At 40.4% G+C, this 144,179-nt stretch overlaps 1 protein-coding gene across 2 annotated transcripts; it reads left to right on the top strand.

Moving 5' to 3' along the window:
* The first annotated feature begins 30,104 nt into the window (after positions 1–30,104).
* SP3 (Sp3 transcription factor) lies at positions 30,105–88,404 on the top strand. 2 transcript variants are annotated; one of them, XM_070803198.1, is made up of 7 exons: positions 30,157–30,809; positions 31,446–31,588; positions 32,085–32,213; positions 39,769–41,128; positions 78,672–78,864; positions 84,105–84,301; positions 86,656–88,404. In XM_070803198.1, exons 1-7 carry the CDS (start codon positions 30,803–30,805, stop codon positions 86,970–86,972), a joined length of 2,346 nt encoding a protein of 781 aa, XP_070659299.1. In that variant the 5' UTR covers positions 30,157–30,802; the 3' UTR covers positions 86,973–88,404. The 2 variants fall into 2 exon arrangements, with proteins under 2 accessions (XP_070659300.1, XP_070659299.1); XM_070803199.1 differs by lacking the exons at positions 39,769–41,128; positions 84,105–84,301; positions 86,656–88,404 and having other exon boundaries at positions 30,105–30,809; positions 78,672–78,761.
* Positions 88,405–144,179: the final 55,775 nt, after the last annotated feature.

Genomic DNA, 144,179 nt, shown 5'->3' on the forward strand with positions numbered 1-144,179 from the left:
ACATATGTTTACTAATATCATGCTGAAACTCTAAGAAGGGACCATCCCGAAGCCCCAGAGGAGTCAGGCTACATGGTATGACTCTGGAAGGAGCGATGGTGACCAGCATGGGCTGACACATGCTGGTTTGGTGGGACACTGCTCAGTCTGGTCTCTGGAGGGTCATTATCTTAAAGAGAGATCTTTCATTCTCATTTGGTCATTGCTTGAATTTCTTTTGGGGAAAAAAAAAAAAAAAAACATCTCCCCACATTCAAAGTAATGAAACTTAAGTTGGAAGCACCAAGGTTGTGTGAATGGGGAGGGTTTTAACTGAACAAGAAAACTTACACCCCTGCTCCTCCCTCGCTCACTCAGGTTGTACATCTGCATCGACCCAACTGCTCGTGCTTTGCACAATTGTCTCTGAGGACCAGGAGTTCAGTTTTGGATGCTCACTAATCAGACCCATGCCAGGGGAAACCCAGAAACTCTACCCAGAGAATTTAGCAACTCTACCCAGAGAATGCAAATAGTCGTTGCAAATACTCCTTCACACACCACCTAGACACCGTGGACTCCGGAGGCTGCAGGGCAAGCATGACTCTGAAACTCTCTCTTGTAAGCTGTAAGAACATGCTTTCCCACATGGCTCCTGATCTATCTGAGGAGAGAGAGAGAGAGACTGGAAGAAAGAGGGTGGAGGCAGGGAGACCTTCTCTGTGTAGAAGAAGCCAAGAGTGCAGCAGCAGCATAAACGTGCCAGAGGGAGGCAGGCAGGGAGCCAAGAGTCTGTGAGTGAGAGCTGAGCAGCGGGACAGGCTCCTCTCCCAGCACCAGCAGGCCTAGAAGAATTGGATGGTACCCTCCAGTTGCCTCAGCAACCAGGGGGTGTTGGAACTCCCAGGGGTTTGTTAGAACTCTGGGCTCCAAGGCGGGGCCTCCTGGTTCTTTTCAAACTGCATGGTGAGCAGCAGGAGGGTCTGAGTGGCCTCCTTGGTGTTTGGGGGCTTCTAGAGCTGCCTCCCCGGGCCAGCTGAGTCCCGTGATCAGAGTGGGCTGAGTCATGGCAGCAGCTGTGTGTCTCTCCAGCTACAATCTGCATGTGAAATCATACTTGTTATTGTATCCTAACCTTTTCAGCATAGATGTGACTTTATTTTCAAATCGTCCTTTTGCTGCCTGGGGGTTGTAATCTTTTCCCAAGTCTCAGCATTACAGTTCCCGAGTCTCCAGCATCCCCCACAACTTAGTTCTCCCCACTCCTACACAGGCAAGAAAGAAACTGAGCGTTGTGATGCCTGAAACATCTCGTCCTCTGAGTCTTAAGAGGACCAGGCCCTGGGGAGAGGACCCAGCTGTGTGCCGTCACATGCAGGGAGACCGGGAGGACCACCAAGACCAGCCTTCTCCACGCCTTGGCACCACCACCTCTCTTTTCAACTTCTTTCCCTTCGAAAACTAAACGGCATTCTCTAGGCTGTGGGACTCCATTTCCTGGCTCCCAGAAATCCTTGGTGTGAGAACAGGCAGAGGAATCTCCTGGGGTATAGTTGGAAGGAAGGGAGTAAGCTCAGGGTTGGATAACTTCCACGAGCAGAATCTTAACCCTGCTGCACAATGGAATTATCTGGGAGCTGTTAAAAAAACTGAGACCCTCAGGTCCAGGTCCAGATTCAGTGCATCAGACTTGCACAGAATTTCCTTTGTTTGTTTTTTGGTTTGTTTTTCTGTTTTGTATGACAAAGGTACTTTTGGTCACCATTCCTGGGTGATTCAGAGATGCAACCAGGGCTGAGAACCACTGATGGAAAAGCTGGGTGGCCTAGACACGAACACAGTCAAGGTCCCTGTGTGCTGCGTAACGGGCCCAAACCTGCTTCATCTGCCGGAGGCCCTCAGTTTGGCCAGTCAGGAAGCTCTACTTGGTGGTGAAGACCTCTTTCTTTCTCTACATCTACAGGATGCCTCTTCTAACTTGTTCCAAGCTTGAGGGAGGTGGTTCTGGCTACAAAGAACCCAGTTCTGTGGCACCATTATAGTAAGAGAGCTTTTGGAAAGTCGGCAGAGCACTGGAAGGAGAGGGAGTGGTTGGTTGGTTTTTTCTTGACATTTAAAATAAAACCCAGAGGAGGGATAGGGCAAAGACAACGAGGGAAGAAGCAGAACTGAAACAACAGATAGTCATGAACGAAAATGAAAGAATCCAGGAGATTCTTTCATTACCACCCCCACCCTTCACACCCACCACCCCTCACACCTGTTCTTTGAGACTCTGAGAGGGTGGGGCTTTTGACTCTAACAATTAAAATTGCAAGTGGCCTTCCTTGGAAATCAGTCCTAAAATTCTGAATAGCTATAGCTCTGGCAGCTGCTTTGGGACAGTTATTTCAGTGTCCCAGAGGGAAGATATTTTGGGGTTTAGTCCTTGCCAGAAATAAGAAGCTAAGGGAAAAGGAGAAACATTACAGAATTTCCAAAAATATTTTGATAGCAATGCAAAACTTTGTAGGAGGCTTAAAGAAAAGTTAGAGTACACTCTTATTTCAAGAACGCCTACTGGCTTTGCATGTTGGTTAGTAGATTAATTAGGTTACCCTGTGTTATTGTCTGTAGAAGGACAAGTTCACAGATACACATGTGGGAGTGCATATGTATACGTGTGTGTGCATATGCCTGTGTACACTTATTTATACATTTTTACTCTTATGATTTGTGTATATGAAATAGAAAAGTTCTGTTTTAAAATAATATAGAGCTTCTCCTATTTGAAAAAATAAAAGAGACGATATCAGGGTCTGAGTCTGGCAGTGAAACAGGGAAGTCTTCAGTCAGTGATGTCAACTTGGACTACACATCTCAAGATACGGAACATGATCCTACCCACCTGTGGTTGCCAGGGCAGTACTGGCCCTCTGCCGCACACAGGGACCTCTGGTGGGCCTGCTGAGAAGTCGTGTGCTCCAGATAGAGCTTGTTGTCTTCTTCCTCCAACCCTCTTCCCTTGACCACCTCTGGCTTCTCCTGCACTGCTTAAGCAAAGTCTCTTCTTTCTAGTGCACCCCAGTCTCAGTGGTTAAGGGACTCTGCTCCTCCCAGTGGCCCAGGAATACGGCTATTTTGTGGGTTCTTATTTTTAGTGAGTTTAAGCTATTAGTTGTTGTTTTGTAATATTTTGTTATAATGTGCTCATTTTCTCTACAAGTACCCAAGGGCTGTGTTGCATAGGGTGCAATTTTAAAAATAAAATAATGCTAATTATGCCCTGGAGGTCAGCAGATGCAGGCTTAAGAATTACTGCATTGTAAGGGCATCCCTCAATTACGTGCATACTCATAAGTACCTGCGCAGCAGTCGGCTTGTCTGGGCGGAGCTGTAGAATCAGTCTGGGATCGGAAGTACTCAAATGGCAAAGCTTTGCTTATCTCAGCAAAGTTTGCTGAGATCATGCAGTTTGGGACTAAGTCACAAAAGTTTCTATGATGTAAAATGAAAGTAGAGGATGTGACAACACAAGATTTTCCCAGCAGTCAAAAGTGTGAGCCCTTTTGAAGGCTAGGCAGCTACAGCAATTGAGTAAATATTATCTTATCTGCTCCATAAAGTGTATATTAAAAAAAAATTCACCCCAGTGGCTCTTTTGAAAAAAACGTATTTCTAAAATTATTTATTTCCGGCTGTGCTGGGTCTTCGTTGCTGCTAGGGTTTTTCTCTAGTTGTGGTGAGCAGGGGCTGCTCTCTAGCTGCAGTGTGCTGGCTTCTTGTTGCATGGCTTCTCTTGTCTCGGAGCGTGGCCTCTGGCATGCACGAGCTTCAGTAGTTGTGGCATATGGGCTCAGTGGTTGCGAATCCCAGGCTCTAGAGCACAGGCTCGGCAGTTGTGGCACACGGGCTTAGTTGCCCTGCGGCATGTGGGATCTTTCCGGACCAGGGATGGAAGCTGTGTTTCCTGCAGCGGCGGGAGGATTCTTTACCACTGAGCCACCAGGGAAGCCTCTAGTGGCTCTTTTTTTTAAAAGAAAAAAAAAAAAAACTTTTCCTTGACAGGGGAAAGATATTGTATTTTTTATTTAAAAAAGAAAGAAAATTTATTTTCATTTATGTGATTATACTTGTAGGAATTTTTTTTTGTTTCTTTGAATTTTAAAATATTAATGTTGGTAATATGCAACCATCGCCTCCCCCAAGCAGTTTTAAGTTCATATTGTTGCTAAAGTTAAGATTGAGTTTAATTAGGAAAGTTTTTAAGTTGAATGTTCATCGATAATAAAATCTTATAGTTCTTTACAGTTTATAAAGCATATTCACATGCTTGCTTATTTAATTTTCACAACGTAGAGAGGAAGGAAGATGTTGTTTTCTGTTGTTGTTTAGTCACTAAACTGTGTCCCACTCTTTGCGACCCCTGGACTATAACCCACCAGGCTCCTCTGTCCATGGGATTTTCCAGGCAAGCATCCTGGAGTGGGTTGCCATTTCCTTCTCCAGGGGATCTTCCCCACACCAGGATTGAACCCTGTCTCCCGCACTGGCAAGTGGATTCTTTACCACTGAGCCACCAGGTAGGTTTTACTGTCTCTAGTTTATGAGCAGAGAGGCCAAGGCTTAGGAAAGTTAAGGATTTTTGTCCCAGCTCATAAAACTGGCACATGAAGAATGTAAGACTTCTTATCCCAACCCCTTGTTCTTCCTTAACCCCTAACTGATGAGTTCGGTAGTGATTGCCAAAAGCTAATGAATTATGTATATGTGTCTTGCATCATACGGTTTCTTATTAAAGTTTTAAATTTTGTGAGAGTTCTTTAAAAGAAAATCTCGGTGTGTTAGGAAGCTCAAGCTTCCTATGGCTTCAGCTCCCTCTCTCCCATATTTGTCAGGTTTGCTGGCTCAAGCAACTGTGTTTCCTTATCCTAATATTGAATGAGATCTAGAAAAATTCTCTTTCCTCTTAGCGGAGTCCAGCCCAGCTGTGACAACATTGGACCCTTTCAAAATTGGCTCATCCTAGCAAACTGAGAACGCAGTTGTGAAAACACATACATGGATTAGTTTACACAACACAGATTTTAAAATTCTAACTTAACAATAGCCTGGCTGATAGATTTCAGGACAGACACCCAGCTCCAGTTCCTAGGCCTTGTTTTCATCCTGTTTGGGGTGATGTTTGATTCCAAGGATTGTGTTATTTATCATATGATAGAAAAGCACTAGGCAGGGAGGAAGGAGCCAGGAGGTAAGACCAGGTCCCATGGGTGATGCTGGCAAGTCACTTTGCCTTCCTCTGTCTCAGCTTCCTCATCTGAGAAGTACATGGGCTCAAATACCCATATCTGCCATATTTTCCTCAGCCTTTGTCCTGGAAGTCTCTCTCAGTAGTCACAGATTTCCAATGGCCAGGCTGAGGTGGTGAGGAAAATGTCATATTTAAATATGCATACAAGAGAGGGTTGACTTGTACCTGGGACCCAGAACTGTTGAGACCCTGCCTTTCTAAAGACTTAGGGAGCTGAATACAAACTCATTTGGGGCCTAGAGATGCAAATAATGGAGACAAGCAAGGTGAGGACCCCTGAGAGTTCAGACCTAGAGGATGCAAACTGAGCGCAAGGATTGACAGGTGACGCCCGGATGGCACTCTTTGCTGCTGGAACATGAACTTCACCAGGGCAGCAGGGACTTTTGTTCTGCTTAGTGATGAATCTCACACCTAGGCACTCAATACATGCTGTTGAATGACGAGTGGATACTTCAAACTTGTGAGAAGTTAAATAAACAATGTGAGAAGATCTAACTGACCTAACTGCATTCACCCCCAAAATGCCCCCTGTGCCCTAAGGCTGGTCTCTGGATAATTATGACTCACTAGCTAAGCTACTGTCCACAGAGACACTAAGTGGCTTGGCCTTTTCTCCTTCCACTCTCACTTTCTTTGGTGTGACCCTTGTCTGTACAATGGTTGGTCTCATTTTTGGCTCTGCCCATCATCAATTAATAAACTTCCCCAGAGTAATCATACTGTACAATTCAGTCATTAAACTGATATGGTCAACAAGACTACACAACCCTCCGGACTTGACTGAGGAGAACTAAGGGTGTGGTAACATGTGGGTGGATATGTTTGTAAGTAAATATTAAACTGAGTTCGAAGAGGAGAAAAAGAGGAGAGAGCTCCTTTGTCTCTGCATGTGCCTCGCGCTGATAATCGGGGATGGGCTCAGAGAAGTTGAGAAATTCTCTGCTTGGCTTGTGTTCCACTCTGCAAACAGTCTTAACTTTGTAAAACAATTTCATTAACATCATTGCACATATAATAAGATATTAAAAAGTCAGGATTTTTTGAACACAAGAAAAGCCTGACACGAATAGGGAATAATCCAAACAGGGTAACAGTGCTCGGAAAAACCTGGCAGCTCTTGAAAAACCTGCCTGGAGCCAGGGCCAAAGGCTGAGCTGCGCTCCAGCCACGCCTCCGTGGAGGCAGGGCTGTTTCTGGTTCACACTCCGCTTCCTTATGCAGGTTCCGGCTGTTCTCTTTGGTTTATCTCCTCTTTAGGATTTGGCTCCACAACTTGATGATTTTGCTCTTCTTCTTCGTTTCTGTTAATAGTTGCTTTTTTTCTTTTCTATCAACCTCTGTTCCCTCTGAGTGTATGTCTTCTGATGAAAGATTTCCTCTTGGGTGTGCTGGCCAGGGCACTGAACTCATTCATTAGCCCCATGCATTCTTCCTAAGAGGCATGTGGGTTTGCCTAGTTTGAGTTACACATGATCCTTACCCTTTAAGTGATTTACTACCAAGTAAACAGATAAAGCAGGTAAATATTGGATAAGGTGTAAAAAAGCAAATCAATTAACTATGACAATACATGGAATGCTTGAATACATTCAAAATGCATAATTTATAAGAAAATAGGGTTTGTTGCTTTTAGTAGAGAGAGGAAAAAAGTCTGGCATATAGGACAGACTTGTGATCTGTTCATTCTGTCCTCCAGTAATAACTAAGTAAATATGCTACGTTGGACACAGTAACAGAAAGAAGATGGGTATGACACGATTCATACTCTCAAAGCTTGTAGCTTGTAGAGGAGACATGATGTGTACACATGCCTATCTAAAATACAAGGGGGAAAGCGTTCAGTGTTTGGAGAGGTACACTAACAAGGCTTAGGCAAGGAAGCAATCTGGTACTGCTGCTAAGTCGCTTCAGTCGTGTCCGACTCTGTGCGACCCCAGAGATGGCAGCCCACCAGGCTCCCCCGTCCCTGGGATTCTCCAGGCAAAAACACTGGAGTGGGTTGCCATTTCCTTCTCCAGTGCATGAAAGTGAAAAGTGAAAAGTGAAAGTGAAGTTGCTCAGTCGTGTCTGACTCTTAGTGACCCCATGGACTGCAGCCTACCAGGCTCCTCCATCCATGGGATTTTCCAGGCAAGAGTACTGGAGTGGGGTGCCATTGCCTTCTCCAAGGAAGCAATACTTTTTGGCTAAAGAGGAGGTGGAGACATTTGAGGCAGGCTGGAAGCACAGGTGGGATTTCATGTTTTCAAGGTTTCACCAGGTCACTGATGCCTCAAGGTGAAAATAAGTCATCGCAACTGGCAACTGAAAAAACAGTATTTTTCTGGCTTTAGTCCACATCTATGATAGTGGGTTTCTAAACCTTACCCAGTCTTCTTGCCCCGATATTTTTTTTGGGCCTTGCCAGTTCTGAACTATTTGAGAATCATATCCTCTTTTCAGCATCTGAGAAAGTTATGGAACCTATTTCCAGAGAAATAAACGTATATACCCAGATAGTTGCACACAGTTTTCAAGAGTTCGGGGACCCTTGCAGCCTTCTTGGACTCCCAGGAATCCATGGTCTCCAGTTTAAGGATTCCTGATGTAGAGAGTCCCTGAAGTGTGGAAGCCATCAGAGTTCAGAGCTACAGAGCAGGGTCTGACTGTTAGCACGCTGGGAGCAGCTCTCACGTACAAAAGCCACAGTGTGTTCTCTGGAGTCCTCCAGAGAACCAATCTTGGGGGCCAATCTTGACACCAAAGCAGTGCTCCTTGCTAATGTACACCTATATGTCTACACACACATGTGTGCACACACACAATCAGAATGGGGAATGCATTTGTGCAGGGTGCACATATGTTTTTTTAACATTTCTCTGGTGACTCTGATACCCCTGATGTGTCCCTCCACACCCACTGCCTTAGGATGTTATTATGTATGAGCCTCCTGCGTCCCTGGTGCTGAGAGACTCCTGCCTGGCAAACCCATCTGACATGCCCAGACGAATCTGAGCCCTGGCTGTGAGCCCAGCTTAGGCTCGAGCTGGGACATCCCTCCACTCACCTTGCATGCTGAGTTAATATTGAAGCCAGATGGCAAAGTAAGGTCACCAACAAGGAAACTCTAGAAAGCAGGCAGTTTGCAAGTGTTAAAATAATTCTCTATCACAACTTCCTTGAGCAGGAGCTGGGCTGGAGCCTTTTAGAATCAGGGATGTGACCTAGGATGTTGAGTTGTTCTGATCTGCAGCTCTGGAATTAGACTGTGCTTCTGGGAGTCATGAGTAGGTTGGGGTGAAAACCGCCTCCCTTTTCCTATTTTGAAGGCCATTGAACGTCAGTGTGGTATCTCCCTCAGGACCAAGTGTAGATTCCGGATGTGCAGAGTAAGCATGTGTTTCTTACTCTGGGAGAAGGCGATCCCCTCTCCTAGTTGCTGTCGCTTCAGTCGTGTCCGACTCTGTGCAACCCCAGAGACGGCAGCCCACCAGGCTCCCCCGTCCCTGGAATTCTCCAGGCAAGAACATTGGAGTGGGTTGCCATTTCCTTCTCCAATGCATGAAAGTGAAAAGTGAAAGTGAAAAGTGAAAGTGAAGTTGCTCAGTCGTGTCCGACTCTTAGCGACCCCATGGACTGCAGCCTACCAGGCTCCTCTGTCCATGGGATTCTCCAGGCAAGAGTACTGGAGTGGGTTGCCATTGCCTTCTCTGCTCCCAGTTGCTACTCCCACATTAATCAAAGCTGTATGGGCTCTCACCCCATCAGATCCCCTTCTCAACTGGAAATGGCAAATCAGGGAGAACTGTGTCCTGGGGGTATAGTGGTACTCTTTTATATTCGGAAGGGCAATCTGTATTTCTGAATATAAACACCTAGTTTATATACTCCAGTGCTGCTGGTGCCAAGTTGTGTCCAACTCTTTGTGACCCCATGGACTGCAGCCCACCAGGTTCCTCAGTCCATGTGATTCTCCCAGCAAGAATACTGGAGTGGGTTGCCATTTCCTTCTCCGTCATATACTCCAGTACTTCCCAAGAATTTCTAACAGTTACTCATAAACACCCACTGTATCTGGGTATCAGGTCAGGCACTTCAGAAAGGAACCGTTTATAGTGAGTTTTTGGTAGGGAGATGTTCTGAGAAACGTGTGAGGAGGAGGCCTTGACCAGGTTCCTTGATTCACAACACAAAAGCGACAACGTCTACTGTCTGTGAACCAAGGATTCTTCTTGCCTTGTGTTTTTCTTTTCTTTAAAAAATTTATTTATTTTAATTGGAGGATAGTTACTTAACAACATTGTGATGGTTTTTGCCGTACATCAATACGAATTGGCCATAGGTATACATGTGTCCCCTCCCTCCTGTACCCCACACCCACCTTCCTCCCCTGTTATTCTTTCCTATTATTTTTTCTTAGCTTAAATTTATGTAAAATTTTGCTGTGTTAAATGTTTACATTTTTCTAAAAAAGGGAGGGGGAGAAGAAGTCTTTTGAATCTTTCTGGTTCTTTCTAATAACTTTCAGTCCTGACATCTGCCTTGAAATTGTCATGACTTTGGCAAGCAGAAGGGGAAACAGGAAGAGAACTCCTGGCCTCCCTGAACCTGACTTCAGAGCCCAAGCTCTCCTCTCTCTGTAGGAGCCAGGAGCCCCAGGGAAGGGCTTGAAGGCAGGGGTGCTCACAAACAGTGGGCTGGGAAGCCCTACTCCGCACAGCACGAAAGCTACTGAAACAGATAAATTTGAGGCTTGGGAGCTGAATTGTCTTAAGAGCTAGTCTTTTTTTTTTTTTTTCCTTTTTTTCTGAGAGTTATTACTATCCTTGGAATTTATTTCCTTGGAGGTTGGTGGCAGCCTGAATTTGGCAGTTTTCAGGGCAGTGTGCTTTTGAATTTGCTTCCATTTCTTTCTTTCTTTTTTCTCTCCTAAAACTTGGGGTTCTGAGGACTCAGGGCATTGCCTTATTAGGAAGGAGAACGTGTCAACCTATGCTGAAATTGCTACACGACAGGATGCCTAGACTCACCTGGGGTGCCCTGAGCAGGGACAAGCAGGATTTAGGACTGAGCTCAATATAAAAACAAACCAAAACCAAACCAACCAAAACCATCTATCAAAGGCAGACAAATGAGAACATTTCACACCTCTGAATATCAAAATTAAAAGACAAATTAAAAACGGGGAAAAGTATGTTTGAAACATATATAAGAGAAATTTAAGGTCATTTGAAAGTGCCCCTTCAGGAATTCCCTGGTGGTCCAGTGGTTAGGACTCCCTGCTTTCACTGCAAGGAGCACAGGTTCTGTTCCTGGTCAGGGAACCAAGATTCTGCAAGCTGTGCATCAAGGTGTTTCTCCCTCCTCTGAAAAATGCACTTTCAAATCAAGAAGAAAACGGTGAATATCTTGATCAAAGGTATAATAGCATAATAATGCACAGAATAAGAAATACAAATGATACTAACTATATAAAAATGCTCACCCTGCCTAGTAGTCAAAGAAATGCAACTTAAACGAAAAGGCCATATTTTTGATTATCAGATTGGCAAGGATTAAAAATAAAAACTGGGTTGGTTGAGTATGTGGATAAATGGGTACTTTTATGAGTAGCAATGGCAACCCAGTCCAGTACTCTTGCCTGGAAAATCCCATGGATGGAGGAGCCTGGTGGGCTGCAGTCCATGGGGTCGCTAAGAGTCGGACATGACTGGGCGACTTCACTTTCACTTTTCACTTTCATGCATTGGAGGAGGAAATGGCAACCCACTCCAGTGTTCTTGCCTGGAGAATCCCAGGGACGGTGGGGCCTGGTGGGCTGCTGTCTATGGGGTCGCACAGGGTCGGACACGACTGAATCGACTTAGCAGCAGCAGCAGCAGTGAGCATATAAATTGGAGGACAATGTGACAGTGTATATCAGAAAACTTAAAATTGTGTATACCCTTTAGTACAGTAGATCCACTTAAAGGCATTTAACTTTAGGGAATTCCCTGATAGTCCTGTGATTAGGATTCTGCACTTCCAAGGACGTGAATTCTATCCCAGGTCACCGAACTAAAATTCCACAGGCCACACGGTACAGCCAAAAATGAAAAAGGAATTAATCTTTAGGAAATTATCAGAGATCTGTGGAACTAGTTAGCTACAAGGATGTTAAATAATATACCCATACTATGAAATATGCATGTATTAAAAATGATGTCATAGGTATTTAATTGTATAAAAGGATATTCATAATATATCAAATTTTAAGTTAACTAAAATTAGCATATAACTGTAATCCAGTTTTACAAAAGAAAATCTGATCAATAGAAAGAAAGACTTCAGTTCAGTTCAATCACTCAGTCGTGTCTGACTCTTGTGACCCCATGAATAGCAGCACGCCAGGCCTCCCTGTCTATCACCAACTTCCGGAGTTCACCCAAACTCATGTCCATCGAGTCGGTGATGCCATCCAGCCATCTCATCCTCTGTCGTCCCCTTCTCCTCCTGCCCTCAATCTTTCCCAGCATCAGGGTCTTTTCAAATGAGTCAGCTCTTCACATCAGGTGGCCAGAGTATTGGAGTTTCAGCTTCAACATCAGTCCTTCCAATGAACATCCAGGACTGATCTCCTTTAGGATGGACTGGTTGGATCTCCTTGCAGTCCAAGGGACTCTCAAGAGTCTTCTCCAACACCACAGTTCAAAAGCATCAATTCTTCGGCACTCAGCTTTCTTCACAGACCAACTCTCACATCCATACATGACCACAGGAAAAACCGTAGCCTTGACTAGACAAACCTTTGTTGGCAAAGTAATGTCTCTGCTTTTCAATATGCTATCTAGGTTGGTCATAACTTTCCTTCCAAGGAGTAAGCGTCTTTTAATTTCATGGCTGCAGTCACCATCTGCAGTGATTTTGGAGCTCCCCAAAAATAGTCAGCCACTGTTTCTACTGTTTCCCCATCTATTTCCCATGAAGTGATGGGACCAGATGCCATGATCTTCGTTTTCTGAATGTTGAGCTTTAAGCCAACTTTTTCACTCTCCACTTTCACTTTCATCATGAGGCTCTTCAGTTCTTTTTCACTTTCTGCCATAAGGGTGGTGTCATCTGCATATCTGAGGTTATTGATGTTTCTCCCGGCAATCTTGATTCCAGCTTGTGCTTCCTCCAGCCCAGTGTTTCTCATGGTGTACTCTGCATGTAAGTTAAATAAGCAGGATGACAATATACAGCCTTGATGTACTCCTTTTCCTATTTGGAACCAGTCTGTTGTTCCATGTCCAGTTCTAACTGTTGCTTCCTGACCTGCATACAGGTTTCTCAAGAGGCAGATCAAGTGGTCTGGTAGTCCCATCTCTTTCAGAATTTTCCACCGTTTATTGTGATCCATACAGTCAAAGGCTTTGGCAGAGTCAATAAAGCAGCAATAGATGTTTTTCTGGAACTCTCTTGCTTTTTCCATGATCCAGTGGATGTTGGCAATTTGATCTCTGGTTCCTCTGCCTTTTCTAAAACCAGCTTGAACATCTGGAAATTCATGGTTCATGTATTTTTGAAGCTTGACTTGCAGAATTTTGAGCATTACTTTGCTAGCATGTGAAATGAGTGCAATTGTGCAGTAGTTTGAGCACTCTTTGGCATTGCCTTTCTTTGGGATTGGAATGAAAACTGACCTTTTCCAGTCCTGTGGCCACTGCTGAGTTTTCCAAATTTGCTGGCATATTGAGTTCAGCACTTTCACAGTATCATGTTTTAGGATTTGAAATAGCTCAACTGGAATTCTATCACCTCCACTAGCTTTGTTCGTAGTGATGCTTTCTAAGGGCCACTTGACTTCACATTCCAGGATGTCTGGCTCTAGGTCAGTGATCACACCATCATGATCATCTGGGTCGTGAAGATCTTTTTTGTACAGTTCTTCTGTGTATTCTTGCCACCTCTTCTTAATATCTTCTGCTTCTGTTAGGTCCATACCATTTCTGTCCTTTATTGAGCCCATCTTTGCATGAAATGTTCCCTTGGTATCTCTAATTTTCTTGAAGAGATCTCTAGTCTTTCCCATTCTATTGTTTTCCTCTATTTCTTTGCATTGATCGCTGAGGAAGGCTTTCTTATCTCTTCTTGCTATTCTTTGGAACTCTGCATTCACATGGGTATATCCTTCCTTTTCTCCTTTGCTTTTCACTTCTCTTCTTTTCACAGCTATTTGTAAGGCCTCCTCAGACAGCCATTTTGCTGTTTTGGATTTCTTTTTCTTGGAGATGGTCTTGATTCCTGTCTCCTGTATAATGTCATGAACCTCCATCCATAGTTCATCAGGCACTCTGTCTATCAGATCTATTCCCACTAAAAGAATATAAAAGAAGGTTAACAGTTACAGCCAGTTGTTTTTCTAAGATAGTAGAATTGTAATTAATTTTTCTTTCTTGTCATCATTTCTGTTTTACAAGTTTTCTACAGAGAATATATTTTCTTTCCACAAATAGAAAAATAAACCTTCATGGCATTATTTATTTAGTCAAATGTTGATATATTTTTACCCCCTGAGTATGGTGCCAGTGGAAGAAGTCTTATGGCTTCAAAGGTAACTTGAGCAATGAGCTCTGTCATTTTCAAATTTTAAATAAGAATTTTTTGAATTTGAAGCAATTTGATTTTTCTCTTTGTGAAATTGTAATGTGAGAACTCTCTCTAGAACTAAAACAAGTGATTTAATCCCTTTTTAAAAATTAAAATGATGTTCTGAGGAAATTAAAGTCCACAATGACTAATGCAACCATGAAAATGAGCACTGACATTTGCAGAGTTTAAAAATAAAGTAGGGCCCCAAAGCCCATTATACCAGCCTACACATGAGAGAAACATCAGACAAACCCAAATTGAGGGCAACCTTCTATGGAATACAATTACTCCTCAAGAGAGTCAAGGTTGTGAGAAGCAAGGGAAGCCTGAAAAACCATCATGGGCCAGAGGACATGAAGACAGGACAGAAACACTGTGTGGTATCTTGAGCTATATCCTGGAACAGAAGAACGTTAGTGGACATACAGGTGGAATCCAAGTAAAGTCTGGAGTTTAGTTGGAAATAACTCACCAATGTTGGTTTCCTAGTTTTGACAGATATACCATGGTCATATAAGATGTTAACATTGTAGGGTGACAAACCACCCTGGTTTGTCTTGGAGAGGGACTTTTCATATATGAGATATACACTGCTTGTCTTTTTATTATCTTGCTGTTTATGTTTTCAGAGATATTTGTTTGTAGGGTATTCTGTGTGGTTATTTATTTGGCCTTTTTGTGCATTCACTTTTAGCATGCATTAAATAAGCTTTAAAAAGTTTGTACTTCTTTCCATTTCATTGCTTTATCCCTGGATTTTACGTACTTTCAAAATATTCATTTGTAAGCCTTTGTTCACATGCTCTCATCTCCTGCTCAAAAAAAGTTTCCAAGATTGCTTAAACCCCTCTATGCATGGGTCCCTATGCTATTCTTATAGAATCTTCCACTCTCAATATTCTACTAGATTTTTTTTTTCTACTAGATTTTTTAAAGTGAAGATTCTTACTTTTTTCCCTCTCATTTAAGAATCAAGGTAGGGACTTCCCTGGTGGTTCAGTGATTAAAGACTCTGCTCCCAGTGCAGGGGCCTGGGTTCCATCCCTGGTCAGGGAATTTGGTCCTGCCCTTGGCAATGAAGATCCATGTGCCACAAGTAAGACCCAGTGCAGCAAAACACACACACACACGCACACAATCAGCTTTTATTTTTTATTTTTTTGAAGTCCATTTTTTAATATTTTTATGACAAGAAATTCCAATAATTCAGAATCAGCATTTTTTTTTTTTAATCAAAGTATAACTGGCTTGGTGGTAAAAAGAATCCACCTGCCAATGTGGGAGACCTGGGTTCAGTCTCTGAGTCAGGAAGATCCCCTGGAGAAGGAAATGGCAGCCCACTCCAGTATACTTGCCTGGAAAATTCCGTGAACTGAGAACCCTTCAAAGGCTGAAGTTCATGGGGCTGCAAAGAGTCGGACACAACTGAGTGACTGAGCGCATAGGGAGACATCCTTCTAAAGCACAAGTCTATGAATTTTTGACTACTAGATTTTTTTAAACTTGTAATCAGATATTATCTTCTTAATTCTTCACAGATGTTTGAATTCATCAATAAAGATAAAGGTGACTTGAAATACTGATAGACTATGTCTATACCAGTTATAATAAATAAAATCTTCATTAAAGTTTTGTTCATTTCTTAAATACCCCTTTTCTCTTGAGTACAAGGTTTAGAATTATTAAGTTTAAATTTCATGGAGGACAAGACATAAGTAAATTCTGTAGGAAAAATGATTGCAAGTATCAGAAAGTTATGATTTAATTAAAAAAGTCAGCATGAATTCACATCTTATCTGCCACAGTTATGTGAAATAATCTCTGGGTCTGACGACAAATATCAGCTCAGGGAAGCCATGAACCGATTATTTGGGATCGTGCAAAGAATGCTATACAAACAACTAATCTAGAAGTTAAAGTATGGTATGGGGATGAACTACTTAAGTAGATTACACATTGACTTTGATATCAAAGTGTGGAATAGTTTGGGATGGATGGATTACAAAGCTCTAGGGATCAATATTAAGACCAATTTTATTCATTTTATTTGTCAGTTACTTAGAAGGAACATGCAGTAAGCTTGTTATACAAAACCAGAGGGAGGGACAGTCCATACAAAACAGGAATGAAATGACTTGAGTAGCCTAGGAACATAAGCAGATAAGTGGCTTATTCAGTTCAGGGTGGAGGAAATATGAAGTAGAAAGATTATCTCACAGTAATATGAAATCACAATGTTCAAGTAGAGCAAAAGAGTGAAAACTCATTAGGTGAGTAAATAAACATGCTATAAATAAAGTAATTCAAATGCTATGAGTAAGAAAGGAATATTGACTATTGAATTTAAATATTAATATTTTAAGTAAAAACACTTTCTTTAGTGTAGCAGACTAAGAAAATAACTCACGGAAATAGGTATAATTAGAGGAAAAATAATGATGCTTTGGGAATTCCCTGGCAGTCCAGTGGTTAGGACTCTGAGCTCTCACTTCCAAGGGCCTGGGTTCAATCCCTGGCCCAGGAACTAAGGTGCCACAAGATGTGAGGTGGGGCCAAAAAAAAATAATAATAATGACACTTGCTGTCAAGGATGATAGATCACTTGCATTCTGGGTAGTGCATCAGTACCAGAGATATATTAAATTAGGTTGTAGAGCCACTTAATTTACTTACTATGCTTTATAACTTACATATACATTGCACACATTTTATATATATCAAGTGGTATATAATAAAAATATTTAAAGATTTCCTTACACATTTTTGGTGATTTATTCAGCTGATCAATACTAGTTTTGTGACCTCTTTACAATCAGCAGGTCATATTATTAGCAGTTCCTCCATCAAAATAAGATGTCTGAAACTTTCACCTTAACAGAATCCAAATTTGTGGTGTATTGAAATCAGTGAGCCATTCAATAGATGTTTGTTGATTGTCTTTTCTTTGCACAACAAATATAATTGTGTCTTGTACTTAAATATGTCTCTTTTGATAAAGTGTAAAAATCTAACCTTTTCTAAGAGATTGGACACATGTATATGGATGGCTGAGTCGCTCTGCTGTTCACTGAAACTATCACATTGTTAATCAGCTTACTCCGATACAAATAAAAAGTTTTTAAAAATCTAGCATGTTCTCTCTCCTTCTTTTTTGGTTACACCTTTATTTATTTGTTTGTTTTTGCCTGTGCTGGGTTTGGTTGCTGCGTGAGCTTTTCTCTAGTTGCATAACTCTCTGGTTGTGATGTGTGGACTTGTCATTGCAGTGGCCTCTCCTGCTGCAGAGCACAGTGAAGTCACTCAGTTGTGTCCGACTCTTTTGCGACCCCCATGGACCACAGCCTACCAGGCTCCTTCGTCCATGGGATTTTCCAGGCAAGAGTACTGGAGTGGGTTGCCATTCCCTTCTCCAGAGCACCTTCCGAACCCAGGGATCGAACCCATATTTCCTGCATTGCAGACAGATGCTTTACCGTCTGGGCAGGCTCTAGAGCATATTGGCTCAGGAGTTGTGGTTCCTGGGCTCTAGAGCACAGGCTCAATAGTTGTGGAGCACTGGCTTAGTTGCTCCAAGGCATGTGGAATCTTCCCCCACCAGGGACCAAACTCATCTCCTGCATTAGCAGGCAGATTCTTTACCACTGAGCCACCAGGGAAGCCCTAGCATTTTCTTTTAATATCTGAGATTCAAATAAGTTGATGTCATACCTTAAGAAAAAAAAAGTTCCAGTGGGACAAATGAAGAGCTGTTTTCTTTTCAAACCATACTCCTCTCCTTCCTTGAGAATCACTGTTTACAAGTCACAGAAAAAGGGTGAGATATCATGCTTGGGCACAAAATATGTAGGATTTAAACAGTGATGACAACATGTTTGTGAATTAAGTGTAATATTAAGGGCACACAGTTAAAAGTGAGGGAATTACTAATTGCTGGAAGCAGTGGCTTTATGGAAACAAGGTTAAGGCTTGAACTGAGGCTTAAAGGCTTTTTAGAATTTTCAAGAACACAGGGCAGAGGGCACGACAAGCTTGGTGATAAAGGTTCAGGCTTCCCTGATGGCTCAGATGGTAAAGAATCTGCCTGAAACGCAGGAGACCCAGGTTTGATCCCTGCGTCAGGAAGATCCCCTGGAGAGTGGAATGGCTAACCACTCCAGTATTCTTGCCTGGAGAATTCCATGAACAGAGAAGCCTGGTGGGCTACAGTCCATGGAGTCAACAAAGAGTTGGACATAACAGCGTGACTAATATAGGAAAGGAAACAGAAGGCTGGTATTCTCCATATTCTCTCTCTTGGTCTCTTCTGTCTCAGACTTGGCTTGCAGTGCTACAATGCATGAAATATCCCATGCAAACGACTCCATACAGTATTTTTGGGCTTCCCAGGTGGTGCTAGTGGTAAAGAACCTGCCTGCCAATGCAGAAGACATACGAGATGTGGGTTCAATCCCCGCATTGGGAAGATCTCCTAGAGGAGGGCATTGCAATCACTCCAGTTTCTGGCCTGGAGAATCCCATGGACAGAGAAGCCTGGTGGGCTACAGTTCATGGGGTCACACAGAATTGGACACGACTGAGCAACTTAACACACAGCACAGAGTGATTACATATACGGCAGTGAAGGGTTTTGAGAAGACCCTTGTATATGTTAGATAATGGGAATCACTAACATTTTTGAGGCAATCAATGTAAGGTTAATTTGAGGGCGGGAGCAGGAAAGTCTGGAATACTATTTGAGCTACAGAAGTCCAGACAGGGAAAAAAAGCACGCTCTGATTTCTTTCAGAAGGAGCCAACTAACACTCAGTGATTTCTGAATTTGGAAGATACTCCCCTATCAATGCAACTTTAGACTTTGTTATTTCTCTTCTGTTTTATCTGAATGTGTGTATGTTTATCTTTCTCCTCATAAATGGATAATCTGTGGCTTGGAAGTAGGGGCTATGCACTATCTTACGGAATTTGTTGCCGTTCAGTCGCTATGTTGTATCTGACTCTTCGCAACCCCATGGACTGCAGCACGCCAGGCCTCCCTCGTCATCTCCTGGAGTTTGACCAAGTTCATGTCCATTGAATCGGTTGGATTGATGCTATCCAATCATCTCATCCTCTGCCACCCTCTTCTCCTTTTGCCTTCAATCTTTCCCAGCATCAGGGTCTTTTCCAATGAGTCAGCTCCTTGCATCAGGTAGCCAAAGTATTGGAGCTTCAGCTTCAGCATCAGTCCTTCAGTAAATAGTCAGGATTGATTTCCCATAGGATTGGTTGGTTTGATCTCCTTGCTGTCCAAGGGACTCTCAAGAGTCTTCTCCAGCACCACAGTTCGAAAGCATCAATTCTTTGGCACTCAGCCTTCTTTATGGAATAGAGCTCAATAAATTGTGTGGTTTCAGTGGGTAGCTGAAGGAGATTCTGCAAGAAAATTTGTTAGCACCTTGGAACTGGCTGCCAGTGAAAAAGAAAAGAGAGAAATGTGTCCAAGGCAATTTCATGTATGAGCATCTGAGAAAAGGATGAGGAAATTTCTGTCAGAGACAGGAACGTCACAGGGAGAAGGGATCTGGTTCTGTAGAAAGTTATGGGTTTAGCTTTGAACGTTCTGAGTTTGAGGTTAAAGGGAGACGTTCCAGAGGAAGTGACAGTGCTTGATGTAATGGAACTGGAACTCAGGGGACAGGAGACGATACAGAGCTTGGGATTGAATTTAGATATGGCTGAAGTTGCAGGAATGGTGGTGCTTCCTGGGGATGAGTTTGTAAAGAAAAGCTCAGGGAATCCAAACCCAAGTCTGGAGTAACGTTCATCCCTTAGGGGCTGGAAGGAGGAAAAGAAACCCTAACCGTACATTGACCAGTACAGTACTTAGTAGTCACATGTGGCCATCTAAACTTAAATCATGTGTGCTCCTGCTCACTTGTGTCTGACGCTTTGGAGCCTCATGGACTGCAGACCTCCAGACTCCTCTGTTCATGGAATTTTCCAGGGAAGAATACTGGAGTGGATTGCCATTTCTTACTCCAGGGGATCTTCCTAATCCAGGGATCGAACCCTCACCTCTTTTGTCTCTTGCATTGGCAGGTGGGTGCTTTACTACTAACGCCACCTGAGAAGCCCATAAATTTAAATTAATTAAAAACAATAAAAAACTCATTTCTTGGGTCACCATGGCCACATTTCAAGTGCTCGCTAGTCACGTGTGATTAGTGGTTACTGTAATGGATGGTGTCAACAAAATACTATCTTAAAGATTCCAATGACTTCCTTATTGCCAAATCCATGGATTGCCCCTACCCTGATTCTCATTCTTTTTCAGCATTTGACACTGTTAACATTTCCTCCTTAAATTTTCTCCTCCCTTGAAAAGTCACCTGCCCTTTGACTTTCTCTCAAATGAGTATTTCTCTATATCTTTGTAATGCTGTCCAATAAAATAATCTATGATGCTCAGCCCCATCCAGGAGCCCCACTCAAAGTCCACTCATTAGAACAAAAGATACTCCTATCATCCAGGAAATTCCAAGGGATTTAGGAGCTCTGTGTCAAGATACAGGGTAAAAGACCAAATATTTGAACAAAAGATGCTCCTAGTGCCTTATCACTCAGGGAATCACAAGATGTTAGGAGCGCTGTGCCAGGAAGGAGGGGTGGATGGGGGAACAGAGAGCAATATGTCTATTTTCTGTTATTTTATAGGCTCCCAACTCCTTGACCTGCATTTGCGTCTCTTTTTGGCTATGAGTTCAAGTCCGTAATAGGCTGTTGGATATCTCATGGATATCCTGCTAGCACCTCCAACTCAACACATCTAAAATCAAACTCATGATTGTTCATCCCATACTCATTCAGTTTTTCATGTTCTTTATTCCAGCTCATCTTTCCAGTAACTAAAGCTGGAAAACTTAGTCATATGTGAATCATTCTCTCCCTCCCCTCTACCCCTTCAGTCAATCAGCTGCCTGGCCATGCTGATTTACTACCTCTGCCATACACTCGTGTATTAATTTATTATTTTTTGTTTAAAATAATGATTATGAAATATTTAGGTAAACAGGATGGTAATAAATAACACTATCATAAAATAGTATACTCAGCTTAGCTTAAGTAAAACTTGCAAATGCAAACAAAGCCCTTGGCAAATCCATTCAGATCCCATCCTCCTCTCCATGCCAAGGGGGATCACTATTTAAAACTTAGTATTTATCATTCCCATGCAAGATTTATAGTTCTTCTCCACATGTATCCACATATGGCATAGATATATAAGTTGTGTTTTTAAACTTAGTTGTGGTATTCTGTTTATCCTATTATAACTTTTTTCACTTATTATTATTTTTGAGATTTATCTTTGATGAATCATCTCTTTTTATTAAATTTGTTATTTAATGAATATACCATAATTTATTGACCACTATGAATTATAATGTATATATATGCATACATATACACACACACATTTGTATATATAATAAATATGTGTGTGTGTGTGTGTGTGTGTGTGTGTGTGTGTGTGTGAATAGTTGCTTTCATTTTCTTACTTGACCTCTAGAGTTGAAATGGAGTAATGACATGGTGCAGCATTTCAGGCATTTTTGGTTAATTGGAAAAATTCTATTCCTTGTGGCAGGTATTATAAAATAAAAACTTTTCAATATTTTCTAAAATTCTATCCAACTTGCTCTCTGCCATTTCATTCTTTATTTTTTCCCCTTTCTTTTTTCTCCTCTAACTAGGCCTTAGGTATGGTTGCCTATTTTGAGAATAGTTAGTAGGTATGTCTGGTTTATAGGATTAAAGGATAGAAAAAGGGAATTCCTTGGCAGTCTAGTGGTTAGGACTCAGTGCTTTCACTGTCATGGCCCAGAAGATTCCACAAGCCATGAGGTGTGGGGGAAAAAAAAAACCCATTATAAGATAGAGATTTAATCATGAAATAAAGTATGTTACACTTCATGTTGAAAGTGACTGTTCATCATTGAGGGACAACTCACCTTAATGGCATCAGGTTTATTTAGTTTTAAGTAAGGTATTATTAATTTAAGTAAATATTTAATATTTAAGTAAAGCTAACCCATAAGTTTCCTAAGTACAACCAAGAGAATTTCTAGCATTTTATATTACTCTAAGAAAGATAACTGACAAGTACTTCCCTGTACTTTATATTCTTCTAACACAGATTATTAAAAATGTTGAAATACATAATCCATCTTTTCTTAGAAAACTGCAACAACTTAGAAATATGTCAGTGGACTAAGCTTCCTGGACTGACATGAAGACAACTTTAGAATTATTGCAAATAATTTAGAAAATTTAGAATACCCAGGGATGTCAATAGCCTGGATAAACAGAATGGGATTTCATGAATTATAAAAATATCTGTCCTTTTGCACCACACTGATATCATTGGTATGGAGCTTGAATGAAAATGAGGGTCTAACTCAGTTGGAAAATGTGATCTTGAAAGAGGTGAGCTATCATTAGGTCAAAGAAATTTTACCATATAGTATTTATTGGTTAATTGTAATTTTTTACTTCATCATTCATTTTTCCACAAGATAATAGTCTTGACAGTTTTTTGGTTTAGTATTAATTAAACATCCACAGCATGTTCAGTATTGGTTAGAGCATTAAAAATATATGACCCCTGATGGGAATACCAGACCACCTGATCTGCCTCTTGAGAAATTTGTATGCAGGTCAGGAAGCAACAGTTAGAACTGGGCATGGAACAACAGACTGGTTCCAAATAGGAAAAGGAGTTCGTCAAGGCTGTATGTATATTGTCACCCTATTTATTTAACTTATATGCAGAGTACATCAATGATGCTAAAGCTGAAACTCCAGTACTTTGGCCACCTCATGCAAAGAGTTGACTCATTGGAAAAGACTCTGATGCTGGGAGGGATTGGGGGCAGGAGGAGAAGGGGACAACAGAGGATGAGATGGCTGAATGGCATCGCTGACTCGATGGACGTGCGTCTCAGTGAACTCCGGGAGTTGGTGATGGACAGGGAGGCCTGGCGTGCTGCGATTCATGGGGTCGCAAAGAGTTGGACACGACTGAGCGACTGATCTGATCTGATCTGAGAGTACATCATGAGAAACGCTGGACTGGAAGAAACACAAGCTGGAATCAAGATTGCCGGGAGAAATATCAATAACCTCAGATATGCACATGACACCACCCTTATGGCAGAAAGTGAAGAGGAACTAAAAAGCCTCTTAATGAAAGTGAAAGTGGAGAGTGAAAAAGTTGGCTTAAAGCTCAACATTCAGAAAATGAAGATCATGGCATCCAGTCCCACCACTTCATGGGAAATAGATGGGGAAACAGTGGAAACAGTGTCAGACTTTATTTTTCTGGGCTCCAAAATCACTGCAGATGGTGACTGCAGCCATGAAATTAAAAGACGCTTACTCCTTGGAAGGAAAGTTATGACCAATCTAGATAGCATATTCAAAAGCAGAGACATTACTTTGCCAACAAAGGTCCGTCTAGTCAGGGCTATGGTTTTTCCTGTGGTCATGTATGGATGTGAGAGTTGGACTGTGAAGAAGGCTGAGCGCCGAAGAATTGATGCTTTTGAACTGTGGTATTGGAGAAGACTCTTGAGAGTCCCTTGGACTGCAAGGAGATCCAGCCAGTCCATTCTGAAGGAGATCAGCCCTGGGATTTCTTTGGAAGGAATGATGCTGAAGCTGAAACTCCAGTACTTTGGCCACCTCATGCGAAGAGTTGACTCATTGGAAAAGACTCTGATGCTGGGAGGGATTGGGGGCAGGAGGAGAAGGGGACGACAGAGGATGAGATGGCTAGATGGCATCACTGACTCGATGGACGTGAGTCTGAGTGAACTCCAGGAGTTGGTGATGGACAGGGAGGCCTGGCGCGCTTAGATTCATGGGGTCGCAAAGAGTCGGACACGACTGAGCGACTGATCTGATCTGGTCTGAACACAAGTAGTTCACATTCTAAGATTTGGTTTAAAAATGATCTCCATTATAAATATGTATTGTTTTTATCTACTTTATTGTTTTCTTTATTTTTTCTCATCTCTTTATTTTTTATATAATGGGCAAGTCTCTTAAGCTTATCATTTAAGACTTGATATGTTGATTTGTGAGACTGACACGTGGATTTAAAGCATGACTCCGCTATTTATTTAAAAATGACAGAGGCTCAAAACCTTGCTAGCCTCTGTTTCCTCATCTATAAAATGATGCCCCATGATACTTATGATACTCATGATTCTTAGGGTTGTGATGGTTAAAGATGCAAAGGAGTTGGCATATAGCAAAAGCTCAAAAGTGTTAGTTCCAAGGGATATGGCTTTTGAGGTGTATTTTTGAGAAAGCAGGGATGTGAAATATGAAAGAGGTTAAGTACACCTAGTCAACCTCAACTAGAATACTCCTGAAATATGTTAGTGATTACCTAAGGTGAACAAGTTGAAGATTCTTGAAATCCAGTGTGCACAGGTTAAAGAGATTCAGAGGTAGGTAAAAGGTGGATCACCAGTCACATCCACAGCTGGGTATTCTTTTTCCCTTCATTCTTTCTGGAGTTATTTCTCCACTGATCTCCAGTAGCAAATTGGGCATCTACTGACCTGGGGAGTTTCTCTTTCAGTATCCTATCATTTTGCCTTTTCATACTGTTCATGGGGTTCTCAAGGCAAGAATACTGAAGTGGATTGCCATTCCCTTCTCCAGTGGACCACATTCTGACTGGTGATAGAAGCAAGGTCCTTTGCTGTAAAGAGTAATATTGCATAGGAACCTGGAATGTCAGGTCCATGAATCAAGGCAAACTGGAAGTGGTCAAACGGGAGATGGCAAAAGTGAACGTCGACATTCTAGGAATCAGTGAACTGAAATGGACTGGAATGGGTGACTTTAACTCAGATTACCATTATGTCTACTACTGCGGGCAGGAATCCCTCAGAAGAAATGGAGTAGCCATCATGGTCAACAAAAGAGTCCGAAATGCAGTACTTGGATGCAATCTCAATAACGACAGAATGATCTCTGTTCGTTTCCAAGGCAAACCATTCAATATCACAGTAATCCAAGTCTATGCCCTGACCAGTAATGCTGAAGAAGCTGAAGTTGAACGGTTCTATGAAGACCTACGAGACCTTTTAGAACTAACACCCCAAAAAGATGTCCTTTTCATTATAGGGGACTGGAATGCAAAAGTAGGAAGTCAAGAAACACCTGGAGTAACAGGCAAATTTGGCCTTGGAATACAGAATGAAACAGGGCAAAGACTAGTTTTGCCAAGAAAATGCACTGGTCATAACAAACACCCTCTTCCAACAACACAAGAGAAGACTCTATACATGGACATCACCAGATGGTCAACACCGAAATCAGATTGATTATATTCTTTGCAGCCAAAGATGGAGAAGCTCTATACAGTCAGCAAAAACAAGACCAGGAGCTGACTGAGGCTCAGATCATGAACTCCTTATTGCCAAATTCAGACCTAATTGAAGAAAGTAGGGAAAACCACAGGACCATTCAGGTATGACCTAAATCAAATCCCTTATGATTATATAGTGGAAGTGAGAAATAGATTTAAGGGCCTAGATCTGATAGACAGAGTGCCTGATGAACTATGGAATGAGGTTCGTGACATTGTACAGGAGACATGAATCAAGACCATCCCCATGGAAAAGAAATGCAAAAAAGCAAAATGGCTATCTGGGAAGGCCTTACAAATAGCTGTGAAAAGAAGAGAAGTGAAAAGCAAAGGAGAAAAGGAAAGATATACCCATGTGAATGCAGAGTTCCAAAGAATAGCAAGAAGAGATAAGAAAGCCTTCTTCAGCGATCAATGAAAAGAAATAGAGGAAAACAACAGAATGGGAAAGAGTAGAGATCTCTTCAAGAAAATTAGAGATACCAAGGGAACATCTCATGCAAAGATGGGCTCGATAAAGGACAGAAATGGTATGGACCTAACAGAAGCAGAAGATATTAAGAAGAGGTGGCAAGAATACACAGAAGAACTGTACAAAAAAGATCTTCACGACCCAGATAATCACGATGGTGTGATCACTGACCTAGAGCCAGACATCCTGGAATGTGAAGTCAAGTGGGCCTTAGAAAGCATCCCTACGAACAAAGCTAGTGGAGGTGATAGAATTCCAGTTGAGCTATTCCAAATCCTGAAAGATGATGCTGTGAAAGTGCTACACTCAATATGCCAGCAAATTTGGAAAACTCAGCAGTGGCCACAGGACTGGAAAAGGTCAGTTTTCATTCCAATCCCAAAGAAGCGCAATGCCAAAGAGTGCTCAAACTACTGCACAATTGCACTCATCTCACACGCTAGTAAAGTAATGCTCAAAATTCTCCAAGCCAGGCTTCAGCAATGGAGAATGAACTTGAACTTCCTGATGTTCAAGCTGGTTTTAGAAAAGGCAGAGGAACCAGAGATCAAATTGCCAACATCTGCTGGATCATGGAAAAAGCAAGAGAGTTCCAGAAAAACATCTATTTCTGCTTTATTGACTATGCCAAAGCCTTTGACTGTGTGGATCACAATAAACGGTGGAAAATTCTGAAAGAGATGGGAATTCCAGACCACCTGATCTGCCTCTTGAGAAATTTGTATGCAGGTCAGGAAGCAACAGTTAGAACTGGACATGAAACAACAGACTTATTCCAAATAGGAAAAGGAGTTTGTCAAGGCTGTATACTGTCACCCTATTTATTTAACTTATACGCAGAGTACATCATGAGAAATGCTGGACTGGAAGAAACACAAGCCGGAATCAAGATTGCCAAGAAAAATATCAATAACCTCAGATATGCAGATGACACCACGCTTATGGCAGAAAGTGAAGAGGAACTAAAAAGCCTCTTGATGAAAGTGAAAGAGGAGAGTGAAAAAATTGACTTAAAGCTCAACATTCAGAAAACTAAGATCATGGCATCCAGTCCCATCACTTCATGGGAAATAGATGGGGAAACAGTGGAAACAGTGTCAGACTTTATTTTTCTGGGCTCCAAAATCACTGCAGATGGTGACTGCAGCCATGAAATTAAAAGATGCTTACTTCTTGGAAGGAAAGTTATGACCAACCTAGATAGCATATTGAAAAGCAGAGACATTACTTTGCCAACAAAGGTCCGTCTAGTCAAGGCTATGGTTTTTCCTGTGGTCATGTATGGATGTGAGAGTTGGACTGTGAAGAAGGCTGAGCGCCGAAGAATTGATGCTTTTGAACTGTGGTATTGGAGAAGACTCTTGAGAGTCCCTTGGACTGCAAGGAGATCCAGCCAGTCCATTCTGAAGGAGATCAGCCCTGGGATTTCTTTGGAAGGAATGATGCTGAAGCTGAAACTCCAGTACTTTGGCCACCTCATGCGAAGAGTTGACTCATTGGAAAAGACTCTGATGCTGGGAGGGATTGGGGGCAGGAGGAGAAGGGGATGACAGAGAATGAGATGGCTAGATGGCATCACTGACTCGATGGACGTAAGTCTGAGTGAACTCCGGGAGTTGGTGATGGACAGGGAGGCCTGGCATGCTGGGATTCATGGGGTCGCAGAGTCGGACACGACTGAGCGACTGAACTGAACTGAAAAGGTGGATCAGGATCATAGGAACAAAGGTTATGTTAAGTAGACATGGATTTAGGTGCAACTATACAAAATTGCTGGAGAAGGCAATGCCAACCCACTCTAGTACTCTTGCCTGGAGCATCCCATGGACGTAGGAGCCTGGTAGGCTACAGTCCATGGGGTTGCTAAGAGTTGGACATGACTGAGTGACTCCACTTTCACTTTTCACTTTCATGCATTGGAGAAGGAAATGGCAACCCACTCCAGTATCTTTGCCTGCAGAATCCCAGGGACAGAGGAGCCTGTTGGGCTGCCATCTATGGGGTCGCAGAGAGTCAGACACAACTGACATGACTTAGCAGCAGAAGCAGCAGCATACAAAACTGCCACCTTTTTAGACAACAGTGGGTGAATACTGGTAATTGCATATTGTTCACTTAATAGATGTTAAGAAGGGAAGAAAGGTAGTAGGGACTGTGAAGGAAAGGGGTGTGGTGCAGTTGACCAGGGCTGTCGCTGCTTTTAATATAGAATGGGTAGGCTCTTGCAGATGTGAATCAAGTATTATTTAGTGGCTTCTCTTTGGAAAGAAAGAGGGTACTGAAAATGGGTGAAGGGGTTCATGCCAGTGGGTCTTTGAGGCCCTCTGACATTCACCACAGTTTCCAAAAGATTTAACTTATAAAAACACATGTAAGATGAAAAAAAAATAAGTGAGGAAATTGAGAAAAAGTGACATTCAGATCTGCTGCTGTGATATAAACAGTGGCCAGCAAGGGGTTCCTCAAATCATCTTTGGAAAGAAGACAGTATAAATAATACCTAGCATAAGCAAGTGCAATTTCTGAGTTCCTATGTAATGTAACAGTGGGTGCCATTGAGAGGCTATCTTCCACAGAGAAAATACCTTTTAATTAACACAAACTGCATTTCAAGATTTGGCTACAGTACTGAAATAGCTCAGAGAACATGATCTTTTCAGAGACTACCTTTGTTTCCAGCTTTAAGATACTCCATGAGTGACTCTTTTCAGTGTCTGAGCAGGTCCTCTGAATCTGATTAAGCAGTAGTGATACTTTTGGTAGTTGTGTCTCTTAAGAGCACTGCAGTTATAAAAGTAGAATAGTTAGCTCTGGTAGGTTATTACTGTTTTTTTCAATTAGATTACATGAAGTGTTTCTGCATCTTGTCAGAATGGTCTATGGACCAAAAATGTTTGAAAATGATTTTTTTTTAAATTTCCATTTGTCAATTTGTATCACTGAGGAAACAAACTGAGTTTCTGTGGCCAAGTACTTTGCTTCCTATGGGTGGCTAGACTAAGGCTTTGTGAAAGGGGCATGGAAGTCTTATGCTTAGACTCATAAACCACATCCCCATTCCTAGAAAAGCACCTGAAAATGTCTGAAATATCTCTACTAGGCAAAGAACTATTCTCTATCCAGTACATCCATGTAAGTAGAAAAAGTGACAATGCTAACTTCCCTCCCTCTCTCCCACTCCACTAGTTTTCATTTGTCCTCCCTCAAGCTTTCCATCCCTTTTTCTTTTTCAATTATCAGCTTATTCTATAACACTTTTCCTTCAGAATTTAAGTGTAAAATGGTACAGGGTTTATACAATTTGCTTTTAAAAAGTGATTCTTCTACTTATATATGAGACCCAAAATTGTGTTAGATCAACTTCATTCATGGATTCAGAACTTTTTTGTTTTTGCCTGTTTGTGGTTTTTAAGTCATTTCCTTGGGAATTCTATCTTTTGCACAATTAAGTGCCCATTAATCATACAATGTTTCTGATTCAGTGAGCAGAAGATGGAAATAGAAGAAATGAGATGCAAACTCCATCTTTCACATAAGGATTCTTAAATTCTTGTCAGTGCACACAAAACCTTATTGAAGTCTTTGGACTTTACAACTCCAGCCCCCAGTACAACTTTATTTACTAACAATCACAATTGGAACACTAATTTTTGGAGCCAGAGTTCTAATAAAAAGTGTATTGTGGGCAGCATATCCACCTCTTTGAGTTTAACCTCTTTCTTGGCAATTAGATCCAGTGTGTAATAGGCAGACATGTCTCTTGGCAAAACATACACAGATAAAATTCAGGATTTCTCCTACCCAGGATGACATCAAGGTATCATGGATGCCAAAGAGCAAAGGTGTGTTAACCTAGCCAGTAAGTGAAATGAGATTTCAAATGAATGGTCCAAGAAAAAAAAGATACTTCATTGAGATTCACTATTTTTAAAATGTTGGCAATTATTGCTGGGCTTTTTCAGATATTTCACTTGCTACCAAGACGATTAAATAATGTTTGTGCAACAAAATGATTATGTGACTGAATTTTTTTAAGGATTCTGTCCTTTTGAATATATACACTATATGTTAAATGAAATATACTTGTCTGTTTCAGTGCCACTGGCCAGAATGAAAGCTCTCCTATCTGTGAGGTGAATTTCCAAGATTCCTGTTTAAAATGCCTGCTTCCAGGGTACGTAAAAGTGGAAGACAGTTTGGAAACCAGGGGCAAAGGGCGATGAGAACGAGGTGGCTCAGACTGAATCTAAGAGCTGAATGTGTGTGAGAGAAAATCCTCCTCCAGCCTCGGAGGGGGTGTCTCCCCCAATACCAGCTCCCTCCCCCCGGGCTTGCGGGGCGGGCCTGGTTTGCTCAGTAGCAGCAGCGGCCGCAGCAGCAGCCCGGGGGCTGAGCGGCAGCGGCCTCCAGGCAGCGAAGGGAAGCGGCGGCTCGGAGAGCCTGAGGCCCTGGGGAGATCCGGCTACTGCCAGGATGGAGAAAGCACCGAGTGGAGCCCGAGCCTTCGGGGACGGGATCTCCTCCCCAGCTCAGCTCCCCCACGGCTTGCCGGGGCGTGCTCCGAGCGCCTACAAGATGGAAGAGGCCTGCGTTTTGCCCTGGCAGCGGCAGCCGACGAACGAGGCGGGCACAGCGGGGTAACAGGCTAGCTTTGGCCGCTCTCGGGAACCTACGCCGCCACGGCCGCTCATTGTCTCTCCCCTTCCACCCGAGGGGCAAACAGGAAGCGTGCCGCCAGGCAGAGTGACGGACGGGCGTCTGGGCCAATGAGAGCTGGCGACGAAGAGCGTGATGGCAAATGAGCGCGGAGAAGAGGGGCGGAACTTCCGGGCGGGCTGTCACCCTCTTCCCCCCTTTTGGGCTGGAGGCTCCACCTTTTGTGTTTCCCGCACAGTCAATCAAAATAGGAAAAAAAAAATCCCCGGACCGCTCCGGCCGTGTCCGCCGCCGCTTCCCGCATCCTCTCCCGCCGCCGCCGCCTTCGCTCCTCACCATGTGTAAGGCGGCGGGGAGCCCCGCCTGAGGTGCCCTATAACACACTATGACCGGTACGTAAAACCGAGAGAGAGCAACCCTTGCTGCTGCCGTCGCCGCCGCTGCCGCCGACAACAGCCAGCCGCGGGCTGCCGCCGCCGGCTCCCGGCTCCCTGTGTGCGACCGAGTGTCTGTGAGAGGCAGAAAGCCGCAATCCCCTCCGCCTCCCTCCCCTCCCCGCCAGCTACCGTCCACCCTTCAAGCCCCAGCAACGCAGTGTCCCCGCCGGGCCCGGGGCGGGCGGCCCGGTCCGCCGGGAGCGCATCCCCCTGTGTGCGGGCGCGGGCGGCGGTCGGGCGGGCGTGTGAGTGACTGACGGTGCGAGAGGAGCGAGCGCGAGTGAGAGCGAGCAGCGCGAAGGGAAAGGGGAGGAGAGGAGAGGAGAGGGGGCAGGGGCAGCGCGGGGAGGAGGAGGAGGAGGGAAAGAGGAGGAGGAGGAGGGTTACAGGCAGCGGCGGGCGGGGGCAGCAGCAGGAGGGGAGGAGGGAGCCGCCGCCGCCGCCGCCGCCGCCGCCGCCGGGGGGCGGGTGGGGGAGGGGAAGGGGACTCGGTCCGGGCTTTCGGAGTAATTTCGCCTCGGCCCGCGGGCCCCCTCCCTCTCCTCCACCCGCCTTCCTCCCCACCCCCACCCCCCCGCGCTGTGCCTGCAGCTCCCGAAAAGCCCGTGAAACAAGAGGAAATGGCTGCCTTGGACGTGGACAGCGGCGGCGGCGGCGGCGGCCACGGCGAGTATCTGCAGCAGCAGCAGCAGCACGGAAACGGCGCGGTGGCGGCGGCGGCGGCGGCGGCCCAGGTGAGGAGCGGCTTAGCCCCGGCCCGGCTCCCCCCTCGCGCCGCTTTCTCCTCCCCTCGCCTCTCCCCTCCCTCCGCGCCTCTCTCCTCCCCTCCCCCCGCCCCGGGAGCTGCCCGCCCGAGGCGCCAACGCTCCGACCCCGCCCGCGCTCCCCCGCCCGCCGCCTTTTTGTGTGAGAGAGTGAGTGTGTGTGTGTGTGTGTGTGTGCGCGCGCTTGTGAGAGAGTGTGCGCCCTCCCGGGGGTGGGTTCCGGGCGGAAGGTGGAGGCCCGGCGCGCAGTCCGCCGCCCGCCTTCCCGCGGACGGTGGGGCCGGTGTGCGTGCGAGCGGGCGGGCGCGAGCCGGAGTCGAGGAGGAGGAGGAGGAGAGCGCGGGCTGGCGCTCGCCCGGGCGCTGCCTGCGAGGCCAGAGTCGCACTTCCTGTGCGAGCGGCGGCCCGGCCCTAACCGCCACCCCCTCCCCCTGTCTCCCTCTCTGAACCCGCCCATCGGGGGTAGGACACTCAGCCGTCACCGCTCGCTCTGCTGGCCGCTACCTGCAGCAAGATAGGGCCGCCATCGCCGGGCGACGACGAGGAGGAGGCGGCCGCCGCAGCCGGGGCCCCCGCCGCCGCCGCCGCCGGAGCGGTAAGTCTCGCGCGCGCGGCCCGCCCCCGCCGAGGCCCAGCGCCCGCCATCCCGGGCCCGCGGCGGCCCGCCCGCCCTCCAGGCCTCCCCGGCGCCCGCGCCTGCCGCGAGACGGGCGGCCGCGCGGCCGGGCACCTTTCCTGCTCTTTGGCGTGCTTGGTTTGGATCAGAAGTCAGCCCAGGCTTTCTCTAAATTGTCACTGCAGCACCTCCATCCACATTCACTACAAAATGAAGTCTGAGAGGGTGGGGGTAGAGGCCTCCAAAATGGATGTTTGAGCAATTCATATCAGTGCTGAAAACTCCTTCGCCGAACGCTACAAAAATTTCAAGCACAGCCTATCGGCCATAGATAGTATCAACTGCAGAGCCAGTGTCTTTAGCTTTTAGTGTTTTTTGGACTCAGAGCTTTTTCTGCTGGGAGTTACTAGATCTTACTGACTTAAATGTTAAATTTTTTTTTATTAAAGGAATGATGGTGTACTCTTTTGTATACAGGAATGAACACCTTTTGAGTGCTTTTTAAATGGCCATTCCAAATGATCGAATTTTAGTTTTTGCAGGCTACTTAAATTTGCAGTAATTGTTCTTAAATGGAGTTTAAGTGATTGTTGGAATCGGTGAAGTTATTTAGATAATATCTTGGCTTTTTAAGTTGAATAAGAAGAAACAGAAGTACGTATAAGGAATTATATTTACATGAATGCTAATGCAACCACGCTTACAGTTGAATTTGGTTGGCAAAGCTATATTTTCATTTATTGTGGTTGCTAGTCTGATGGAATGTGGTGGGGTTCTTCTTTTTGGGTTTTTAGTTCGTCTGGGGCAGGGGGAGGAGCTGGTCAGAGTTGGAGGAGGGCTTAATACAAATTAGCTAGAAACAGTTTTTTAAGATTATTGTGAAGTTTACATTCGTTTGAATTTTTGTTGTTGCATTAGTTTAACATGTAGATGTGTTCACTTATTAAAATAATTGAAACTGCTTACATTATTGTTTGTGTGTTTTTTTTCATGTGGATTATAGGAATTGGTCTGTGTTGTAATATTTTGAATTGTCACTGTAGACGAAAAAGTTTTAGTCTGCAGGAAATTCTTAGTATTCCAAGACATTAAACGTGAAGCTGTTGTTCAGCTGAATAATTATTGTTAAATATTGTATTTGTAATTTTAGTGCTTGAAATTATACTGTAGAGGGATGTGAATAGATTTACTGACTTAAAAGTATGATTTTAGGTTTTGTTCTTTTGTAACCAGGTTGAGATGTAAAGGCATAAAATTGTGTAAATGAGATGCATTGTTACTTTTAAACAAATTTATGGAGTGGTAAACCTCTTTTATGAACTATGTCCCTTTAGGCCCACAGTGCCAAAAAAAAAAAGTTAAAAAACACTACATGAGTAAAATTGCAAGGCAGTTTGCTTCTACTTATCTTTTTAAGTATTTCAAATAGAACAAAAAACTTTTTGTAACTGCACCTTAACCAAGTTTAGGTATCAGCTCAGTGATTGGGGGAGGAGAGAAGTGAAGGAGGAAGTTAGGAGTAGAATATATGTATATATATCTGTATATGTAAGTCTAACTGGAGGAATAGGATACTGTCTCCAGCCTTAGCCTGCTGTGGCCATAGACTTGTAGGGAAGTTGTTTCCCTGCCTCTTCAGCTCCTCCTCTAACTACCAAATCTCTACTGACATCACATTTCCCGCCAGATGAACATGAACCACAATCACTCTAAGTACTTTTTCTTTGTATGTTTGGTATCTGTGCATAAAATTTTTCACTGAGTAAAAATTAGTATGACTGTCTTGAGTGTGTTTGCCTTAACAAACTGGAAAATTATTTTTCCAGTTCAAAAATGAATTTTAGATATGGACATCTCAGTAGATAAGAGAAATTTTAAGTGATTTCATGGAAGTTTTCTGCACGTTAAAAATGTGCTTGGATGTTGTGACTTCCCTCAAATTACTAGGAATTATGAGAGGTTTTATTATGAGAGAGCTTTTGTAGGTGTGCTCTCTAAAAATTTTATTTTGGGTTTATTTTGTATTTATAGAAAAGTTGCAAAGAGAACTGAAAGTTACCTTTTATCCTTCACCCAGCTTCCTCTAATAACTGATATAACTAACCATGGAGAAGGAAATGGCAACCCACTCCAGTGTTCTTGCCTGGAGAATCCCAGGGATGGGGGAGCCTGGTGGGCTGCGGTCTATGGGGTCGCACAGAGTCGGACACGACTGAAGCGACTTAGCAGCAACCATGGTTCATTTGTCAAAACTAGAAAATTAACATTGGTAGTGTTATTAATTATAGACTTTTTTCTGATATCACTCCATTTTCTGTTCTAGGATCCAATTCAGGATACCACATTGCATATAGTATTATTGTGTTTAAGGTCAAGTTGAAATACACAACTTTCTACTTAAAACTTTTAAATGCAACTTTATACTAGTTTGGTATTTTAGGATTAAAGGGGCATTGAAAAGCCAATAACTGAACTACAGACTTGCTTTACATATTTTCAGTTTAGAATTTGTTATGATTTGTGTTCATCCTGGATCCTGGCCAAGAATTTTTGGCACCCTCAGTATAGTGCTGAATAGGTCTAATCACAAAGCAGTCTCACCTGTAATGTCCCACAGCATAGACTCTCAAAATTGATTTGATGGCAGGATTTTTATGTTTTATTATTTAAAGTTGTGTAGTGAGTTTTAGTAGTTAATCAAGAAATAGAAAAGGATGAACTTTATGAGGTATTAACTCATCCAGTTTACATTTGTGTGAACCTGTGAATTACTCATTTGCACTTTAGTATTAATAAGCTGTGTAAGTAAGTGTTATGAAAGACATTGCCTAAATTTTAGTTTAACTTGTAATGTTTCATTTATTACATAAATGTTCGTGAATTACAAAGTGAATAATAACTTATATAAAAAAGGTTATTTTGACTGTTACTTCAGATAAGAGTTACACTATCATTGTAAGGAATTCACTGGGTAATCGATTTTATATTTGTAGTCTATGTTCTTTACTGTTCCCTTTGAAGATTTTAAGAAACTTCAGTACTTGCCCTGGAATGGTTCTTGTTTGTTTCCACCTCAGCTTCACACTTGTTTCCAGTTACTCTTTTCTTGCCTATTTCTGGCTTTTGTAAAGCCATTTGTGGGAACTGAGGGGTTATTAATCCTTTCCAAATGAGATGTAATAAGTTAGTATGAATTTTTTTCTTTTTCCTTTACACAGTTATTACCTGAAAAGATAAATTCTTGGATTTCCCCCTTCTCCACCGTCCCCCCATTTTATGCCTTATTGCAGTGGAGAATGCCCTTGTAATGAATTTGCTGTAGTAATGTCCCAGGGCTGCTCTTGGTTGTGGTCTTTTTTTTTTTAACCATGTGATTATGTGTTTGTATACAGAGGGAAACTTGGACTACCTTCAATTACAACGTTTTAAATAATGCCAGTGTCCATGTTAATTGGTGTTTTGTCAGTAAGAATATTAGAATTACTGAGAGAAACATGAGTTTTTTCTTAGTATGTAAGCTTAATATGGAGGGTTATCTTGACCCCAAAATTCTTGCTTGGGTTATGTGTATTTTATGTCTCTCTGTCTATACTGTTTCTAGTAGCCTAACATCAAACATTCTTACAACTTTTTTTTTTTTTGGTCTCAGATGTTCTAGTTTGTTTATTTTGCTGGTATACTACTGATGAAATTTCTGTTAAAGATGAATCATCTTTGTAGGCTTTGTGGTTTTGAAACATTTGGGGCATATTCTTTGTGGAGTTGATTTAAAACTGATACAGAGTTTTTCATTGAAGACACTAATATCTCAAGATTAGTTTTATTGATCCATTTTTTCCTATCATTTTCTTTGCAATTATTTTAAAGTAAAATGTTTTTATTTACTTAAAAATTTTACTTATTGATCTTTCTGCTAGGCACAGTTGGATGTTTTTCAAATCTGTCCCGTAATCGTAAGGATACTTTAGGATTATATAGTGCTTTACAGTTTAAAGCTTAACATTGTCTTTAGGCTCTTATGACCCTGCAAGGTAGTATTTTTCCCATAAGGAAATTGAGTCCTGATCTAAATCACCTATAATTCTGAGTGATTATAGAATAGCTAGGGCTAGAACCCAGTTTTGAATTTTTTCTTTCCTAGTGCAATATACTCCTTTCCTCTAAGTATATGATGTCTTAGCTTAAATCATGAAAGTCTAGTATTTTTCTATTTCTGTGTTCATAAATATTTTTTACATATGTTTTAACCTTCAGTTCAGTCGCTTAGTCGTGTCCGACTCTTTGCCACCCCATGAATCGCAGCATGCCAGGCCTCCCTGTCCATCACCAACTCCCGGAGTTCACTCAGACTCACGTTAGATTTACTCAGAAGTTCAAATACATCATTTTAGCCTAGGTTTGGGGACTTACCTTTAATTAATGGCCTGTGTTGTTGGGAAAAGTACTGTAGTTTACTTAGCTTCTGGAGAAGGGGGTGATTGCGTAGTATGTTATCTGAATAGTTGTATTTATTTTCAAGGAATTTCTTGAACTAGAAAGCTGTTCACTGATGGTTTAATACCTGTTCTTGTAAAGATTTTGTTAAAAGAAATACTGGGATGCCATAAATTTTAAAGATGAAAAGGGACAACATGCCAGTACAGTTGTCCCTCTTATTTGTGGGTTTTGAATCCTTGGAGGTCTGCCTGTTGTATCTCACTGTATGTAAGGGAATTGAGCATGGGGGATTTTGGTATCCACAGGGTCCTGGAACCAATCCCCTGTGAATATCTAGGGTTAGCAGTATTGTAAAATTAACTTGTATGTGAGGTATCTTCTTTGATGTAAGTTGAAAAATGGTATATATAATGCAGGTCAGAAAAAATTCAAGTTCGATTCCCCAAAGAATAACCTTAAGAAAATAACAGTTGGATTTGAAACACCATACTTTAGATTTTGGTATGAATGTCTTTAGTTTAAAATGCCAAGAGACTGAAATGAAATGTAAATTGTTACTCCAATCCTGGGAAAGATGACTCAAAGCTTTTAATTTCTGTACCAGGTAAAATTTGATGAATCACACATGACTTTAATGTCCACTGCTTCTTTTTAACTATGTGACTTTAATGTCCACTGTTTGATTTCAACAATTTAAGTTTGAGAAGTTTAAATGTTTGTGTTTAAAAGATAGATAATTATTCTAGTTCAAGCCTGGACATTTGTACTTGGTCCCACAGTTTCTGTGACTTTTTTGTCTTCAGCCTTTCAGTCGCCTTCACTAGGTCTTAGTTTACCTTTATAAAACACAGATCTGATTGCACCACTCACTCTCCTCAAAACCTTTTATAGCTTTCATTCACTATCTGTAGGATAAAGTCCAAACTCCTAAGTATGAATCTATGGAGCCATTTACTACAGGACCTGATAAAAATGTCTAGTCCTGTTCCCCATTATTTTGTTCTATGAATATGAGTCTTTTCTGAATTTTCTCTTCAACTCCAAACTATACATTTTTTTTTGAAGTTTCTTTTTGTCTGTGAGTTAATTATTTCTATACCTTAATGCCTATATCTCTGCTTCCTAACTGCCTACAGTGAAATCTTAAATTTTATTCACGATAACCTAAAAAATCTCTTCTGTGAAGTCTTGTCTTTTTTCATTTTTCTGTTTCCCCAAAGTGTTTTGATCCTATGCATAGTGTACACCACTGTTCACATAGTAGTATCATGTATGTGTATGTCTGGTTGGACAGATAGTGAATCACTTGAAGATAAAGATTGTATCTCATGGGCTTACTCATGGTTATTTCATCTTGGCAGATATGCTCAAATATTTTGAATTGAGTCATTAAACTGTGGTTCCTCCATTGAAATATACATTTCAGCTGTGTGTACACATGAAAATTAGGTAGTGAGTCTCTATAAAAAATGAAAAGTTCTTCTCGTTCTATAATATTTGTATTGAATTTTTGTGGAATGGTTTATTTTGAGAGAATACTATTTGTCTTCACCTGTTTTTAATGGTCACAGACCCCCCCCCCTCCCCCCCCCAGCCCCTTTGAGAATATGAAGAAACTCTAGATACTCTTTCTCCACTCCCAGCCCCGGCCTTCCAATTGAACTTTCTCAAAAAGTTGATATGCTGTTTTAGAGGATTCAGAGATCCTTTGAACCCCAGGCATGGATTGTACATTGAGAATTCTGGTTTAGGTATGTTCATGTTCTCATTGTCTAGTGATGTGTGAAGTTACAGGAAATCACTTACAGATCTAGAAGGAAATGGGGTAGGGATGGCATTATTTTGATGGTGATTAATTCATATAGGTCTCATTCCCTGTGTGTTTACCTTTGGTCTTAGTGAGAGATAAGTATGGTATAGAATTTAAGGGCATGGATTCTGCAGTTAGATTGACTTAGTTTTAAATCCCGTTTTGGACATTGGATAGCTGTCTGATTTTGTCTCAATTTTGTCATCTGTGATATGGGGATAATCATACTACCTCATAGGATAGTTGTAAGCAATAGATTATATAATCTTACAAATCCCTATCATGGTACTTGGCGTATAAAAGAACAGCTCAAATGTTAGACGTTACTGTTACTATTCCCTTAAAAAATTTACCCTTTGACATTCATATGTTGGGTTTTATTGCTTTGTACTTTCCTACATTGATATTTTTCTAGTCTTGTCTAATCCACAATAGAAATGATACTTCAAATTCTAGCAGATAACAGAATTGCAGAATATAATGGCTAGTATTCTGTGGCAAACTTAAAGAGAAATAGTAGGCAAAGTATCAATCCTCCAGCTTTTAGATTCTAAAAAAACCTTTTAGATGGACTGACTTTCCAATGTGGCCACAAGGCAACGACCTTTCCTCATTAAAAATTTTTAAGGTCTCATATATTTTTTTTAGTAGTTCATGCAAAAGTAAAGAATTTGATGGCTCACTAAAGGAATCACCCACATCCTGTGTTTACTCTGGAGTACCTTACTACATGCCATGAAAGAGTAGCTTTAATTGTTTGATTTAAAGTTGATAGCAGTAATATACAAATCTTATTTCTGATTATAGATACTGATGACACTGCTCTAATAATGTTTCTTTTTTGTACACAAATATGATGCACCTGGTTTAGTGATACATTTTTAGTGGGTTTTATACTTTTTGAACTCTCTTCCATGTTTGAGGTATATTTGGTTTGAGCCGTTCATAATCTTTTCTACCTATTTCTACTTTTATTTTTAACTGTGTAGCATCAGAGAGATCATAGATGAGGGATTGGAAAATCAGTTTGTGGTCATAAAATAAAACATATTCTAATTGAACTTTTTTCCTGCTCAAATAGCCTTGGTTATCTTAGCAATAACTAGCAAAATTGAAAATGATAATTATCGTAGTTTATATAGTACTTCTGTATTTGAGCTCTGTTGTGTTACTAAGAGAACATTTCAGGTGATAAGTGTTTTTTATCAGTTTTTAAAGTTTTTTGAGAATTGGATTAAATATACCACAAATACATATCACATAACATTTTCTGTTTTCTTCATCCAGACAGGTGATTTGGCTTCTGCACAGTTAGGAGGAGCACCAAACCGATGGGAGGTTTTGTCAGCCACACCTACAACTATAAAAGATGAAGCTGGCAATCTAGTACAGATTCCAAGTGCTGCTACTTCCAGTGGGCAGTATGTCCTTCCCCTTCAGAATTTGCAGAATCAGCAAATATTTTCAGTTGCACCAGGATCAGATTCATCAAATGGTACAGTGTCCAATGTTCAATATCAAGTAATACCACAGATTCAGTCATCAGATGGTCAGCAGGTTCAGATTGGTTTCACAGGCTCTTCAGATAATGGGGGTATAAATCAAGAAAGTGGTCAAATTCAGATCATTCCTGGCTCTAATCAAACCTTGCTTGCCTCTGGAACACCTCCTGCTAATATCCAGAATCTCATACCACAGACTGGTCAAGTCCAGGTTCAGGGAGTTGCAATTGGTGGTTCATCTTTTCCTGGCCAAACCCAAGTAGTTGCTAATGTGCCTCTTGGTCTTCCAGGAAATATTACCTTTGTACCAATCAATAGTGTCGATCTAGATTCTTTGGGACTCTCGGGCAGTTCTCAGACAATGACTGCAGGCATTAATGCTGATGGACATTTGATAAACACAGGACAAGCTATGGATAGTTCAGACAATTCAGAAAGGACTGGTGAGCGGGTTTCTCCTGATATTAATGAGACTAATACTGATACAGATTTATTTGTGCCAACATCCTCTTCATCACAGTTGCCTGTTACTATAGATAGTACAGGTATATTACAACAAAATACCAATAGCTTGACTACTACTAGTGGGCAAGTCCATTCTTCAGATCTTCAGGGAAATTATATCCAGTCGCCTGTTTCTGAAGAGACACAGGCTCAGAATATTCAGGTTTCTACAGCACAGCCTGTTGTACAACATCTACAACTTCAAGAGTCTCAGCAGCCAACCAGTCAAGCCCAAATTGTGCAAGGTATTACACCACAGACAATCCATGGTGTGCAAGCCAGTGGTCAGAATATAACACAACAGGCTTTGCAAAATCTTCAGTTGCAGCTGAATCCTGGAACCTTTTTAATTCAGGCACAGACAGTGACCCCTTCTGGACAGATAACTTGGCAAACATTTCAAGTACAAGGGGTTCAGAACTTGCAGAATTTGCAAATACAGAATACTGCTGCCCAACAGATAACTTTGACGCCTGTTCAGACACTCACGCTTGGTCAAGTTGCAGCAGGTGGAGCCTTGTCTTCAACTCCAGTTAGTCTAAGCACTGGTCAGTTGCCAAATCTACAGACAGTTACAGTAAACTCTATAGATTCTACTGGTATACAGCTACACCCAGGAGAGAATGCTGACAGTCCTGCAGGTGAGTTTTCTAAGTCATGTCATGTCATAGATAAGTTCACCAATGTGTTAATATGTAGGGAAATTTTTTCCTCTAAGTGTTTATCAGAATCTGGCTATCTTTAAAGATGATGATACATTTCCCTGTGTCTGTATAAAAAATCAACATCAGAATGTGTTCTGAATTGTTCTTCATTGAACGATGATAGTTTCTGTAAGTCAAGGATTTATTTCTCTGTTATGCCAGTTACATGTGTTTCTTGTCACTCCGTTTTATGTATTTTCTTAACATCTGATTGGTACTCTCAAGCATCACAGAATTTTTATTTGGCAGGTAAGGTGTCTTGGTTGTCTTTGGTGTGATGTAAATTATATGTTTTATGCATTTTATTTGGTTGGGCAATCAGACTGGCATAGTGAAACTATGGTACTGGGAGTAGGTAGTGTTCATGCTGTCTCACTCACTAGCTAGCTGGGTGGTTGTGGCTAGGTTACTTTTGCTCGTACAAACTCAGTTTTCTCAGCATGTAAAATGTGCTTGTTGGACTATGTAACTATGTCTAGGGTACCTTGTAGACCTAAAATTCTTCGATTCTGTGATAATTTATTCTTACAGGTGTGAAGTAGTTCCTAAACGTAGGTGTGCTAGATATGTTATAATTGATAGTAGGGGTAGAAATTTCAGAAGTGTCCTCTTTGTTTTGTAAGAATGAAATAATACAGTTTGAAAAGATAGTATAATCGTTACTTTAGTAATGTTATTTACTTAGTATTTTATTGAATGTTTTGTTGTACACTAAGTTCTTACTTTCACTCTTATTTTGTTTTGAGCCTTTCAAACTCAAGCTGGGAACTTGGATTTAATTTACTGAATTAATGGTATTAACCTCTTTGTTTAGGGAAATTTGTGATATGTACACAGTAAATTGGGTTTCCCAGGTGACTCAGTGGTAAAGAATCCACCTGCCAATGCAGGAGACCTGGGTTTGATCCGTGGGTTGGGAAGATCCTCTGGAGGAGGAAATGGCACCCCACTCCAGTATTCTTGCCTGGAGAATCCCACCGACAGAGGATCCTGACAGGCATAGGGTCACAAAGAGTTGGACACAACTGAGCAACTGAGCACACACATGCACACAAAAAATTGGCCTTGTCCTGAAGTCTTGCTGTGTTCTTAGGAAGTTTTTAATTGCATTTGAGCCTTCTGAAGCTGTGGTTTAAAGCTGCATTCTCAAAGTGTGGTCTGTGGACCACTGAGGATTCCTGAGACCCTCTCAGACGTCCTTGATGTCAAACTGCTTTTCATAATAATAGTAAAATTACTTGCCTTTTTTGTTGTGTTGACATTTTCACTGATAGTTGCTAAATCTGTTGTGTCTTAGCACAAATCAAAGCTGTGATGATAAACTGTAATAGCAGTATTCTTTATGACCATCCACTTGGAGTTAATGAAAAATGCTAGTTTCACTGAACAATAACCTTGATGAACACATCAAAAGAGATATTTTCGCTAAATCTTGACCCTTGAATGCTGCATGTCCTTTTTAAAATAATAGCTTTATTGAAACATAATTCACATATTGTAAAAGTCACTGTTTAAAGTATGCAATTTAGTGGTTTCTAATATAGGGACAGACTTGCCCAACCATCACCAGTATATAATTTTAGAGCATTTTCACCACCACCCCCAAACCCCATTCCCATTAGTAGTCCCTCCGCATTCCCCCATTCCCTTCTCCCCCAGCAACCACTAATCTACTTTTCTGTCTCTTTGGATTTGCCTGTTATATCTTACCAGTCGAATCATACAATACATAGCTTTCTGTTTCTGACTTTCTGCATATTTTTAGGCTTCATCTGTGTTGTAGTCTTTACCAATACTTTGTTCCTTTTTGTGGTTGAATAATATTCCATTGTAGGGATATACCACATTTTGTTCACTTATCCATTGATTGATAGCATTTCCATATTTTAGCTATCGAGAGAATGCTGCTATGAATATTTGTGTACAGTTGTTTGATGTGGACATATGTTTGTTTCTTTTGGGTATATACTTGGGAGTGGAATTGCTAGATTGTATGTTTAACATTTTGAAGAACTGCCAAAATGCTTTTCCAAAGTGACTGTATCATTTTACATTCTCACCAACAAAAGGGTTCCAGTTTTTCTACATCCCCACCAACATATCATTGTACTCCTCTTTTATTTTAGACAATGGGTGTGAAGTGGTATCTCATTGTGTTTCTGGTTTGTAGTTCCTGCTGCATGTTTTTGTAATATTCTTTGTGATAAAATGGGAACTGTACTTTAATAAAGTGCATACCAAAATAAGATGATTATATTTTAAAAAACATATATTGTTTTTACTTGAGCAGTCATGTGAGTTGCAAGCTGAACTAGATGCTGTTTTCAGGAAACACAATACTTGAAAGACTGACAAACTGATTATTGAATGACTCATTTATTTAAGTGACAGATAGTTTCTAAAAAATAAGTGAGCCTGTCCTTCAAAGGAAAAAAAAACCTATTTGCTTCCAATGATAAAATTTGGACTTTCCAGTGAAAATAAGAATTTAGGAGAACTTGAATCTACTACTATGAACTTGATAATGTATTAATAATTGCATTCTTTTCTGATGAGATGGACAGTGTTATATTAATAAATAGGATTTTTTTGAATACTGTATTATAATGAAATATGCCAGCATTTGCAAGATCTTTATGATAGTTCAGTGAACCAGTGGTTTTCAAATGACCAACTAATGTTACAAATCGTGCATGGGTAAAAGATAGACTAACAATAAGCATATGGAAAGTTTATCAATATGTTTTCAGATTCTACACTGCAACTGATGTTTAAGGAACTATCACTAGTCAGATTTGGTATAGTATCAAAGAAGAATACGCACATTTGGCTGAAAGACTGTCAGATTACTTCTTCCTTTTCCAGCCATGTATCTTGATATTCTTCATATGCTTCAGCCCAAACCACATACTGCTGCAGACTGCAGAAGAAAATATGAAACTCCAGTTGTCTTTTAGCCTAGATATTAAGGAGATTTGCAAAAATATAAAACATGGCCTTTCATTAACTTCTATATATATTTTGAGAAAATAGTTGTTTTTCACAAAATAGTAATTTGTGTTAATACGTAATGGATTTATTGTTTTCAAATGAATTGAAACATTAAAATTTTCTCTTTTAATTTCTACTACAGTAAGTATCAAAAAATGTATCATACATGAATAAAAGGTTTTTAGGGACCTCAGTAATATTTAAGAGTTTAGAAGGAGTCCTGAGACCAAAAAGTTTGAAAATACTGGAGAATGACAAACTTCTGAAGACATAGTTTTTAAAACCAGTTTTTAAAGCTTCCACAAAGTTAAAATTATGGAGATCTGTACATATTAGAAAAACATCTCTAGAGAATTTATTTGTGATTTTTGTGAATTTATATTGGTCATGAAATTAGATTGATATAAAGCAATAAGTGCTCAGTAATTTATTTCCAAAATAGTATCAAAATAGCAACATTGTTTGAATTAAATGCAAAATTGAATTTTTAAGATGATGATTTAGTTTATTGAATGTTGGGCAAGGAAGAGTAAAATAAGCACTCCAGAGGGCCATTAAATTAGAATTTTCTCCCAATTTTAAAGGAATGAGAAAACAAAAGTTAAAGAGAATGATAATGAAAGTGCTGCATAGTACATTGTAGCATATTTAAAAATAAAAACCAAAAAATTGGAATTTGGGGATAATCTAGTAATAAAACTGTTCCTTGGTATACTGTCTTTTTAATTGACAAAACTTGTAAGACGTGTTTTCTTATGTGAATAATCGGTTAAAAAAAAAACTGTGTTAGAACATAGTATGGCCAGATGAACTGCTTAAATCTTTGATACCGTTGGTTTGCATTTTATTTTTGTTTAGTATGGAAACCATGAAACACATTTCCCAAATGAAGGAAACCACACAGTTTGTTTTTTTTTAAAAACCAGGGTTCTGGAATTTAATCATCATCTTTTTTTTTAAAGATCCCCTTTAACAGAAATGACCTCTATTCTGATTTGTTTTAAGATGTGAATCTGATTCAGGGCCCCTCCTCATGAGGGGTATGTTTAGTGCTCTTTACCCCTTAGAAACCAAACCCATTTTCCTTGCAACATAGAACTCACTGGGCCCCAAGCTGCAACCCCAGTCATTCCTTTATTTCTATTCCTTGCCCACTGAGAAGTGCATGATGTTTTTGAAATTTAATTTTTATTCCATATTTGCTATGTATATGAAACTGAATGAGAAGAGACTATGAATTTACTTTTGGAAATTACCTTTCCAACATCTTTTCTAGTCAGAAAATGTCTCCCAAATTAAGCCAAGGCTTAATCCAGTTTCTCAGATTTGAGTCCTGTCAGATTTTGACTTACCTTTAAGACTGAGTATTATGTACATTTTAAAATATTGTCATAACTACACTGCTTGTACAGTTTCTTTATCTTTAATTTTTGTTTTTTTTTTTTTTGGTAGAGTGAACATGTCCATTAAGTATTTATGTCAGGAATTATGTCCTATTTAATTATTTTTTGTTGTTTAGTTGCTCAGTCATGTCTGACTCTTTGTGACCCCATGGACTGCAGCACACCAGACTTCCCTGTCCTTTACCATCTCCTAGAGTTTGCTCAAACTCATGTCCATTGGGTTGGTGATGCCATCCAACCATTTTGTCCTCCCTGCCCCCTTCTCTGACTCTCCATCTTTCCCAGCATCAGGGTCTTTTCTAATGAGTCGACTCTTCACGTCAGGTGGCCAAAGTATTGGTGCTTCGGCATCAGTCCGTCCGATGAATCCTCAGAGTTGATTTCCTTTAGGATTAACTGGTTTGGTCTCCTTGCTGTCCATGGAACTCTCAAGAGTCTTCTCCAGCACCACAGTTCAAAGGCATTGATTTTTGGGTGCTCAGCCTTCTTTATGGTCCACGTCTCACATCTGTACATGACTACTGAGAAAACCATGGATTGACTATCTGGACATTTTTTGGCAAAGTGGTATTTCTGCTTGCTAATATGTTGTCTAGGTTTGTCATAGCTTTTATTCCAAGGATCAAGTGTCTCTGAATTTCATGGCTGCAGTCACCATCTACAGTGATTTAGGAGCCCAAGAAAATAAAATCTGTCACTGTTTCTACTTTTTCCCCATCTGTTTGCCATTAAGTGATGGGACTGGATGCCATGATCTTAGTTTTTTGAATGTTGAGTTTCAAGCCAGTTTTTTCACTCTCCTCTTTCACCCTCATCAAGAGGCTCTTTTGTTCCTCTTCACTTTCTGCCTTTAGAGTGGTATCTGCATATCTGAAGTTGTTGGTATTTTCCCCAGCAATCTTGATTCTAGCTTTTGATTCATCCAGCTGGACTTTTCACATGATGTATTCTCCATATAAGTTAAATAAGCAGGGTGTCAGTATACAGCCTTGATGTATTCTCCATATAAGTTAAATAAGCAGGGTGTCAGTATACAGCCTTGATGTACTGCTTTGCCAATTTTGAACCAGTCCATTGTTCCATGTCTGGTTCTAACTTGCTTCTTGGCTTGCATACAGATTTCTCAGGAGACAGGTAAGGTGGTCTGGTACTCCTCTAAGAATTTTCCACAATTTGTTGTGATCCACACCATCAGAGGCTTTGGCATAGTCAGTGAAGCAGATGTAGATGTTTTTCTGGAATTCTCTTGCTTTCTCTATGGTCCAGTGAATGTTGTCAATTTGATCTCTGGTTCCTCCACCTTTTTTAAACCCACTTGTACATCTGGAAGTTTCGATTCACATACTCCTGAAGCCTAACTTGAAGGATTTTGAGCATAACCTTACTAGCATATGAAATGAATGCAATTGTGTGATAGTTTGAACATTCTTTGATGTTGACCTTCTTTGGACTTGGAATGAAAACTGACCTTTTCCAGTCCTGTGGCTGCTACTGAGTTTTCCAAATTTGCTAGCATATTGAGTGCAGCACTTTCACAGCATCATCTTTTAGGATTTGAAATAGCTCAGCTGGAATCCCATCACCTGCACCAGCTTTGTTTGTAGTGATGCTTCCTAAGGCACTTGACACTCCAGGATGTCTGACTCTAGGTGAGTGACCACACCATCGTGGTTATATGGATCATTAAGACCTTTCTTGTACAATTCTGTGTATTCTTGCCACCTCTTTTTAATCTCTTCTTTTAGGTCCTTGCCGTTTCTGTCCTTTATTGTGCCCATCCTTGTGTGAAATTTCCCCTTCATAACCCCAATTTTCTTGAGATTTCTAGTCTTTCCCATTCTATTATTTTCCTCTGTTTCTTTGCATTGATCACTGAGGAAGGCTTTCTTCTTGCTATTCTCTGGAATTCTGTATTCAATTGAGTATATCTTTCCCTTTCTCCTTTGCGTTTCACTTCTTTTCTTAACTACTTGTGAGGCCACCTCAGAAGATCATTTTGCTTTCTTTCATTTGTTTTTCTTGGGGATGGTTTTGATTACCATCTCCTGTACAGCTACCATCCTCCATCCATAGTTCTTCAGGCACTCTGTCTACCAGATCTAATTCATTGAATCTATTCATCACCTCTACTGTATAATCATAAGGGATTTGGTTTAGGTCGTACCTGAATGGCCTAGTGGTTTTCCCAACTTTCTTCAGTTTAAGCCTGAATTTTGCAATAAAGAGCTCATGATATGAACCACAGCTCTAGGTCTTGTTTTTACTGACTGTATAAAGCTTCTTCATCTTCGGCTGCAGAAAATGGAATCAGTCTGATTTCGGTATTGACCATCTGTGTCAGTGGGGTGTCCATGTGTAGAGTTGTGTCTTGTGTTGTTGCAGGAGGGATATTTGCCATGACCAGTGTGACCTCTTGACAAAACTCTGTTAGCCTTTGCCCTGCTTCATTTTGTACTCCAAGGACAGACTTGCCTGTTTTTCCAGGTATGTCTTGACTTGTACTTTTGCATTACAGTCACCTATGATGAAAAGGACATCTTTTTTTTTTGGTGTTAGTTTTAGAAGGTCTTGTAGGTCATCACAGAAATGTTCAGTTTCAGCTTTCTTTGGCATTAATGGTTGGGGCATAGACTTGGATTACTGTGATGTTGACTTGGAGAGGAACTGAGGTCATTCTATTGTTTTTGAGATTGCACCCAACCATGGATTTTGGACTCTTCACTGTGAGGGCTACTTCGTTTCTTCTATGGAATTCTTGCCCGCAGTAGTTAATACAATGGTCATCTGAATTAAATTCACCTATTCCCATCCATTTCAGTTCACTGATTCCTAAAATATTGATGTTTGTTCTTGCCATCTCCTGCTTGACCATATCCAGTTTACTTTGATTCATGGATGTAATATTGCAGGTTCCTATGCAATATTGTTCTTTACAGCTTTAGACTTTACTTTCACCACTAGACACACATCCACAACTAAGTGTCATTTCCATTTTGGCCCAGCATCTTCATTCTTTCTGGAGCCATTTCTCCACTCTTGCCCAGTAGCATATTGGATACCTGCCAACCTGGGGGGCTCATCTTCTGGTGTCATATATCATTTTGCCGCCTTTTCATACTATTTAGTACAGTTAAAAAGACCCCACATGAGAAAAAGCTGAGAGTCAAATTCATTACTTAAAACCAGTGGCTGGAGTAGGCTTTTTTTTTTGTAGCGGTGAGCTAAAAACAAAGTTGCAGGCTGTTACTCTAAAAGTCAAAGCAGCTCAGTTGGGTCCGACCCTGTGGACTATAGCCTGCCAGGCTTCTCCATCCATGGGGTTTTCCAGGCAAGAATACTGGAGTTGGTTGCCATGCCCTCCTCCAGGAATCTTCCCAACTCAGGGACTGAACCTGCATTCCTCATGGCTCCTGGATTGCAGGTGGATTCTTTACCCGCTGAGCCATCAAGGAAGGTCTGTTAGTCTAAGGTTCAGCTTAAATGAGGCTGTACAAATTAGAGATGAGAAGAGCACATGAGAAATAGGAGGACCCTAGCATAGTCTTGTGATCAGTTTGTGAACCAATCTGAACCTTTCAGCTATAAACTGGGTGTCTAGGTTTATGATATCCTGTACTATCTCTGAGGCCAATAAAAGACCTAAATCTACACTAGAGCTAGAAGGACTTGATGGAGACACTTGGAAGAATGGAGTTGTAATGCATAGAGAAAAATTTTACTCAATGTAAATCTGAAACCAAAATTCCAAAATAAGTGATGAAGGCAGAATCTATGACAGCCTGTAAAATCAACAATTAAGAGATGAATTCATGTCCAACTGAAGAAAGGTAATTTAAAAATCTGTAAAGCTAAGATGTCAGTGAGAAAAAGGAAGCTGTAGCATCTTAGGAAAAAAGTTGTGAAACGGAGAAGGTAGATATGGAAAAGAAAAAGCCAGTAATCCTAGAAAGGAGAAACATTTCATTGATTCTAAGACACATGATGTGTAACATTTTAACATTTCTGAGATCTTGAGTTTATTTTGCAGACCTGACAAGTCAGTGTTTTAATTTATAGTACTTTTTATTTTTTACTGGTAGTAGAATGTGTTCTTTGTTGTTCAGTTGCTCAGTCATGTCTGACTCTGCAACCCCGTGGACTGCAGCACACTAGGCTTCCCTGTCCTTCACTATCTCCCAGAGCTTGCTCAAATTCATGTCCATTGAGTAGGTAATGCCATCCAACCATCTTGTCCTTTGTCATCCCGTTCTCCTGCCTTCAATCTTTCCCACATCAGGGTCTTTTCTAATGAATCGGCTCTTCACATTAGGTGGCCAAAGTATTGGAGCTTCAGCATCAGTCCTTCCAATGAGTATTGAGGCTTGATTTCCTTTAGGATTGACTGGTTTGATTTCCTTGCAGTCCAAGAGACTCTCAAAGAGTCTTTTCCAACACCACAGTTCAAAGCATCAATTCTTCAGCACTCACCCTTCTTTTTATGGTCCAGCTCTCACTTCCATACATGATTATTGGAAAAACGATAGCTTTGACTAGATGGACCTTTGTTTGCAAAGTAATGTCTCTGCTATTTAATATGCTGTCTAAGTTGGTCATAACTTTTCTTCAGAGGAGCAAGCGTCTTTTAATTTCATGGCTGTAGTCACCATCTGCAGTGATTTTGGAGCCCCAAAAATAAAGTCTGTCACTGTTTCCCTCATCTCTTTGCCATGAAGTGATGGGACCGCATGCCATGATCTTCGTTTTCTGAATGTTGAGTTTTAAGCCAGCTTTTTCACTCTCCTCTTTCACTTCCATCAAGAGGCTCCTTAGTTCTTCGTTTTCTGCTGTAAGGGTGGTGTTATCTGTGTATCTGAGGTTGTTGATAGTTCTCCCAGCAGTCTTGATTCCAGCTTGTTCTCCATCCAGAACAGCATTTCTCATGATGTACTCTGCACATAAGTAAAATAAGCAGGGTGATAATATACAGCCTTGATGTACTCCTTTCCCAATTTGGAACCAGTCCGTTCCATGTCCATTTCTAACTGTTGCTTCTTGGCCTACATACAGGTTTCTTAGGAGGCAGGTCAGGTGGTCTGGTATGATCATCTCTTGAATTTTCTGCAGATTGTTGTGATCCACAGTTAAGGTTTTAACATAGTCAACGCTTATTAGTGTTGTCTTAATGAAATAGAAAAATTTGGGGAGACAAACAGGAGAAACATGAGGCTGGACATAGGAAAAAATGAGTGAATAGTAGTGTACTAAGACATTTACCCAGAATATAGCTTAGAGATAATGAACAGGTAGTTAAGAGAATTGAAGGATTGAGAGTCATCAACTTAAGAATTTCAGAAAAATGGAATAAAGTGAATGACAAGAGAAGCCATATTTGATAAGACAATGAGAATCTTCTTGTGTTGGAGATAGTTTACAGATGAAAAATTTTCAAATATTAAGGAAGGTAAAAATAAGTCCACCCATGTCTTGAAATTATGGGGAGAGATAATCTTAAATTTTAACAGAAGTCAGATTGCTATCAAAGAAGTTACAGACGTACAATCTTCTCATTAGCCACACACATACCAGGAGATCGTGTAGTAATATGGTATGAGAAAAAAGAACTGGCAGCCAAGTATTCTACGTGCAGTTAAAGTCCTGCTTAAGAGTTAGAATATAATGATGTTTAAAATAATCAAGGACTGAGAGTTTATTATTCAAAGACCCTCATAAAACTAACTGTTGAAGGATTAAGTAGAAAAATGGATCCAGAGAAAATGAGGACATAATAGTGATTAAAGTGGGTAAAAAATTAATAATGACTAAAATACTAGTAACTTTAAAAGTTACAGAAAACTTCAAAGATGCATAAAAGCAGAGAAATGTATTTTGAACCTTAATGTAACTACCTCCCAGCTTCAACACTTATCAACATTCTGCCATTCTTTCCTCTGTTCCCACTATGTAAACTTTTACTCTTGCTCGAGTATTTTAAAGTAAACTCCAGTGTATAACTTCACCCAAAAGTACGAATAAAATGATTCACAATGTGTGGTCTCGGAGTCCCCACGACCCTTTCCACAGGTATCTGTGAGGTCAAAGTTATTTTATTAATAATAGCAGTATGCTGTTTGCGTATTTCACTTTCATCTCATAAGTGATATACAGTGGAGTATTTCAAAGGCTGTATGATATGTGATAACAGCAGATTCAGCACAGAAGCAGATATAAAGATCTAGCTGTTTGTTTTTCTTAATTGAAGTGTAGTTGATTTACTATATTGGTTTCAGGTGTACAGCAAAGCAATTCAGTTTCGTATATATAACAGTGCATACACACACATACTGCCCACCAGGCTCCTCTGTCCATGGGATTTTCCAGGCAAGAGTACTGGAGTGGAGTGCCATTGCGTTCTCCGACACACATGTGAATATATCTTTTTTCAGATTCTTTTCCCTTACAGGTTATTACAGGATATTAAATACAGTTTCCTGTGCTATGCTATGCAGTAGGTCCTTGTTTATTTTGTATATAGTAGTGTGTATCTATTAATCCCAAATTCCTAATTTATCCCTTCCCTCTCATTTCCCATTAAGTAGTAAGCATAAATTTGTTTTCTATGTGAGTCTATTTCTGTTTTGTAAATACATTAATTTGTATCAGTGATATATATTTGTCTTTCTGTGACTTACTATACTTAGTATTATCTAGCTATTTTCTAAAAGCCAGATATTAAAGATACTTGCAAGAAAGGCAAACTAGCCTAATTTTTAAAATTATTGGTTGATTTATTTTTGGCTGTTCTGGGTCTTCATTGCTGCCCGAGTGGTGAGCGAGGGCTACTCTTCATTGCGGTGCATGGGCTTCTCATTGCGGTGGCTTGTCTTGTGGCGAAGCATGTGCTCTAGCACTTCAGGCTAGAGTGAACCACAGGCTTCAGTGGTTGTGGCTCCCAGCCTCTACAGCAGAGGCTCAGAAGTTGTAGCACACAAATTTAGTTGCTCTGGGGCATTTAGGATCTTCCTGGACAAGGGATCGAACCTGTGTCTCTTGCATCGGCAGTCGGATTCTTTACCACTGAGCCACCAGGGAAACCCTATTCTGATTTTTTTTTTTTTAAATATATTTCCCATAAGAAGATGTTACTTACACTAACACCAATGAGTTTGTTAACTTTAAAATTAATTAATAAAAAAATAAAACTAATAAACCTTTTAAATGTTTCTAGTTCTGATTTCTAATATGGTAAATATTGATATATAAACAAAGACCCTTTGAAATCTTCAAAGTTTTAATAAATGAATCTTTCCCAATTTTATAAAGATATAATTTACATACAGTAAAATTCACTGTAAAATTTTAGTGCACAGTTACGCAGTGTCAGTAACTGTACTGCTGCTTCTGCTTCTGCTGCTGCTAAGTCACTTCAGTCGTGTCCGACTCTGTGCGACCGCATAGATGGCAGTCCACCAGGCTCCCCTGTCCCTGGGATTCTCCAGGCAAGAACACTGGAGTGGGTTGCCATTTCCTTCTCCAATGCAGGAAAGTGAAAGTGAAGTCGCTCAGTCGTGTCTGACTCTTAGCGACCCCATGGACTGCAGCCTACCAGGCTCCTCCGTCCATGGGATTTTCCAGGCAAGAGTGCTGGAGTGGGGTGCCATTGCCTTCTCTGCAGTAACTGTACACGGTTGTATAAATACCACCATAATCAAGGTATAGTATCATTTTGTCTCTCCTCCCCGTTCCAATATGCCACTTAATAGTCAGTCATTCTCTTTCACCCTCTGGTAAATAGGTGTAACTTACATAAACAAAAACTCCTTAAAGTTTTCAGTAATTTTTAAGACTTAAAGTTTGGAAACTGCTGTGCTAATGAATAAGAATTTTAAGAAACATAACCATAGTACCATTAAATACAGTACCCTAATTGATAGTAACCCTTTAAATATTTAAGTAAATAAAAAATATTTGGGCAATATCTTTGCAATGTTTAGTTTTCCCCAAATGATTAAAAATATCTTTCTAGAATTGATCAAATTAGGATTCAAATAAGGACTGTGTCTTTAATTGTTTTATGTGCCTCCCAGTCTCAGCTTTTTCTCTTTGTCATTTGGATTCATTATTTCATTAAGAGTTGCAAAACAGTGATTTTTCTAATTTTCTCAGTACATTTGTGTTAAGCTATGATTCTTTTTTCTGAACACAGTCTTCTCTTGTTAGCTGTTTGGTTACCCCCAAAGCACAGTTTGTACAAGAAAGGCAGGATAAGCTGTTAAATCCATTCCTTTTATTTGTCTGTTTTCAGAATGAGTTGGTGTCTTAGCAGCCATCAGAGGTTCTATTTTTTTTTTTTTTAGTATATCATTATGAACTCATTTTTTTAATCAGTTGTATTTTAATACATGGTATTCATTATTCTTGGTAGTTCATGCTTGTTTATATTGTTAAGAAATGGAGTGCTAATCCTAAAGCAAAATAGGGGTGTGGGACTGGTAGGGGTTGGTTCCTGGTTAAAGATTCTTGTCATTTTTAGGAGGATCATCTTTATAGAGAATAATTTTAGTCTCTTTACATCTATTATAATTTGGATATAAGTATCAAGAGAACAGAAATGCAATTACGTATATTTCTAAATTAAGACTTTGTTTTTTTAGAGTAGTTTCAGATTCATAGCAACACTGAAGAGAAGGTACAGAGACTTTCCATGTACCTTCTGTTCCTACACGTGCATAGCCTCCTCCATCACTGACATCTTTCACCGTAGCGGTACGTTCGTTAAAACTGATGATCCTACATTGATTCATCATAATCACACAAAGGTGACAGTTTACATAGTGGTTCACGCTTGTTGTTGTACAGCCTTGGAGTTTGGACAAATGTGTAATAATATCCATCATTATGGTACTGTAAGAGTATTTTCGCTGCCTTGAAAATCCTCTGTGCTCTGTTCCAAGATGCAATTTTTAACTTCTGTACTGGGGCAGGAGTGAGTAAATGATTAATCCAACAGAAAATAGAAAAGGAGAAGTGTATCAAAGACAAAGAGTAATAGCAGATACAGAAATTCAGGACAGTTCTGAAAAGAAAACAGGAAAAAAAATTAATCCTACAGCTAGTAAAGTTGGTAAATTACCTGCTAGTATTCTGCCATATAATCTTTGAATCTTTTCTCTGTGCATATTGTGTACTTTAAATGTCTTTATAAAATTGGGGTCATGTGCACAGCAACTTTTTAATTTTTTTTTTTCAAATAATACATTGTATACATGTCCCCATATCATGAGCTTTCTACATGATTAGTTGATTTCATTACTAAGTATTTTTGTGCAAATGTTTATGATTTAAGGGATCCTTTTATTAGGTGTTGAGGTTTTCATTTTTTTCCTGTTACATAGAAATAATTTGCTCACACTTCTGATTATTTCCTTATGTAGAAGTATTTAAAGCTTTTATATATACCACAGAAGTGCTTTTTCACCAGCATTGTATGCAAGTATAGGGTTTTTGTTTTTTTGTATTGGGATATCATTTTATCAAATGGCAGAGGTGGAGTTTTGAGGTGGTATAAAGAGAGTTTAATACATTCATTTATTATTGGGGAATCTGATCAGTTTTGAAAGTTTATTGGCTATTTGTGTTTGGTCAGTTCCCTTTCTTTTATTTTTTTTGCTGCTTTTTCCCCACTACTGATTTGTAAGACACTTTTAAAAAGACATCTTTATATGTTAAGGACTTTAGTCTTGTCACATACCAGAGATATTTTCTCCCATTTTTTTGCCACTGTTTGGTCAGTGGTGAGTTTTAGTACATGTAAGTTTTTCTTTTCTTTTTTTAAAAATTTACTTATCTTTTAAATGTAAGTTCTTAACTAGACTTTTTTTTTAGTAAAATAATTGAGAAACTCTGATCATAAGTTTTTAGTTTAGTTTGTATTGTTTACAAGTCATCTGATGCAATTCAACAATCTGTGCAAGAAATTGGAAATTTCAAATTATAATTCCTATGCCAAGAAAAATATCTAGACTATACTATGTGACTTTTAAAGTAAGTCATTTTAATGTAAGTTTTTGGTTACCCTTATTATTTTCTTAGTATTCTATGAAAAATTAATGTTTACAGATCCATGAGTAATCCCTTGACAGTGATACTTAAAAAAGTCTCACATCTATTTAACATTGGTAAGCATAATAGCAGTGTCATTATATGGTATATATAACAGTATTATGTATCTGTATGATATAAACCATGGCATCTTAGAGAGAGCAGCTAGTTTAACTCATTAGATGCGTCTTAACAAATGGCTGCTCATGTCTGTAAATACTTTTCTCTTTACTTTCTGAAATAGTATATTTGTTTATGATTAACCAAATTTACCACATAATATAATGATAATGTAAGTTAGAGTTCTTAATGGGCACAACAGAATGGAAATCACTAATGTATGATTTTCATTGTATAGTTTCTTTGATGCATTGTTCTGTAGTTCAGTATTATTTTTAATTAAGAGAATAACTTTATTAAAGCTTGTCTTTAAACTCCTTGGTCATTTTAGTGGTTTTGGGGGACAAATTTTATATCTAACTTTATTTTATGTGAAACTACATAATGTGTAACACTTAATAAATTCATAAATTCTCCTTTGAAGAGTAGTACCATCATCTTGCCAGCAACTTGAGAAGTCAGTACTTTGCAATAGTGTAAGAGACAAAGTCCCTACTCTCATAAATTTTGTGTTTTAGTGGGCAAAGACAAATGAGCATGCACAGTAATTTTACATAATTAGTGTTTGAAGAAAATAAAGGTAGGATTATGGAATAGTAGGGAGTATGGAAAAACCATGGAGAATGGTTGTTATTTTAGCTAGGATGATTAGGAAATATCTCCGTATGTGTAGGCAAAATAGAAGTTCAAGTTTTTTGTTTTTTTTTTTTTTTTTAAATAGAAGTTCAGGTTTGAATGTTGAAAAACCTGTCTTAATGACATCTGGAAGAAAAGCAATGAGTAAATATACTGGAGTTTAGTGAATAAGAGTCAAAAGATGAGATTGGAAGTAGGCAGGGGCAAGATAATAAAGACCCTGGTAAGGAACTTAGATTCTTTTTTAAAATATGAAAACATTGGTTGGTTTTATGTTTTAAAACGATCACTGGCAGATCCTGTGGCCAATGAGGATGGTGGTTTGAGGTTGGAATGGCTACAGTAAGGACAAGGCTGCTACTGCTGCTAAGTCACTTCAGTCGTGTCCGACTCTGTGCGACCCCGTAGACAGCAGCCCACCACGCTCCCCATCCCTGGGATTCTCCAAGCAAGAACACTGGAGTGGGTTGCCATTTCCTTCTCCAATGCAGGAAAGTGAAAAGAGAAAGTGAAGTCGCTCAGTCGTGTCTGACTCTTAGCGACCCCATGGACTGCAGCCTACCAGGCCCCTCCATCCATGGGATTTTCCAGGCAAGAGTACTGGAGTGGGGTGCCATTGCCTTCTCCTAAGGACAAGACTGCTGCTGCTGCTGATGTTGCTGCTGCTAAGTCGCTTCAGTCATGTCCTACTCTGTGCGACCCCATAGATGGCAGCCCACCAGGCTCTCCCGTCTCTGGGATTCTCCAGGCACAAGAACACTGGAGTGGGTTGCCATTTCCTTCTCCAGTGCATGAAAGTGAAAAGTGAAAGTGAAGTCGCTCAGTCATGTCCGACTCTTAGTGACCCCATGGACTGGAGCCTACCAGGCTCCTCTGCCCATGGGATTTTCCAGGCAAGAGTATTGGAGTGGGTTGCCATTGCCTTCTCCGAAGGACAAGGTTAGTACAGTAATATAGGCAAAAGGAGATAATGAATTTGGCTAGGCTAGTAATAAGAAAAGTCTGGAGAAGGGTGGGGTGAAGGAAGAATGAAGAGTTCTATTGTGGCTTTGTTAAATTTGAAATACCTATTAGATTTCCAAGTGATTGGTTCAAGTAAGCAGTTGTTTATCAGAATCTGGAGCTCAGATTGGGCTGGAGATAAGTTTGGGGAGCCATTAATGCAGATAGAAGTGACTGGATGAAAAAATTTGGGTCATAGATTTTTAACATTTGGCTGCATAGTAGACTCTCACAGGGAATTAAAAATGCAGTCGACTTGTGTTCACCCTCCTCCCAATTCTTAATTTAATTACTTTGTGGTAGGGTTAGGAAAGATATATTAAGAGCCTCCAAGAGATTTTGAAGTGGGACTAGGGAAAGAATACAGGTAAAGAAGAGATTGGAAAATGGTGTCATTTTGAGCCTCAGATGATTTTCTTAACTTTTCAAATGCAGTGTCTAGCATAGAATCATAGGTAATCAGGCATGTGAGATGACATGCCATGAGTGAGAATCAGCAGAAACATCACCCAACAGAAATGAGACTTCCTGGACCTTCAGATAACAGACTAAAACAGTTGTTTTTACTGTGGTCTAGAAGGTAAATCAAAATTCCCGGGAGAAATATCAATAACCTCAGATATGCAGATGACACCACCCTTATGGCAGAAAGTGAAGAGGAACTAAAAAGCCTCTTGATGAAAGTGAAAGAGGAGAGTGAAAAAGTTGGCTTAAAGCTCAACATTCAGAAAACGAAGATCATGGCATCTGGTCCCATCACTTCATGGGAAATAGATGGGGAAACAGTGGAAACAGTGTCAGACTTTATTTTTGGGGGCTCCAAAATCACTGCAGATGGTGACTGCAGCCATGAAATTAAAAGACGCTTACTCCTTGGAAGGAAAGTTATGACCAACCTAGATAGCATATTCAAAAGCAGAGACATTAACTTTGCCAACAAAGGTCCGTCTAGTCAAGGCTATGGTTTTTCCAGTAGTCATGTATGGATGTGAGAACTGGACTGTGGAAGAAAGCTGAGTGCCAAAGAATTGATGCTTTTGAACTGTGGTGTTGGAGAAGACTCTTGAGAGTCCCTTGGACTGCAAGGAGATCCAATTAGTCCATTCTAAAGGAGATCATTCCTGGGATTTCTTTGGAAGGAATGATGCTAAAGCTGAAACTCCAATACTTTGGCCACCTCATGCGAAGAGTTGACTCACTGGAAAATACTCTGAAGCTGGGAGGGATTGAGGGCAGGAGGAGAAGGGGACGACAGAAGATTAGATGGCTGGATGGCGTCACGAACTCGATGGACATGAGTTTGGGTGAACTCTGGGAGTTGGTGATGGACAGGGAGGCCTGGCGTGCTGCGATTCATGGGGTCACAAAGAGTCGGAGACGACTGAGCAACCGAACTGAACTGAACTGAGAAGGTGTAAAAGCCAAGCTTAAAAAGTTTTAGCACAGATCTGGAAATTGTAATGTAAATGACATGGCAGATTTGTAAAAGAACCAAACATAAATTTAGGAACTGAAACTTGACCAAAATTGAGGGAAGTCCTTGGCTGAATCCAAGGACATTTTCAACATGTAGAGGATTAGAAGTAGAGGAGGAACCAGTAAGGCAAACAGAAGGCAGAAGGCACTTCGAGCAGAGTGCGGTATCCTGGACGCCAAGTGAATGAACCACTTAAAGGAGCAGTTCTTAACTTTTCAGATATTGTGGAGATAAGATAAAAGAATTGGAGCCTGGTTATTGGTAGCAGGTGATTTCAGTGGAGCGTTAGGAAGAAAGGCCTAGATAGAGTGATTTAATTAAAAGAAAGTGAAGGGAAGAGGGTAATTACAAACAGTAATTACAACAAATATTTTAAAAGTTTTTTTTTTTCCTGTAAAGATAAATGTAGAAATAGGACACAATAGTTGGAGGTAGGTTTGAGGTCAGGGTGGGTTTTTTTGGTAATGTCTCAGTTAAGAGTAAGAAATTGATGACTCAGGAAGAAGGTATAATAGAGGAAAGTTATTTAAGAAGGCAAGCAAGATAAAATACAGGACACAGGTACAGAGATTGGCCATATGTAAGATTGGGAATAATCATATGGGACAGTTGTTTGGAAGATAAGATAATTCTTGTTGGATTGCTTCTAATTTCCTTTTGAAATGAGATGAGATGGATGAGGACAGGTGTTAGAAATTTAAGAAGGAGAAAGGCATGAAATGGTCATCTGCGAGAACTGGGAAGCGAGGGGTTCCTGGGTGCTCTCTTGAGTAATTAGTACCATTGTTTTCTTTCTCCTGTTAACTTTAGCTGCTTGCATGCAGGTGCAGGGTTAACTCTTTTATCTGTTTCCTGGTAGAAAGTTCCAAGTCCTTTTGGTTTTATCTCTGCCATGTTTTTGTGATTTTTTTTTTTCTTCTGTCCGTTTTCATTTTACTATCTGGCTTTTACTGTTCTCCTGGGCTGTTAAAATAGTTCATTTGTTTTTCATTCCTCTAATCTTTCCTCTCTCTAGTGCATTCAAAATTCTTTTTGGAAAATTTATTTCTTGGATAATAAATAATACCTGCACAAGACATACATTCAGAAAATATATTAAAGGGTGATTTCAAGATCTTTCCCTCCTTATCTTAACCCTCCAGTCTTCTCCCTAGAGATAGCCATTGTTACCAGGTTTGTTTGTTTGTTTAACTGTATGGAATATCTCTAGTGGAAGGATACATTTACAAACACTACCATTCCTATATATTCTCTGCCGTTCCCTAAAGTTGTACTCATATTTCTGCATTAAAAATTTTTATGTTGCCTCTCTTAATTTTACAAGAATAGAGCTATCTCATTCTTGGCAATTGCAGTAACAGTATTCTGCTGAACAGGTATCTTGTCATTTAATAATATCCTTACTGATGTGTATTCATTTTCTATCTTACTTCAAATTATACTGCAGTGATTATCCTTATACACATATTTTTCCCCATTAGGGAAAGTATGTGTATCTGCAGAATAGATACATATCTGGTGATTATATGCATTTTTAATTTTGGAAGATACTGGAAATCATTTCAGCATATCCTTTACATCAGTTATCTTCCCTAAACATGGGTCATGTTGTTGCCTTCTCTAAAATCTTTACCGACTCTTCCCTTGCCTTTGTTTATTTTTTATTTCATCTGTATTTAGGTATAATTGATATGTAAATTGTATTCCATTGCCTTTAAAATGAGGCTTATTGAGCCTGTGAGTGAGTGAAAGTTGCTCAGTTGTGTCTGACTCTGCAACACCATGAACTATATACAGTCCATGGAATTCTCCAGGCCAGAAATAACTGGAGTGGGTAGCCTTTCCCTTCTCCAGGGGTCGAACCCGGGTTGAACCCAGGTCTCTCGCATTGCAGGTGGATTCTTTACCAGCTGAGCCGCCAGGGAAGCCCACGAATACTGAATGGGTAACCTGTCCCTTCTTCAGTGGGTCTTCCTGACCCAGGAATCGACCAAGGTCCCCTGCATTGCAGGTTGATTATTTACCAGCTGAGCTGTCAGGGAAGCCCATATTGAGTCTACCACCATGTACAGACTTCCTGCTCTGTCCATTGGTGGGCATACAAGGATGAATAAGATACTTCTTACACCAGAATTGTTCACACTCTAAAGATTAGCCTGGGTATTCTCAAATCTCCACATTATTGATATTTTAGACCTAATAATTCTTTGTTGTGGGGGTTGTCCTCTCCATTGTTTGGCAGTATCTCACTGGATGCCAGTTGCACCCCTAACCCTTCATTTGTGATGATAAAAATGACTTCAGACATTGCCAAATGTCTTCCAAAGGACAAAATTCCCTCTTTTCTTTGAGAACCATTGGGTTAGGCAGTCAGGTAGAAGATTCTAATGTAATGTGGTAAATGGTATACTAATGTTGAACCACATTTAGGAACGGAATAGAGGAGTAACCTTTGAGTTGACATCTTCTGAGGCTTAGCTCCGATACTGCCTCATCCCACAGCCTTTCCTGACTCCTTTAAATTACTACTTTTTTTAATAGCCTGTATTTCTTTTGTTGTGTTTTGTAGTTAACGTTTGTCTTCTTTTGGACTTCAGCAATTATTTCTTATTCATCTTTCAATCTCTTGCTTTTTTTTGGAGAATAAATGAAATATGAGTAATAGGTACAGAATAAACATAGGTTTGTGTGGTAACATGATGTGAATTTTACCTGTTTCTGAAATAATTAACTTTGTTCAGTTGTGTCAAATATTTGGTACTTGTTTATTGTATGTTACTTCCAGGTGTGTAATTGTGTTAAATGTGTAGCTTTTTAAAGACTCATGACATTGAGAATTATGTTTCAGAAATGAATCTATAAATCTCTGGGGGAAAAAAGAAGCAAAAGGAATTTTGATTTAGTCTTGTCTGCATATGAGGAAATTTAGAAGAATTAAAGTTCAGAGGAGTCTAATATCAAAGAGGGTTTTGACAGGGAAGATTTTATGGAAAAGGGAGAACTTCAGTAGATGAATATAGATTTGTATAGGTATAAAAATGAGGGGAAGATGTGTTTTCCAGGGCAAAAAGTCATGTAAGTGAGAATAGAGGCAGCTTATCCAGAAGACAATTTAATAATCCAGCATTTTCCCCCAAAAAATGACTTGTAAAGATATTAATGGGGGCTTCCCTGGTGGCTGAATGGTAAAGAATCTGCCTGCCAATGCAGGAGATGTGGGTTCAATCCCTGGGTCAGAAAGATCCCCTGGAGAGGAAAATGGCAACCCACTCCTGTATTCTTGCCTGGAAAATCCCGCAGACAGAGTAGCCTGCCAGGGCTTCAGTCTATGGGGTCACAAAAGAGTCAGACATGAACTTAGTGACTAAACAACAAAAGATACCAAATGGGTATTATTAAATAGGTTATGAAAATTCTCATTAGCATAGTGGAAAATAAACTTGTCTAAGGAAAGGAAGCAGAGCTTCCCTGGTGGCTCAGATGGTAAAGTGTCTGCCTACTGTGCAGGAGACCTGGGTTCGATTCTTGGATCCGGAAGATCTCCTGGAGAAAGAAATGGCAATCCACTCCAGCACTCTTGCCTGGAAAATCCCATGGATGGAGGAGCCTGATAGGTTACAGTCCATGGGGTCGCAAAGAGTCAGACACAACTGAGCGACTTCACTTTCACTTTCAAGGGAAGGAAGCAGCATCCTTTTTTGATTATACATATCTGGAGTTGAGTATTTCATTGGGTGCATTGTGAGAAGCACTTTGGGAAACGCTGTGACGGTGTCGATAGAAGGCTTCAATGGTGCTGGGGACTGGAAACTGATAGGGCTCATTCGGGTAAGAGTAGAAGCTCTGAGTACTGTTGGTGAGGATTTTAATATTTTTAACTTCAGCCCTTGAAGGTTTTAAAACAAATAACATGAATAAGTGCAACCCTTGGAAAATATATTTCAGGAGTAGATTGTAATGGGAAGAAACTGGCGCTGAAGAGGATAGGAATAGTAGAAAGCTATTTCAGTTATATGAGAATAAAGTAATGAGGTAAAAAATGCTAGACATTTCAAAAGACGTATCTATAGGATCTAATGATAAGCTAGTGGGAATAAAAGCTGAGTCTTTTATTTTAAAAATATGTCATTGGCAGAGTTGGGAAGGGAAACTGATCTGGGGGAAGAAAAGGATACCAGTTTTAATAGAATTTGTGGTGCTAGGTTGAGAAGACTGTTGGTAGTAGAGAGAGAGGACTGAGCTCGGGACAGAGGATTGGAGTTCTGTAGATCAGAGGTGAAGACATGAAGTCATGAGTAGGTAAACGAAGGAGAAAGTTACAAAAGAAGATTTAGGGGAGACTTTTGGGGATGGGGACTACAAATTAATAAAGTACTCTGTTAGCATCAATAAAAAAATGCAGAAAAATGTGTATAATTTGTACCATTCTAAGATATTCTCGTAGGGTAATAGTTTTAGTGCAGAAGTAGATTTCTTTGAGTAACATGAAAACAGATATTTTTGTCTTCTGATGGCTGGCATCAGAAAGTTTAATTTGGAATCAGTGTAGTTTTGGGTTGGTTTGGTTGGTTGCGACTTGGCTTTGTCTTATTATTTTCTCTCAAAAAATCATCTACATTGATTACCAGTTTGAGATATTATCACTTATGCTTTATTTAAATGCTTATTTTCTCCTGAATCACAATAAGAACACCCAACTTCAAAGATTTTAATGGTTATATGAAACCAATCCACATACATACCAGCACACATTTATTCCCTAACCAAAATTTCCTGTTATTTACAGTAGTCCCTCCTTGTGATATTCTCTTGCTTACCATTTTTATCTCATTGGGATACCCTTTAATTCCTAAAACTTCATGTAATCCAGCCAGTACATTGGGCCCTCTGATAGGCTAAAATTCTTCTTTGGATGCTTAAGTGAAGATAAAACAGAGTGTAAGCATTTATTTTTAGAAGAAAGGGGTTTTAGCCTTAGACCTGTGAAAGTAAAGCTTTAAGCTTTGAAATAATGCCTTTGTTTTGGATGAATAAATAGGCAATTGATTGTTCTGTTATAGTGTTAAATGACAGAAGGTTAACTTCTAAAGGTGATAAGGAAGTCTTTTTGAAAAAAGTAGTAAAACTATCTTTAGTCTTGATTAATGTTATATTCCTCTCTTTTATCCACTTTAGAGGAATAAATGTGGCATTTTCTCTTCCATTTAATTTTTCTTCGGCCTTGTTTCAGTGGCAGTAGTCACTTGAAAATAATTGATAAGAGAAGTTAAAGAGGATTTGAAGTACTTTTTAACCAAAATGAAGTCAAAGAAATAGTATTTGAGCTCTAGTCATATCTTTTTGATTGCTTTAACCGAATCTCCAGAAACTCTATTGAGAAAGTTATGTTTAATGGCAAAGAAACTGCATTTGTCCTAGAGCTCTATTTTAACTAGCTAGCTAGCTAGCTAGTAGTAGTAGTTTACTACTTTATTTGCTTTTTGAAGTAGGTGTCTATTGGGAAAAAAGGAAAATTTTAAAGATATAATTCCTTGATGATATAATTTGAAAGTTTTAAATTGTGACTTAAAAATTGGATATGATAGTCATTAGAGCTGTATCTACCTGATATTTCTGGTTTTCTTTCTGGGCACAACCAAGTTGGGTGCAGCTATGTAGCTTGCTTTGGTCAATGAAATATGCCACACTGACTCTTCTCCCAGTCTTGATCCGTAAGTGAGGAAAGCATGCACTACACTCTTGGCTAAACTATGGTGGACATGAATAAAAAATAAGCCTTTGTGTTAAGCCACTGTTTCAGGGGCTGCTTGCTACTGCAGTTTTATTTTGCCCTGCATGGTCTAATATTGGTAGCCACCAGCTCCATGATACTGTTAAGCACTTGAAATGTGGCTAGACTGGTTTGAGATGTGATTAAATGTAAAAATAAAACTGGATTTTAAAGATTTGGTATGAAAAGCATGTAAAATACCTCAATAATTTCTATATTGTTTGCAGATTAAAATGTAATTATTTTGTATATATTGTGTTAAATGAAATACATAAAAATTAATTTCACTGTTTCATTTTGCCTTTTAAATGTGGCTACTGAAAACTTTAAAATTTTATATGTGACTTGAGAGCTATTTCTATTGAACAAAATTCATGTAACCTATCTTGACTTAAAAGCAGAGTTGATATAAGCAGTAGGGGGCTCTAACAAAGCCCCTCAAATGTGGCATTGGTCAAGGACCAGGGCAGCAAGGAAGCGGATACTAGAGGCTGGGAATATGCAGCGTAGGGAAGAAGCATTTGGAAAACTTGTCTGCAATAACTTGGAAGGCTAGTAAAGTATCCAATGCATTTATAGCGTTAGGAGATGAAGTTGGAAAACAAACTGTATTTTTGCTGCTGTTAGCTCCATCTGAAAAGATATAAGAAAGAAATGAGCTGCAACATACAATTAGCTACTTTGTAAGTAGGAAGGAAGAGCGGTAAAGAGACTCCAGAAATTCAGGGAATTGTAGTATTGGAAAAAGCAATTGTTTTTCACTGTCAGTAAGAGATGAAACTGAGACATCTTTTGAGCAGATAATTAAAACTTTTATGGCAATCAAGGTTATGACCATTACTTACTGTTAAAAAGTCTGAATGAATTAAGGTGTTTCAGAGTAGAGGTCTATCTGCTTAAGGGAGTGATGCCTTTCAGTTGGGCTAGGGAAAAGAGACTTTTTTTAAAAGTATGTTTTTTCCCTACTAAAGCCAAGTAGTTCCAAGGCACCCAGAATTAAATAGAAATAGACTCCACATTTGTGTCTTATGGGACACGAAAGAAAAATGTAGAATGTCTTAAAGACATGTCTAGAGAAAAAGTTGTGGTTCTAGACATCAGCACTTGAAAATGGCTAGAATCAAACTGGTAAGGAAGCCTCTAAGTTTTTTTGGAGAGTTGTACAGCCCAAGAAACAAGAGTGGAAAGTATGAAAGAAAGTGTAATTGCACAAGCTGATTGCCGTCCACTAATCTTCTGCCAGCAGACTTAGCTAAAGATGCTCACTCCCTTTGTCTGCTGCACTTGTGGAGGAGGATAGCAGGCAAGGAAAAAAATCTCCTGGAAGGTAGAGCTGAAAGCTGAGAGAACACTGGACAGAGAAGCTCCTTCCAGTGATCAGAGAATCCTCTGCGCCAGAGCAGAGGACACTTACACTACCTGTTCAGCAGGGTTTATGAATTGCTCTGAACTATTGACTATTTTATCTTCTGGACAAGAATATATATATATATATATATATATTTTTTTTTTTTTTTTTTTATGGTTATGCTTGCCTTTCTCTGTCATTGTATATTGTGTCTGTGGAAGCAGGTAGATAACTTGTTTTAGAAAATAGGTCTCTGTAAAGAAGGGCCATACTTGGACCCAGGAGCTTTGAGTTTGATACTGTTAACTACGTGGGATTTAACTAAAGGGACAAATGTATCCAAATGTGGGAGGGAAAGTAAATTGAATATTTGACCAGCATGGGGACTCGGGAGTCACGATTCTTCAGTAAATCCATCACTTCTTTCTAAGCACATGATAGGATTGCCGTTTCATGTCATTTTTAAAATCAGCATAGCCATCCGACTTAACTGTGGCCGTAAAATATGAGCGGGATGATTTACCACATTACCTTCTACCTTCTTGGCAAGACAGTCTTAGAAGCATGTGTCAAGTAGAGTCCTGAGGGACTGTGATAAGCAGATTTTTTCCCCCTGCCAGCCAGAGTTGGACATGTAAAATTAATGGGAACACACAAACTTTTGTTGTGTCAAGCCACTGAGATTTTTGGATTGTTTGTTAACTGTAGCACCATCTCACTAATTCTTATTGATGTATTATGTTATAATTTTAGTCATAGTAGGTGCTCAGTAAATGGTGAATACACTAAATTTTGAGGGCATAAGAAAATGAACCAATTTTAAAACTGCCAAGATACAGCTTTTTGGCTTGTATTTCTTATAAAGCCAAGCCCACCCATGGACTCTTTCATGTGTAACATGGCAAAGAGATTATATTGTGTATTGTAGAAGACACAGGAAAAATTAAGAGAACAGTGAAACTTGTAACATTTTAATTAGAAATAATTGTTAAAACTAGAAATAATTGTTGAACTATATATGGTTTACTGGGTCTACGGTCCCCAACCTTTTTGGCACCAGGGACCAGTTTTGTGGAAGACAATTTTTGCATGGACTTGGAATGAGGTGTTGGTTTCAAGATTATTCAAATGCATCACATTTATTGTGCACTGTATTTCTATTATTACATTGTGGTAATTTGGTAATGCCAGCAGTGGGGAGTGGCTACACATGCAAATGAGGCTTTGCTCCTGCTGTGCGGCCCGGTTGCTTGCGAGCAGGCCACAGACTAGTTGCTGGTCCGTGACCCGGTCTAAAGCACTGTTTCCTGTTTCTGGTGGCAGCAACTAAAGTTAAGATTGTTGAATCTGTAGAAAGTATAGTGAATAAACCTTAGGAAGAAAGTAATATGCATTTTAAACACAGGGTTGAGGAAATCAATTGAGGGCATCTTTTTGTTTAAAGGCAATATTTTTTTAAAATGAGGTGGTAGGGAAAAAACCCCAAACAACTGTTTTTTCTAACGCTAATGTCAGTGGCAGCAACATCAGTTTTAGTTCAGTGCTAGAGTAGAACCTTTCCTCATGAAGCCTTAGGTAGAACTCCAGTGTATAAAACTGACCTTATGGGGTTGCTCTGATTTATATAAGGGCCTGAGGCTTACACATGGTCATCTTTCTGCTGACATTTATAGTATCCTTTAAGGAACTATAATTAGAAAATCCCTATTCTGGAGCATGTATCGCTGCTGTGGCCATCTTCATTTTGGGGGATTTGGGTTTCTTAGGAAAAGCCTTAAGTTTTTTCTTTAGGCATAATATATTTTATATATAGTTTTAACAATTCTGACAAATTTCCCAGTTTAAAACTGGCTTGAAAGATACACATTAGAATGGGCAATGAATGTGTGGCCTGGGACATAGAGGATTGGAAGAGTTAGGAAGAAGGCAAAAAACCAAACCAAAACAAAACCCACAAGTAGATAGAATAAATAATAATAGTAAAAACAGAATTCTGTATGTCTTTAATACAAAGTTAATACCATAAATTATTTTTAATAATGAATTTGAGTCATCAACTTCCTGCTAAAGAAAGTAGGTAAATGTATAATTAAGTCTGGAGAGATTTCCATTCAAAATACGGTGACCTGTAGTTTATCTGGTAAATTACCATCCTAAACAACTCATGCTCTGCAGATTTTGAATTTTAGAAGTTTTCTATGTGTTTTTTGTGATAAATAATTAAAACATTGAAGTAGATCACACTCTTCCAATGTTTACTTTTTTAAGGACTTTTTGATAATTAAAACTTAGGAGAGACCCCCCCCCCCAGTTGTTTAAATTTAAGAAAATGAGCATATAGTAATATGCTATATGCCATTGCCTTTGTTATTTCAACAAATTATGATAAAAATATATAGTATCTATCTTGTCAGTTATTTTTTGAAAGAATATTTTAAGAGATGACTGCAAACACTTGTGTGTGTGTGTGTGTGAGGTGGCCATGTTGCATGGCTTGCAGGCTCTTAAGTTCCCTAGTCAGGGAGTGAACCCAGCCCCACTCCCGCTCCGGCAGTGAAAGGGCCAAGTCCTAACCACTGGACCACCAGGGAATTCTGAGTGCAAACCAATTTGGAAGAGAATTTACTTGCTGTGTGAAATTAGAATGGATTAGTGGTAGAATTAATGTAGTGCTATCTTTTACACCCTCGGTGAGTAACATAAAGAATATATATGTGATCATGGGAGAAGATATGTTTAATATTTACTGGAAGGATGATACGAAAACTGAAGAGTCTTAAGATTGTGAGGGGTGAGGTAACAAAAAATCATATGTAACTTACTGCTGTTTTTGTATATTTTCCTTCTTAGTCTTACTAAAGAAGACCTAAAAAAAAGACAAAAAAACCCCAGTGTATTTAGTCCTGAATTGCTTAGACTAAGAAGATGTTTTGCTTATTCCAGTGACTGTTAGGTGATTGAGAGGTAAACTACTATAGAGATCCAGTTTATATTATGATCATGGTTAGTTTTGAATGAAGAACAAAAATTACATCTTACAGTTTAGGTACTAATATTACTCATAACATGTAACTTCTGATCATCATCTTGTCTCTAAAAATTGAATCTCCTTTTAAGATGAATGTTTGGTACTATAAGGATTTGAATAGTGACAGTTGTAAGACCTCTTGTAACAGATTACTTACCGTTTTTTAGATGGCAGTCAGGGCTTTATTGGGAGCTCTCTTTTGGGTATTATTTTAACCTAGGGGAGTGGTGGAGGAAAACACCTTTTTCTTTTTTAAGAAACTTTGGAATAGCTTTAAAGTAGTCTTTTTCAATCTGAAATTAGAGAGGAAAACTAGTCTCTTCAGCTTAATGGAGGAAGGGATGAGCCTTAGCAAAGAATACTGCCTGCAGTAACATTGATGTGTGTCCTTCATAGTTAACTTGAACTTATTTGTGACATTGAAAATTTTATCTGTAAGATTCCTAAAATAGGTAATCTGTGGGACTGGGACTCAACAAGGGAAATTTCCCCAGATTTAAAAAATTGTTAGTAAAAACCACATAACATTAAATTTCTTATTTTCACTGTTTTAGGTTTACAGTTCAGTAGTGTTAACTATATTCACACTAGTGTACAGCAGTCTGTAGACCTTTCCACCTTGTGAAACTGAAGGAGTACCCATTCCCCGTCTTTCTCTCGCCTTTGCTGTTTAGTCGCCCAGTCGTATCTGACTCTTTTGCAACCACATGGACTGTAACCTGCCATGGTCTGTGATTCTAGCCTTTGGCAACCACCGTTCTGTATTCTATTTCTGAGATTTTGTATATTTCTGATACTTCATATTAGTAGACTCATACAGCATTCGATCCTTTGGTGACTAGCTTGTTTCACTTAGTATAATGTTCTCAAGATTCATCCATGTTGTAGCACATGACAAGATTTCCTTTTTTAAGGCTGCACAATATTTCTTTGTATGTATATACATTTTCTTTATCAGTAGACTTTTAAAAGTCACTAGTTTAATTTGAACAAGCTAAATTAAAACTACATATTCAAATGTAAAGAGGCTAGACTACTGTTCCTGGACATTAGCCCTGGGAGGGAACGGATTTTTAGCGATACTTGCAGTATGTTTTCCTTAAATTTATTTTTGGCCGTGCTGTATCTTCATTGCTGTGTGCAGGTTTTCTCTAGTTGAGGCGAGTGGGGTTTCCTCTAGTGGTGCACAGCCTTTTCATTGCAGTGGCTTTTCTTGTATATCACCAGCTTCAGTAGTTGTGCAAGGGTTTAGTTGCCCCTCAGTGAGTAGAATCTTCCTGGACCAGGGATCAAACTCGTGTCCCCTGCATTGGCGGGTGGATTCTTAAACACAACCACTAGGGGAGTCCCTGAGATGTGGTTTTGCATAATTCTTTGTCTTTTATCCCGGCTTCAGCTGTGTGACTTAAGGGAAACTAGTAAACTCTTTGTTTTCTCATAGATAGGAGGGAAAAAGTACAGCTAAAACCTTAGGGTAGTTGGGAGTATGAAGTAAGTTAATGTATATTAAGTATTTGTAATAGTGTTCAACAAATAGTAAACCTTACATTTTATCACTTGGTAGAGTAGAACACTGTTTCTTTAACAGTAACATATATTTAGTTCAGTTCAGTCGCTCAGTTGTGTCCGACTCTTTGCAGCCCCGTGAATCGCAGCACGCCAGGCCTCCCTGTCCATCACCAACTCCCGGAGTTCACTCAGACTCACGTCCATTGAGTCAGTGATGCCATCCAGCCATCTCATCCTCTGTCGTCCCCTTCTTCTCCTGCCCCCAATTCTCCCAGCATCAGAGTCTTTTCCAATGAGTCAACTCTTCGCATGAGGTGGCCAGAGTACTGGAGTTTCAGCTTTAGCATCATTCCTTCCAAAGAAATCCCAGGGCTTATCTCTTTCAGGATGGACTGGTTGGATAGTACTGCAGATTAAATAAATATTTCACTGTTTACAGTGTATTAATTGCAGGTCATAGGTTTTCTTCTCATGTATTTGTGGTATGTCTGTAACATGAGGTCTTCTATAAGGCATATTTGAAAATCGGTCATTTCTAGTTATGTCTATGTGTGTGTATCTTATAAAAGCTTTTGTTTAGATTTACTAAGAAGAATAATTTATTAGTGAATAATCTTTAGTTGGGTAGAAAAGCTTTGAAAATAATTTGGGAAAAGACTGTAAATAATAGAAGGTTGGATTTGAAAAAGATTAATAGAGATTAAAGATTAAATTTGAGGGGAAGGGAGCAGTCATAGAAGAGTAATTATCCAAAGCTAAGAATATAGGGTTTATGGGAAAGAGATGGTTTCATGTTAAAGCAGAGATTTCATATACATACATATATATATATATATATATATATATAGTTTATGTTTAGTAAAGAAATAAAATTTGGTTTTAAAACTTCCCACTAAAGTGTTAATTCTTTTGATCAGATTAGATCAGTTATATTTTCAGGAATCCATGTCTATAGTTTAGAACTATCCCCTTGAAAGAAAAACTAGAAAAAGACATGGTAGCCCTGAAATGTTCATAGAAATTTAAATAATTATGAATGTGAAAATCTAATTAAATAATATATGAGATCTTATAGGATTATCCTGTAATTCTGTTTAGGTGATTTTTATAGCAGGTGAAACTGATTAAAGAGAAAACATAAATAAATTTTTAGAATCAAATGAAGTAATTTCATCAGTACTTTAAAAATTGAAGGCAGAGAACATGAAAGCCTTTGATAAGAACAACAAAGTCCTAATGATAGCCTATTGATAAAGGAGAATGTCTCATTTTATCAACAGTACTGTAATTCATATTTATCTAGTGTTAGTTATTTAAATTAAATATGCATGTTTCAGACTTGATAAACCAGCAAAGAACTTACTGTAAATATTCTGTTAGCTCTATTGACAAATAATTAGCAAATAGTCTTCAGAAGAAGCATTTAGTATTTCTTCTGGTAGTATTTTTATTAGAAATCTAGACATGCCCTGAGTTATTAATACTTAACTAATATTGATTATACAGCCTGTATTTTTTCTTTATTTAAAAGTGTACTAATGACATGTTAAAATATGTCTTCCTATAATTTTGTGTTTGTCCATTGACTATACAAGAAAATTGGTCCTTTCTTTGTAACCATACTCTGTGTGTGTGTGTGTGTGTGTGTGTGTGTGTGTGTGTGTGTGTGTGTCATCATTTGATGTCCCTGTTTCTTTTTCTTTTCCTTCAGCTCTTACTGAGGAGTGCAGGAAATTGGAAAAAATATTTTTGTCAATGTTTTTTATTTCTGGCTGCAGTTGGTCTTTGTTGCTGCTCGTGGGCTTTCTCTAGTTCTGTGTAGAGTGGGGGCTACTCTGTTTGCAGTGTTGCTGTCCGCAGCAGCTCTTCTTGCGGAGCATGGGCCCTAGAGAGTGTGGGCTTCAGTAGTCGTGGCTTGTGGGCTCAGGGCGCAGGCTCAGTAGTTGGTGGCGCAAGGGGTTACTTGTCCCTTGTGTGGGATCTTCCCAAACTAGAGATCAAACCAGTGTCCTTTGCATTGCAAGATGGATTCTTAACCCCTGGACCACTGGGGACACCCTGGAAATTCTTTTTCATTTATATATTTCTTGTACAAACTTGTTTTATTTGGGTAGACTTTGAAAACAGCTGTATCTATGGGACAGAGCTATAGTTGAAACTATAAACTGACAGTAGTCTGTCATATATCAGGCCAGATGAAGAGGAAATTTAAGCATTTTGAGGTAGAAAATATTAATAGGCACAATAAAAAAACCAGTGCTGTTAAGTTTATGAAGTTCTTAAATGTATACGCAAATGTCCTTGAGAACTTATGATTATGTTGTTCTTGAAAAGATTTCTTCACATGGCTTTTGGTCATCAGTTTCCTCCTGTCTCACTGTTCTTTTTTTTTTTTTTTAATCTCCTCTGTACAATTTAGTGCCCCAGGGTTTCTTAACTGTATACACTCCATTCTAGGTGACTCTAAGTAACCAGCTATTTATGTTGATGATACCCAAATTTTTATGGACCATAGTTCTGTTTGAACTCCAGATCTGTTAGCTGCCTAATCAACATCATTTGAGTATTTCATAGGTACCTCAAAACTTTCATATCCGAAAACGGACCCCCGAGGGGCACCTCTTTGCCGTAGTTTCTCTATCTCTGCTGCTGCTGTTTAGTTGCTTCAGTCTGTCTGACTCTCTGGGGCCCTGTGGACTGTAGCCCGCCAGGCTCCTCTGTTCATGGGGATTCTTTAGACAAGAATACTGGAGTGAGTGAGTTTCCATGCCCTCCTCCAGGGGAACTTCCCAATCCAGGGGTCGAACCCACATCTTGTGCGTCTCCTGCATTGGCAGGCAGGCTCTTTACCACTGGTGCCACGTGGGAAGCCCTTTTTCTACCTCTTTTCTGTTTCAGTTAATGGCAACTCCATCTTTCTAGTTGCACAGGGCTAAAACCTTGGAGTTGTACTTAACTCCTTCTTCTCACACCTCACATAAAATTGTTACCAAATCTGTTCACAAATATCTTTGACTCTGCCTCCGAATTATTTCCTGACTCTGACCAATCCTTACTACTTCCTCGTTAACTAGTCTTAGGCCACTCTATCACCCCTCTTACTCTCAGTGGCTTTACTCACTGAATAAAATGTAAGCTTTTAGTGCCCTACAAGGTAATACACAATGTAGAACATCATATATAATGGTATCCCACACTTATCTCAGCTGTCTTATCACTTACTACTCTTCCTTCATATTCATTTCATATCTAGACACACAGGCCTCCTTGTATTTCTCTGAACACGACAAACATACATCCATCTTGCTCTTCCTTTTACCTGGAATTCTTGCCCCCACCTTCTTGCTCTTTGTCTTCCTTCAGGGTCTGGTGTTACTGTATTAGCAAAGCCTTTTCTGGCCAGTCTATTTGAAACATGTACTTCATTCCTTTGGCTTTTTGTCTGTCCCTACTCTACTTTTTTACCATAACAATTCACCACCACACAAAGCACTATGTATATTTGATCCTTGGACATGGGTTTGAACTGCTCAAGTCCATTTATACACAGTTTTTTTCAGTAGTAAATACAACAATACTACACGATCTGCATTCGTAGATTCCTCGGATGTGTGTAGCAGGACAGTGAGTTACACCCGTGCATTGTTCAGGAGTAGCCATACTAACTTGTTTATTTGTCCTGTTGTCTCCCACTAAAAAGTAAACTTGATAGAGGCATGAGCTTAACTCTTGTTAACTTTTATCCTTGAAACCTAGAACAGTGACTGGCATATTGTAATCACTCACATACTTGTAGAGTGAATAACTTTATATTCTAAACTTCAAATTAAGGACTTAATTTTTGGAGCACAGTCGTCTTAAGGTTTTTTTGTTTATAAATCCCAGTGGTAGGAGAAGGGATCATTGGTTATTTAGGAACTAGAGTTGAAACCACAACAAACATTGATTGACTGTCTTTAAGACTCCCTAAGTAATCTCCTGTAGGTTACTTTAAGTTTTTGTATTTAGAATCTTTCAAAGTATAGTATACATTCAGAAAAATGTACAAATCATATGTGTATAACTTGATGAATTTTTATAAAATGAATACATAGGAGAAATTACCACCTGGATCAAGAAATAAGATATTGCCAGCAATTCAGCAGTCTCCCAGTGCCCAGTCATTACTCGTTGTAAAGGTAGGCAGTCACAGTGCAGTAGTATTTCCTGTTGCTTTGAGCTTTGTGAGCTTTATTTAAATGGCATATCTGTCTATAGATACAGGCATTGTATGTAAGAGTGTGTGTGTTTGTCTTCTTCTATTTAAAATTACATGTTGGTGATGTTCCTGTTGCATGTAAGTTCATTTTCATTGTTTTAACATATTCACTGTATGAATGAATATATCATGATTTTTTTTTTCCCTATTCCAACACTAACATGTATGAGTTATTTCCAGTTAAGGGTGAATTTCTGTACTTTTAGTGTCATGTGTATACACATTTCTGTTGGAGTAAAATTGCACGGGTTGTAGGGTATACATAGGTTCAACTTCAAGAGATATGGTCAGAAGATTTCCAAAGTCGTCTTACGGATTTACACATCCACCTGCAGTGTGGGAGTTGCTCTTGCTGTACTACTTTGCTAACAGTTGGCCTGGTCTGTTTTAAAAAATTTTAGTCATCTTGGTGGATGTGTGTTTCACTGTGATTTAAATTTTTCTGGTGTCTAATAATGTTGAATACCTTTTCATACTTCTGTGGCCCATTTTGATGGGTATTACTTACCCTTCTCTTGAGCTTTATAAACAGTAGATTTCTAAGAGTAACTGGATACCATGTGGGGCTCTAATAACAGCATGGTAAAAAATATTTTCCTATTATCTATACTAGGATACTGAGGAAAATACAAACTTGACTGCCAAGTACTAAAGATTTAGTTTGAAGGTTTGTCTGTCTTAAATTAATAATGCAGGTTGGCAAAGGGGTTATTTAGAATTAGTTAAATTTATGATTAATATTCTAAAATATCCCAGTGTGTGTATGATCAAGTAAAATGAAAAAATTGGGTATAACACCTGTTGGGCAGTTTAACTTATTGTCTTTAGTGAGCACTAAGTGGTCCTGTCCATATGAAGTGACTTTTCTTTTTTTCACTAAGTGATGCTAGAAAATTAAGTATCCATTTGGGATAAAATGAACAATTTAAAATCTTATCTATATGTGTTATTTATTGGTAGAAGGAGCATAGTGAAGCCAAGGACAGTCTTTCCAGGTAGATTATTAGCTATATTGGAAATTCCTCCTTAAGGAAGGGTTTGTTTATTTAGTCAGATTGCATTTTCTGAGCACTTTTGAGTGAAGCATTATCTAAAGGGATGTGTGAACCAGTAAATAGAATTAATTCTAACATAAGCATGTGTAAAGGAGATGTCATTTGAACTAATCTTGAAGGATAAGTAACGGTTAGTGTTAGTTGCTCAGTCGTTTTTTTTTTATAGGTTCCATTAAGAGAATTAGCAATAGGAGTAGGAATGCCCTCTTAATATTGTTATCCTCTCAGTCGGGTTGTATTTCATTCTTGCCCTATCTCATCAGTTGCTGTATTTGTTCTGTGTATTTTCTTGAAATCTTTCTTCTGTCTCTCTAGACTCCTTTATCTATATTTAGCATTCTGTCCTCCTTTTTCCTTGCTATCTTGTTACAAATAATGTAAAATGAGTAGCTTTAAAACCATCTGAGAGAGAAAAGCAAATGCTGTATATTAACACACACATGTGAAATCTAGAAAGATGGTCCTGATGAACCTCTTTGCAGGGCGTGGAGGCACAGGCATAGAGAACAGACTTGGCGGGCACAGTGGGAGAAGGAGGGGTGGGGCGAAGTGAGAGAGCCAGCACGGAGACGCGTGCTACCCTATGGGTGCGACAGAACGTGTGTACCTTGAGCTGATTCATGTTGATGCATGGCAGAAACCCACACAATATTGTAAAGCAATTATCATCCAATGAAAAATATTAAAAATTCCTCATTTTATGGACTTAAAATTTATCCAACATAGGATACGTGCTATTTGTATGCTGAGACTTTTAATTAACTTGTAAAAAAGCTAATACTATGAAGTGTTTGTGCAAGTATTTAAATGTTTGTCATAATGGTGCAGGTGGACACCTGATTATAGAGTGATCACTACTCATTTATGTTGTGTGTTTGGATGAATTTTATACGTATCTAATTCTTTTATCTTTTCACTAGGGAAATAGAAACCAGTTTCCCCTTAACTTCCAACCATCAAATTCTCTCTGCCTCTGAGGTCTAACACAGTTCATGGCACATAGTAGCTAATTATTTATTGAATGAAAGAATGTGCTTATGTCTTTTCTTCTCTCATGTAATAGAAAAAGAGGTGGCTGTGCTCCCTCAGTTAAACCTGTAAGTGCTATGGATCATCATCCCCTTCTTATTTCTTAGAGACTTCATTTCTGTGTTTTCAGTCTCTCCCTCTGTAGTGGATCTTTCTCATAAACATTTACACATGTTCAAGTCTTTCCTGTCTTCACAAACCAAACAAAACACTTCCCTCCCCAGACTCTCTTCTCTGGTCCCTTCAGCCTATACTGTCATGTTTCTGTCTTCCTCTCAACCCAGGTGTTTTGAAAAACTTACCTATACATGTTATTAAACACTTTTTCGCTTCTTGCCCGTGTTCTTAGTTTCTGTCTTGATGTCTTGATTTTTCTACAGTATCTAATGTTGACCACTTCCTCTTTCCTTTCTTTTAATACAGCACATTTTCCTGGGCAGATTCCTCCTCTTCTGTCTGTTTAAATACCTGCATTCTTCACAGGCTAATTCTGTTCTCATTCTACTCATAGCCTTTGAATTTTCTAACCTACTTCTTTGGATGGACTCCATCTGTGCAGGTCCAACTTTTTTTTTTACTGGTTTGTCTGACAACAGTTCAGACTCCATGACCAGCAACACTGAACTCATTAACTGTCCTTCTTTACCTCCACTTGAACCTTTGCTAGTGTTTACTATTGCAGTGAACGGCACCGCCATCTACCTGGTTGCCCAGGCCAGAGTGCTCTCTCTTCCCATTTCCCTCCTTGATTTTTAGTTGTAGTTATTCTGATAAATTTAAACTATTTGAGGCATTTTTCTTGGTTGTACATTCTAGTTTTCATTAGTATAAATTGGAGATATTAGATAAAGCATATTTTATTCTTCGTGCTACTTTTGGCTCCAGTTATTAATGACTAATACAGATCTAAAATAATTTTCTATTGAGATTTTTAGTTTACATAAATCAAAATGAAAATGGGCAGAAATTTATGTTTTACCAAAGACGATTCTATTCAGTATTCTAAATCATGTATTGTTTTTTAAAAGATACTGTTTTTTTCTGAATTGAAAAAACCTCTTAGCTCACTTAGAAAATGATGTTATTTCATTATTGATATAAAGAAAGATGTTTGGCTATGCTGAGAAAATGATGTAGCCTCCTGCCATATCCACTCTTCGTCACCATTGCATGCTCATTTTGTTTCTCAGTCTGGTTTATAATAAAATTCCTTGAAAATAAAAAATCTCTCTTACATGGGTACCTCCTTCCACAGTGATACTGTGGTTGTGGCCATTGTGGATGTTTTTGCAAGCATTGACTTTAAAGGTTAGGTTTATGAGTAATAATTTCATAGTACCTACAGGTAGGCCTAATTGCATTCCCATAGTTTCTACAAATGGGTATAATTGATACAGACTGTACGAGAGAGGTTTAAGGCATTAGAATTTGTTCCAGTCTGAGTTGACCGTTAGATATATTGACTATTTGAACAGTTATAATTAAGTTTCAGATTGTTTTATGACTTAGCTTGCTCAAAAAAAAAAATTGGCTTTCTTACTGAATTTTAAAAAACAAGCTCTCATGCTCTCTTTTTGGCTTAATCTCTGATATTTAGAATAAAACAAATTGTTTTAAAAGAATAATCCACAACAAGGAGCAATGATTGTGCTCCACCAACAGATGATTTTTTTACGTATACATAGTATTTACTCATTTTATCTTAGAGAGGCTCAGATCTCTTGCTATCTTTTTGGGCCAGTGGGCTGCTTCTCATCTGTATTTGTTTTTTCTTTAGATATTAGGATCAAGGAAGAAGAACCTGATCCTGAAGAGTGGCAGCTCAGTGGTGATTCTACATTGAATACCAATGATCTAACACACTTAAGAGTACAGGTGGTAGATGAAGAAGGGGACCAACAACACCAAGAAGGAAAAAGACTTCGAAGGGTAGCTTGCACCTGTCCCAACTGTAAAGAAGGTGGTGGGAGGTATGCACACATGCAACATACTTTTTTTTTAGGCTGCTGATATCATCATCCTAATTTTTGAAATGCTGCATGCCCTGTCACCTAATTAAGGGAAATTATTCACTACATGATCATCTTGTGTGTTTGTCTGTATGAGTGTGGCAGAAAAAGTTAGTGAACAAAATATATGAAATCACATTTTTAGTTCTGAATGCCTTTTTTTAAAAAACTAAAATTAGTTTACTTTAAAAGAAGTGTAGTAAGATGGCATTTAACAGGCCCATATCAGATAATTTGCAAACCAGCAATGAGATTTGCCTAAATACTGATTAGAAAGTTGCTTCTTAACTTGAGAATAACTTATATAATATAAAAATAAGTTTAGAAATTGGTGATAAAGTGTATTTTCCGTTTTCAACAGAAATGAATAATAAGCATTAATGGTGGAATTTTTTAAAAAGTGAAACTGTAATATTTCTGTTCCGTGTTTTTAAAAATAAACATTAAGCAAAAAATGACACACTCAAAACCTATCAGTAACTGTATTAAATGTGGATGGATTAAGCTTAATAATTAAGAGATTGAGTCTCCGATTATCCTTAAAAAACAAACTCCAGCCTTACATTGATTATAAAGAACATCTTAAATTGGCACAGAAATATTGAAAATAAAGGAATGAAAGAGATTTATTAGGCAAATGTTAACAAAAAGGAAATATGCATAGCAGACATGGTATCATTTGATATCTATTTGATATTTTCACCTAATCAAATGGATAGATAGGGATATATTTCTTAATAACATGAAGTTTTCATCAAGAAGTTTACTAGCCATGGTACCTTTTCCCCACAACTTTGAAGTGTATAGAGAAAAAACTGATAGCACTCTAAAGACACACCAACCAAATCCTCCAGTCATGGTGAAATATCTTAATATACCTCTGTCAGAAATGAGCTATTTAAATAGACCAGGGGTGGGGGGATCTATTAATAGAGTTAATGAACTTGATCTAATAAAGCCTACCTGCCTTTGAAAAGTTGATCTGTACACTGGCCAGCCCATTCCCATTAATAATAATGACTAATTGTTAAAGTGAGAGCTTACTATGTTCTAGATAGTCTTATATGTGAGGCGTGGAGAGGATGAATGGTTTTTAAGAGCATGTACAACTGGGATTTGGACCCAGTTTCTTACTCTTGGACCTGTCTTAACCACTATACTGCCTCCTGAGTAAATTTGCTTCTGCATCTGATCCTTAGGCATTTGTATTTACTAATGGTAATTATTCACTTGTTTGATTTATTCTTTGAAATGTTTTGGTCAATTTAAATAAATTAGTGTGGAATTTGGTTAGACAACAACTTTTCTGAAGTTTACCCTCATTTTTAGAAGAATTTTCAAGATAAATTATTCATTAAAGTCAAATCTGAGGGTCATAGCTTTGCCTGTGTTTTGTTTATTCTTTTTCTTTAAATTGAAAGTTTCAAATTTATGTTTATTAAACTAAAACATGCTCAAAAAATTCAGAAATATAGAAGACTATTAAAATAATACCTAATTTCTACCCCACTTGAAGATGACTGTTGTAACATATTTGTATTTATCTTTCCAGACTTTAAATATATTTTAAAGTAGAATCACCTTCTCTGTTTTACATGTCTGTTCTTCTTATTTTGAAAATTTTTGTGATCATACTTCCAAGTCTACAAAAAGCTTGCATCAGTTTTTTATGACTATAGTATTCTAGTGTGTGGATGTATAAGAATTTAAAACTTTTGGGGAGTTTATTGTCAATTAATTCTTACACATATGTCTTTGCACATTTGTCTGATTCTTTCATCAGTATAAGTTGGCAGTGGTGGAATTGTTGGATCAAAGGGAAATGTCTCCTACAAAGTTGCATTAATTTATATTCCATCGGTGGTGTATGAGAACGTCTGTTTGCCCACACCCTTGCCAACAATGAATTTTACCATTTTTTAAAACCTTTAAAGTCTGAGAGATGAAAAGTAATGCCTCACTATTCTTTTACATAGTATATTTTTGTTACTTTGTGAGATTGAACATTTTTTGTTGATATTTTACCATTTAAAAATTTTGTAAATTATTTCTGTCTTCTGTGAATCTGTTAATTTGTTTCTGTGTCATATGTGCAGATATTTTTTTCCAGTTTTACATTGCCTTTCCATTTTTTCAGTGGTTTGCAAAATGTGATTGTTTATACAAGTAAGGAGAATTCTCACAGTTTGCAAACTTTTCTTTTAAGCACAAATTTTTTACTTGAGATGCATTGTTATTATGCTATTATTATGTCTTCCTCAAACTGAAGATTATAAAAATACTCATTTTCTAGAACTTCTGTGAGTTCATTTTAAAATAATTTATTCTGAGCAATTAAAATTGAAGTTCTTAAGAAAAAAACTATATTGTTTCTTAGCGCTCATTTGCACAAAATTCAGCTAATATATTCATGATAGGCACAATCATAACATAGGCAGTTGCTACATCCAGTTAATAGAAGCATAACATATAGTAAATCCCATTCCGCAAAGGTGAGATAGATGGCATTTTAGAATATTGGCCTTTTTCTTTCAGCAGTATTCTTTAAAAGAATATAATAGTGTGTGTAAAGTGGCATCTTTAAAGAACTAAATTTTGTTTTTATCTTTTTGAGCAAGGTGTAAAATATAATTAAATATTTAAAAATTATATTTGTTTGGGCATTTAGCGAATATTTATTAAGCAGAACCAGCCTTCAGAAACTTTGAAGAGAGGATAGTAAAATAAATTCTAAGGACATTATTGTTACATAGGCTTTGTGTGAATTAGACCTCAGCCCATTTTTTTGAAAAATAAGTTATTTTGTAAACTCTGTTACTTTCCCTGTCAGCCTTTCAGTTTGTGTTTTGTTTCTCCTGTCCCAGGCAAAAGACTCAATTTACTTTTTTAATCCTTCCACTCAGAATTTAGCTTGCTTCATTGTATCGTTCTGTCTTTGCATTATTAAAATTTTGGGAGCAAGTTTAAGAAGTCAAGAATATGAACTTAAAATTGTTAGTTTTTTTAGGTCATGTAATAGGTAGAGGGATGTAAATATATAAATCAAGAAGAAAACTTATGGTAATCTTTTATTACTTAAAGGTTGTTAAGAAATTTACTTAAGTTCTCTTTCTTCATATCACATGCCATAAGTCCATATCTAGCATATCTATGTCTTGAGTAAAATTTGTCTTTGAATAGAAACTTGAACATGGGTATTGGGCTTTTCTCTTATATTGTATATTTTTGTGTGCCCTGTCTTCATTTTTTTCTTTCTTATATGCCTGTCTCATTTTCAGACAATAAATATGTCTTGTTTCCTTGTAATTCAATTGATGAACAAATATCTTTCCCTGGAATTTTGGTTCTTTGAAAACTCATTTGTTGCAATAATTTATTTTAGTCTTGTGCTTTGTTCCTGCTCTCAGGCTAAAATTTGCAAAGTTAGTACAATAATAGCACTTTTGAATTTATAAAAGACATTGATTCACCTGAGTGGCAGGCTTAGAAGAGAGGCAGGAAGTTATGAGTGTAGAATCAACTGAATTGGGTTCTCTGTGAAATTGCTATGGTGAACACAATATGTAAAATCAGTTTGTACACCAATAGCCACAGACATTGCTCCTTTTCTTTGGGCCATTCAAAAATAAATTTAAAAGAGCTAAACTAAATGGAAATACTGTTGGCTTTGGTTAAGACTTTGGCATTGCAGGTGAGCCAGCAAAACCTATTTCACTCAGCTCAGCTCTTCGAAGAGAGTTGTAGAAATTGGGGGTGGACTGGAGCTGAAACTAGAATTGTGTTAGATTATGACATCCTTGCCCTTGAGACAACAGCATGACTCCTCCTTGTCTTTACTTATGCTATTCCTCTGCCTGGAATGCCTTCCCTCCTTTCTATCTAAATCCTACCCACCTTCTCCACGAAGCCTTCTCTAACTACTGGAGCCCACATTGATGTCTCCCTGTTCAGAACACCTATGGCACCTAACAGCCAGCACTGCACCGTTTAGCACTGTTTGTCCTATGGCAATTTCACATGCTACTGAGTGTGAGTACATTAAAATATAAATGTGGGGAAATATGCATTTTTCCAGTAAAATTTGAGAAACAATAGGTATATATATACAGGAGGATTTGCAGGCTTATGGACGGTTTACAGGCTATATACCTAGACAGATTGTGGGAGGAGGGGAAGTTGGGTGGGGGTCTTAAATGTATCTTTTTTAATCTCAGAGAAACTGTGAAGTTTATATAATAAAATTTCGACAATTGAGTCTAAAATGTCATTTTTTAAAATATAAACTCATTTATTTGTCTTTATTCAGTAACTATCCTTTTTTGTTGTTGTTGAGGTTGAGTAATAACATTTTCTGTAGTGTTTAATACAATTTGAATATCATTTCTGGAATCAAAAATGTTTCCTTCTTGCTTAGGCTAAGATACCTGTTCACCCATCTAAGCACATATCTTCTAAGCCTTGTTCTTGCCATCAAGTACTGAAATGTAACAGATGTAAAACTTTGCAGTCTGGAGAAACTGCATTTTATTTATGTCTCTGATGTATAATTTGGGGTATCTGCATGGTTATTAGTAAGGGAATTTTAACTGTAAGATAATTTTTATTTCATACAATTCTAGGGATCTAAGATGACAGGTTTGTCTAGATTTTTTTCCTCTGGTTTTCTGTAAGTCAGTGTATATTCAGGATGTGGCCATACAAATATGTGAATCAATAATGCATATATCATATTAATTTAAAGCCTGATTAAGGCATCTAATTAATTGTACCTGTGATGAGTTAATGCATCTATTGTTGATTTATTTACTTTTTAAATTAGCTGACATCGTGACTTTGAATAGACCATTTAGTTTTCCTGTACAACTAATTTAATTGAATTGGGTCTATGCATAGAATTTGTGAATGGTTCTGACAAGATAATAAATAGCTTTATTATACACACTGTGTATGAAATGTCCTCTTAAATTATGTATTTCTTGAACATATTTACATTTGGACAGCATTCACATTAGTTGTGGAGTAAAAGAACATGTAAAACTTCCAAATTCTTATTTAAATTGATTTTAAACGGTTTTGGTTTCTGATTGACCGCATGGTGATAATGTCTTCTATTTGAAATTCAGCATGTTGAATATGATGAGTGGTATTGTCCGTTTGAATATTTTCATATAAGTATATATTATTCTGTGTGTGTTTTTTAGAGGTACCAATCTTGGGAAAAAGAAGCAACACATTTGTCATATACCAGGATGTGGTAAAGTCTATGGGAAGACCTCACATCTGAGAGCTCATCTTCGTTGGCATTCTGGGGAGCGCCCATTTATTTGTAACTGGATGTTCTGTGGTAAAAGATTTACTCGAAGTGATGAATTACAGAGGCACAGAAGAACACATACAGGTTACTAATCTTTACTTTTAACAGACAAAAATTAATTATATGGCTACATACTACCTTGAATTTTTTTTTAAGCATAGCTTACTGAACTGAATCTTTTAAAATATGATTGTTTACATCACATTGCTATCTTCAGCAACATCAATTTAAAAACACTTTATTCTAAACAAGCCATATATATGGCTTATCTTATAAAATAATGTTTTATCTTATGCAGACTGTGGTTAGTGTTGTTTTTTTCAGTCAGTTTTTTGTTTTCATTTTATTCAGTGTCTTAAGTCACATTTATCTTCTCATTGTTAATTACGTCAATGTTCTAAATTAGTTGTATGCTTTTACTCTTGATCATTATTTTCTTCCTCCTTAACACTGTAATAATAATTCCTTTTCCTCTGATAATCTCATGTTTTAATATATGTGAAATAAGCAGAAAACTCTTTTCTTTGAGGGGTGATAACCACAGCATCTTTGATGTCAGGATTTTCATTTAATTATGTTTACATAGTGTTTGTATGGTTGTTACATGGAATGGACCTAGGAATGACCCCAATTGAATTCTAACTTAATATAACATACGCAGGTAGTTTTCTCTTACTACTATATAATGATCAATTTGATCATCAGTCTATGCTCAACATTTGAAGAATTGATAAATATATAATGTATTTACAAAGCCTAGAGAGTTTAGAAGGAAGAATTATGGTGAAACCTTGAAATCTCTTAGATCTAAATATATAAAGTAACCCATGAAATATGTAGCAGTGTATTATATGCTCTACTTGTTTTAATTTCTGTCTCATCAGGTAGGTAGACAGGTGAACTTTAGCTGTTTGAAACTGCAACTGGCAATATAAGAAAGTAGATAAAGTATATCTGGAGGCAGAGATCAGTATCACTGGGCTAGTAAGGCATTGTTGGGCATTAAGACCTTAAGATGGGCCTATACTAGAATTTTCCTCAGTGGAATTTGATCAGCAGGATATGAAAAGATACAGTGTAGAAGGGAAGAAAGGTCTGTGATCAAAGTGTAGGAAACACTGTGTTAAAGGTTTGCTATGCGAGCGCCTTCAGGGAGCACCTTCAGTAGTCTCATAGTGAGCACTGTGCGGCTTCAGGTAGGGGAGGTGGTGGCAGCCTCTCATGGTGCCATTTTGTCACTGAGCATCTCCCAGAACTAATGTTTCAAGGGAAACTTTGGGGAATAACCTTCCCAGAAGAATAGTATGCAAATAGAAGAAGTGAGAGCTCCATTTGTCATGAGTGAAGATGAGATTCTGTTAATACATTTCTTTTATGTAGGATTGAGCCATGTTAGAGAGTCCTTGGAAGTTAAGTAGTGGAGACCTTTAAGTATTTAGTTATCTACAAATTACTCTTAAATCCCGTACCACTTAGTACAATGGTAAATTTCTGTACTCTAATAAAATTTGGTATTTAAGGAAGATTTTTCTGGCATTGATTTGTTGGATTGGAGAGGGAAAGCCTAGCATGTCGCTGTAATAGTTGAGGCATGAGGTCTGATGAGGACCTGCTGAGAGGAAAGTTGCTGAAATGAGATAGATAAGACATTTTGAAGAAAATAAGAAAGTATTGGATTTGTTTATTGTATAAGTTCTCTGTGTATTCCTTTTAGTTTGGCCTTTTGCCTTACCTTCTAGTAATCCACCCACATAGTGGGTCTTCAGCATAATAGAAGTTCTGTCTATCCTTTGTGTAAAAAATGTTGTTTTAAAGTACTTTAAAAAATTTTTTTGTTCATGTTGAAAAATAAATTTAGGCATCAGAGTCTTGTTAACTTTAACATCATGATGTATTAAGCTTGCTTTTGATTATTCCAACTGAAATCAGATAACCATCTCCAGTTCTTGGGACTACCCAGTCTTTATTAGATTTCAAGCTTGTGTCTTGGCTTTAATTTTGAAGTACTTTGTGTAGTTACTTGAATTTGCATTTATGAGTTGGAAGGTTAAATATCAGGATCTGACATTTTAATAATATCTGAAGTATAGCTTAAAACTGTAGTTTTCTTTAAAGAAGTATGTTGCAGGTCATCATTTTTAAGCTGGTATCTTATAACATGTTTCAAAACAAACTGTTAGCGTAGTTGAGGTATTAGATTCTTATCTGATATCAGTGTATAGTTTAATAAGTTTGAAGATTGCTTTTCACCCAAAAATAAAGATGATAAATTTATTTTGAAGAAAAAATATTGCAGGGACAGCTCATGAATCAAATACAATTCTAATTGCATTCTGCTCCCTGTCCCTAAAACTGTCAGTCTTAGCTTATTTTCTTTCTCAGAGAACGAGTCTATTAATGTTGAATTTAAAAACTAAGTAACTCAATTTCTTTAACAGGTGAGAAGAAATTTGTTTGTCCAGAATGTTCAAAACGCTTTATGAGAAGTGATCACCTTGCCAAACATATTAAAACACATCAGAATAAAAAAGGTATCCACTCTAGCAGTACAGTGCTGGCATCTGTGGAAGCTGCACGAGATGATACTTTGATTACTGCAGGAGGAACAACACTTATCCTTGCAAATATTCAACAAGGTTCTGTTTCAGGGATAGGAACTGTTAATACTTCCACCACCAGCAATCAAGATATCCTTACCAACACTGAAATACCTTTACAGCTTGTCACAGTTTCTGGAAATGAGACAATGGAGTAAATATTACACAAATACTTATTCATTGTGGTTATTTTTATACAGTAGTGAGAAGAATATTGTTCCTAAGTTCTTAGATATCTTTTTATTGATGTGCAAAAATTTTTGGATTGACAGTAACTTGGTTATACATGACACTGAAATGCCTTACTTTGTATGATATTCCATAGTATATTAAAAATGGTAAAATTGCATGGGTTTTGTAGGTACTTTTGGAATCTAGAAGAAATGAAATTTTACCAAGTTATATAAAGAGAAAATTGAATTTAACAATGCGAATGGTAGTCTAACCAAATGCACCAATCCTGTGTGGTTTAGTGTAAAAATGAGAACATGTTGGTATTTATCTATTGTAAGATAAAAAAGTTGGTGGGTGAAAGAAATCATGTTATGATAAAAAAAATTTTTGTAATTTTCTTGATGACTGGAATTTTTATTATGCATAACTGACAAATCAAGTTTCCAAGCAAATGTTACATAGTGTAGGCTTTACTTAGCTTATCAATTTGTCATTTTGAAGCTAATTATTTTAATTAGGTTAACTATGTACAATATTTTAAGCATTACTCTTGTAAGATTTTGAAAAATACATTTTAACATGGAACTCTAGGGATAGTCACCTTTTAAATCCTGTTGAAAAGCCATGTTTAAGATTTAATTTGCCAAAATAATGTCTTGTTAATATCCTTTCAATAACGAAGTTGGGCAATATAACCAATGTTTAAAAAGGTTTAAAATGTATAGGTTGAGGCATTTGGGTGGTAAGAAAATGTTATAGTGAATTATCCCTTTTCTTGAATATTGGAGGACCAAAAAAATAAGGTTTATTGCGTCTTAGCAGTGATTTTTTTTTTTTTTTAATCCAATCTTGTTTCCAAAAACCACATGTCTGCCAGGGCCTTAAAAGCCATCATGTAAATTACCAGTAAAGTATAACATATGCAAACATAACAAAATCACTTCCATAGTGACGATACTCCAACCATATGGATATTAGTCATAGAGAACTAGAGGTTTTATGATATTTTTTTAAGTCTTTTTTTTTTTTTTTGGTCTAGGTAGTCAGTCTGCACTTAAATATAAACCATTTTCCTTTTTTTGCTTTTTCCCTTAAAATTTATATGTATCCAGTACATTTAATTGAGAAATGTATGTTTTTTATTATGCTGTATTTTCTTTTTATTTTTTAATTATTGTTTATATTTTCAATTATTAAAAATGTACAAAATAAAGTTTCATTGCTGGTCTTGTAAGAGCTATACAATTTTCTTAAATGTATACCTATAACTGCAGCAGTTCACCTATTTCAAAAATTTGGAATTCTGTTCATTTGTTATTCTTAAGACCACCTCAAATTTAAAGGCTACCTTATTGTACGTTTAAAGTGTATTATAACAGTGTGGTAGTTAATAAAACACTATTTTTTTTCTTTTGAGTTTGTTGTATTCCTGTGCATTTAAAATAATTGCAGTGGTATGGGGTGAGAAAATTGGTATGGTTTATTTTTCTTAGCATTTTATTTGCAGATTCTTGATTTCAGACACTGAAATTATTATAAACATATATATTAAAGGGAAGAGTAGAGGCTCCTGGAGATTACTTTTTTTCATCTAAGAATGAGCTTAGGAAATAGAACTTCTGAAAAAAATCTTTTAACTCTCAGCCTACATTGATTCGTAGGAATTTTATCAGTCCATTTTGCAAAACCTTGTTTTTTGTTTCCCCTGTTAAAGCAATGCAGAATATTTTGATTTATCAAAAATTTGAGTTTACTTGAAGATTCTTAAGAATGATAACATAAAACAGCTTTGGTAACCATGACGAGAGTTATTTGAAAAGGTGGTTTTTTAATTTATGTGTATTTAATCATAAAGGCAGGGTAAGAGGGAAGGAAAAATAAACAGGATATTAATGTGAATATTTTAGATATTTTAAAATATCCAGTTACTCTACATGTATAGAGTAGGATTAAAGATTTCCATTGTCTGTTTTCCGGGCCCAATCTGATACTGTCAGTAATACTAATATTTTTGAGTGCTTAGGACAACACTAGATACACATAAAAACAAAGTTTTTCTAAATGTGAGATTTAAGCTTGTGATGCAGAATAAGAAGTATTACTTGGAATAGTGAACATTAATGAATGTACATTTATTTTGAAGTTACAGGGCTAGAATTTGAATCTTTAAACTCCTTTAAATAATTTTTAGAATTTAAAAAATTATGTTGAGTATGTGAAGAGGATTACATGAGAAGGTTGCTCACTTGAGAAATTACCCATTAAATCAGGAGATTAAAAAACCTTTTTAGAGTGATGGCGTAGCTGCTGTTGTTGTTTTTAATTGGAGGGTAGTTTACAATGTTGTGTTAGTTTCTGGGGCTGTTTTTAATACTGAAGATTTATAATAAGTTTATAGAGAGTTTTCAATCTGAGTTTCCAAGCAAATTTTATCACTTCTTAGAGCATGAATGCAATGAAGAAAGTAAGTAGTCTTAAAAATTGTTTAAATAAATTTTTAGATTTTTTTTGGAGAGCCTGCCTGGAATATACCAGTAAAATTTGGGTGTTTGCCTAACAAAAAAATGAAAGTTAGTATTCAACCTCAGCCAAGGTGACTTTAAATATTTCTGTTTTTTTAATAGAAAAAATGTTTAATACATTCTGGAAACTTACTATTTGAAGAATTACCCTAAAGTAATTTTTTTCTAGTTAAATAAAATCTCTTAGTATTATGTATGGGTGTAATGTTTTAGTGTAAATTTCCTCTTCAGTAGGTGTTTTCAGCAATTGCTTTGTTTTTGTCAAGGCTAGAGTTAGTACATACTCAGTATATTTACATACAAATAATTCCTGTTTATCAGAACATATTCATTTAGTGGACTAGGCGTCTGTACACTATACCTCAATTTAAAGAAAGTATTACTTGAGAAAATTTTATTTTCTGTAGATTGATACTTAATGACTTTGAGAAGTAATTCACTTAACTTAAAAAAGAACATAAAGCTTTAGAAAAGTACCTCAATTACAAAAAGGTGCCCTGTAAGTAACTTTGGGCAAAATAGTGAAGATGCTTAAATTATTTCAAAATAGTGAAAACATTCTAAGTAGTAAAAATACATTTAAGGTGAAGGCATGTCAAACATATTTCAAATAGGTCTTAGTATTCATTAGAAAATGCTGGGAGTATTTAACAATCCACAGGCCTAACTTCATCCCTGACCTAAATCTACATATCTGGAGATGGAGCGTATATATACATGACCATTGAAAGGTGGTGGTTTGAACTGCAGGGGTCTGCTTATACATGGCTATTTTTCAGTTGTAAATATTACAGTACAGTCTGGTTGGTCGAATCCACACGTTACAAATCAGTCAGAGAGGGCCAATTATAAGTAATATGTAGATTAACTCCCGTGTTCTAGGGTCAACTGTATTTTTAACAACTCCTCAAGTAGCTCGCAGCAGCAGCAGCAGCAAGTAGCTCTCATAAACACTCCTGAGTTAAAACCATAACTAGAAAAAGTGTCCCCTTGTATCTTAATTGTAGTTAGGATTGTATTACTTGAAAATTTCTGTCTTATTAAAAATTTCAGTATTGTTTGAAATGTGAGATTATTACTAACATTTTGTTTTAAAATATATGTGTTGGTCATGCTACCCTACTAGTAGGCAATTTGGTTTTCAGTTTTAATTATGTTAAGTAGATAAGAATTGTTTTCAATGTAAGAACAATTTGTTTCACTAAATAGTATTTTTAAAACTTTTTGCCATGAGTGAATAAGAAGTAAGTCTTTTATAGTCTGATAATCAGCACAAAACGAAATTGGTTGATACCTTGGAAACAAAACTTGATATTTAGTGAAGTCTCTCAGTCATGTCCGACTCTTTGCGACCCCATGGACACCAGGCTCCTCCATTCATGGGATTTTCTAGGCAAGAGTACTGGAGTGGGGTGCCATTTCCTTCTCCAGGGAATCTTCCTGACCCAGGGATCGAACCCAGGTCTCTCCCACATTGTAGACAGACGCTTTACCGTCTGAGCCACCAAGGAAGATATTTAGTAAAATCATCTTTTTTATTTAGTGTTGGGAGACAGATAATACTTGGCCCCTTGTCTTGTTCAGGCAGATTTGTATATAATCATATACTTTGTGAATATGTGCTAGTGGCAGATACAAAGTGCTCTCAAAACTAGAGGGAGAATTCTGCATGTAGAAGTCTGAAAAATTTAGGCGGAGGAAATGGCTCAATTCAATTTGCTTTGGATGACGGGGAATTGTGAGGGATGGCGTGGGAATATATTGGAGGAGGGGCTGTCACATTGAGAAGGAGTTCATAGTACAATCTTTACCAGTGATTCCTAGTGTTTATGGGATCATAGGCCTTCTTAGAAAATGGCCACACTTACGGAATTGGTGGAGGAAGAGGAGTTGTCAAGGAGACTGACATAGAAACTCAGTGTCAAGATGGTGAAAACAGAGGCAGGCCAGAGGTTCAGTCAGAAGAAAAGACAAAAGATTTTGGCCCGGCAATGAGTTGTCAACTGATCTGTGTTAGAGTAACTGGGTCAAAGATGACACAGGAAAAGAGGCTATGGAGACAGCAAGCATGGGCTGTTCGTAAGTTTAGTGGTGAAGAGGAGAAAGATGGGCAGATGTACGGCTCAGTCAGAATTTAAAAAATGCTTGAAAAAGTTCCTGATATATAAAGTGACATACTGATAAATATTAAGAAAATAGACTATAAAGGAATTTAGCCTCTGAGCTACTCAGAGATAACTTATTTCCTTTGAAAAATATCAAAATTGGAGTTGAAATTTAGAAAAAACTGCATGATTTGCTGATATGTAACATTTATACCATTTTATTATAAATTTAAGATATATTGATATACTGAAAAAGAGGTCTCCATTTCTTTTGGCTTTCCTCTCCCCACCCCCCAGCTGTTTAACAACATTGCCTCTCCTAAGTCCATATTAAGCTGCATGTTAGATGTGATATTGGGTAGGTTTCTTGCCTTTAACACCTAATTTTCATCACCCATAAAAAGGGGATAACAATAGTAATCCTTCATAGGATTGTTGGGAGGGTTAAAATGGAAGCAGAGAATAAATGTCTCCTCCCTGTATCCCCCATACATCTCTTCTTTAACTCTGAAGACTTCACTTTTCTGTAGTGAAGAAGTATCCATCGTTTAAACATGGCTCATGCACTGATTTCTCATCTTGAGAATGAGGGGACGTTTCAGTGCCAAAATCTGAAGAGAGCTATAGAATCTAAATTGATAGTGAACAATGTGTCTAAAGTGACTGCCTCATCAGAAAGAAAGGAGTAAGAATGAAGCACAAATTATTTCTCCAAAAATAGGGTATAGCTTTTAGGATATCTGCCCAACTTAGGTCCCATTTTCTGAATACTACTCTTTGCCACCTTCAGGGGCGAGCTGTTTAGATGATTGGACACGGAGTGGATATCTGGTCAAATTTGAGCCAAGTAGATGTTTTCTCCCAAGAATTTGAAATGGAAAACGAATGTCTTGGGAAGTTGCATTTGGAACCTACATGTGAAGCAGAAGGAATAAGACGAGAGACTGTACAATTCCAGAAGAAAAAGATGAAGAGAACAGCTGCCTTGATTCCTGATACTTTGTGCTTTTATTCCAATTTTTTATGCCTGTTCATTTCCTGCTCCTGGGTTCTCATGAGGTAATCTCAAAACCTTCCAGAGACCCACTTTTACCTTAGGTATTTCTTAAATTTGAGAGGCTGGTTTCCAAATAGTGCCAACTAAAACATCTTGAGATACAATTTCTACTTAAATACACTGCTTGAAATAGTTGATGAGTTAGTGCTGTAGAAAATACCAACAAAAAGTCATGGTTAGTGCCAGACCAGATTTAGACAAGAACTGTAGAGCCTGAAAGAGTCAGAAAGGGTGAGTCTTGAAGAGCTAATAAGATGTGCCCAGGAGAACAGATGAAAAGGCCTAGAAGTCCATCTGCAGTCTGAGGACTCTTACCAAAGGGCTGTATATTTGTGTCTGTTTTTGGTCTTAAGGATCACTGCCTTCTTGCCAACGTTAGCACTCTGGTTAGCGCACCTCACCACGTGGTCTTTATATTTTCATCATGTCTTTGGACTCAGGGGAAGTTTGGCTTTTAATTGTGTTTACTCAGTCGCTTAGCTTCCTCACATGCAGATCCTTTAAAAATTCTTCGTTATTTGCATCTTTCCCGTTTTTACTGTTGATAACTTTGTGTAGCTTTTTCATCTTGAATCATTTAGTAAAGGTGAAAACTTCCACAGAATAATAGAGTGCGCAGATTTTGGACTCAGGCACATGTGGGTTTATGTCCTGGCTCTGCTGATTACTAGCTGTGTGACCAGGCACTCTACCTTTCCACCCTTGGCCTCAGTTTTTTAGAATGTAAAGTGGGGGTAATAGTAGCATCATCTTCATAAGGATAATGGAGGACATTAAATAAGTTAATGCATGAAAACCACTTCCCACAGTGCCTGGCACATAGTTAAGTATTAGTAAATGTTAGCCTTAGAGAAATCAATAATCTTCCTACACTTGGAAATAATTATCCCCATCTTGTATATTAATTTGTTCATTCACTTAGATCCACTTAGTTGTCAGCAAACATTAACAAAATTGCTAGTATTGTGCCTTTTTGGTGAAACAGTTCAAATATATAGAAAAAAATATAGAAAAGCATATAACAAATAACCTGTGTATCCAGCTTTTACAGTCTTAATCATTTTACACACAGTTTCTTGTTTCTTTTAAAGAAATGATTGTAGCTATAGGTGAAATCTATATAGTCCTATATCATTCCGTCTCTCTCTTTTCACCCACGGGGGTAACTGCTGCTCTGAATTTGATGTTCACCAGAATGATACCATGAATGATTTTAAATGCTTACTGTATGTGTGCATATATAGGGTGGTTTTTATGTTTTTGAAACTATATGAAATGGTATCTTACTGTACGTAATCTTTGGGGACTTGTTTTTTTTCACTCATGTTTTTGAGATGTATCTGTGTTACATGTTTCTCTAAATTACTCATTTTTAATGCTATATAGTTCATTGAGTATATCACAGTTTATCCATTTTCTTGTTGATGCACATTTCAGTTATTTCCAGTATTTGTCTATTATAAACAATGCTGCAATGAAATACTTGATATGTTTCCTTGTGCATGTGTGTGAGTGTTTCTCTTAGATACGTATCTACAAGTTCAGTCACTGGCCAGTAAGATATTCTTATCTTCAAATTTGCCAGGTACTGCCAAATTGATCTCCACTGTATGCGCCAAATTCCATTCCTAGCGGCAGTGCTTAGGAGTTCACATTTCCCCACACTCTTCCCAAATCCTTGGCCTCGGTAGATATTTCTTTCCAATTGGAAAAAAAACGCAATTTTATTTTGCAGTCTGACAGAGTGCTTTAAAATCCATCTGGGAGTAAAACAAGCAGGTGTAAGAAGTTAAAAAGGAATCAGGAAAACAGTCATGTATTTATAAAGATACCAGTACTGATAGGCATTATTAAACATAATATTAAACTATAGCAGAAACAATGCATGTTTTTCTTCCTGGTTCCAGCTTTTAGCTCTCATTCAACCCCTGCCTTGGTATGGCACTCCCCACGGCCTCTCACTGTAGGCATCTCTTCACACAGTATACAACCCTCAGATTGAATATTGGAAAGAGGGCTCAGGCCCAGCTGGGTGTTTGCTTCACCCAGAAGGAGGCTGGGAGTGTAGTCAGCTGCACTGCGGCCTCTTTGCCCTGTTTTCTCCAATTCTTTCTCCTCTTTTTCCACTCCTGTTCAAATTCAAGTAGTTAGATCAGCCTACCAGCTACGGAAGCCCGCTTCAAACTGGGGTAATCCTTTTTTGCAGAGACCCTAGTGTTGCCACTTAAATGTATAATATATTCATATGTATATCTCCATCCCTATATGAATGACAAATAAATCATGACTTTGATTCTGATTTCTCTGTATTCTGGTGAGGTTGAGCAAGCATATTTTTTTTTATTAACCCATGTTTCCTCTGAAGGAAATTATTTGACTTTTTCACCATTTGCTTTTTTGGTGATTTTTATTTTGCATTGATTTTTAAGCATTCTTAATAATAATATTCCAGATACATATTATTTTAGATATATATGGGAAAATAATCCTTTTCCCAGTCTGCATCTTATCTTCTAACTTTGTTTATGGTATCTTTTATGTGTGGTAGTGTTCTACCAAAGTTTTATTGAAGCTCTAGTTGTAGCTTTTCTGTCTTTCCCAATAAATTCTCTGCCTGGTGTCATAAAAATATTTTTTCTCTAAAAACTTTATTATTTTTGCCTTTCAACTTGACTCATTAGTCCACTTTGAAATTATTTTTGTTTCTGGTGTGCAATTCCTAATACTGTCCATGTGGGTTACCAGTTGTCTTAGCACAGTTTATTGAATGACCCAGCATTTCCCCACTAATCGTAATGCTGTGCTGTGCTTGCTTTGCCCAGCACAATTGTAATGTTACCTCTTCATTTATCAAGTTTTCATTTGTGTATGGGTCTATTCCTTGATTTCTTTCTGCATGTTCTGTGCTGAGACCATACCATCAATACCATGGCCTTCACATCTTGATGTCTCTGCCCACCCCTTATGTGTCCTTCAGAGTTGTTCTGACTGTTCCTATCCATGGACATTCTTTATCTCCAGTTATTCAAGTCTACTTTAATGTCCTTTTTTATAAGTGACTGTTTTCTCTTTGAAAGGTCTTAACACGTCTTACATTTATTCCTATGTAATTTTTTTTTCCTGGGGAATAGGCTTTTTCAAAGTTATTGTTTAAATTGATCAGTGTTGATCTATACAAATGCTACTGATCTTTATAAATTGATTTTGTCTGATTATTCCACATAATTCCTTTGCTAGTTCTAATAGTTTACCTATAGATGCCCTAAGATGTTTTTTATGGAGACAGTCACATTGACCTCAAATAATAAAAGATTTGTCTCTTCAATTCCAATTCTGTTACCTCTTTTTTTTTCTTTCTTCTTTTTAAGTAACTTATTGCATTAGCAGCTTAATACTAGCTAGAATTGGTGGTAAGATACATTTCTGTTCTAATACTTTTCTTTTCCACGCGTAACCCTATTGATTCTTCTGTTCTCTGCTTGGTACTTGGGATAAAAAATGATCAATTCATAGTTCCTGTCCTGAAGGATATAGTTTAGGCTGATGACATTCTGACTATAATTACCTTTCTGACTTAAAAAAAATTCTATCTGGTTTCTCTATTTTCATGTACATTTTCCAGTATAGCAATACAGTCCCTTTATTTCAAAGTTAGGGGAAGATTGAATTTTTTTTTTTAAACACATAATTCTCTAAAAGCTACAGCATAACCCTGCTAACTGTCCACAGATGTGACATCTGGAACATCACACACCAAGCATGCCAGAGCCTCATGTGGGCCCTCTTGTCTGCTTGGCACAGGGCTATATACATGAGGGCACCTAGGAAAGCTTTTATGACATTCAAAGAAAGAGCATAGCAGCTGACTTACTCAGGCTCTACTGTTAAGCTCAAGGCTTACTTGATAGGCCAGATTCAGGGGAGGGGAAGAGCAAAGTAAGAGTGGCTTATGGGGGTCTTTCTGGCCAGAGTCTTTTCAAATTTATTCCACTACTGGAGACAGTGAGTCACCCCGGAAGTGGAAATTAGAGACTACAAGACAGCAGTAAATGCACACAACCAACTTTCTCTTCACAGTGAATGAAGAAGGAAAAATTAATAATCCTGCTCAGTAAAATCATTACTCGGATGTCACAAGGCGGAAGGGGCAGGAGGTGTCAACGCCACCCAAAGCCAGGGGGCTTGTAATGTCTGGCTCCTCTTGGCTGGTCTGCTTTCTTCTTCAACTGCCAAAAGATAAAGGGACAGCTTTGAGATACTGTTTGTGTCCTAGAATTTAAGATTGGGACAAAGGAGAGGCTTGAAGAAAGGAAGTGAGCAGCAGGAGAATCGTAGGAAGGGACTTGGCCTTCGGCCTTGGTGCTGGGCATGCTCTGACCCATCTACACAGAAAGAAACTGAATTTTCACAGGAGTCAACTTCCTGATGCTGGTCTAGAGTTTTACCAGTTCTTGAAGGTGGCTTTTGGGACTCTCCCCTGGAGTCTTTGTTCTTTTTTTTTTTTTTTTTTTAATTTTTATGTGTTTATTTATTTTTGGCTGTGCTGGATCTTCATTGCTGTGCAGAGCAGAATACATCATGAGAAACACTGGGCTGGAAGAAGCACAAGCTGGAATCAAGATTGCCGGGAGAAATATCAATAACCTCAGATATGCAGATAACACCACCCTTATGGCAGAAAGTGAAGAGGAACTAAAAAGCCTCTTGATGAAAGTGAAAGAGGAGAGTGAACAAGTTGGCTTAAAGCTCAACATTCAGAAAACGAAGATCATGGCATCTGGTCCCATCACTTCATGGGAAATAGATGGGGAAACAGTGGAAACCGTGTCAGACTTTATTTTGGGGGGCTCCAAAATCACTGCAGATGGTGATTACAGCCATGAAATTAAAAGACGCTTACTCCTTGGAAGGAAAGTTATGATCAACCTAGATAGCATATTGAAAAGCAGAGACATTACTTTGCCAACAAAGGTCCGTCTAGTCAAGGCTATGGTTTTTCCAGTGGTCATGTATGGATGTGAGAGTTGGACTGTGAAGAAAGCTGAGTGCTGAAGAATTGATGCTTTTGAACTGTGGTGTTGGAAAAGACTCTTGAGAGTCCCTTGGACTGCTAGGAGATCCAACCAGTCCATTCTAAAGGAGATCAGTCCTGGGTGTTCTTTGGAAGGACTGATGCTAAAGCTGAAACTCCAGTACTTTGGCCAGCTCATGCGAAGAGTTGACTCATTGGAAAAGACTCTGATGCTGGGAGGGATTGGGGGCAGGAGGAGAAGGGGATGACAGAGGATGAGATGGCTGGATGGCATCACCGACTCGATGGACGTGAGTCTGAGTGAACTCCGGGAGTTGGTGATAGACAGGGAGGCCTAGCGCCCTAGCGTGCTAGGGGGGTCGCAAAGAGTCGGACACGACTGAGCGACTGAACTGAATGAACCCTTACTAATCTACTCTCCACATAGCAGCCCAGAATGATTTAAAAATATATATTTCTCTGTCCTTAAAACTCTTTATTGGCACTTCAGTGGCAGCCTGAGTCTTTGCATTGGGCTGGTTGGGCCTCCTCAGAAGTGTCTGTCCCTCTCTCGCTGGGTGTTTTAGCCACAACCGTTATCTCGCTTCCTCAGACACCTTACCTTCCTTCCAGCTTGCCTCTGGGCTCATGCCTTCTGTCAGGATGCATTATGACATTTGCGGGCTCTAGGCACTTTTGCCTTTATAGGCTCCTTCATAAATAGTAAAAAACAAAAAAAAACATGTATTTGATGATGACATTGATACGAAGATGAATGTAATCCAGGTTGGATTTTTCTCTTTTTCTGCTTTCTATCAAGATGAAAATCACATAACACAACCATTTAAAAATGTCCAATCCAGTGGCATGTAATATAGTCACCGTGTTTCGCAGCCACTCCCTCTGTCTAGTTCCAAAACATTGCCACAAAGAGAGACCCTGTACCCATTAAGCAGTTACTTTCCTCCTAGTCTCTGAGAACGGCTCTTCAGCTTCCTGTCTCCATGGATGTACCTATTCTGGATATTTCATGTAAGTGGAATCATACATATGTGGCCTTTTGTGTCTGGTTTCTTTTCCGTGGATATTGTCTGGGAGGTTCAACTGTATTGTAGCATATATCAGTAATTGATTCTTTTTCAGAGCAGAATAATATTCCATTGTATGGATTTTTATAGTTGTTATTCAGTCGCTAAGTTGTATCTGACTTTTTTGCAACCCCATGGACTGTAGCCTGCTTAGACGACTCTGTCCATGAGATTTCCCAGGCAAGAATACTGGAAGGGGTTGTGATTTCCTTCTCCAGGGGATCTTCTCAACCCCAAGATGGAACCCTGAGTCTCTTATGTCTCCTGCACTGGCATGTGGATCCTTCACCACAATTTACCAGATTTTATTTTTCCTTTCATCCACTGATGGGCATTTGAGTTGTTAACCTTTCTACTATTGCGAATAGTGCTCCTATGAACATTTGTGTGCAAGTATTTATTTGAATGCCCATATCAATTTGGGGGGTGGGTATATGCCATAATTGCTAGATTTGTTATTCTCCTGATTTTAAAAGAAATTGAAAACATTTTGATGGACCCCTAAACATATTGTGAGCCTAGGCCCTGCGCCTGCTGTGCCTGACCTGAAGTGGATGCTGAATTCTATTCCTTCTGTCTGAGATGCTTCTATTGCATCTTTATCACACCAGGAGAGGAGCAGCCCCGGCTTGTGAAATGTCACTGAGGAGATCTCCTATGCCTTGTAGAGAAGATGGGGCCCACTGAGTAGGGCAGAGAGTGGATTTATTCTCAGCTTCCATCCCAGGGCGAAATATGAGTTGATGGCAATGGTCAGTCTGAGCTCAAAGCGAAGAGCATCTCTGCATATCTGTGTCATCGCTCACTGTCTGGCTCCCTCAGCTGGCGCCTGTCCCCTAGCCCCCCAGCTGCTGGTACTAGGCTCCTCTTGGGTCTCATGCTTTCACCCTATTTCACTGTCGCACCTTGAGGAACCTGATCTCAACAAGAGAAACATGGCCAGTCTCTCTAGTTCTGAGGATGGCACTGGTGGCATTAGACCATAAAATACAACCATGATATGCTGCCCTAAATATTTTTTCAAGACCTTGTGCTTATTGGAAAATCTCAAGTAAAATTGGAACTTTATGAAGAAAGAAATTCCAAGTAGAATAACGTATAATAGAGATCATGGTGCTTTCCCTAGCACTGTGTCATATATCTCTTCTGGCTCTTTTACAGTGACTTGTTGACAGCAGAAGAGGGAGGGGATAGCCATGTTTTATCGAAACACGTCTTTTCTTTTTATGTTAACTTCAAGTTTCGTTATTTTCCTTCTCTTGACTTCTTTCTTCTCTTCCATGTTAGTTCAGTAAAAGACTGAAAGGAGGCTGGTACAGGGTTTTTATCAAGGGGATGAAGTATCTGAATTTACCAGCCTTACCATTTAGAGTTATGTCTGTCTGTCTCACTATTTGTCTGCATACCAGGTGGTTAAGAGGGAGAGTTTGCACAGGTCTGCCATCGTTTCATCTTCTTTGCATCCATACTTCCTTATGCTGACATTTGTAACAAGAGAAGATTATAGTCAGGAAAAGTCCCTACCCACTTTTAAAAAGTCAAACCCACAATATTTTCCATTCCCCCTTTTAATTACATTTGCTCTGTGGTTTGGAAAAGCAGACCACATTGCTTGCACCTAAATTATTTTCTAACTACCAAATTGCTCCGTCCCTGAACACATGCCCAAATCATCTCCTCCATGTTTTCAGGAAAGCTGTCTTGTAGGACATTGAATTATATCTTTTATTATGATATGTAATTACAATATCAGTGTCTGTACACCTTTTGTACAAATATATGCTAATGATCTTCCTGTTTCAAAAATCTTAAAGCAGTTCTTAAGCATTATAAGATATTGTCAACAGAGAAATACTGAACAGAAGATTGTTGGAGGGGTGAATCCAGAGAAATCAAAGTTTCTGTAGATTAGCCTAGTAACGTTACTCTTGCCATGATACTTCTTAATATATTGTGACAGTTATTAATTAGTGCGTTTTAATTAGTGCATTGCCCTTCCTCCCTTTGAATTATTTTGTGAAATCAAATGGGTCACATTATTGTGACTAAGATTACTCTGTAGTCTTATTTTATAATAGTCAAAATTGGCTCCTCTTGGATATGTACAAATAGTATTTGTCAGAACTTAGCAAATGTGTCACCATGATGGAAAAGTGCCTCTTCTTTTATCAAGAGCTCAAGATGATAATAGACACCATGGTCGTACAGAATGGCTAATGGGTCTGGGAAATCTGAGGACACAGGCCAAGGTTATTATGGATTTAAAAGAAAAATGCAAAAGAGGAGAAAGAGTTAAAAGGGCTTCCTGAGTCTAGAACTCGGTGGATTTTCCCAAGACTCCATATTCCATGAGAGAAACTAGACATAAAAGAACTTTTCTTATCTTGTTTGATAATTTTTCTCCCTTCTACTTTAGTTTCACATCTTTCACTATGATTTATAGGTCTGGTTTTTAATTTCAATATTTGAACATGGGATCTGGGTCCTTAACAGTCTTAATTCTCCATAACAGGATCCATTTACTGAAAGCATTCTACCTGGTGACCCAGAAATGTGAGGAACACAAAACAAGGTACATTGTGAAACTCACAAATGAAACCTGGGCTGCAAGCCTGGTGGCAGGAAGAGCTCTAGTCCCATTGCCCATCAGTATTGGAACCTGGGGGCTTCCCAGGTAACGCTAGTTGTAAAGAACCCGCCTGCCAATGCAGGAGACATTAAGAGATGCGGGTTCAATCCCTGGGTCGGGAAGATCCCCTGGAGAAGGGGCAACCCACTCCAGTATTCTTGCCTGGAGAATCCCGTGAACAGAGGAGCCTGGCGGGCTACAGGCCTAGGGTTGGAAAGAGTCGGACACGACTGAGTCAACTTAGCACACACACACACACACACACCGGAACCCAGGCTGGAGGCAGTGTTTGATGGAGCAGTGTTCAGATGCATCTGATTAAAGATAGTAAAGCCAAGCTTTGCATGGCTTTGCCGGAGTTGATTAGCACTTCCCATTGTCTGGAGTTTCATTACCTCCTAAAGTTTCTTACAGAAAGTCTTACAAGAGGTGTTCTATGAACACACTGTAACTATTTTTATGGGTTTTAGTAATGTAAATCCGATTCATGACCCACAACCACTTTTGCCTTTTTGAGCCATGTAGATTTTATCTTTTCCGTATTTTGTGCAATGAATATCAATTTTTCCCTCCCTTGAGTAGCACTTAAGAATGATGCTTCTAGAGTGGTTTTATCTGGTCCTTTACAACCGAAGTGAAAATGAAAGGAGATTTTGAGATGTACGATCACCTTTGCCCCCATTTGAAATCCTTGGAACTGAGAGTTCCCTTCTAGTGCTGGTGCCATAGGCAGATATGCAGACTGATACGGGAGAGTAGCAGAGGCTCATTTAAACCAGAGTTGGGGCTCACAGAAGGCTTCCTGGAGCAGTAACAAAAGCTGAAGATGAAAAAGCTGGATAGGCGAGACTGGCAGATTAGGTGGGCAACTCCATGGTCCATGTGGTCAGCACTGTCTCCCCAGGGCTTAGCGTATGACCTGATCGGGCAGAATAGGTCATCAGCAAATACCTGCTACACGATTGTAACGAGGGTCTGTTAACGTACTGTCCCTCCAAAGCGGCAAGCTTGCATTTAACAGGACCATTGAGACAGACGACGCCTTGCTGCTGCTGCTGCTAAGTCGCTTCAGTCGTGTCCGACTCTGTGTGACCCCATGGACGGCAGCCCACCAGGCTCCCCCGTCCCTGGGATTCTCCAGGCAAGAACACTGGAGTGGGTTGCCACTTCCTCCTCCAATGCATGAAAGAGACGACGCCTTAACCCTGTGCAAACATTTTGGGCAGTGCAGACAGTTGGGAGGAAAGAACTTAAGGGCCGTTGGTGCCTCTGATTAAAATCTCCTAGGTGGCTGCTTCCTCTATAGTCAGCATCTGCATTATGTCATTAATTGGAGTACTGAAAGAAAAACCAAGGAAGTAAATGCAATGGCAATCGCCTAAGCTTCTTTCATGACTGGAATTGGTCTCCCATCTGGGCTCACCAAGGATGCCCACAGCTCTGCGGAGGTGAGAGCAATCCTGGGGGACCCCAGATGACCACAGGTCCAAAGTGAGCCTCAGCTACAGAAAAGTGTGTGGGCAAAACACAAATGAGCATTTCCTGGTTATCTTCATTGGGTAAGATACTCTAAGGCCAGGAGGATTTTCTCTTGAGCCTCTTAGTGCTTCTCTGAAGAAATAATGAGCTAATAGGCTACTTCTTCCTTGTCAAAATATGATAGAAACAACCCTGCAAATTAATGTCCTGAAAGCACTGGGAGAAACAGGGATCTCCCTAGCATTGATCCTGGATTTGGAGGGCGGAGGGGAGGGGGGAGGTTGCAGTAAATAATATAGCAGAAAAGAGAGCAGATAAAAATGTTTCAGTTTCACTTTTCACTGAGTAGGCGTCTAGTAAAATGGAAGCTTCCTCCACTGTCCTTCTCTGACCACCCTGACAATAGATCAGTGTCCACGATGTTTCCAGTACATACTTGGCTCCAGTAACTCTGTCATTGACAGTCATTGATAGCTGCTGTGGTGTTCTTTCCTGGGCCACAGCCTCCTGTCCGCTGCCTTCTGCCACCTCCCAGATAAGCCTGAGTGTCAGGAGAGCAACTGGGGGATGGTGGTCAGGGTGCACTCTTGCTATGGAAGGCCATGAGGTCCTTGTCACACTCCCCAGGTGGGAGGAGATTGTGCTGCCAGAAGTATCAACACGCTCTCATCCCTCCATGGGTGAAAAGCTTGAAAATTATTGATGATGATGTGATATTGTGATACTGATAGTGATGCAGGCCTGGCCCTGCAAAGTATTTGCACCAACTAGAGAAGGTTGTCAGAGAAGGCAATGGCACCCCACTCCAGTACTCTTGCCTGGAAAATCCCATGGACAGAGGAGCCTGGTGGGCTACAGTCCATGGGGTCGCTAAGAGTTGGACACGACTGAGCGACTTCACTTTCACTTTTCACTTTCATGCATTGGAGAAGGAAATGGCAACCCACTCCAGTGTTCTTGCCTGGAGAATCCCAGGGACAGGAGAGCCTGATGGGCTGCCGTCTATGGGATTGCACAGAGTCGGACACGACTGAAGTGACTTAGCAGCAGCAGCAGCAGCGAAGGTTGTGACTCCTGGGAGATGCCGTCCCTCCAGGGCTCGGGGCTTGGCCAGGGGACTTGTCTGGATTTCAGTCCCTACTTGCACGCTTGTGCAGGTGTTGTCCTGCACAGCCGTGTGTGGTGGCCTGAATCAATCTGCTTCTTAAACAAGGCTGATGTGATTAATGCAAATGGTGGCTGCACACAGGAATCTTGTTCTCGGCACTGTGGCATTCTTTTTTCTCTATTCCTTTTTCTCTCTGTTCCTTGCTCCTCTCTCTACCTGGTACTTGTTAACTGGACCCCCGAAGTCAGCACACAATCCAGGTCTCTCCCCTTAGACTTAAAATCCTGCCTTCCTCCTAGCCATACTTACATTCTGTCCCATTTCTCCAAGACCCCTCCCAGGGGACAGATATTAATCTGGTAAATAAATTGGTGCTAAGTCGCTAATGGTTAATAATATATCACTCTTCTAGATAGAACTTGGATGAACATTTATAGATTGCGTTTACATTTTAATAGAGACCTACCAGGCCTCACACCAAAAGGAGAAACTCTATGAAGTGGCCTCTAGACTCTGTTTATTTCCAACAAGTTACCCAAGATTTGGACAGCTGCCACTTGTGGCCAGGACTGCCGCATGGGGTTGGAGAGGCCACTAGGCCTTCTTGAGTTGCTGCCCTTAGATTTCGAGATCATTTTTTTATGTCACTAATCAAATGTCTATAGCTTTAAACTTCTATACAATAAAAAAATTTTAAATTCAATCTGTTTTTCTAAGACTGGAAAGCCACAGAAAACTAAGTAAGATATAGAGTTTTGGAGTTTCTTTTACAGGATGTAGAGTTAACCATTGCTGTTTAGTCTTGGGGGGCTTCCCTTGTGGCTCAGCTGGTAAAGAATCCGCCTACAACGTGGGAGACCTGGGTTCAATCCCTGGGCTGGGGAGAACCCCTGGAGAAGGGAAAGGCTATCTACTCCAGTATTCTGGCTTGGAGAATTCCTTGGACTGTATAGTCCATGGGGTCACAAAGGCTGTGAATTTATTCTAAATCTTTCCTTCAGGCCAGACTTCTTTTGAGGTTTTACTTGCTCCAGTTTTCAGTCCTAAAAAAAAAAAAACAGCCCCTGTCCTCAGTTTGAGAGAGAGAAACTTCCGGGGACAGATGTGGGTCTCTGTTAGCCTCCTGTCCAGGCAGGGGTAATGTTTTTCCTGAGATACTTGGTAACTGTGCTGCTAACTATCACATTTTAGTAAGACTTCGTATCCTTCAAACTCTTTTAAAAGTTACTAGTATCTCTTGTCCCCTTTTCTGAGTTGCTAGAGTGTATCTACCGCAGAATACAAGTTTTTCTGCAGCTACTCAGTGTTTTAACCACAATGCAAAAACAGCATTGCTAATCTGAACAATCTACGTGGATGACAATTTGCTGAAATAACTATCAATTAACAACATAATTGTCACTTATATGTTGCCAACATTAAAGTAGGCAATTGTTACTTCTATGAGGCTTTTGTGCTTTCTTTTTTTCTTCTCTTCTCAGGATGTGGATATAGGGCAGGGGCCTGGGTTGAAAAGTTTAAACTGATGACCAAGTTAATTGTTGTTTTAATCACTGGATCATCATTCTTATAGGTCATTGCGAAGTGAAAACAGTGGTACTAGTCATAAAATCTCACTCTCGGCTTGGCAGGTGAAACTTGCTTTGGTTCTGAAATCTCTACAGCTATTAAATGCATCGCCAGGTCTATAGTCCCTTTATTCAGGGGGCTATTGTAGACAGAGCATGACATGTGCTATTTTGTTCGATCAAGACCATGGTGCTATTTTGTTCGATCAAGATCACGGTGAAGAAAACCCATCCTCTGTGTGAAAGCACAGTCCACTTTTCTTAAAGCAGCTGGGAAGAATTTAGCCAGTGTAGTCAGGGTAATGGCCCTGGTGTCTTCCTCGCTAACCTATGTCAACAAGAGCACCCAACCGCCCCAGCCTCTGTGAGAGAGTGGACACCAATAACAGAAGGAAAAGAATCCGGAGGAAGAGCACTGAAGAGATGGTAAGTGAAGTGCCAGGCCCTCCTTGGGTGCTGCATAGCTCTCATTTGGCCAAAGATGGTCATCAGGGTGGAGCCAGATTCCTAGTGCTACAGGAACACCTTCAGGAGGAGCTGCTTCAAGGTAAGACCTCAACCTGTGCTTGGGTACAAATCACTCTGTGGTGCAAAATCATGTCCCACTAGCCAAGACCTGGAGCAAGCTAAAATGGGAATAAGGACATAAAGAAGCTGGTTGTTTTGTATTGGGTCAATTCATCTGCACACCAACAGGTGGTACTTCTCTGTGAACACAAAAGTTGGACTCAGAACTTGCAAGAAGTCGCCACTCCCTCCTTGGTGGCATGGCAGTGGTGTGGAGAGAGAGCAGCCTTCAACTGGACCCTGGGGTTTGGAATAGCAGTGCTTTGAGTTCCTGTCGGTGTGGCCAGGCCCCTTTCTTGGCTCTTTAATTTAATACCTCTGAAATGATGAGAATCATTTCACTTTCTAGGATTGTTTAGTGGATTAAGTAAGTTGACACGTGTAAAGCGTCAAAGGTTATGTATTGTTGGTGCTTACAAGTGGCTTGTGTTAATCTCTCAGTTGTGTCTGACTCTTTTGCAACCCTGTGGACTGTAGCCTGCCAGGCTCCTCTGTCCGTGGAATTCTCCAGGCAAGAATACTGGAGTGAGTAGCCATTTCCTTCTCCGGTGGCTTGGTCACTAATAATTTAAAGAAATAGCAACAAAGGCACTTTTACTGACCTGAAAGTATTTCAGTTAATGAAGTAACTTTGCTTCTTTGATCTTAATGATGGGGATTAGATTCTTAAAAAAAAGGTTTTTTTTTTTTTGAAAAGTCATCAATTGATGTTTACATTTTTAATTCACTTTTAAAATCCAGTGAGCTATTGCTGTTATCACTATGCATGGTACCTTCACTGATCATCAACTTCTGAATCAAGCTTTTCTGTGCAGCTGAGTAGGTGCTATTTGTACGTGAGCCAGTTTTGCAAATAGACTGTGACGGGTACAGGTGGCACTTAATAATAGTATAACACGTATTCTTTGTTTTCCCCTCATGGTTACATCATTCAAATGCTTATAGTATAGTCAGCGTTCCAAAGAGAGAACTATTATCCAACTTAACTATCATTTCCTACTTGGAGGAGATGCGATTCTGCTTTTTATACCCATTGGCTTAGGGTTGGGGGGAGGCATATTTTAGGTGCCCCCAAACCAAGGTTTCCAATTACTTAATATTTTGCATATTTTCCCTCTGTAAAAGCTTCACTTAAGCCAGCCCATCTTTCTTGTCACTGAGTACTTTGGTGATTCCAGACGTGGGTAGGCTTCTCCAGGTGAGTGGAGATGCACTTCACCTTGGGGCTCCGCCCTTTGAAGGTTATGTTTGTTGCACAGCAGAACGGTTGCCTCTCCCGATAGGGAACATCTCATTGCACCCCTTTTCCACACCATCTGGCTGACCTGGACCCATTCCAGACACTACAGCTTTGTTGGCAGAATGGTCTTCCTGCTACAGAAGTTTTGTAATCTGCTAATTGACAGGGTAAGGAAAATTTATATTTGGGTTACAGCTGAAAAGTTGGATGTTTCTTTGATGGGGCTTTAAATACTGACATATGCTGCACTGGTTTTTGATTTTAGGCATCCTCGTTTGTGCCTGAGCACGCACTCTCCCCCGTGTTCTCTGGCTCATTGAGAATATGGCATCCTTTGGAGAAGAGCACAGTACGGATCTAGTAGGGAATTATCTTCCACTTAGTTTACTTATTAAGCAATGGTTTTATTATTATTATCTCTTTGTACTATCAGACAGATGGCAAGGAAGGAGTTTGCTTTACTGCACAAGATGTAGTGCTGGGCGTGGCAGATCTCCCTGAATGGTTAATATCTGCAGCAGTCATTCTAATAAGCATCTCAGCTTTTGCACAGGGTCTGGCTCTATCCTCAGCTCTTCATTTCAATGCAAAGTTTTTCTCAGTCCTTTTGCCCTACACAAGGCAGAGGGCAGAAGAATCCTAGAGATGGAAGTATCAGTAAAATTGTGTTGTTCAAGTTTACATTTGTGGTCATCCTACCCTGAAATTGTGCATTAGAACTCAATGTGAGCAAGGCCCATGTCGGTGACCATGGCTGCGCTTATAGAGCCAGATCCATGTCCCCAAAGCACAGAAGCACATGCATGCACTGGGGGGCACTGCATGAGTGTCGGGTGACATTGTGTCTCTGGACCCTGGGGCCCTTTTCTCTGTCAGCCCCTCAACCTGCCCTGAACAGCACCGGCACAAAGAAAGCTGAGGATGAAAGAGAATTTCTTCCCTACCTTTGAAAACTTCAAAGAAAGCGTTCCCAATCTGGTTCTGATGATCCATGTCTCAGGCAGAGCATGCACAAAGGTTGGAAATCTGCACACTGATCGGAAATAGTTTTTGGAAAGGAGGGTTTAATCCCACGAGCCAAATGATCACTACCAACAGCGATCAGGGAAAAACCAAAGTCCACAGCAAATTTTAATTTGGCAAGTGCATAAAATGTTCAAAAGAGCAGAGGTCTCATTTACATTCCTCCCTCTTATATGGGATTTTCTTCTATATTAGTAATTAAAGGGTGCAGCCTATAGAGCGCAACTATATCCCATAATAGCCATCGGGGACACACTAACAACTTCCTTGAAGTAACGCACACTAGGGTGTTTATGGTTCAGTGTCACATAGTCTCTCTTTGATCTAAATTAGGATTCATTGGCAAACTCGCAATAGGCTCCACATGTACCCCTCTCAACCTCTTTCTTTTAATCATGGAAATTAGAGATGGAAAATACCCATTAAGTCACTTAGTCCACTTCCCCGCCAGGGTGAAATTGTTGCCTGTGATACAGGGGTAGTGCTTGGTCCAGCTGAAATTTAAATGTCTCGGGGGATAGGCAGCCTTCTGATTTTACAATTTTTCTCTTTCCCTTAAAAGTCAGAGAGGAAAAAAATGCAAAGCAGAGGAGATTTCCTCCCACTTCCCCTTACGGGTAGGAGGTAACGTTAGCGGGTGGGTCACAGTGGCAGGTTTTTGGAAGCCACACCTCTTGTGATAGCCTTTTCATTACTGGTGAGAGACCAGTTATGGGCTGGTCTGAAAGCTTCCCTGATAGTCTGTTGGTAAAGACTCTACCTGCAATGCTGGAGACCCTGGTTCGATCCCTGGATTGGGAAGATCCCCTGGAGGAGGGATAGACTACCCACTCCAGTATTTTGGCCCAGAGAATTCCATGGACTGTCCATGGAGTCACAAAAAGTTGAACACAGCTGAGCGACTTTCACTTTGAGAAGGAACCAGTTAAATTCAACCCTTGTCCAGCGTGTTTTATTTAGTCTTCAGTTCAGTGGAATTCTCCAGACTCCTGGACTTTCCCTGTAAAGTCGAGCGGGCAAGCACTCCAGGTTTGGAGTTCTCCAGGCGAAACTGCCCTCCTGGTTAGAGTGTGATGTCACCCATGACCTGTGAGCTCATGAAGGCAACACCACCTATCTTATTCCATTCAGTGACTGGTCAATGTATTTTTCTACTTGGAACATTTGGCATCTGAGAGATGAGAGATGTATGAGGTTCATGAGGACTCCTCTCCCAACTCATGTTCAGCAAAAGAAGCAAGACCACCACTCAGCATCTTCCCACATCTCCTGAGCTGACAGGTCGACAGGGAAGTAGTGAAACCCACCAAGCATCTCCCCAGTGGGGCCTCTACTGGAGAACACCTGGCAGTGGCTGAGATGAGACTTAGGAAGGGAAACGAGGACCCCTGATGAGATTCACATTCGAGGTTTGTTTCAAAGGCTCCTTTTTAGTTTGCTGACAGGATCATGAGATGGCATTAATTTAGGAAAATCTGATAAGTGACCATTTCAAATTTTGATACAGATGCATTAAGTGTGATTATTCATATTATAAGATGGATGTCTTTCCCACCCCCAAATCCCTGCCTCAGATTCACTGTGGATGCCACAAAGTAGCTAACATTCCTAATGCATTTGAAGGAGGGTCAGGTTTGCAAAGGAGAAGGCAGTGGCACCCCACTCCAGTACTCTTGCCTGGAAAATTCCGTGGATGGAGGAGCCTGGTAGGCTGCAGTCCATGGAGTCGCTAGGAGTCAGACACGACTGAACGACTTCACTTTCACTTTTCCCTTTCATGCATTGGAGAAGGAAATGGCAACGCACTCCAGTGTTCTTGCCTGGAGAATCCCAGGGACGGGCGAGCCTGGTGGGCTGCTGTCTATGGGGTCGCATAGAGTCGGACACGACTAAAGCGACTTAGCAGCAGCAGCAGCAGCAGCAGGTTTGCAAAACTTGATGCAAAACAGTATCTTTGGAAGGTGCTCATTGTGGTTTCTATTAGACAGAAAAAGTTGGTCTTTTGATATGTTTGTATCAACCAACCATGCATTCACAGAGACATATTTCAGGGCTTCTACAATGTTTTCCTGGGATAATTCTTTTTTTTTTTTTAAATTTTTTATTGGAGTGTAGTTGCTTTACAATGTTGTGTTAGTGTCTGTGGTCCAGTGAAGTGACTCAGCCATATGTATACATATATCCCCTCTTCGTCACCACAGAGCATTGGATAGAGCTCCCTGTGCAATATGGTTGGTTCTCATGAGTTATCTGTTTTACGTACAGTAGTGTATACGTGCAATCCCAGTCTCTTGGTTCGTCCTACCTGCTTTTTCCCCCTTGGTGTCCACATGTTTGTTCTCCACATGTGTGTTTCTATTTCTGCTTTGCAAATAAGTTCATCTATACCATTTTTCTAGATTCCACATATATACATGAATATATAGTATTTGTTTTTCGCTTTCTGACTTGCTTCACTCTCCTAGGATGATTCTTGTTTTGAATTACTCTGATGGCAATGGATAATGGGTCTTCAAATAGAAAAAAAAAAAAATGAAGATTGCAATCAGTTATAAGTTGATGGCCTAGAATTAGAATTCTGCTGGATGCAATTCTAGTATTGGATCCTGTGCTTTGCTAATGAAAAGCTTAAGTTTTCAAGCAGATGTGGCCGAGACTGCTGTTCTCCCCAACCGCTCTCTGTGATTTTAGTGCCTCCATTTCCCACCCACCTGCCATCTCACTATGTTGTGGCTGAGAAGACGTGAGGGACACGGCGTGAAGCCCCCTGCGGTGTCATCTCAGGGACACATGCCCTTCCCCTCCTCCTCGTGCCTTCAGCCTGGAAAGCGGGCCAGGCGGCTGGAGCTCCAGCTACCGGCTTAGATCTCAGGCATGGAGGCCACGCTGTGTGGGGGATGGGAAGTGGCTGGGCCCCACCTCCCATGATTCTGTGCAGTTGCCAGACTAACCCTAGAGAACCCTCCTCTGGACTTCTTTTACATGAAGAATAAAACCTAGTGGGTTAAAGTCACTGTTTTCTCAGGATTTCTGTCACCAAACCTAAAGCTGAGTAGGTAGATACTATTGAACATTTCTGGTTCAGTTGATAATCAACGCCAGATCATGTGTATTCCTCTGAACTTGGCCTTGACATGTTTGGAGACACGGGTGTATGGAATAAGCCCAGACTTTACAGATCCCCAAATATATGACCAGCTAAAATAGCAATAAGGACATCGAGGGAAAGTGTTCTCATGCAGTTTCTCATATCTGTTCTCTTCACAGCATGGTGGAAGGTACACACACTCTCATTCCATAAAGGATTTAAGGAGAACCCAGGCCACAGTAGCAAGTAGTGCAAATAAAAATAGAGGGAAGGTGAGGAAAAGCATGCGTAGGGGGTCAGGACCAGGAAAACGTCAAAGCAGACAGGTCCAGGTTGGTTCCAGAGACATGTTCTTACATGAGAACAATTGTGATTTGGGAAGAAAACACAGTAGAATGTTTAGTTGGAGACATTTTTTAAATCCAGAATGAGAGGCGTGAAGATTTAGCGCCATTTAACACGTGTTTGTCACGCGCTTCCCTCAGGGGCCCCTGACACTTCTGGAAGGTGTCGAGGAGCAGAGGGCTGACACCCCACAGCCAGGGAGCCCCCAACGCTTGCTGCAGGCTGGGGCATCTTGCAGTACACGTGTGTCCAGTTAAGTGGCTTTCTGGTTTGTATTACCTGTGTTTAAGTAGATCTTCACAAAAGGAGGAGAGTAGCTTAAAAATATTTCTGCAGAAAAACTGCCGGTTTTGTCCTGCTAGTATTATCTCCAGGCAGAGAAGGTACTTGTGCTGCCTGGCAAACCCTTTGTCGGCCTCATTAGAAGTAAATATAATCTAGTCGGGGCTGAGAGAAGAGGCTAAAACAATTTTAAAATTATTAGAAGTCCCTTTGAAATATGGATTTATATCTTCTTTCATTAACAGTGAATTTCAGCCTCTGTGTATATTATGATTTAAAGTATCAGGAAATAATATATAATCAGATGAAAGTATTGAAAGTCGCTAAGTCCTGTCTGGCTCTTTGGGACCCCATGGACTGTAGCCTGCCAAATTCCTCTGTCCATGGAATTCTCCAGGCAAGAATACTGGAGTCGGTCACCATTTCCTTCTCCAGAGGATCTGTCCGACTCAGGGACGGAACTTGGGTCTCCTGCATTGCAGGTGGACTCTTTACCATCTGAGCCGCCAGGGACACTCAGCTACATGCATATAATTTGTAAGTAAAGGAATAAACATACACCTTCTAGGCAGTGGTTTCAGGATGATCCAAGCGCATTACACTTACTGAGCACTTTATTATTATTACATCAGCTCCATCTCAGATTGTCAGGCATTAAACCCCGGGGGCTGGGGTCCCCTGGTCTAGACTATAGTCAGGACAGGTGCTTGCATGAGGTAAGCTCTCCATGGCTGCTCTTTGTTATGATTGTAAGTGCTGTGTCAATAATTGGGATCTTTGAAGCACTGACATTAACTCTTAGGTGAATTTTACATCCAGAATGTTCAATGTTCGCCGTCACCCTGTAACCATTGACAGATGGTTTAACACCTGGCTTAAAATTCAAACCAGGGTCACTGGAATTGGATGCTCCCTTTTCTAGGGTCTTATATTCTTAAATCTGTGTAAAATGATTGCCAGAGCATTACAGAAACAATACATTCCAGTCCACATTTTCCTTTAGGAACCTCTGTGCCATAATTTGGCTAACAACTTTGAAGCAGCAAACTCGTGATCTGTTTTCACTGTAATCCCGAGATCCTCTATCCTCACTATGGGTCTCATCCCCACCCCTCCCTCCCAGCTGGAGGACAGAAGTTGCCAAAGCTGTGATACCTTGCCTAACAGAATAGGAAACTTGCAACACTGAAGCAATGAGCTTCTCCTGTTGGTTATGTTTTGGGTGTGTTTCTCCAGCTCAAATGTGAAAGTTGAGATCAGTTTGGGTCACGAATCTCTCCCCTTCTCTCCCTAACACTGGACGCACCAAGTCATCCTGAGTGATGACGTTGCCTCGGGTTCCAATCAGAGCCCCCAGGACGGCTCTCACATGGAGGGATGGGAGCTGTGTCCTCTTTGATGCAGTCAGATGTGCTCATGCTCGTGGCCCAACTGAGACATCTGGGACCTCATTAAAGATGGGTTAAGGAGGATGCCCGAGGGCTTTTACAAAATTTAAATCTCTTAAACCACAAAAAATCCTCATGCTCTGTGTCTGCACCGGCTTAAATGAGGACTCATCCTTTGCTGGTCCACACTCATGTGTGTACTGGTTGCTCGAATGTGGAAATCTGTGCCCATTGGTAGATGCCCCTGTCCCAGGCCCTTGTGCCATGCCCCCTCCCTCACCCTGGCTGCTCTGGACACCGTTGGAAGCCTCCCTTCACTCCCCCATGATCCAGAATGTGACATCCAGACAGCCAGATGGTGAGGTTAATTCATAAAGTGTCACCATGTCACAGATCTGACCCCAGCGAGCCTCAAGCATCCTTTGTCTGCCCTTTCTGAGTCTCTTTCCTGTCCTTTGGTTTCCTTGATCCTTCAACCACCTCTGCTACTTGACTCGTGAGTATTTCTGCCACCCACAGGTGTGCCCAGGGACAACTGCCTACCCTGCCCTGGCTTCACATCGCCCTCTGCAAAAGGGAGGTAAGAAGATGACTGGGGCCCAGGGCTTGACACATGGGAACCTCTCAAGAATGTTAGCACTCCTCCTGCCTTTTTCCTTCCTTCCCCCTCCTCTTCTTCCTCATCATCACCGTTATTCTGTACCCAGGGCCCCAGTTGCTCAGTAGCTATTTACCAAGCCCAGCTAAGGAGTCAGATTTTTTTTTAATTAATTTATTTTTTAACTGAAGGATAATTGCTTTATAGAATTTTGTTGTTTTCTGTCAAACATCAATATGAATCAGTTATAGGTATATATGCTCATAGTACTTAAGTGTGTTCACGAAAGGGTCAAAGGGGAGGGGTGGAGAGCTTCATCCTTCTTGTTCTGATCTACCCATTCCTTGCTGACTCTGGAAGAACATCCGAGAAGGTGAGAGTGTGTTCCCAATTTTCCAGTAATTCCTGGGAAGCATCTTCTAGTCATTCTATTCCATAAAGGATAGTCTCCCTGCTGGGATAAAATAAAAGCCCTATTTTATCCAACCTCTTGTCTGCATTTTATCTTTCTGGAAAGTCTGATCCCAGAGGCTTTGTTCAGGGCTTCTCCAGTGGTTCTTAAACTTCTCTGCACACTAGCATCATCCGAGTACCTGAAACCAATCCTGGTGCTTGGCTCCCTCTCCTGTGTTCTGTTTTAATCAAAATGGGGAGCCACATGGGCAGCTGCTGCTGCTGCTACTAAGTCGCTTCAGTCATGTCCAGCTCTGTGCGACCCCATAGACGGTAGCCCAACAGGCTCCCCCGTCCCTGGGATTCTCCAGGCAAGAATACTGGAGTGGGTTGCCATTTCCTTCTTCAGGAGCTCTCAAATCTTCCCAGGAGATCGTAACATACTGCAAAGTCTGGGAACTGTTGTCACAGCAACCTCATGCCCCGTTGGACACAGGGATACATGGTGAGTTGTTGTTAGGTTCTTGAGTGCAGGTGGAGTGTGCATCCATGGGTGACATCTAGTTGTGATAAACTTTCATCATTTCCTGTTTGTCCCTTCCTGAAGGCAGCTGTTCTTAGACTTTAATGTGCATCAGAATCATCTGGAGAGCTTGGTCAAATCCACATCACTGGCGCCATGCCCACAGCTTCTGAATCAGCAGGTTCGGGGGTTGAGGGGGGTGTTGGGTGGGCGAGAGTGGTGGAGAATTTGCATCTGTCACAAGTTCCCAAGTAACAGTGATGCTGCCGGTCCAGCGATCACACTTTGAGAAGTGCTGCCATAAAGCAGCGCCTCCCCTCCTTCCCTGGGCACCTGTTAAGGAACAGATTCTTGGGTCCACACCAACTTGACGAGCCTGACTGTCCAGGGAGGGGCCTGGGCTTAGTTTTGTTACACGTATCTAATGGTTCTTATCTTTGGGGAGATATGGAAATGTGACCTTAAAACAACAGGAATTGAAGAAGGAGACCCACAATCCTATGTTAGAAAAATAAATATTTGAAGTTGGAGTTTTGGAGTTGCTGGTGGTCGTCTGATAACTTTTTTTGGGTTGTGCTGTATAGCATGCTGGATCCTAGTTCTCTGACCAGGGATCAAATTCGTGTGCCCTGCAGTGGAATTGCAGAGTCCTAACTGTTGGACCACCAGGGAAGTCCTGATGTGTATGTGTGTGTGTGTGTGTGTGTGTGTATATTTAGTGTTGAAATATATTTATAAAGAAATGCTAAAAGTGTTTTAGGACTTCCCCCTCTTTTCATCCCAATCTCAGCCTTGGGCCTTAGTACTTGATCTCCTAATGGGTGGTGTGGAATGACTTAGCTAAAGCAGCAGTTCTGTAGGGGAACATGGCTCAGCATCATAGGGTTTTCCTTTATAGAACACAATTTACCTTGTCTTATTTCTGAACCCCATCCCACAGATGATTTAGGGGCTGGGGAATGTTCTTAAATTAAAAACAAATTCGATACCTCTATTTTCTGGTTTACAACAGTTAACTCAGGCTCTTACTGGTAAATGCTCAAAAGTTGGACATTTATCCCCCTTTTTCCTCCTCTAGACAATCTGGTTTCTGTAGGGGGATGCTCAGGCTCTGGTGTGTCAAGAGAGAGAGGGAATGATTGGTCCTTAATTCTGCGGATCACCTGTCGGTGGTTTTGATGTCCCACCCACATTGTCATGATAATCCTGGCAGCCCTCAGGCCTGCATGTGATTTTCTCCTGGGGTAACAAAGGTCCGTCGAGTCAAGGCTATGGCTTTTCCAGTGGTCATGTATGGATGTGAGAGTTGGACTATAAAGAAAGCTGAGCGCCGAAGAATTGATGCTTTTGAACTGTGGTGTTGGAGAAGACTCTTGAGAGTCCCTTGGACTGCAAGGAGATCCAACCTGTCCATCCTAAAGGAGATCAGTCCTGGATGTTCATTGAAAGAACTGATGTTGAAGCTGAGACTCCAGTACTTTGGCCACCTGATGTGAAGAGCTGACTCATTTGAAAAGACCCTGATGCTGGGAAAGATTGAGGGCAGGAGGAGAAGGGGATGACACAGGATGAGATGGCTGGATGGCATCACCGACTCAACGGACATGAGTTTGAGTAAACTTCGGGAGTTGGTGATGGACAGGGAGGCCTGGCATGCTGTGGTCATGGGGTCACAAAGAGTCAGACACGACTGAGCAACCAAACTGAACTGAACTGAACTGAGCAAGTCTTTTGCTGGGTTGACAGTGGGTCCAAGATTAGGCTTTCAAATGGATGCTGGAATTTTTTCCACTAATGGAGAGGGGGAATTTGTATACACATTGGTAGATGTCTATGAATTTTCTTGGGCTTTCCCTAGTGGCTCAGTGATAAAGAATCTGCCTGCAATGCAGGAGACATGAGTTTGATCCCTGGGTCGGGAAGATTCCCTGGAGAAAGAATTGGCAACCCACTCCAGTATTCTTGGCTGGAAAATCCCATGAACAGAGGAGCCTGGTGGGCTATAGTCCACGGGGTCACAAAACAGTCAGATACAACTTGGTTACTAAAGAAAAACAAAAACAATGAATTTTCTTGGGCTTTGGAAGATTCAGTGTCTTGCCGTAGATCACAGAACCTGCTTTTCAGTGATTGACCAGGGGCAGAGCACAGGTCACGTGGTTCCTGGACCCGAATCTGGGACATTTGCGCACCCCGCATCCCCATCCTCACATCTGTGCCTGGCCATAGCTCATCCCTCATAGCCTGCTGTTTCATCCCATCTCCATATGCTGACCTTGGCTCTTCCAGATCCATGAGACAATTTGTTTTAAGAGAAATTGACAGCATTGAGCCAAAACCTGCTGTCTTTAGATCTAAATCTGACATACACCCCAATTCCCAAAGGCTTAAATGCCAAGCGGTGTAGAACAGCATTCTGTTCACTCACTCACTCATGCACGCTTGCATTTATGGAGTCTCTACCCTGTATTGGCCTTGTGCTGGGTGCCAGGAAACAAAAACACAGCAAGGACCCAGACACAGCACGTAAAGATGGAAGTGCAATAACCCTGCAGCATTTGATTAAGATCAAAGTACTGATGCTGTAGGTGAGAGTTTGGAGGAGAACCTGCCTGTGTGCTGGAACAGTAAGGAATGCTTTGCTGAGGAGCTGGGTCTTAGGGCCAGGCTCTGCGCCGAGTCAAAACTCAAGGGGGTGGGATGAACCTGAGAGGTGTTGAGGTTAAAGTGTGCAGGATGCCACACACCATGAGTGTGTCCTGGGGCTGGTAAATTCTAGTGAGTTGTCAGACATCATGGTCATTTACAGATTGGAGGAGGAGATGACGTGGGGACTATGGAAAAGGGGATGAAAAGCCGGGAGATGGGGTAGAATTTGAATCTGTGCCCCCAGGAAGACATTAAATTTCAAATTATTTTATCCAGAGCAGATGTTGGTGTGAGTTGTGTGCATGCTCAGTCATGTCTGACACTTTGTGACCCCGTGGACTGTAGCCCACCAGGCTCTTTTGTCCAGGGGATTTTCCAGGCAAGAATGCTAGAGTGGGTTGCCATTTCGTACTCCAGGGGTTGGTGTGAGTTAAATTGATTCAAATGCAAAACTCACTGATTCTTAGGTGTAATAAACTCTCTAAGCTTTGGGAAAACTGGAGGTTTTTACAATCTATTGATTTCAGCACTTCATTGGTATAGTAATCTTACCTAAGAAATGTGTAATATGAAGGCTATTTTTCCTCTCATAAAACTAGAGGATGAAATGGATGAGGGAAGACAACACAGGGAATATTTTTGTAGAACTAGTAGTAAATTCAAGTTATCCCACAGCTGGGTCTGTTCATTGGCCGGACTCCAAAAAGTTATAAAGGGAATGTGAGCAAAGGCAGCTTCTGCTCCTCAGAGTTCATCAAAATCCAAATCTTTTACAATTCCTTTTATGTTGGCCCTAAAATGTTACTTTACTAGAATAATCTTCCCCTGGATAGCAGAGAATGTCTCACAAACTACAGATTGATTGATCCACTTGACATTCCTGCTTCCCAAAAGCTAATGTTGGCCCCCCTTTTTTCTAAAATGCGGATCTGGTGTGTGATTTATGGGTAGGAGTGATTTAAGGCTCAATTACCCTCTTTTTAACAACTCCTGTAGTGCCTGTTACTCTGAATTGTCTGGCATTTCCCATTTGGTTCCCTGTGCTCCAAATAATTCCCCTCTCCATCTTCATGTACTGATTTCTTCCTCGACTTTAAGACTCACCTTGGAAGAAAATGAACATTTATTGATGCTTCATATATACCAGACTCTGCACCAGCCCTTGACATTGGTTATCTATGTAAAATGTTCAACAGCTCTTTGAAGAAGAGATTATTTTTGACCCCCAACCCCAAACTCATTTTTTATTTTACAATGAAGAAAGCAAGCCTCAGGGAAACTAAGGAAATTGCTCGCTGCCCCATACGGTACGTGGTGGTGGAAGAGTGAGTCTGGGTGACTTCAGGGTGCTCCATGGTTTTACCTCCTCTGAGAAAAACCCTCAATACCCAGGCGTGGAGGATTCATTCTTTGGGGGGTTTTGCAGCTGGAACTGGGGACAGGGAGCTAATCTCTTCCCCGGTGGTTATACTGGGGATGAGGAAGAGCTCATGGTTCCACTCTAAGAACAGAGCCAGCCTGGGAGAAATAATGCTGACTCATCGTGGGAGGGAGAGGAGAGCACTGGGGGCTTTGAGGCCCTGGGTCCCGCCCCGTCCGACACTCATTGGCCTCCCTGCCCCTCCCAGCCTTCCAACTGTTGTTCAGTTGCTTACTCGTGTCCAACTCTTTGCAGCTCCATGGACTGCAGCACAACAGGCTTCCCTGTCCTTCACTATCTCCCGGAGCTTGCTCAAACTCATGTCCATTGAGTCCGTGATGCCATCCAACCATCTCATCTTCTGTGGTCCCCTTCTCCTCCTGCCTTCAGTCTTTCCCAGAATCAGGGTCTTTTCCAATGAGTTGGCTCTTCGCATCAGGTGGCCAAAGTATTAGGGCTTCAGCTTTAGCATAAGTTTGCCTTTTTAGCTCAAGCTAGTTTGGGTTTCTATCTTTTTCAATCAAGTGTCCTAATTTTCCTGGTGAGCAGCACAGGGATTCCAGAACACATGCCTTTTCCATCGGCTCTAGGAGAGGAACGAAGGTGGTCCTCCCCAGGCCTTCCCTGGCTCAGTCTCACCAATACCCTGTAAGTGACGTCATCTGGTCACACTCACCTCAAGGTCTTCTTTTTACATTTGGGGAAACAAGGAAGAAAGGTAGAAGTCTGATGATAGCAACCTGCACTCCATACTATTTACCTGAGTGCACAGATCATGCCTTTTATTTGTTTAAATTAAAAAAAAAATTATTTAGCTATTTTTGGCTGTGCTGCCTTCATTGCTGTACAGAATACACTCTAGTTATGGTGCATGGGCTTCTCCTTCAGTGACTTCTCTTGTTGAGAAGCACCAGCTCTAGGGCTCAGGGGTTTCAGGAGTTGCGACACATGGGCTCAGTACTTGTGGCTCTTGGATTCTAGAGCACAGGCTCAGTAGTTATAGGGGCTTAGTTGCTCCAAGGCATAGTTCCCGGATCAGGGATTGAACCCATGTCTCCTGCATTGGCAAGAGGATTCTTTACCACTGAACCACCAGGGAAGCCCTGCTTTTTTTTATGGGAGGATCATTACTTCCTAATGTTGTGTTAGTTTCTGCTGTACTGCAAAGTGAATCAGCCTTGTGTATACATATATCCCCACTTCCTTCAATTTCTTTCCCATTCAGGTTACTACAGAGCATTGAGTTCCCTGCGCTACATGGTAGATTCTCATTAGTTATCTGTTTTATACATAGTACTGTATACATGTCAATCCCAAGCTCCCAATCCATCACACCCTCTCCTTTCCCCCTTGGTACCCACACCTTTGTTTTCTATGTTTGTGTCTCTATTACAGACCAGGACTTTTGAATTATTGTATCTGATAATGTGTATGTGCCTACTTCAGTCATGTCAGACTGTTCGTGACCCTATGGACCATAGCCCACCAGGCTCCTCTGTCCATCGGGGCTTCTCCAGACAAGAAAACTGGAGTGGGTTGCCATGCCCTCCTCCAGGGGATCTTCCCAACCAAGGGATCAAACCCACATTTCTTAGGTCTCCTGCATTGGCAGGTGGGTTCTTTACCACTAGAGCCACCTAGGAAGCCCATTTCCGATAACAGCACATCTTAACTGTAAGCACATTTAATAACGTGACTTTGAAACTGAATCTAAAGGAAGTCTTGTAAGAAAATCTGGAATTAAACTACCTTTGAGTTAACAAACAGGCAAGCAAACAAATATCCAGGCTCACAGTGTATGCACAAGGCTACATTTAGTTGACAGAGAAAGAAAATACCATCATTGGAAACGAGGGGAATAACAAGGACGCAAGGGAGAAGGAGCCAGCCCAGTGCTCTGCCCTGAACCGTTGCCTGCCTGGCCAGGGTTCTAAAGCCTGAGAAACACAGCATACAAGTCAGGGGTTCCTCCCTGGAAGGAACTCTTGCTCTATTTTGATTTTTAGCAGCAGAGACACATGCATTCAACAAACAGGCTCAATGTTTGGATGGTGAGACTGGAGAAACCTCAAAAGGCTGGACGTTCTCGGTCACTGCCCTTGACCACTCTTGGCTCTGGGCTCCTCCCTGGTAATGTGAAGATAGTCACAGATGCTCCCTGATAGCTCTGTACTGTGCTGTGCTGTGCTAAGTCGCTTCAGTCGTGTCTGACTCTGTGACCCCATGGACTATAACCTGCCAGGCTTCTCTGTCCATGGGATTCTCCAGGCAAGAATGCTGGAGTGGGCTGCCAGCAGCTCTGAGGTGCAGTCATTCAGTGGGCAGGAAGGGGGAAGAACATCACAGGCTGCTTCCTAATGGAATCTCAGTAGACATCAGCTTAGACAACGTGTATCTTCTAGAAAAGACAGAGGAGACTGGGTCGGCATTGCTGCTTTTCTGCTCAGTGGTGGCTGATGGAGGAAATGCAGGCATGGGAGCCAGAGACAGTGTGACTCCTATTATTTTCTGTGACTGATTTTTCTTTGTCATCTGCTTCTAATTAAAAAGAAAAAAAAAAAGTTCTCCCCATCCCCACCCCTGGCCCTTTATAAGGAGTAAAAATCAAATCTAAAAATAACAGGAGGGGGCAGGCTTAAACTGGCAGACAAGGAAACTCTGGAAAATCAGAAGTGGCGTGTGGAGGAGTTTGAGCTGGTACCGAGTGCCGGGAATTGCCTGTGTTGGAACAGATGATACGGTAAGTGAGGTCATCCCTGTGACCTCTCTAGTGAAGAGCAGCTGATTCCTTCTTTGGAAGAGGATAGAGGAATGCAGACGGAGAAGGCAATGGCACCCCACTCCAGTACTCTTGCCTGGAAAATCCCAGGGACAGAGGAGCCTGGTGGGCTACAGTCCATGGGGTCGCTAAGAGTCGCACACGACTGAGTGACTTCACTTTCACTTTTCACTTTCATGCATTGGAGAAGTAAATGGCAACCCACTCCAGTGTTCTTGCCTGGAGAATCCCAGGGACAGGGGAGCCTGATGGGCTGCCATCTATGGGATCGCACAGAGTTGGACATGACTGAAGTGACTTAGCAGTAGCAGCAGAGTGCAGAATTACAGATGCTCGCTTCTGAACTGAAGGAGAACTAGCCTCTCTCCTCTGTACACAAGGCAAGTCTTCGTCTGCTTTGTAGAGAAGTGGGCTGTGAATTGAATTCAGTAAGGAGCTCGGAGGCCAGCTGAGCACTGGATCGTTTCCCCCAGGGAGATGGTGTCTGGGCATGAGCTACCCAGGAGGAGGGTCCTGCCAGGGACTTCTAGTTGCATAGGGATTCCCAGCAACTATCTTTCCAGGCTCTCCATAAATGTGTTTAATACAAAATATTTGTGAAGAGCAGCAGAGGTGTGCTGAGGCGGACTGGAGGAAGGTGGTGTTTCTCCAGGTAGAAGTTACCTCCTGGAGGTGTCCGTGCAACTAAATGTATGTCTTTCCCCAGGGTGGGGAACTAGAGCTTCCTGGAGAAGGTGCAGAATGCTTATCGGGGCAATACCTGGGGCAGGTGGCTGAGAATCAGCGCCAGCTAAAGTCATTGGATTCATCAGGATGCTGTAGAAACGAACAAAGCTGAAGCTTAGCAGTCTAACACTGCAACCTGTTGCATGTTCCGCTCCATCGGCAGGAGGCACTGTGGACACAGCTGCTTAGAAGCTCATGGGAATGGAACTGCCGCCATCTTGTATTAATTTAATTAATATGTAAACGCCTCTTGATGAAAGTGAAAGTGGAGAGTGAAAAAGTTGGCTTAAAGCTCAACATTCAGAAAACAAAGATCATGGCATCCAGTCCCACCACTTCATGGGAAATAGATGGGGAAACAGTGGAAACAGTGTCAGACTTTATTTTTTGGGGCTCCAAAATCACCGCAGATGGTGACTGCAGCCAAGAAATTAAAAGACGCTTACTCCTTAGAAGGAAAGTTATGGCCAACCTAGATAGCATATTCAAAAGCAGAGACATTATTTTGCCAACAAAGGTCCGTCTAGTCAAGGCTATGGTTTTTCCTGTGGTCATGTATGGATGTGAGAGTTGGACTGTGAAGAAGGCTGAGTGCCGAAGAATTGATGCTTTTGAACTGTGGTGTTGGAGAAGACTCTTGAGAGTCCCTTGGACTGCAAGGAGATCCAGCCAGTCCATTCTGAAGGAGATCAGCCCTGGGATTTCTTTGGAAGGAATGATGCTAAAGCTGAAACTCCAGTACTTTGGCCACCTCATGCGAAGAGTTGACTCATTGGAAAAGACTCTGATGCTGGGAGGGATTGGGGGCAGGAGAAGAAGGGGACGACAGAGGATGAGATGGCTGGATGGCATCACTGACTCAATGGACGTGAGTCTGAGTGAACTCCGGGAGTTGGTGATGGACAGGGAGGCCTGGCGTGCTGCAGTTCATGGGGTCGCAAAGAGTCGGACACGACTGAGCGACTGAACTGAACTGAACTGAGCCGCACTTTTGGAGTAAGCCGTCCCTTGTCACCCTAGAGGATCTCATGGGGTTTTCTGTGCTTTCTCTCAAAAAGGGTACTCCCTCCCGGCTTCAGCCCAGTGCTCAGGTGTAATCACAAGGCCATGCCCCGCTGTGAGGGGTGCGCCTTGGGAAGTCATCCGTGCGCTCCAGTAAAGGAACGGTGAGGCTCCACAGGGAGGAAACACTGATCACTGGGTGTTTCGAATGGTGATGGATTAAAGGACGGTTTAGCATGATTCTTGGCACTACAGAGAGATAGAAGATGGGTAAGGATTAGAATGTGTACTTACAAATACAATACAGTATTTCAGAAGTTCTCTGACGGACGTCACACTGGTCATTTGGCAGGTGCGATAAATTGGTTGTGTTTGTGTGGTAAAGGGGCAGGAATTTGGGCTGGAATAATTCCTATGGTACTGTTTTGGTGAATACTGGAAACTCACATAGTTAATTTGAGGAGATAAGTGTTTTTTTCTTTTTTGACATATATATTACTATATGTATATTTGTTGAAATATGTTGATTTATAATATAGAGTGCTTCTTTGTGTGTATGTATGAATGCTTATTCAGAATACAAAGAGTAACAAAGACTTAGTTTTATGAAGAACATATTTTAATTATTTGGGGTTAATATTAATTATATGAGGCTTCCCTGGTGGCTCAGATGGTAAAGAATCTGCCTGCAATGCGGAGACCCGGGTTCCATCCCTGGTTCGGGAAGATGCCCTGGAGAAGGGAATGGCTGCCCACTCCAGTATTCTTGCCTGGAGAATCCCATGGACAGAAGCTACAGTCCATGGTGTTGGATAGACTTGGACACGACTGAGCTGGACACTTCACTACTCACGTTGATTGTATATCCATATGACATGACATGCTGTGGACTTCTGGTTCCCTCCTTCCCCAAAAAAGAAGCAAAGGGGACTTCCCTGCTAGTTCAGTGGTTAAAACTCTGCTCTACCAATGTAGGAGGCTCTGGTTCAATCCCTGATTGGGCAACTAAGATCCCACATGCTGTGCAGTGCAGCCAAAAAAAAAAAAAAAAAAGCAGCAGCAGCAGCAAAGGAGGACTTTAAATATAAGAACAGAGATGAAAGCTTCAACTAAATAACTCTCCAAAGAAATCAAGTGTTCTGTGTGCAGTTGAGATCGTGTGAGTGTGCACAGTGGAACAGAGTATGTGAGCTCGTCTCATTCCCAGTTGTGTATGTCTAGCTAGAAGACTTGGCCAGTATTCCAAATATTACAGTAATTTCAATGTAGCTTATGTTATCCTTGGATAAAAAATAAAGTGGTGATTGAGACATTCTACCGTTTGGTTATTTGGGTTTTTTTTTTTGCAGGTTATAAAGCTAATATTCTATATATCACATTACACCATTCTGGTGATAATGCACTGATACCACCTGCTGAATTTAGACTCAATTTTTTCTAAAAAGTTAACCTTTTAGCAAGTATTTGCCATTTTATTTTACTGAATGAACCCATTTACTATTTTTTTTTTACAACTTAGAAAAGTCCTCTGGAATACTCAGTTAAAGCTGATAATGAGCATGATCACTTATCATATGACTTTATATTTTAATTACAATTTGCTTTCAACACACATTTGTTGAGCAGATCCTTCATGCCAGCCTTACACACAGCTTATGTCTAAGATTAAAAAAAAAGGATCTAGAAGACTTTAAAAAATGAACTTAGAATGAAGAAGGAAAGACTGCAAGAAAAATGCAAGTATTTCAGAGCTTCAGAACAACTTTTACCACAAGGAAACCAATTCCAGTCTAAAGGAGGTTCAGTTGCCACCCTTCTTATGGCACCCAAGTGTTTCCTGACATGGTCCCACCGCTGTGACTGACGTCTGAGAGTTACGTCCTCTTTCCTCCCATCGTTGGCCATACTGAGCATCTTTGCTCTGCCCTTGAGTAGAGACTGGTCTGAGATGACTCTCAGCCCAGCTTTCTAAGAAGAAAGACTGTCAAGGAGTTGATGGTCTGGAAAGGAGGGGCCACCAACGTTGGTATATATTAAGGTTAGTATTAAAAAATAAAATATAAAAAAACAGAAAAGTTCTCGACCCTTCTCACATCATGGCAAAACCCACGGTGTTTGAGCCACACAATGGCAGGGGGTGGGTGGGGGGTGCTGTGAAATGTGGCCGTACTGAACAATGCTCTGGAGGAGACACTACCCTGAAGTCTCACAGGGAAAAATGATAATTAGGAATTTAGGATGTTTCCAGGGGGAGGGGTATAGAAACCCTGTTCAGTTATAGTCTCAACTGTATAAATAAGAAAATAGGTTCAAAGTGTTCTAAGAGCTGGTGGACAGGCTCTGAAGGCTGTGCTGTGATGGGGGTCAGGATGGTGGAATCTTTGTTTCAGCTCTGCCTCTAACTAGCTGTGTAACTTTGGCTATAAACTGTTTTGCATCATCTGTGAAATTATCAGGTTGATGATTTTACAGGATCCTAGTGCTGAAACTGCACGATATTAGCTAAATGTTCTCCATAGGGCTGTATATAAATGTGAATTTTTAAAGGGGGACAATAGACTTGACATGTCAAGTGGCCTTGGCATGTTCCTTGTTGATTTTCATAAAGGTTCAATCAAGAGGTTTCCCACTGCCAAGAATACTCACCAGAGAAGGGACAGTGTCATCAGCTTTCCTAACGGTGTTGGAAAAACTGGACAGTCACTTGGAGAAGAATGAAATTGGACCCCAGATTACACCACTCACAAAAATTAACTCCAAAATGGACTAAGGATTGAGATGTAAGAACTGAAATTGTAAAACTCCTAGAAGAAAATGCAAAGGAAAAGCTCCCTGACATCAGTCTTGGCAAGGAGGTTTTTGGATATGATTCCCGAAAACACAAGCAACAAAAGCACAAATCAACAAATGGGACTGCATCAAACTAAAAAGCTTCTGCGCAGGGAAAGAAACCATCTAATAGCTGAAAAGGCAACCTATGGAATGGGAGAAAAGGACTGACGCTGAAACTGAAGCTCTAATACTCTGGCCACCTGATGCGAAGAACTGACTCATTGGAAAAGACCCTGATGGTGGGAAAGATTGAAGGCAGGAGGAGAAGGGGACCACAGAGGATGAGATGGCTTAATGGCATCACCGACTTGATGGACATGAGTTTGAGCAAGCTCAGGGTGTTGGTGAATGACAGGGAAGCCAGGCATGCTGCAGTCCATGGGGTCACAAAGAGTCAGACACAACTGAGCAACTGAATTGAACTGATATATCTGACAAGGGCTTAATATCCAAAATATATAAGAAACTCATACAACTGAATAGCAAAACAAACAGAACCCAACAACACACAAACAATCTGATGGGCAAAGACTTGAACAGACATTTTAAATATATTTAAAGGGTTCAGGATGGGGAACACATGTATACCTGTGGCAGATTCATTTTGATATTTGGCAAAACTAATACAATTATGTAAAGTTTAAAAATAAAATAAAATTTAAAAAAATAAATAAATATATTTTTCTAAATAAGACATACAAATGGCTAACAAGTACATTAAAATGTGCACAATATCACTAATCATTGGGGAAATGCAAATCAAAAACACACTATCACCTCACACCTGTCATGATGGCTATCATCAAAAGTCTACAAATAACGAATCTTGGCAACAATGTGGAGAAAAGAACCCTGAGAGACTGTTGGCTGGAATGTAAACTGGTGCAGCCACTATGAAAACCAGTAGGGAGTTTCCTCAAAAAATTAAAAATTGAATTACCCTATGATCCAGCAGTTTTACTTCTGGGTATTTATCTGAAGGAGATGAAATCACTATCTTGAAGAGATATCTGCACTCCTGTGTTCTTTGCAGCACTTTCTACAATACCCAAGACATGAAGACAAGAAAAGTTTCCACTGACAGATGAAAGGATAAACAAAATGTGATATATATATGTATATATACATGCTGCTGCTGCTGCTAAGTCGCTTCAGTCGTGTCCGACTCAGTGCGACCCCATAGATGCAGCCCACCAGGCTTCCCCGTCCCTGGGATTCTCCAGGCAAGAACACTGGAGTGGGTTGCCATTTCCTTCTCCAATGCATGAAAGTGAAAAGTGAAAGGGAAGTCGCTCAGTTGTGTCCAACTCTTAGCGACCCCATGGACCACAGCCCACCAGGCTCCTCCATCAAGGGGATTTTCCAGGCAAGACTACTGGAGTGGGGTGCCATTGCCTTCTCCGATATATATACATATACCACATTAAAAAAAAAAAAAAACAAAAACTAATTACGGTTACTGTTTAATTTCTTGTAAAGAATTCAGGAAGCAACTGGGATCTTGAAGAATCTAAGTGACAATCATTAGACTACTATCTAAAAAGAGGCATCATTAATAGAGATTCTATGTTAATGAAAGTGATAAGAGGGTCTGATAATGAGGCTGTCATTGTGGATGGCAGCTAAAACATTCTGGTTTATAAAGAGATGTTCTCAGCAAGAACAACCTTCACAGATCTACTTGAAATGAACCAACTATTGTGGTGGAATGTGTTATGTGCACACAATTCTTTCTTCCCTTCCTGTTTGCCATGTGGACTTCCCCACAGACCAGAGTCTGCTGACTCTGGAGTGGGCCATCTGCTGAGATGTGGACTCTAACTCCTTGAAGGCTGACTGTGTCTGTCCGATACACCTTCCTCATGTCTGTCAATGAGCAAACTCTCAGAATGTACGTATACATATAAACTGAAAGTGATTGTCACTCAGTCGTGTCCCACTCTTTACTACCCCATGGACTGTAGCCCTCCAGACTCCTCGGTCCATAGGATTTCCCAGGCAAGAATACTGGAGTGTGTTGCCATTTCCTTCTCCAGGGGATCTTCCTGACCCTGGGATAGAACCCGAGACTTCAGTGTCTCCTCCTTTGGTAGGGGGATTCTATACCAATGCAGAAGCCCCACGCTAATACTATACTGTACATTTGAAAGTTGCTGTGAGAGTAGTGGTTTAAGGTTCTCACCATAACAACAAAAGCAAGATGGTGATTAGATGAGGTGAAGGGTGTATTAACTACCCTTCTTGCGGTAAGCACTTCACACTATATACACCTATCAAATCATCACATTGTATTTAAGATTGAATCCAGGGCTCCTGCATTACAGGTGGATTCTTTACCAGCTGAGCCATAAGGGAAGCCCAGGAATACTGGAGTGGGTAGCCTATCCCTTCTTCAGTGGATCTTCCAGACCCAGGAATCGAACAAGTTTCTCCTACATTGCAAGCAGATTCTTTACCAACTGAGCTATGAGAGAAGCCCACCTTAAACTTACACAACATGATACATCAATTATTTCTCAATCAAGTGGGGGTAGAAAAGAGGTCTCCAGCTGCCCATCAAGCCTGGCCACATTGTCGCCTGCACAGGTCCTCTCCTGGCCCCACTGGTGGCCCTTGAGGCAGAGGAAGGCTCTTTTCAGCTGTGACTGAAAAGGTCAAATACCAAGCACCATTAACTAAAGGTTCATTCTGAGAGAATGAGGCTGGGCCCCAGGTGGTGCCAGGCAGTATGCCCTGGTGCTGACCTGGTTTCCCGATCAATCCAGCCCTCCATGTCTATCTCAATGTGCTGGATCTTCACTGTTTGTGCTCAGAGCGATGTATTAGCTCACATCATTTGGTGCCAGCCAATTGCTGACGTTTGGCGAGGACTTAGTAATCTGATAGTTTAGTTCATCCTTTTAAGTGGGGGAGTGGGAAACACCTAACTACCTTTTCCAACTAAAACTAAAAACCACTTGCTCCCTGAACGTCTGAAATGAAAGCATGCCATGTTTTCCCTTGAGCACTCACACCAGGCTCTGCGACTCCAGATTCTTTAGTTTGGCTCGCTTGCTCTGCCTGCAATCATCCCTATTTCAGAGATGCCAACTTTATCTTCCAGTTATTCAGGCCAAAAGCCCTGGAGTCATCTCACATCCAACTGGCCAGGGAATCCTTCTGGCTCCACATTCACTCAATATCCAGAATCTAGCCTCTTACCACCACCACCACCACCACCACCCAGTTCCAAGTCCCCAGCATCTCTTGTCTGCACCCTTTCAGGAATCTCTCAACCATCCTCCCTGCTTCTGTTCCACCTTCACACAGCAGCCAGAGTGATCCTGTTACAAGCCAGGAAAGACCTCATCACGTCTCTGCTCAAGCCCTTTGACCTGCCATCTCACTCCTGGTAAAAGCGAAAAGTCTAACTGTGCTCTAGGAGGCCCAACAGGACTAGCTCTGTGCTGAGTCTCTAGCCAACTCTCCTCTGCTCTTGTTCATCCTCTCCAGCCATACAAGGCTCCTTGTTCCCTAAGTGAGCCAGCCACACACCTGCCCCAGGGCCGTGGCCCTGGCTGCTTATCGTGTCAGCAAGGCTGTTCCCACCATAACTGTCTAGCTTGCTCCCTCACCTTCTTTGGGGCTTGACTTAACTGTCATCTTCTCAGGGAGGTGCACCTGGCTTACGCTATCTAAAACTGCAACCACCCACTGATATTGTCTGTACCCCTTCCCACTTTACGTTTCTGTACTGACACTGTGTAGCAAACTGTATTTTTACTTATTTGCTTTATTTTCTTTCCGCATGAGAATGGAAGCTTCTTGGAGTCAGGCATTTTTGCCTGTTTTGTTTGCTGTGGTTTCCCCAGCAGCTAGGAGAGTGCCCGACATTTGGAGGTGCTCAGTTATGACCGTGTGATGCTGGGAACACTGCCCAAAGCCACTGGATAGGAGACAGGAATGATCTTCTGTCCAAGGCTGCTCCTTCAGACCAGCTTTTTTCTTTCTCCTTGCAAAGAACATTTATGAAGTCATCCATGTTCTCTTTCATCTGAACATTGACATCTCTACTTTGTATAGCATCACCATGTAGGCTTGCGCACTGCTGGTTCTCTAGAGGTTTGTCTTGAGAAACACGATAATGAGACTGTTGACCCCAAGTGACTTTGAGGCTTGAACAGCTGCTTTGGGGCTGGAGAAGCAGTGCTTCTCACTTGCTAATGCACACACGAATCAAGCTGGGCAACTTGTTAAAAATGCAGATTCTGATTCAGTACATTTGAATGGAGGCCAGAGTCCACCTTTCTAACAAACTTCCAGTGCTGCTGCTGAATTGGGGCAGCATCAAAAACAGCTAGTTTTTTAAATGTCCATCCATAGAGGAATGGATAAAGAAGATGTGGTACATATATGCAATGGAATATTACTCAGCCATTAAAAAGAGTGAAATAATGTCATTTGCAGCAACATGGATGGTCCTAGAAATCGTCATGCTGAGTGAAGTCAGACAGAGAAGGAGAAATATCGTGCATGCTCAGTTGCTTCAGTCATGTCTGACTCTCTGAGACCCCATGAACTGTAGCCCACGAGGCTCCTCTATCCATGGGGATTCTCCAGGCAAGAATACTGGAGTGGACTGCCATGCCCTCCTCCAGGGGATCTTCCCAACCCAGGGATGGAACTTGCATCTCCTGCACTGCAGGTGAATGCTTTACCACTGAGCCTCCGGGGAAGCCCAGAAGTATCGTATGACATTCCTTTCTGTGGAATCTAAAAAGAAATGATACAAATGAACTTCTTACAAAACAGAAAGAAACTCATAGACTTAGAGAATGGATTTATGGTTGCCTGGTAGAAGGATGGGGGGAAAGGATAGTTAGGAAGTTTGGGATGGACATGTACACGGCTATCTTTAAAATGGATAACCAACAAGGACCTACTGTATAGCACATGGAACTCTGCTTAATGTTATATGGCAGCCTGGATGGGAGGGGAATCTGGGGGAGAATGGATACATGTATATGTATGGCAAAGTCCCTTCGCTGTTCACCTGAAACTCCCACAACACTGTTAATTGGGCTATACCCCAATTCAAAATAAAAAGCTTAACACAAAACAGCGAGGTCTAGACCATTCTCTCCATGGGCATGGGGGCTTACGTCAGAGGATGGGCCCCCACAAGTATTGTCTGTGTTGGACTTCTGGATCAGCATTTTAAAAGGCCAGTGCTCTGGGGCTGGGTCTTCTTAAAGACCCCCAGGGCTTCCTGACTTTGGAAGCTGCACTTGATCTGGGAAAGCCCACTCTTGCTTGGGTTAGAACCCAGAGGCAGCCCTTCTCCCAGCCTTGCAGGGCCTTGGGCCCCTTTCAGGAAATCCTTAGAACATGTTTCCCTATCATCACCCTCTGCCAACTCTTTCACACAAACCCAACTAGGCATTTCAGAGAAAATATAGGCTGTTAAGTGTCACCAACAGCAGCTTCCTTCCTGTCCCCCAAACTCCAAATTATTCAACCATCCCCACTTTCTCTTCCACCTCAAGGGAAGAGGCATCCATTGTCCAGGCTGGGCTTCCATCTCTGCCTTCTGGCCCTCTACCCAAGTCTCACCCCAGCACGAGGCAGTAGAGCAGACGGGGGGGGGGGGGGTGGTCCCTGGCCTCAGACAGCTGGGATTGTACAGGCTAGATGACCTCATCCAGGTTACTCAGTAGCTCTAAGCCTCACCTGACTCACCTGTAAAATGGGGATGAGGACGGTGTCTACTTGATGGAGTTGTGGAGATGAAAGGGTTAATACAGGAACCCATCTAGAACAAGGTCTGGCAGATCAGCTCTCACTTTGTGCAACCATCTCTTCCCACATGTCTCCAGTCTGAGAGGGGAAAAACAATGAGAATAACTGAATGCTGCCGCTGTTACCTTGAAACGGGTGAGATTCTTTACAACGAGAGGCTCTTGGGTCTTTTCTTGGGAGGTGTCCTCAGGGTCACCGGTAGGTGTTGGTCCATGGTGTCTGAGCCAGCCCATCCTGTCTTTTAAACCAAGTTGACCCACAGGGCCATCCTTATCCTGGGCTCTTCAGCCCTGTCCACATAGCAGTTGTTCTGAACCATCTTTTTTCTTTACAAACCTTGCTCTAGGCTTATTACTCCGTCCCTGCATCTGCCCGACCTTCTTGCCCTTGTTTTACACTTTGGCCTCCATGCTAGCCCCGTAACCTTGATGTTACAGTTTGGCTTTTCAAGCTTTGGCCCAGGGATACCCAAACAACACTTATTCCCTGGTTTTCTGGCTCTTTGACTCCTAGTCATTCTGGGTTCCCTCGCCCACTGACCTTATGCCAACGTCAAGCGGAATGGTCATCTTCTCTTGGCTCTGTCTCCTTAGGGAAGATTGGATAGGAGTTTGTGATAATAGAAATGATGTTGATATATTTGTTGAATGCTTACTATTGTCTTGAGTGGTTTAAGTGGATTGTACCATTTTAAGTGCAATCTGAAAAGTTTTATCTTCATTTTGGAGGTGAGGCTCAGTGATTTTAAACTCAAAACCACACATGCAGAGCAACAGAATATGCCACCTCTGAGTATACCAGTTTGGCATAAGGACACTCTTGAGCTGAAGGCAATCGGAATCAAAAGATACAGGAAGAGTTCCTGCCCTTCTTTTATCTGCCTAAAAGGAGGGCATAGATTTTCCTTTGTGAAGGTACCTGCCCCACCACCAGGAGGGGAAAAGCAAGATGGGGAGCTGACACCCAGATAAACTTGCAGAAATAAAACTAAAATAAAATAAAATAACTTATCTTCCATTAGTTTCCCTATATATCCTAGTCACTTCCCCATGATTAATCCTCCCTTGAAGTTCAACCCCCTTTCCCATGTTAAAATGGTATATAAACCTTTGAGTCTGATTGCTTTTTTTGAGTTTCACTTCTTTTCTGTGGACTCCTATGCATGTCGACATTAACAAAAGTTCTGTGCTCTTTCTCTTGTTAATCTGTCTTGTTTCAGTTTAATTCACAGGCCCCTAGTTCATGAACCTAAGAGAGTACAAGAAAAGGTTTTCCTCCTCAACATGATAAATGTAATTCAGTTCTGGGCCCTGGGAAAAACTTCTTTTTCTTCAGTACCACCTGTCTTCTCTCTCCTTTGCCTCTGTCTTAACCCAGACCCTCACCAGCTCATTCAGCTATTAATGCAGGAGCTTCCCACAGGGTCAGTGTCCCTGTGCTCAGCCGCATCTCCCTCGATCCACACTCCACACTGCTGCCAGGAAGCTTCCTATAAGGCAGGTCCCAGCGTGCCTAACTCCTGTGTGCAGCCCTTTAGCGGCTCTTCCTGCCAACAGGAGAAAGTCCTCGTATCTGCCCCACTCTTACCAAGACTTCCTTCCTTGGAACATCCTGGGCTCCTTTGGCATGTGCTTTCTGCCCTGTCCAGCCAGATGTTTTTTCCCCTAAAACTTGGCCTTCTGCATAGATGGCCTACTGAACTTGCCTTTTCAGGCTCATTGTAGACAGCGCCTCCTCTGTTCGGCGTCTCGCAGGGTGAGTTATTCACTTCCTCCCCTCTGCCCATCTGCTCTCCTCCCAGCACCCTTGCCACGTGGCCTGTTAATGATCTGTTTACACACCTGTCTCCCCTCCGCAGCCCCAACCTGTGTGCTCCCTGAGGACAGACACTGCCCTGTACTCATTCTGTGTCCCAGATGCCCAGCCCAGAGGGCAGCGGTGAGAGGCTGATGACTAGCTTTCCTCTCAATGCTAAAGTAACTGGCTCTTTCATGTGTTCCAGTTATGCTGCGTTATTTTCCGCTAGAATTATATTTTAGAACTGGAAAGCACCTTAGAGTTTCTCTACCCCGAGGCTGTCATTCTAAAAGCCAAAGAGGGCCCCTGCCTGCAGTAATGACCCCCAGCTCTCTGGTTCAGAGTCCTGCATGTCAGCGGTTATGGTGTCCCAACACTATGCAGAAAAGACACCTTTACATCGGCTCCTAGTATTGCCTGCTTATGTCTGTGTGCTGGCAGACACAGCCCTTTCCACTAATAAAAGGTGTTCATAGTGTTTTCATTTAGTGTCTTGGGCACTGCTGACATAGCTGAATTAGAACAATTCTAGAGCATTTATTTTAATGTGGAAAGATTATTAATGGTACTCTGAAAACATTAATGTAGCCTAGTGTAAATGAGACAATGCCTCAGTGTTTTATTTTATTTCCAGAAAGACCTACTTGAGTAAAAGATCCTCAAGAGAATGCTGGAAATGGAAAAAAAAAAAAAAAAAAAAAGTCCAGCTCATGTCATTATAGAATTATTCCTTTAATTGAAGAAATGCTAAAAATGAACTATATCAATTTCTTTCTTCAGATTTAAGTATAACTTACAAATAAAAACTGTATATATTTAAGATATACAACATGATGTTTTTATACATATATACACATTGTGAAATGATTACTACAATCAAGCTAATGAACATATCCATCACCTCACATAGTTACCATCTTGTGTGTGTGATGAGAGCATTTAAGATCTAATCTCTCAGCACATTTCAAGAACAGTATTATTAGTCATCATGCTGCACATTATATCTCCAGCACCTATGCATAATTGAAACTACGTAATTGAGACTTTGTGCAGTTTGACCCCTCATTTCTCTGCCCTAGAGAATTACTCTTTTTTTCATGTTACATCATTATTAATGATTCACTCAATTATAATTGTATTTTGGGGAAACAAGGCCTCTGATACGAAATAGTTTATAATAATTTAATCTCTGGCATCTTAAATGTCAAACCAGGGCAAAATCTTACTTGACAAAGACTGTAGTGTCATGATAGCCACAAAAATGGGGTAAGCATTTGTTATTTTGTTTGCTTAGTACTCCCCCTTCCTTCTGAGACTGTATTTCAGGAAGCTAGAGTTGCACTTTTAAAATCTGACCTCAACTCTCTGGCACTGTGTTTGCCACTAGGCAAGAAATTGGTGCCGAGTTGGGCCAATCACAGCACCTTATTCCCTGGCAACAATGATTGGCCCGAGAATGTGCATGCGTCCTCAGCTAGACCAATCAGCGTCTTTCCTTGGCTTCTACGGAAACAGAAGCACGTAGGAGAGAGAACAGAGAAGGCAATGGCGCCCCACTCCAGTACTTTTGCCTAGAAAATCCCATGGACGGAGGAGCCTGGTAGGCTGCAGTCCGTGGGGTCGCTAGAGTCAGACACGACTGAGCGACTTCACTTTCACTTTTCACTTTCATGCATTGGAGAAGGAAATGGCAACCCACTCCAGTGTTCTTGCCTGGAGAATCCCAGGGACGGGAAGCCTGGTGGGCTGCCGTCTATGGGGTCGCACAGAGTCGGACACGACTGAAGCGACTTAGCAGCAGCAGGAGAGAGAAAGTGATTCTTTACTCTCTTGCCTAGATGCTGGGAAGATGAAACTGGGTGAATTGTAGGTGGCTCTGGTCTTAGCCAACAGGTAAGGGTGATCAGCAGGAGTGAAGGCAGGTAGCAGAGAGGTACAGAGAGGAGGAGAAGCGGGTAGAGTGTGGGAGTCTGGTTCTCTTGCTCAGGAGGCACCCCTCTTTCTGTGGTCTTTTATCAGCTAGTGGGATCTATTTCTTTCTTTTAAGTTTGTGTTTTGAAGCTTTGCAGCCAACCAACGCTTTGTTAGAACCAAACAATTCCAACATGCAGATTTTGTTTTGCTTTGTTAGATAAACAAGTTAAGCAAATATGCCTTCTTTACCCTCGAATGTAGATGACAGTCTGCAGATATGTACAAGCACACTACATTTTTCCCCCCTCTAAGTTCTCTCCTACTTCGACATTTCTTCTGTGTCATTTAGGTAATAAGAAATCAGAAAAATAAAGCTTGAGAAATGTGTCTAGCCACCTGGCTAAGCTCATGCAACTGCCAAGCAGTCGAGTCTGCCAGACAGACATTAATCTGGAAATTTTCTTTTAAAACTAATCAGTTTGATTCAAACGTTTTTGTTGAAATGTGTTATAGGTCAAAGAAGAACTGGCTGTCTCAGAAAGCAGCCTGTTCATAACAGTTAACACCTCTAGGGGAAAAAAAAGTGTTTTTATCTTGAGCACAGGATCAAAAGTAATAAGAGAACACTGAATAGGTACACTAATGAAATAAAATGTTACCTTTTGTATTAAGTTCTGGAACTTTGGACGCAGGACAACTGAAATGGATTCTGCACAGCATAGTGTCAATCACAGAGTTCTTGTTAGGGGAGGAGACTTAAAGAAAAAGAAAATCTACCTGGCTTTGGTTTCTTTGAGATTTTTCTGCAGGAAAGAGTAGGGGCCTGGTGAGTGGACAAAAGATCAACAGAAAAAAAATTATTGCAAGAGTTCTAATTCTGGCACAATGTGAATGGACACCTGGGCATGGTAAGGGTAAGTGAGACCACTTTTTCTCAAATACCGTCTACCAGTTTTTGAACTTATTCTTGCCCGAAGTGTTCTTTCCACATGCAAAAGGAAAAACCAGCAGAAAATGTGGAAATTTCTCTCGAGTTCTGCAGAGCTAATGGCCAAACCAGTATTTGCATTCCCTGACTCTCGCGTTTAAAACTTTATTCTGAATGCAGAAGTATTTAGAAGGTTTATGCAAATTTGAAGGTAGACGGGAATGGAGACATACACTGAAGTTAAACTGCAAAAAACTGTTTGCAGCCCTTCCCTTGCCTGGAATTCAGCAGATGCCTGATGGGCTAGCTGGCAGGAGGCTTGGGTGAAGTCACCAAGGGAACTGTTTGGCTTGTGGCTCATGGTTTAAGTCTGTTTAATTGTTTTGACACGGTCAATATGTTGTTCATGGGTGGAAATAGAAGTAATGAGGATATTTAGGTTGATGCTGTTGCTGATTTTGCTGAAGGAGCCGCAGTAGGATTTTTTGATCTTTAACGTCCAGAATGGAGATTTAGACCCTCCTCCCCCCCGCCCCGCCCCCAGGAAAGAAGATGTTGAGTGATGATATCTACTCCTTAACTTCAATGAAAACTGGATTCCTCCAGGGAAAGAAATCCAATCCCCTGGAAAGTAGTCTTGGAGAGAAAGTGGCAGAGTTTGTGATAACTGATTCACTGTGAAAATTAAAAACACTCTAACTGGACATGGTGAATAGAAGCTTGTACTTTTCTTGATGAGGTTTCCTATTATATATGTGTGTCTTTTCATGGTGACACCTTACTTACTAATATTCAGTTATCTGAGACTTTGCCATGATCCCAGAAGTGAGATAAAATTGATTGAACTAGATGCCCCTGAGTCCATTAACTAAAGCCCTTGCACTTCATCTGTAGATGTGCTTGTGATTTTCTTCTAGTGTGTTCTCACTTGAGTAGAACACTAGTGCACCTCTGTCTCTCCACTTGCATGATCCAGACCTCTAATAATTATCCCAAGGCTCTTGCCTTCATCCTAGCACACCTATCCAGGCCATGTTGCACTGATCTTCTAAGTAGCTCTCAAATGGTCTTCTCCCTGTCACCCATAGGAGTTCATTTATTTTGTGCAACAGAGACCTTTGGCAGCCTGGTGAAGCCCATGGGCCTCTTTTCAGAACAAGACTTAAATTCATGAAATAAAGCGCATAGGATTACAAAGGAAGCCAATTATGTTAAAATGCAGGTATCAAAATATTAAAAATGGAATTATAATAAAATACGTGCTTCTTTATTAATGGATTGTATAATAACATGATATAGTGGCAGACCTGACAGCTGTAGTAATTTTCAAGCAATATTGAGTGTAAATGATATCTTGATGTATCCGCAGCAGCTGTAATGTGACCTGAACACACCTGTGACTCGTCTTGGTTACAAGGTCACAGGTGGTGCTGATATGACTGTGGATTATTATCTATTACACAGTCCTCATGGAAGGAGATAAAAGTTCAGTCAAAAGTTGGTGAAAATAAAGAAGTGCTCATTTTCCCATCTAAGTTCACAGATTCTGTGGAGCCCAGACTGAGAACTCTGGCCTTAGTCTAAGCCACCGGGTGTTCTTCCATGCTCTCCTATTAGACATACATATGCATCCAAGCCATCCTGCACTCTGTGGCTAAGGCGGTGTTTCCAAATGCAAAATTTGTTGTCACCTGTCTCTCACACACTTATACCTCAGCCGCCCCATTGCTCTTAGACTAGAGACTGAAAGGCCTGGGTCTCAGCCTCGGGGGTTCTGTGTCCTGGGCTCTCTTGGTCCTCTTAGACCATAGGGGTTTTGCACACGTGTTTCCTGCTGCTAGGAATGTTCTCCATGCTCTTCTTCACCAGTTAATGCTTCCAGATTTCAGCTCAAACACCACTTGCTCAAAGAAGCCTCCTCTGGTCTCCCTGATTAGTTCTGGGTTCCCTGCTGCACCCGAGTCTCTCATTCCTCAGAAAGGCTGTTGCATTTATTTGTGCGGTTCTCTGGCTAATCTCTGTCTGCACCCGTTGGCTCTGGGTTCCATGAGAATGGGATCTACTCTGTCTCCAGGATGGTGCCTGGCACATAGGAGAGGCTCATTCAGAACTAGCAGGATGAAGAAATGAGTGAATGAAGAGTTCCAACAAGCATTTAGTGTCTAAAATCCAGTGGTGTTGTAGGGAGTGAGATCGAGGAGGAAAGAAGAGCACAGAGGCAGATTCGTGACAGCAGAGAGAAGTAATGATTATCTCTTGTTCTCTCGGTTGAGGAAAGAGAAATCCTCAACAGCAAAGAAGTAAATAAAACAGACACCTTCTCCCCTGAGACTTAAGCCTTTCAGTATAACCCAAGAAAGAGAAAGGTTTATGTACGTGGACAGGAACCTGTAATACAGTACCACTGTTTTACAGGACAGAATATTAACTTTCATTCTAAGGTCAACTCTAAATATTAAGAAATGTTAAGTTCCATTATTATATTCACATATTAAAAAGAAAGGTCACAAAAATGATAAGACTTGCTTTTGAAAAGCAATAATTATTTGGAAAATAAACTAATATTGATCTATATGGTCAGATGATTACAGCATGTGTGTTTATGCATATTCGTACATATTTATTTACTTCCTAGAATTGTGTTCTTTAATCTCAATATTTAGATATTTAATTTCCTATTGACATATGTACCTATATATATATATATATATATATATGTTCCTTCAACAAATTAACTGAGAAGTAGAATAATCAGTGGGTACCAATGGAGATTATTAATGAGGCCAATTTATGGGTAATTTTCCTACAGACTAGGTGATGGCATTGTAAGATTTCAATCCCACCTCCAGCTGGACATGGTACAAATGCAGGCCTAGGGGATTTGATAGAAGTACATGGATGGATGGTATATATCTAACCTCCTTAATTACAAGATGCCTCAGGTTGACTTCTATAACATAATTTTCAGTATAGAAGAAAACAATAGAATGGGAAAGACTAGAGAGCTCTTCAGGAAAATTGGAGATACCAAGGAAACATTTCATGCAAAGATGGGCTCGATAAAGGACAGAAATGGTATGGACCTAACAGAAGCAGAAGATATTAAGAAGAGGTGGCAAGAATACACAGAAGAACTGTACAAAAAAGATTTTTACAACCCAGATAATCACGATGGTGTGGTCACTCACACTCACCTAGAGCCAGACATCCTGGAATGTGAAGTCAAGTGGGCCTTAGGAAGCATCACTACAGACAAAGCTAGTGGAGGTGATGGAATTTCAGTTGAGCTATTTCAAATCCTGAAAGATGGTGCTGTGAAAGTGCTGCACTCAATATGCCAGCAAATTTGGAAAACTCATCAGTAGCCACAGGACTGGAAAAGGTCAGTTTTCATTCCAATCCCAAAGAAAGGCAATGCCAAAGAATGCTCAAACTACCACACAATTGCATTCATCTCACACGCTAGTAAAGTAATGCTCAAAATTCTCCAAGCCAGGCTTCACCAATACGTGAACCGTGAAATTCCAGATGTTCAAGCTGATTTTAGAAAAGGTGGAGGAACCAGAGATCAAATTGCTAACATCCGCTGGATCATGGAAAAAGCAAGAGAGTTCCAGAAAAACATCTATTTCTGCTTTATTGACTATGCCAAAGCCTTTGACTGTGTGGATCACAATAAACTGTGGAAAATTCTGAAGGAGATGGGAATACCAGACCACCTGACCTGCCTCTTGAGAAATCTGTATGCAGGTCAAGAAGCAACAGTTAGAACTGGACATGGAACAACAGACTGGTTCCAAATAGGAAAAGGAGTTCGTCAAGGCTGTATACTGTCACCCTGCTTATTTAACTTCTATGCAGAGTACATCTTGCCTGGCAAGTCCCATGAATGGAGGAGCCTGGTGGGCTGCAGTGCATGGGGTCGCTAAGAGTCAGATATGACTAAGTGACTTCACTTTCACTTTTCACTTTCATGCATTGGAGAAGGAAATGGCAACCCACTCCAGTGTTCTTGCCTGGAGAATCCCAGGGATGGGGGAGCCTGGTAGGCTGCCGTCTATGGGGTCGCACAGAGTCGGACACGACTGAAGCGACTTAGCAGCAGCAGCAGCAGAGTACCTCATGAGAAATGCTGGGCTGGAAGAAGCACAACTGGAATCAAGATTGCCAGGAGAAATATCAATAACCTCAGATATGCAGATGATACCACCCTTATGGCAGAAAGTGAAAAGGAACTAAAGAGCCTCTTGATGAAAGTGGAAGAGGAGAGTGAAAAAGTTGGCTTAAAGCTCAACATTCAGAAAACGAAGATCATGGCATCCTTTATGGCAAATAGATGGGGAAACAGTGGAAACAGTGGCTGACTTTATTTTTCTGGGCTCCAAAATCACTGCAGATGGTGATTGCAGCCATGAAATGAAAAGACGCCTACTTCTTGAAAGGAAAGTTATGACCAACCTAGATAGCATATTAAAAAACAGAGACAATACTTTGTCAACAAAAGTCTGTCTAGTCAAGGCTATGGTTTTTCCAGTGGTCATGTATGGATGTGAGAGTTGGACTGTGAAGAAAGCTGAGCGCTGAAGAATTGATGCCTTTGAACTGTGGTATTGGAGAAGACTCTTGAGAGTCCCTTGGACTGCAAGGAGATCCAGCCAATCCATCCTAAAGGAGATCAGTCCTGGGTGTTCATTAGAAGGACTGATGTTGAAGCTGAAACTCCAATACTTTAGCCATCTGATGCAGAGAGCTGACTCATTTGCAAAGACCCTGATGCTGGGAAAGATTGAGGGCAGGAGGACAAAGGGACGACAGAGGAACAGATAGTTGGATGGCATCACTGACTCAGTGGACATGAGTTTGGGTAAACTCTGGCAGTTGATGATGGACTGGGAGGCCTGGCATACTGCGGTTCATAGGGTCGCAAAGAGTCAGAGACGACTGAGTGACTGGACTGAACTGAATTGAACCGGGGTCAGGGCTTGGTAGCAGGTACTGAGATGTGTGGAAATCCCATAACAGCATTGGGTCTGTTTTCTTATATGATTGGATGCATTCTTACTGAGCTTGGATTGCTGTATGGGGTCTCCTTTACAGGAAAAAGGTGTGAATAGTAGTCCTTGGCTGGCAAAAGGCAGGGCATTTTTAATCTGATGGCCCACAGTAGAAGATGAATCACCTGGTACTTACCCTGCACACCCTCTGCATGTGAGGCAAAGCTTGGAGCAGCAACTCTGGAGGGGTTGTTTTCTCCAAGATGTTCCAGGAAGGACAGGAACCACTCTGCATCTCTCAAACACTGTTCAAGATTTGGATGCAAACAAAAAGTTAACTGATAGGCTCGTCTGTTGCTCATCTCTTACTTAAAGTAAAACTACATAGAACCCTCCTTCCTTGAGGAGGAGGCGAGTGCAAGCCGGGAAAGTGATTGACTGTGTGGACTGGAGCCGAGGGCCTGGGCTCCAGCCATTAGTGATTGCTTGGGCCTATCTTCATTCCATTTTTTTTGTGCTGAGTTTGGACTCAGCAGCCTGAAACAATGCCAGTGAAGCTGTCACACGCTGTTGTGTCAAAGGGACTCAAGCATCTTTGGGCTGGGACCCCTGAAATGATGGAGTGCTATGGTCTTCCTTCTTAATGCTCATTTAATGCCTATTCAGGGAGCACTTTATTTACACATCATTTACATGCAATTTTGGGTGAAAATTCAGTATGCTCTTGCATGGGAGCCATATTTTTATTTAAATAAGATGAGCCGTTTATACTTTCCGTGCAGGGCCTGTGTGTATATTTCTAAACTATTTGCAGTGAGAATTTACCATAGAATTACATTACAATTTTTAACAAAAATAATGCTCAGGTTTCAAAGGAAGAAAAATAGGTTGAAACAAGAAAAGATTTATATAATTCTTAAGAATAATTCAGAAGAATTACAGTCTTATGTAAGTAAGCTTTAGCCTAGAGGTTAATTACCTTATCTATGTCTTAGGTTGATAGATAGTAGAAATACAAATGCCAGTATAATACAAACCTTGGAGAAGTCAAATCATTATGTATTATATTTACTGGACAATTTCAGAGATTATTTATATTGTTTCTGATTCCTGGTTCATAGAGTTAAAAAGCATGGAATGAGGCTTTATGCATATACAAGAATAATCCAAATATAAAATTAAATATCATAGAAAAGAATAGTAATGGTTCATGGAGATCCCATCATACCCAGATATTGAAACAGAAGAACATTCTTTTTCAAGTCAGAGTTTTATTATCTTGAAGCAATGACTGGCAAACCAATGAGGTGTCTTAGTAGTTAAACAAATAGAGACCCGTATTTCACTTACTTATGATGCTTATAAGTGACCAGGGCGAGAATTTTAAAGCCATTATCACAAGGATAGTATCAATCACTCCTAGTCCATTTCTGTTTTTTAATGGGTATGTAAAGCAACAGAACATGTAATTCATAGACAGTTCTTTTAATTAAAGTTGGAGATAAAAGAGTTATTTGGGAGCTGTTTCTCTGAATGAAGCTTATTGATATTTTTAATTGAATTCTGAATTGAATTTCCAATAAACTGGAATGCAGGGATTTCTCTCCAACTACATGGAATATTTTAGAGATTAATGACCAATCATTTTAAGAGTCAAACGGACTTGAACCAGCTTTTGATGTGAGAGAAGGAACCACTGTATTTCCATTTTAAGTGTTTATTCAGCTGTGGTTTGAGACACATTAAGAATAAGTTGATTTCAAAGTTAAAGCTGTTGATATTATTAATTTGTAGTGTAGTTGGCAATTATTTAACCTCTGTAATAGCTCCTGTGTCCTATGCCAGCTTCATTTCCACACCTATGGCTTAGAGATGCCATTTCCCCTTAGTAATTATGAAGCTGGAAAGGACTCTTTGCACCTGGTTCTTGGTGCTTTTTGCCACTCACAGTGTTCCATGAATATAAAACCCTGGCGTTTGGTTGATCTGGGGGAATGTTCATTTCTGGTCCACACATCTCGTGATAGCATGTGGAAATGGGCCTGCATTTTATAGATGACTGAAGACTGCGAGGGGATTTGTAGTCCCTGCATAAAAGGTATTATAAAGTGGCAGAAGAAAAAAATGGAAAATACAAAAATGCGAAGAAAATTCCCTCAACAGCACAACAAAAAGATTTTCTATAGCCACGGATAGCCCTTCTGCACCCAAATCCCACCTGAATGGAGGTGTTTATTCACACGCCTCATGGACAGCCCAGTGCAGAGCTGCTCTGGAGGAAACAGTGACGCAGGTCTCTGGCTTGTTTAACCTCCCAGGTCAGCACGCTCCTCACCCCTTCCCCACTAGGAGCCTCAC

Source organism: Bos indicus, chromosome 2 (assembly GCF_029378745.1).
Source record: "Bos indicus isolate NIAB-ARS_2022 breed Sahiwal x Tharparkar chromosome 2, NIAB-ARS_B.indTharparkar_mat_pri_1.0, whole genome shotgun sequence".
NCBI classification, from domain to species: Eukaryota; Metazoa; Chordata; class Mammalia; order Artiodactyla; family Bovidae; genus Bos; species Bos indicus.

Excerpts from the sequence above, each read along its gene's own strand:
- SP3 (XM_070803198.1), top strand. Across the intron at positions 78,865-84,104 it reads TGTAAAGAAGGTGGTGGGAG|AGGTACCAATCTTGGGAAAA; the intron begins GTATGCACACAT and ends TGTGTTTTTTAG. Across the intron at positions 84,302-86,655 it reads GCACAGAAGAACACATACAG|GTGAGAAGAAATTTGTTTGT; the intron begins GTTACTAATCTT and ends TTTCTTTAACAG.